Below are 131588 nucleotides of genomic sequence, written 5' to 3' on the forward strand. Positions count from 1 at the left end.
ATTATTTAAGTGGCTTGGTTCTTCCCTCTTGATAGCTAGCTTTTAAGGGAGGGTTCCCCAATTTCTTAGATACCGATCAATATGCATACCTCATTGGGGCATTCTCCCCGTGTTTGAGTCGAGTGCTTCTAAAGATACCTCTTTCTCATAATGAAGTGGGCAGATATGGTGTATAGATTGTTCGTATAATTACAGGATATGACCCCTAATTTGGAATCTTTTCTAGCTTTGGCATTGTGCAGTGCACTATTTAATAAAAACATTCACTTCCATGCTTTGATTTGTTGAATTACTTTAAATATTGTATTTTTCCAACAAAAAGACAAATATAATAAATCAGCAAATTATATAAATCATGAGAATGACGACTGCAAAGGACAAAAAACCCCCAGGCAAGCATGACTTCTTGCAAGGTGATGTCAATATACATAATTCATCAATACTCTCAAGAAGTCAACCACTGAGAACGTGACTTAACATACCCCTAAGCTGAAAAAACTACAGACAAGACAACACATAGTCTAATAACATATTACATCAAAACGTTTATATACTGCAAAAAATGTTGAAATTTACCAATTTCCAAGAGAAAAAAAAATAGGACTGAAAAATTAGGGAAAATGATATTCTGAATTCCTTGCCACAATGAAAAATGCCAATCACTACAGAACATACCTGTATTAGACCCTTCACCCGCCACACGTTGTGCTTTAGAACGACAATTTTTGGGTCATCCGGATGCAAGGAATGCATCTCTTGTCTAACAGACTCTATGGCCACATTATGCTCCGGCGAAAGCTGGATTGCCAAAACCTCCCCAGTTGCCCTGACAGCCCGCCCAAGAACAGCACGGGAGTCACCGAGGTTTGCAATGTAGAGGGAACCACCACAAATCACACCGACCAAACAACAAGATCCCACAGCAGCAATCTGAGGATTCATAGGCCAGTGCTTAGTAACCACTCCCAGAAAACCTTCTTCTGTGGCTTGGTACGCCTTCCGAATAACCTCCACAGACATAGACTTATGCTCCGTTGCAAATCCTAAAATAAAACAAAACAAAAAAAAAAAAAACACTTCAAAACATCAACAAAAATGTATGTTCCAAAGCAACGCGAAATGAGAATCAACCATTGGACATGAATTTAACCAACTCCTCTAAATTGAGTATTTCACTTTAAACATTTGATGAGAAAATCAAGGTAGTATATTTCAACAAACCATAACAAGGATTTATCAAGTAACTACAACAATTAGGATCCGACTCCTGTAAACTGAGCAACTTACTTCAAAGTGTAAAGTGAAACAATATCTATCATCGATGATAAATCAATGATTGATATTACATATATTACAACGATTTTTTTCTTTCTTTTTCATTTCACACTACTTATGTAGCACTGACACATCTGATCGAAGAAGTGTCCAGTGTCCAACAAGTGTTTGTGTCCGACACGACACCGACACATGTGATTTCATTCAAATATGTCATTTTCTTAAATTACTACCGACGTTGACATGTCAGGTGTGTGTCAGTGATTTGTAGTTATCAACTCAGTCTAGAGGAGTCAAATCCCTACAAGTAAGGGACATCACATCAACAGTTGATTTTTTGTCATCTACAGTTACTTAACCGGAACCCCTTTAAAGTGAATTAATCAAATCCATAAGCATATTCAAACAATCAACATCAACCCATTAAATTTACACACAATAACAACATAAATTCACCAAAAAAAAATAAAATTTAGAACGAATTACTACGTTTTAAATGCTGAAAAAGATGATCGCAAATGAAGCGAGAAGTCTCAGGACCACCATGACCATCATAAACACCAACAAAAGTACCATAAGGACCAGTATCTAGAAAACTAAGAGGACCAGACTCAATCTGACTCTGATCTTCAAGCAGGTTATTAGCCTGCACAACTGCCATGGAATAATCACCAAAGAGATGCTGTCCAGCATCTTTGTACCACAGCAGACCTTCTTTCTTTCCGCAAACATCGGATGATTTTCTGTCCGAAGATCTTCTCCGCCAACAGGCAGTTAGGAAGTCCATCAACGTTGATAGCATCCCTCATTTCACCACCAAAACAACCTTCTCTTTATTTCACATCCAATATTTATATTGGATGCTGCAATCAAACACTACTACCTGAAAATCAAAATCAAAATATCAATAATTAATTAAATAAATAAGTTCAAAAAATAAATAATTGATAAGATAGGGTAAAAGAGTTACTGTGATGGTTGGATCTAGAGATGGTTGGAAAGTAAAGTGAGTGGAGATAGGGTTTTGTAATTGTGGCGGTGATATGGAAAAAGGGGGGTGAAGAAGAAGAAGAAGAGAGTTTTTTTGAGATTGGGATGAATTGAAGGGAAAAGGTGTTAATGATGAGTCATTTGGGTGAGAGTGATGATATGATGAATGAAGAAATGAAATTGAAATATATATTACTTTCCTTTTGTTTATGCTTGACTTGATAAGAAGAGTATTATATTATCTAAATCTATTATCTACTGTTATGGTCTTTAGAGAGAGACACCTATGAAGGGGGAAAAATAGGTCAACTAACTCTCCCTCAATTTTGTGAATATTACATTTACACACTCTCCTTTTCTACTTATTTTTTCTTGGGTTAATTATGTTTTTGGTCCCTACAAAATTACGACCTTGTAAGTTTAGTCCTTACTTAATTTTAATAGCATTTTTAATCCCTACAAAAAATTTCTGTACTCAATATTAGTCCTTACTCAATCCAAATTTGTTTAATTTATGCTTAAACTCTTAGGGGGTGTTTGTTTCATGGATGTAAAATTCATTCCTTGGAATAACTTTCCCAGGAATACAATAATGAGAATTTTATTCCTAGGAATATTTCAAAAATGTGTTTGTTTACTAATTTAAACTCCTGGGTATTTGTCAAAATATATACTTGTTTTATAAATAAAAAAAGAAAAGAAAAATCATCAATTAACTAATTTACAATGAAATAGAAGTGAATGGATACAAAACGTGGGGTATAAGACAGTTTTTATGCAAAACGTGGGTTCATATTCCTTGGAATAAAATTTTCCCATCCCTCTCTCTTGGGAATAAAAATGGTTAGAACATGGGTAAAATGGATTCCTGGGTATTATTTATTCCTAGGCATGTTGATTTTGTTCCATCATACCAAACATAGGAATACTCATTTCCCATTCTCTATTCCCAGGAATGCATTTTTTATCTCCGAAACAAACGCCCCCTTAAGTTTTTCAAAAAAAATTTACAGGCGTGTTAAGAACGTTATTAAAAGGTCCTCCGAAAAAAATCTCGCAAAAATTTGATTTCTACGTCCATATTTTTGTTACTTATATCTTAAACTTTTGTCGTTTTAAAAAATTCATATTTAATTTATTTCATGTTAAAAAATTATAGATTTTAGTAAATGAACCTTTCATAGTGTTCTAAACTTGTATAAAAAGAATCGTTAAAAAATTTAAGAGTTTAAGGATAATTAAACAAAATTTATTTTAGCAGGGACTAAAATTATAAGTAAATTTTTTTTGTAGGGATTAAAAAAGCTATTAAAATTAAGTAAGGACTAAACTTAGAAGGTCGCCATTTTATAGGGACCAAAAACATATTTAACCCTTTTTTCTTTAAACTTTGTTTTCCTTTTGTTAAAGAAATCAATTTTTTAATGGTTTAATGAATTGTAAATCGAAATTGTTTACAATTCGATTATTTGAGCAGTTTAATTATGATTTCATCTCGTTTAAAATCATTGAAAAATATTCCGTTAAATCCGCTCAGTTTGCGAGATTGCAGGACATTTGATGATTGTCGGTGCGAGAGTTTGATATGTGTGGCACTTAGTAACCATCTTCTTTGTGTATGTGTTAGGCTACCATGTCTCCGTGTGAATGAAAAATAAACATTGATGTCATATATGTAATGTACTTATTTGCATTCCCTAAATCATCCAACCATTAATAATAGCATGGTTACTTTTTTATTTTTGAAAATCATATATCAATTAAATAAGTTTAAATTTAGTTAATTACAACTCAGATGGTAACTGCAACGACAATAATATGTCAGGATCATGGTTAAAACTTCAAATTCACCGCTTCTTCAAACTTAAAATGTGTGAGTTTAACCACTAGACTACTCAATAAAAGTTTTAATCAAATTTATTTATTTATTTTTGAAGAAAAATTTAATTATTTATAATTCATTAATTTATAATGAAATATTTATTAAAATTTATACATGTAAAGATACAAATCTATATTAAAGAAGGTTTATCCACCTAATTTCTTTTCATGTGGCATCCCATAAATCATTCAACAATTCTGTTACTTTTATATTTTTAATATATATATATATATATATATATATATATATGTATCAATTAAATTAAAATTAATTTAATTTACATTAAACATTATGAATCAAATCAATGAGTGGTGATTCAATTATATTAATTTTAAAAAATTCTTATGTTTGATAAATTATCAATTTTTTAATAGTTTAATGAATTGTAAATCAAAATTGTTTACCGTTCGATTGTTTGAGTAGCTTGACTGTGATTTCATCTCATTTAAAATCATTGAAAAATATCCCGTAAAGTTCGTTCAAATTACAAGATTGCAAGCATTTGATGTTTGATTGTAATTTCATCTCGTTTAAAATCATTGAAAAAATATCTCGTCAAGTCCGCTCAAAATACAAGATTGCAAGGCATTTGATAATTGTCGGTGTGAGGGTTTGATCGGCGTGGCACTCACTAACAATCTCTTTGTGTATACGTTAGGCTATCATGCCTCAGTATGAATAAAAAACAAACTTGATGTCATATATGTAATGTAGTTATTTGCATTTCCTTAATCATTCAACTATTAATGGTACGGTTACTTTTTTACTTTTGAAAATTTCTATATCAATAAGTAAGTTTAAATTTAGTTTATTATATAAAATATAAATCGATTAGTGATGTCATATATGAAATTGTTTACGAATCGATTATTTGAGCAGTTTGATTGTGATTTCATCTCATTTAAAATCATTAAAAAATATTCCGTCAAATTCGTTCAAATTGTGAGATTGTAGGGCACTTGATGATTGTCGGTGTGATGGTTTGATATACGTGGCATTTACTAATCATCTTCTTTGTGTATGTTTAGGCTACCATGTCTCCGTGTGAATGAAAAACAAACATTGATGTCATATGTGTAATGAAGTTATTTGCATACCCTTAATCATTCAACAATTAATAGTATGGTTACTTTTTTATTTTTAAAAATCATATATTAGTTAAGTAAGTTTAAATTTTGTTAATTACAACTCAGATTGTAACTGCAGCGGCAATAATATGCAGCGATCATGGTTAAAACTTCGAATTCACTGCTTCTCCAAACTTAAACTGTGTGAGTCCAACCACTAGACTACTAAAAAAAACTATATTCAGCAATTAATTATTCAATTAACTTTATTCTGAAAAAGTGTTAATCAAATTTATTTATTTTATTTTTGAAGGAAAAGTTAATTATTTATAATTCATCAATTTATTATGAAATATTTATTAAATTTTATACATAAAATATACAGATCTATATTAAAGAAGATTTATGCACCTAATTGTTTTTCACGTGGCATCCCCTAAACAATTCAACAATTATGTTACTTTTATATTTTTAATAAATATATATATATATATATCAATTAAATTAATATGAATTTAATTTAATTTACATTAAACATTATGAATCAAATCAACAAGTAATGATTCAATTATATTAATTTAAAAAAATGTCATCGTGAGTTTAACTCAGTTGGTAGGGACAATGCATAATATATGCAAGGTTGGGGTTCAAAACCCGGCCACCACAAAAAATAATTAAAAACATATTCCTTTTGTTTGATAAATTATCAATTTTTTATTAGTTTAATGAATTGTAAATCGAAATTGCTTACCATTCGATTATTTGGGTAGCTTGATTGTGATTTCATCTCGTTTAAAATCGTTGAAAAATATCTCATAAAGTCCGTTCAAATTACGAGATTGCAGGGCATTTGATGTTTGATTGTAATTTCATCTTATTTAAAATCAATGAAAAATATCACGTTAAGTCCGTTCAAATTGCGAGATTGCAAGGCATTTGATAATTGTCGTTGTGAGGGTTTGATTTGCGTGGCACTCACTAACAATCTCTTTGTGTATGTGTTAGACTATCATGCCTCCGTGTGAATAAGAAACAAACTTGATGCCATATATGTAATGTAGTTATTTGCATTCCCTTAATCATTCAACAATTAATAGTACGGCTACTTTTTTATTTTTGAAAATTATATTTCAATAAGTAAATTTAAATCTCTATATGCATATATTCTAAACAACACTTTGCTTATGTGTCTTTTAACAAAGCTCTCCAATAAATTTTTAACTTTTGATCTAAGCTTAGGAGTGGCTTACATGTCATTCTACGCAAGTTTCTCCATTATTCACATTTTGCATCCTCTTTTCCTATTAAATTAAATTAAATAAATAATAATAATTCTATCCTTATGTATTTCCTTACTAACGCAACTCCCTATTAAATTACTCCTCCTACCCTTATATTTTTTACAAAGCTCCTCATTTATTTATCTTACATACATTATAATAACCTCTAATTTGATGAACAATACACAAACCAACCTTTCAACTATATTTTTTCACCATTCAAATAAAAAAAACTATATTCTTTCTATAATTACTAATTAACCGTCACCCACTCTTCCATTTTCTCTCAATTAATTAGTAACATCCATCACTTAATCAAAAATGTTCTTCAACGTGCTCTTTATTTTTTATGTCCCTTCAGTATTTCTTCTTCCGTTTCCTTTTTTATTTTGGTTTGGTATATATTTTACATTAGTTTCATCTTCATCTATATATTTGTTCTTCTAAGAGGTTTTGGTTTTATGAAATCGGTATTGTTTCTTCAAAATCGTATTTGCATGTTTTGAAAGTAGAAGAGGATATTGTTGAAGGTCGCATCTTATATGAACACACAATTGTCTTTATAGTATAATAATAGTAATTTTTTATACTTTAACGGTGTATCATTGATCTTTTGATTATTTTGTCGTTCATATTTCCTTATTTTGCAGTTTGATGAGTTGTTATATTAGGCACGTATATTTTGTTATCTCATAAGGCATTCCACTAAAATTATATCTACCCTCCGTCAATCTCATCGCTTATATTGTCTGTTTGCTTTCTTCTTTCGGTGTACATGTTACTTATATTGGTCTTCTTTATGATCTATCTATCTATCTATATACATATATTTTAAAATGCAATTTGATGATGTATCACCTCATTAAAGCCCCTTTTGTAACTAGGCACAATAATATGAGTCTAATGAGGATTACATCATACACCTTTTGCTCCGCGTATGTTTACAAACTATACACACATAATTAATAAACACTTATAGTATTCTTGTAAAAAAAACACATATAATATTTATTTGTCGCCTGCACCATTCTCGTGCTACATTTATGCATAAACCAATATACCCAACAACTAAATTATCTTCCTTCCTAGTTCAGTATTTATTTTAACTTCAACAAATAAGCAAAAAAAGTCCTGAAACTCCAAAAATTAACATATCTTTCTCTAGCAACACAAACCTCCAAAAATTGCATTAGTGAACCTACACATATATGACAATCATGAGATATTATTGCATTGGTAACCTACAAAAATCATGAAATTCAATATACATGATGTGGATTAGTTAAGCAAAAATGAAATCTCTCAACACAAACAGGCTCACTGTCGACTCTGTATGTCTGAACCCACTTACTGTGATTTTGGTAACACACCTAATAAGCTTTTTGGTAACACACGTAATGTGTATTTTTTCAAAGCTGCAAATGTGAGCTTTTGAATATACTTGCGGTACCATTATTGTCGGTCTTTTGACTTTCCAAACACCCACTTTGTATATCTTAGAAATGAATTATATTGTCTCATTAAGCTAACAATCAATTTTGTTCAGGATTTACATGTAATGTAATAATCATGTTATAATTAGCACTGAACACATGCGAGTGAAAGTGAAGATGACCTGTTTCACTACCAGCTTACCGGTTTAGATTTATTTGCACTGAAATTTTGAAAGGAAGTAAGTACATGTACTAAGTGCAAAGTAATAAGCTCTAACTATTTTTAATTAGACTAAACCCTAAACCCTTATACAAACTTAAATATAACAGATTAAGAGATATTTGCAAAACTGCAACGACATCACAACTGCAATTGTGGCCACATTGGCCATGTTTCTCAATAGTGTATTGTAACTCATCAACAACTGATCTATGGTTTTGATTTTCATATGGGAGTAGATCGATGCATATAGTTTAAATTTGAACCTTAGTTTTAACTCATACTCTCAAATATCAGTCTATACATTTTACGTGGTTTATCTCTATTCTTTATGCTTCTAACACCATTACTTCACATATTTTGGTTCATTAATATGCATACTTTTTTTTTGGTTTACATGCAGCACGCTTTTCACCCGACAATAAATTCTTGAAGTATCTTCTTTATTTTGTATCTTCTTTATTATCACTTCTCTCCTGCACAACAGGTTCTAATTTTTTTTGTTCTTTTCATCCTTGAAGTATCGTCTCATTGAATGCTACCATAGCTCTAATAAACTCTGTGACGCCATTAATGAATCAATGTTTCAGTACCCTGAACAAATCAGTTTCAAATCACGTGAATTTTTTGCATATTTTATGAATGACTTATTACACTAATTCATTTGAAGATGTAATTTTTTCTAAGTATAATGTCTTGATTTGTAGCTAAAAATGTTTCAGTTGTTGGTAGTTTCAATACCTCATAATGTTGAAAAAATAATTGGCGGGCTTTTGTTTATTTGTCACCATTTTTGCGGCAAGAGACTCTTAATAATTAAAGAAGATACTTATTATCATATTTGTAGTTGACGAGTTTCAATTTTATGTTGAGTTGTTTTGTGAATTTTGAACTATTATTAGTGTAATGGAGCTTTCCTTAGTATTATGAGGTTCTTTACTGGAGCTTTTATTAGTGTATGCAGCCTTTTTTGGAAATTTGTTGCTTAAACAACCTTTCATATTGTTTCTGGCTTCTGGCTTCAAACTTTATTAGAACAATGCCTTGATCTTCTATTATTTTTATTGCTTTGTTTGTTTTAATTTATGTTGTTTTATCGTATGCAAATTTAATCAGATCCTTTTTTTTACGATTGATCATAATTAAATCAAATCCTTTTTTTATTACAGTAGCTAAAAAAAGAAACCAGGAAGCGCGGAAGATTTGAGATGGAGCTGGCAGCGTGTTCTGAACCAGACAGAGAACGGATTTAAGCAGAGTTGTTGGTGAACTGTCATGCGTGTACTTGCGGACTGATGTAGCAGATGCGTTCTATTGGAAACAGGAGGCAGGTTTCGGATTCACTGTTATAGGCTGCTACTTGCTGTTGTGCAGCTTGCAGGAATCAAACCATTTACATTAAGAATCTCAATGAAAATATCAAGAAAGACGAGTTAAAGAGATCTCTGTATTGCTTATTCTCTCAATATGGAAGGATTTTGGACATCATTGCTCTAAAGACACCTAAGCTTCGAGGACAGACATGGATTTGTTTTAGTGAAGTAACTGCTGCCAGTAATGCAGTCCGACAGATGCAAAACTTCCCATTTTATGAAAAATCTATGAGAATTCAATATGCAAAAACAAAGTCAGACTATATTGCTAAAGGAGAGGGAAGCTTTGTTCCAAGGGAAAAGAAAAAGAAACAAGAGGAGAAAGCTGAGAAAAAGAGGTATGTTGATGAATCAAAACAATCCGCCGTGCCTAATGGAACGCATGGTGCAAGTAATGGTGGCTCAACACAGGCCTCGTTCTGTCCAGGGTCCGGTGCCCAAGAGGCAGCTGCTCCCAACAATATTTTGTTCATAGAGACTTTGCCTTATGAAATTATCGGTAGGATGCTCGAAATGCTCTTTGAAAAATACCCAGGTTTTAAGGAAGTGCGCTTGATCAAAGCAAAGCCAGGTATCGCGTTTATAGATTTCGAAGATGAGGGGCAATCATCCATGGCAATGCAGGCTCTTCAAGGCTTCAAAATCACCCCACAAAATCCCATGATTATAAACTTTGCTAAAAAGTAACTAATCGATTTTCTACAGTCAATATTTGAAGCAAATTTTGCGTACTGTATTGGTGTAGATCTTTTCAAAATCAATTGCAGAAGTTGTAAGTTTACAATAAGTTAGATTAAAGTAGACGGAAAGTGAGAAATCTATATCACATTTGTGGGAAGATTGAGATAGTGCTTGGTATAATGATGTCTATTGATTGTGTGTGGTTTATTTCATTAGGTTCTATTAGCTGTTTCATTTCATTTTCATTGACCTAGACACAAAATAATGAATCAGATCCTGCCTTAATTCTTCTTGCGTAAAAATAACAGCTCAATTCTTCTTATGGTCCTTAACTTCATATCATCACAGTGCATTTGCCTTAGCCTATATGGAGAATGAGTGAGATATAGAAATACAATTTTGATGCTACATCGTTGTTAATTCTTTTTTCTAACAATGGATAGTTATGAAAGATTTTTGTGGGTTACACCGTTGTTTGTGGATATAGAAACCAGGGACCAAATTTGTGGATATAGAAAAATGGACCAATATTGTAAAGTATGAGATAAAATAAAGGGATCAAAACCTTGGCAAAAATAAATAAATAAAGGGATCAAAATTATATTTAATTTAAAACATCTTATACGTTTGTAGAAAAAGCTAATATGTAAAATTTTCTTTAAAAGATTTATAATGAAAATATATTTATTATAGACAAAATATTCACAATGTACTCCATATAGGCTAAGGCAAAATTATATTCTAATATTATACATGATGTGAAATAAAATATACTCCCACCGATCCTATTTACAAGAAACATTTAACTTTTTAGATACATTGAATAATTTATGTATCTGGTCTAGAATCTAAACCAAATACATAATTTATTCAACGAATCTATAGAGTCAACGATTTCTTGTAAAAAAGACTGGAAGGAGTGCTCTTTCCGGTCCTTATTATAACAAACAATTGACTTTTTATGTTCATCTAGTAATTGATGTATCTTGTTATAAATATAGACTAGATACATCATTTACATAATGAACCCAAAAAGTCAATTGCTTCTTATAATAAGGACCAGACTAGTGTTTAGTCTATTGCCTTTATTATATTTTGTTCGAGAGTAATATATTTGTACAATTATTTTGTGATAATTTTTGAGACAATCGTGTTGTTCTTCCTTCTTATTGATAAAAACAATAGAGAGATAAAAATGAAGAGAGAATAAAAACATAATATGAGTATGAAAGAGATTTTTTTTCTTCTAAAAAAAGTTGTCATAAAATAATTATACAAATATCATTTCTCAAAATTTAACGTTATTTTTATTTTAATAAATGTTGCCCGTATGTGAAGAGAGCTAATGGAATGCAACAATATCATTATCATCATCAATCAGACAGTCCTTTGTCAACTACAGTTTCAACTGTTTATGCGCAATTGCAAGTTTCGCAAAGGGCATTCGACAATACTAGTTCAACCACACTAGTTAGGCCCACTCATGAAGTTTGCTGGCAACATGGTGATAATGATACAATGGTTCTTAATGTAAATGGTAGCGCTTTAACCAACCCAGGTACAATAGGATATGGTGTATTGGTTAGGAATTTTGAGGGAAGAATGCAATTTGCCTTCTATGGTAGTGTGGGGTTGTCCAATATTTTGCATGCAGAAATTCATGCCCTTATGATTGGGATTAAGCTTTGCTGGTGTAACACCCATACTAAACTTATCTAGAATATTTAGAATGTGCGTTAAATTTAGTACTGGATACATTAAAATTACAATAATAAAAATTTCGACTGAATAAATATATACATCACTGCAGGATCGTACATTTGCTATATGAATACATGTCTGGAACCGTAACAAATAATCTGAACAAGTACGACACGAGCATGTGAAAATATATTAGTCAGCCTCCTGTATTGTCTCCTTGCCACGTACAACCTGCTGATCTGAAATAAAATGAAAGGGATTGGGGTGAGACGGGATGTCTCAGTGAGTTCCACTTATCCTAGGCTGTAGGCAATCTCAGGGAACCTAGGATCGCCATCTGTCTCTAAGCTCAACCCTTTTTGGGTTTATACAGTTTTGTCATGCATAACTGAGCGATCGGGGGATAACTAGGATCGCTATCTGAAATACTGATTCAATCCTGATACTAATGCTGAAATCATACTAACTATTATAGTCATAATGTCTGTCATATTATGTTAGAAATGTTAGCGTTGAACAAACAATATTATCTGAGTTGATTTTACGGAATAAACCTAGGTGGAGTAACCCCGGAATTTATTCCACTCTCACCGGTAATAATTTCCAACTGGCGGGAACCCAACTGACGGGGATACCGGACTCCTCTGATTATCGTGGGGTCATCCTTACGGATAGTGCCCGTTCCAACTGGCTGAATATCGAAAGCCACGTCGTGGGTGTTACATGCCCACCAGCTTCCGCCTGGTTCGTCCCCGAACCACACCGTACTGGGAGAGGTCTGCTCTGATAGCTGGGAGGCTGGTTATAAGAAACTGGTTTGTTTTTCTGACTCTCTTCATGTGATGCATTTAGTGCCAAAGAAAGTGTCGAGGCTTCATCACTATGCGAACCTCTTAGAGCTCATTCAGACGTATTTGGATAAGGAGTGGGATATTTCCATTCATCATATTTTTCGAGAAGGAAACTCTTGCGCGGACATACTTGCAAAACTAGGTGCTAATCAATCAGAGTCTATTGTGATGGTACATCAACCATTACCATGCCTATTCTCAACCTTACTAGCTGATGCTACGGGAGTGTCCTTTATTAGGACGTAGTTTTTCTTTGCTTCTTTTTCTTTTTTCTTTTTATTATCTCATGTAACCAAAAAAAAGGACAGTCCTTTGTCAACAGAGAGTAACATGATAATAGAAAAGGATAAATGGTTTTAAATATGTTTTTGGTCCCTATAAATATACCAACTTTTCGTTTTAGTCCCTCTAAAATTTTCCTTCAACTTTTAGTCCCTATAAAATTTTCAATCACTACTTTTGGTCCCTATTTTTATGTAAACTTTTGTATTTTTTAATGAAATTGTGAAGAAATGTGTAGAATATTGTAAAAAAAAGTTCCCCAAAAAAATTAGAATTTTTTAACAAAACATAAATTAAATATGAATTTTTAACCATAAAAAATATAAAAATTCATATTAAATTCATGTTTTGTTAAAAAATTCTAATTTTTTTTTGGGAGAGATTATTAGAATTTTCTGCAAATTTTTATTCAGAAATATGAATTCTACATATGAGTTTACTTTAAAAGAGGGACCAAAAGTGAAGATGGAAAATTTTGAGGGACTAAAAGTTGAAGGAAAATTTTTGAGGGACTAAAACGAAAAGTTTGTATATTTATAAGGACCAAAAACATATTTAACCCTTTAAATTATTGACTATATAGTCAAAATCCTTTTTTTTGGGTCAAGTAGTCAAAATACTTTTTATTATATTTATTATAGTCAAATTACTTTATTATTTATTTTTTTTGAAAGAAAATTACTTTATATATATATTTATTGACTATATAGATAAAATATACTTTTATTATATTAAAAATTTTGACTATATTTATTATAGTCAAAATATAAATTTAAAATATATTTATTATAGTCAAAAGATTTATAATAAAAATATATTTAAATTATTGAATTATCACTATATAGAAATTATTATAAATAAAACATGTTTCCATCTCTAGTTTACAAAAGTTCAAACCTTAAAGTTATCTCCCATTGTGAATATGGATACCCGAAAAACCTCTGCTATCAAATTTGCAATCTTATTGATTTTTGTTATCATTGCATCAGGTCATATATCATGCTTTACAAATAATCTCTTCTAAATGTTATTTTAATACATCTTTTTTTAAAAGATTAGAGTTGTAACTTTATTTAACATAACATTTTTACGTTAAATATCATTATGATATTGTGAAATTTGTGTATGCAGATATGTGCAAGAAATCAGAGGCAGACAGACGCATTATTCGCTTATGTGAACATGACATAGACTGTATACAACAATATTTTAATGGTTGCACTTGTAGGCAATATTTGTGTTATTGTGATCCCCCAAAATCAACCAACATTGCCAACAATTTATTAGCACCTGAATTGCGTACTTAGGCAATGTGATACAACTAAAAAGAATACAAAAATTAGTAATAAAGGATTGCATCTCAATGTATATTCTAATATTATACATGATGTGAAATAAAATATAAGTTATTAATTAACAGTTTCTCTTATCTATGTTACTTATGATGACATGATAAAAAAGAGTTGTGTATCATATGGGGTATACATGTACCTAAAGCATAGGATAATAACTCTTGTAAGGGAAAGGATCGTCTCCCGTGGACTGTTTCTCCAGTCCTCTCCTGTGCAAAATCTTGGCCGTTCATTTCTTTTAATAACAAATCAATGGCTATTAATAAAACAATTAAATCACATGGGTTGTCTTTTTTCCTTTCATCCCTTCATCACGACCAATATCATCTTCCTTACTCACAACACACCAACTCATCTCAACCCACTAGGTTCAAATTTGTGTGTGGTTTTTCATCACAATTTGTCCTTTTTCATCCAATCTGCAATTTTATTAGATGATTCGGCTACAAAAAATAAAAGAGAATGAAAAAGAAGAATTAGAAGTAGAAGTGGTGATGGACTGTAAAAATCAATTTCCCAACAATCAATCTAAAACCAACTTCTTTATGAAACAGTGAATTTGAATCTCCTTCTCTCACTCTCTCTCTCTCTCTCTCTCTCTCTCTCTCTCTCTCTCTCTCTCTCTCTCTCTCTCTCTCTCTCTCTCTCTCTCTCTCTCTCTCTCTCTCTCAATCAAGAAAATAATAAATTGATGTTTTTGGAGGTTAATGAATTTTATCTTTTAATTTGTTGAAGAAAGAAAGATGGAAAATAAAGATGGGAGGGAGAACACCACCGCTGCTGTGGTGCAGCGCCTCTCAGCTCCACCGCGCGGCCACCACTTGTGCAGGTTACCGTTGAGACGGGTCTGTTAGGAAGGTGGGTTGAGTCAGATGAGTTTGTGAGTGAAGGGAATCTCAAGAGGAATGAAGGAAAGGACAAAGACAAACCTATGTGATTTACTCCCTCCGTCCCGGAATATCTGACCCAGTTTGGTTTTTCACACAGATTAAGAAAAATTTATAAATAAAGGGGAAAGTGGAATATATTGAATTGAGAATGATGAAAGTAGTATTAATTAGAGTTATATTGTATTGGAAATGATGAAAGTTGTATTGAAAATTAAAATGGCTCAATTATTTTGGGACTTTTTTTTAGTAAATGAGTCAGATATTCCAGAACGGGAGGGAGTAATTGTTTTTGTTAACATCCATTGATTTGTCATTAAACAAAATGAATGGTTGAGATTTCCCACAGGAGAAAACAGGAGAGATTATTCACGGGAGACGATCCTGTCCCCTCTTGTAACTGCCCTGAAAGTCATCATAAATAGTAAATAAAAGAATCAATAATTACGTTTTAACTGTAATTGTTTGTATTTAATTATATTTGTCGTATTATTCAACACAGTTTGCCGTGGAGTTAACGATAAAAACAGAAAAAATAAAATAAAATAATTCCATCTATGTCCCGATCGATTTTCCCTTCCTCTGTTTCTTTCTCTTCTCCGTCATTCAATTTTCCTCCTAAATTTAGCAATCCCTAACCCCATAACTCATTCAATTCTCACTCAATTTCATTCATCAACATAACCTAATCCCAATTCGATTCAATTCCTTTCAATTCTCATCATAAAAACCCCTAATTTCTACAAAACCCTAATTTCCAACCCATCGGCGACACCGCACCTCCATGCGAGACCCCCTCCCTCCGCCGCCGTCCTCCGGCGACGACGGTGACCCTTTCGGCCTCTGGTATGGCAACATCGATTACCTTCTCAACATATCCGCAATCGGAGCTTTATTCTGTCTCTTGATTTTCATCTTGGTGAAGCTACGGAGCGACCACCGTCGTATGCCCGGTCCTTCCGCCATCGCCAGCAAGCTTCTCGCTGTTTGGCACGCCACCGGACGTGAAATCGCCCGCCACTGTGGTGCCGATGCTGCTCAGTTTCTTCTCATTGAAGGTGGAAGCTGTGCGGTTCTATTGGCCGTTGCTGCTCTCGCTCTTGTTGTTTTGCTTCCGGTGAATCTCCACGCTGGAACCGGCGTGTTGGATGATCAATTCTCGAAGACAACTATTAACCATATTCCTAAAGGTTCGCCTTTGCTTTGGATTCATTTCATTTTTGCTGTTGTTGTAGTTTTATTGGTGCATTTCGGAATTTCCGCTACAGAAGAGAGATTGAGGATTACTAGGTTTAGGGATGGTTATGGTAATTTGAGTGACCCTTCTGCGAATTCTAGTGCTATATTTACTATAATGGTTCAGGGGTTGCCTAAAATTATAGGAGCTGATAGGACTGTGTTGCGGGAGTATTTTCAGTATAGGTATCCTGGTAAGGTTTATAAGGTTATTGTGCCGATGGATTTGTGTGCATTGGATGGTTTGGCTACTGAGTTGTTGCGTGTGAGGGATGAGATTTCGTGGTTGGTGGCTAGGATTGATTCTCGCCTGTTGCCGGATGATGGTGAAGAGGATGGTGGTGTTGGCGGGAGTGTGTCTTCGGGGTTGTGGAGTTGGGTGGTTTATTGTTGGAAATGGTCGAAAGATTTATATGCTGACATTATGGCTAGATTTGGTTATACGGATGAGGAGAGGTTGAGGAAGTTGCAGGAACTGAGGGCTGAGCTGGAGACTGAGTTGGCTGCTTACAAAGAAGGGCGTGCGCCAGGTGCTGGTGTTGCTTTTGTTATGTTCAAGGATGTGTATACTGCTAATAAAGCTGTTCAAGATTTTCAGAATGAAAAGAGGAGGCGCGTTGGGAAGTTTTTCTCTCTCACGGAGTTGCGCTTGAGGAGAAACCAATGGAAAGTTGAGCGTGCTCCTTTGGCGAATGACATTTACTGGAAAAATTTGGGGACGCCAAAGCTATCGCTGAAATTGCGGAGAGTGTGTGTGAATACTTGCTTGTTGTTGATGCTCTTGTTCTTTAGTTCTCCCCTTGCTGTGATCAGTGCTGTTCAAAGTGCTGGAAGGATCATCAATGCCGAAGCTATGGATAATGCACAAATGTGGCTTGCTTGGGTGCAAAGCTCTAGCTGGCTTGGAAGCCTTATTTTTCAATTTCTACCCAATGTTATCATCTTTGTCAGCATGTACATAATAGTTCCATCTGCTCTTTCTTACCTTTCGAAATTTGAACGTCATCTGACGGTTTCTGGTGAGCAAAGAGCTGCACTTATGAAGTTGGTTTGCTTCTTCCTTGTAAATCTCATTATTTTGCGAGGTCTGGTCGAATCATCATTAGAGAGTGCCATCCTGAAGATGGGACGGTGCTATTTAGATGGAGAGGATTGCAAGAGGATTGAGCAGTATATGAGTGCATCATTCCTGTCAAAGTCATGCCTTTCCTCTCTTGCATTTCTGATCACAAGCACTTTCTTGGGGATTTCTTATGATCTCTTGGCACCCATTCCTTGGATCAAAAGAAATATTCAGAAGTTTCGGAAGAATGACATGCTTCTGTTAGTTCCAGAACAAAGTGAAGAATACCCATTAGAACATCAGGACGTGGATAGTCTTCAGAGACCACTAATTCATAGCAGTACCGATGCTTATGAAGCTTCCAATGGGGATAATCAAGAGGGACAAGATCTTTTTGTCTATCCAGTTACTGGGAGCTCACCTAATCCAAAACAGACATTCGATTTTGCACAGTATTATGCCTTCAATTTGACAATATTTGCCCTGACTCTGGTATATTGTTCGTTTAGTCCACTTGTTGTCCCTGTTGGTGCGGTTTATTTTGGGTATAGATATGTGGTAGACAAGTATAATTTTCTGTTTGTCTATCGAGTTCGGGGATTTCCTGCAGGCAATGATGGGAGGTTAATGGATACTGTATTATGCATCATGCGTTTCTGCGTTGATCTATTCTTACTCGCTATGCTTCTATTCTTCTCAGTGAAAGGGGACTCTACGAAGTTGCAAGCTATTTTCACTCTTGGACTATTAGTCATGTATAAATTACTGCCTTCTCGTAGGGATAGTTTACAATCACCACTTTTGGAGGGCATTCAAACGGTTGATAATGTTGTAAATAGTCCTGTTGATTATGAGGTATTTTCACAGCCCAGGTTTGATTGGGATACCTCCCAAAGGTGATTCAAGCTTTGATATTCTTGATGTCAAATAGAGTTTTGTCTGTTCCCATACAAAAGCACGTGACTCAAAAATTATGATGAGGGGTGGGGATGAAGGGATCACTCAAGAACTAGGGAAGAAAAGGGAAGGAAGTTCTTTTAACCGATGTTCATAATCTTTTATATACACCTCATTTTAACCATCTGTTCCATTTATCACCCAATTCCAAAGATTGGCCACGACGTTTATGAATGTATCATTAGATATTTCTAGGAAATTCCTAGCTTTATGCAAATTTGGGGCATTGTACTGTTTCCACTTTTTATATATTTACATGCTCATCGCAATGGGGAAATTCTGGGGAATGTTGGACTTGTTTTTGTTAGAGTCAGAGCCTGTTGCTTCTGCTTCAGACTAGTTTCAGAGCACAGCAAATGGTGCTGCTCCTACTCTTGGCACATTCCCACAGTCCTTTTGCTAAGAATTTGAAGTATGTGCCAATCTATTTTCTTATCAAAAAGCATAATAGATGGTATAGATCTGGAAAGAAAATGTGTACAAATATTATTGTCAGTTAAATTGGTCATGTTTATCAACTTTTGTTTTAGTCAATCAATTAATCTCATTTAAAGTAAATCAGCATAGAAGTAGAGGGCGAACAATAAGCAAGAAACCATTTTCTAAAATATAAATAATGCTAAGATTGAATTATTCTCAACCCTAGATACATTTAATCATATTAGCCCATATGATATCATTGCATCTATAAACAAAACACACCTTTAACATAATTGTACACCTTCCCCGTGAACATAGCTTAGTTGGTAGGGACATTGCATAATTTATGCAGGGGCCGGGGTTCGAACCCCGGACACCTCACTTCTCCATATTTAATTGTGTGAGCTCTAGCCAATAGACTATTAGACATAAAAAAAAATAATTGTACACCGAAAAGAATAATAAAATCCTCTCCTTCTCTCTCCTCTTTATTTTTGTTCTTGTTCAATGAGTTTCGCAACACATTTATTAGCTCGAGCTTATTAGCTGAAGTATGCAAGTCTCTTTAATCTATTTTTATATTTTTGTATTGATGATTATATGCTATATTGTTACAATTTTATCAATTAGAATTATTGTGCGAATTATATTATATTATTTTGTTACTTCATATACATCCTTGAAGGATTACATAAGAATTACATTTGCCACACTTGGGCATGGATGCCATGAACCCCGCGCATACCCATGCACTCCGTATGCATCCTTAGATCAAGACAACATTCATATCCATCACCCTACATTTAAAAAAGAAAGAAAGATAAGGAGTAAATAATATTTGAACCTTCCCTAAAAAAAAATAAATAATATTTGAACCTTTGAAGTTTAAATTAGTGCATTTCGAAAAAAATCTTAGACAAATGCTAAGTCATGCAGAAATGAATAGAAACGCGTCATTTTCCAAAGATTTGTTTTCTTCTTTTTCTTCAAAAGTTTTTTTTTTAAAGGTCAAATATTATTTTTCTTCTGCCGTTGTATTTCTCATCAGGTTCTATGCATACTTCGTCTCAATTAGTGTGGTATTAAATCCATTTACATTTATCATTCAAATAATATTAATATGTATGTGTGTCTGAAATCATCTATTTCCGATTTTTTTTAAATATTATATTTCGAATGTTTTAATTATAGATGTGCAATTTTTTTTAATTATAGACTTTTAATGAAGTTAATGATTTAATTTTAATATCCTTTTGTTGAAGTAAATAATTTAAATATATACTGAATATTATCCTACCAATTAAAAACTTATTGTATTATATTTAATTAAATTATGTATAAATATATACCTAAAAACACGCATAAATGATACTTGGTTTCAAAAGAGATATATTTTCTATTCAAATACAATTATATATATGGTTTTGAAATTGTTTCAAAAGATATATTTCGGATTCAAATCAAAGATTTGATTTTGAAATTGTTTTAAAAAGGTATATTTTGGATTTAAATACAATCAAATATATACTTTTAAAATTGCTTCAAACGATATATATTTTTCCTTAAAAAAAACGATATATATTTTATTTAAAAGTATCTAAGATGTGCACATAAGAAGACTATAAATAGAACTCACAAGGTGTGAAATATTATACCACTTTGTAGAAACCCTAACTGAAACTGAAAAGAAACCATAGTTTCTCTAAAGCTCTAACTTGGGTAGCATCAGTCATTGGAGAAGGTCTGTTCGAAGACATCGTTATTTTTCTTTGTTTGTGATCGTAAACGTTTCAACAACAATATTTACACACTTAAAGAGGTAACATTCCTATCACTGATTTGTCACTAATTTGTGACAAATTTTTATTGATCCAAGAAAGGGAAAATAAATTTTAATCATCCGTTGCGTTTTGTAATCCTCCCCTTCTCCTTGTTTCTATCTCTCTACTTGTCTTTTTTCATGTTCTCACAAAAAAATTCATATCAGAGATCATATATTTCATATTTTTAGCATGTTTTCCTTTATTTTGCTCTTCTCATTATCATTTTTGCTCCAAACACCGCAAAAATACCAAAATACTTTGACAGCATCGCTCGTTAATAACATTGGTGCCAACGGCCCTTGACTATCACCAAAGGGTATTTTGATATTTTCGTGATGCTTAAAAGAAAAAATGAAAGTGAGAAGGGCAATTTTTTTTGTGAACAAAAGGGCAAAATCCCAAATCCGTTAACTTTTATCACTCAAGTAATAGTAATATGTATATGTGTCTGACATAATTTATTTTCGATTAAAATATTTTAAACAAATATTATATTTTGAATATTGTAATTATAGATGTATAAATAATTTTTTTTTTAATTATAGACTTTTGTTGAAGTTAATAATTTAAATACAATATGCTTTTGTTGAAGTAAATAATTTAAATATATACCGAATATTATCCTACCAATTAAAAAGTTAATTTTTTTTAAGAAACCAATTATAAAATTATTGCAAATTATATATATTTAAATTATATATAAATATATGCCTAAAAACATGCATGAATGATAATTGGTCGAATATTTTTTTTTATCGATTGGAAAACCAGGTATTTTTTTTTTAAGAAGAAAACCACGTATGTTATTATATATGCGTGAAGGATAAAAAAGCATTGGAGTAATTTTTTAAGAAAACAATAATTAAGTTTCAGGAATTCCAATGTTGTAATTCACTCTAGTCAAACACAAATCCTATAATCACTCTCAGCCAAACAAGTGCAGATCAGTTTCCACTCTAACATACTATGAATTCCAATACATTGTGGCTCCACTGATCTTTAGTTTTGTTACATAGAACTTTCTTTCTGAAAAATGTGTGGCTATTCTTTCAATGTAACTGATACTCTACACACTAAAACCAATTCAACGTAGGGATAAATAGATTGAAAGAGTCACAAGTCACATATGCTCCTTCCACTCTGAGGAGTGAAAAATAAAGAACATGCATCGTCAAGCAATGAAAAGCAATCTTGGTGATTTGGGTTCAGAGAGAAAAAGGATTGGTTCAAGAAATTATGATCAACCAATTTGCCCAAAACCTATTAGGCTTTCACCTTCCATACCTGATTTCCTCAAACCAATCAAGTGTACCAAACACAGGTTTGATTCTTTATCTCGTTATAACTAAATGCATGTTTTGATTGACCGTGAATTTGACAGAAATACTATGGTATTACTGTAATTTCATCAAACTTGACGTGACACAAAACACGTACCAAATATATTTTTAGTCATGGTTGGATCCTAGGCTACTAAGAATTGTTAGATGGTGAAAGATAATTTTTTATCTCTCTAAACCTAACGTTTCTTACGGCCGTTGCACCATAAAGCAGATGTAGATATCCCAGGAAGATTTTTAGTCACCATGATGCCACACTCCTTTTATCTTTAGTCTCTATAAAAGATTTATTCGTTTATAAAAACTTAGTCTTCCATTTATGCATTGTCCATACCAACTGAGCTAAGCTCACAAGGACAACTTAGTCTTCCATTTATGGTATTTTACATGATTAAAAGTGAATAAACTTTTTATAGAGACTAAAGTTGAATATTGTGATTTTATAACAATGTATTTAACTCTTTTGTTGATTCCTTTAGTGAACTTGCTTATGATTTGTCACACTTTTTCACCAGTCAGCAAAACATTGATGAAGGGAATGGAGTACTGAATATGATCATTGAAAAGGTTTTTGATTTAGTTAACTTAATAAATAAGTAATTATGTAGACAAATTGAATTGAGTATATATGAATGGTTTGTTAATGGGGATAGTGAATGTTTATGCAGAATGTAGTTGGAAGGGAATCAATATGTAATGGATGCTTACCTTGCTGTTACTCTGGCTCGCCGCCGCGCAGAACTGAGAATCCTTTGGTTCATGATGTTGAGTTTCTTCATCAAATGGAAGTTGTTTCACCGTTATTATCACGAACTAAATACTCTGATAAATTTGGTATCACCTCTGCTTCTACAATGTGAATCAGGAAAAGAAGGTGAAAGTAGCTTTGTTGAAAGGGAAGAGATTATCATAAATTTTGCCTAGAGTAGTAGTTAAATTTTTGCGGGGTTATTATTATATTCACTGTAGAGCGTAATTAGTAATGCTTAAAATGTAAATGTAGATACATATATGAGCTTCATAGACTCAAGATTTTTTTGTACATAACAAATTTTGTTGTGTAAGCCAATATGGCTATATTCTCTGGACTGTCTAGTATTGATTCACTTATTTTTGTCTGAGGTAAAAACTATGGACTTTGGATCACTTTCCAATGATAGATTACCGTGATCGTAAAAAAAATCTTGGCAAGGGTGAAATATTAACGGGGGGAACTTTTTGATCACTAATATAACTTCGAAAAAAGTGAATTTTATGTGATTTGAAAATACCTTTTCGTACAAAAGAACATATGCTTTAAAAAACGATTGATTTTGTATTAGTATTCTGTACTATAAACTAATACCTACTGATAGACGTTTGGCAAGTGCACCAAATACTATCGAAGTAGTAAAAATATCGATCCCACGAGGATTGTTTTTTACTTCAATAATTTAATTGCGTTATAGAAATAGGATGTGTAAAGTTTATTTTAGGATGCCACTAGGCAGTAGATTTGGTTTGATTTTATGAAATCAAATAAAAGAAAATAGAATTGATTAAGAAAATATGGAGAGAGATGAGATCAAATCCTTCGAATCCTCTAAGTTCCCCTAATTGGTATACCGCACCTATTTGTTATGAATCTTCTTCTAATTTACGATGATTAACAAAATAGCTCTAATCAATCCCTTGAATTAGAACCCTCTTCTCAAACTACAGCCCCCAATCCCTTGGGTGGTCTAATAATTTTTGAAGGTTTTACCGAACGTTAACCTATTATCACTAACAAACGATTATCTATTCCTAGACTAACCCTGTTTATTAGAACAATTCAATTAGGTCTAAGTCGAAAGCCATGGTCAATGGTCATTCGTTCTCACAAAATCAAGTTATATATGTGATCAAGATATAAAAAACATTAAGAACAATTGAATTGAATAAACTAGAATTGAATTCATAAACAAAATAGAGTTTCACAGCAACATGTGTCAATTAGGGTTACAAAGATTCATCTCGGATCTAATCTCTAAGAGATTTAGCTACTCATAATCGAGTTTACAAATAGCATAATCAATGATTGAAATAAAACATAGAGATTTAGCTACTCATAATCGAGTTTACAAATAGCATAATCAATGATTGAAATAAAACATACATGAATTGGTAAAAGGTTGAAGAAATCGCCCTTCTAGCCGTCTTCGATGTCTCAAAATCGCACTTTGCTCTCCCAAAATTGTAACCCTTGTTCTTCAGTTTGAGTGCAGTATTTATAGAAGTTTTGGGCCTGACCCATCAAAATCGCGCCACGCCTTGTTAATTGGCGTGCCGCGATTCCCTTCAAACAGAGATGTTGTAATTTTGCTTCTTAAATCGCGGCAAGGCTTGAAATTGGCGTGGCGCGATTTGCTTCAGACAGACTTCAATATTTCAGCTTTTTGCACTCCATAACAGTATAAGTTGTATGAGAACTCTATCAAAATGTCACAATAAGTCCTAAAAATTACGTAATGACAACATGTCATCACCTACCAGTACAAATCGATCATTTTTTGCTTATGACACCCTACTTAGATCTTCTCCATCTTAGCCATATGCGATCGTGTCTTGCTCTTGGATCGCTCAGTTTCTCTCGTCTTTCGATTGGTTCATACCTCGATGAATACCAACCTTGTCTACCTCACCCCAAAGTTAATCGAATACTTTCCTTTTGTGCCTCTTAACATCCAGCATTCATTTTCAACAATTACGCATTAATACTCAAAGGCATAGTTTGTATATCATCAATCATTTGTTCATCTAATCAAATAAGACAAATCATGTGTTTGTATTTTCTTGGAACCACATTACCACCTTGCGGTCAACTACATGCTCTGATATTTGGCTTCAAATGATTAAGTTTGATAAAATCATGATGTTGCTATAATTTTTTCAACACTAATGCTTAATGGCACGACACTTCCGTCGTCAAATACACACGACCCGTGTATTCCACAACACACTATTTCAATTTTTGAAATTTATTTTAATTAAAATTTGATTAAACAATTTTAGGGATGCCACGTATAAGTCGTGCACTGTCGTGCCTAAAATAAGTCGTGCATTATAGCAGTGCTCTTTTTTCAATCCATCGTAATACAAACTCTTACATCTGACTCGAGCAATTATTCATTATAATTGCACGCAAAAGATAGTATTTGGTTCGGAAAAAAAAAACAAAGGCAAATAAAAAGAGTGGATGAATAACCAGCAAGGGTAAAAGAACAGAAGCCCGCCACTGTAGTAATTTGCAACTGTCACCAACTGTCAAAACAAAAGGAGTTAAGTGGGTCCCACCCAGTCACATGGCCATGGCCCCATACCATGTGGGTCAGAGAGTAAGTAAAGTCAAACAAATTCTTACTGACTCTAACACTATATTACCTACTACTAATAAAAGAAAGATCTCACTCCCTTCCCTTTCACATTACACTCCAAAACAAGATCCTCTCTTTCTTTTTCTTTTCATTCTTTGGGTTTGGTTTAACACAGTGAAGAAGAAGAAGAAGAAGAAGAAAAATGCTCAGTTTCACCAAAATCATCATCATCATCTTAATCATTCTTCATCTTTCTATGTGTTGCAATGCCCACATATTCACCTTCACAATGCACCACCGTTACTCTGAACCCGTCAAGAAATGGTCCCACTCCGCGCCTTCACCTTCCCATCGATGGCCGGAAAAGGGCTCCTTTGAATACTACGCAGAGTTAGCTGACCGTGACCGCTTCCTCCGCGGCCGTAGACTCTCCCAATTCGACGCCGGTCTCGCTTTCTCCGACGGCAATTCCACCTTCCGTATCAGCTCCCTTGGATTGTATGTTTCTCACTATTCATTCCTTTTTTATTATTAAAAATTCTATTTTTATAATTAAAAATTCAATTTTTATAATTTTCACCAACCTACTCTATTTTTGGAAAGTGATGATTATGGGAAATGTCTTGATTTTTTTTTCTTTCTTGGAATTTGATTTTTGAGTTTCTTTATTTAATTTGTATCTTTTTTTTGTGTTGGGTTGTTTGAATTTGAATGCAGTTTGCATTATACAACAATTGAGTTAGGGACACCTGGAGTAAAGTTTATGGTGGCACTTGATACAGGAAGTGACTTGTTTTGGGTACCCTGTGATTGCACAAGATGTTCAGCTACTCGTAGTTCTGCATTTGCTTCTGCGTTGGCTTCGGTGTGTTCATTTTCTTCTCTTTGTTTAGTCTTTTGTCTTGTGACTCAAGTTAAGTTGTTTTGTAGATTGTTTGTGATTATTTTGATTCTTACCTATTAAGTTCAGTGTGATTTCCATGATATGTTAAGGCCATGTTTGGATTATCAGCGCTTATAGCATAAACGCTCTTATGTTTAAGTTATTTCTATACTAAAAGATAAAATCATTTCAAATTACTTTTCATATAAGCTATAAGCTGTTTTCATGAGCTGTCCTTGAGAGTTTATGGAAATAAGCTGAAAACAGCTTATGCACGTCTCTTAAGATATTTCAATGATATGTGAGGGATGATGGTATGCTTTAAATCATCTGATAGGATGTTGGTGACAGGAATTGATCTTCAATTAAAAAACCCTCTCAAGGCAATTTATTTATTATTTCATGGATACTTTAGTTTAAAAAATCTCAGGAATTGGTATACATGGTGGTATTCTTTGGCATAGTCAAGTTACTTTTGATGCTCACACATCTCTTAAACTATTTCCATGATATGTTAAATGTATTACACTATCCTGTGTTTTACTACTGTTGGTTTTGTTTTTTAATGGAATGCGTTGTTATTGTGGCAGGACTTTGACCTTAGTGTATATAATCCTAATGGATCTTCAACAAGTAAAAAGGTCACTTGTAACAATAGTCTCTGCACGCACCGCAACCAATGCCTTGGGACATTCAGCAACTGCCCTTACATGGTTTCTTATGTCTCCGCCGAAACCTCTACATCTGGAATACTGGTGGAGGATGTTCTGCACTTAACCCAACCAGATGATAACCATGACCTTGTTGAGGCAAATGTCATATTTGGGTTAGTTTCTTTGTTAAATCGCTAAAACTGATCCATCCATATCATTCTATATATTTTATCCTTTACACCGATCATAACTAGCAATAAAAATCAATACATGTTTTCTGCAGCTGTGGACAAGTACAGAGTGGATCATTCTTAGATGTTGCTGCTCCCAACGGTTTGTTTGGACTTGGTATGGAGAAAATATCAGTTCCTAGCATGTTATCAAGGGAAGGATTTACTGCAGATTCATTCTCCATGTGTTTTGGACGGGATGGCATTGGAAGAATAAGTTTTGGGGACAAAGGAAGTCTTGATCAAGATGAGACTCCATTTAATGTGAACCCATCACAGTAAGTGGTAATTCCCTGTGTCTTGCCTCTGATTATCCGAATTTAAAGTCGTGACTTAATGATTTTCGAATATATCTCTTATGCTTGGATACGTCTCACAGCCCTACCTATAACATCACAATCAATCAAGTCCGCGTAGGAACAACTCTAATCGACGTGGAATTCACTGCTCTTTTTGATTCTGGAACCTCTTTTACTTATTTGGTTGATCCAACCTATTCAAGGCTTTCCGAGAGTGTAAGTGACAAAATATGCTTCCATTTAGCTAGATGTTATTTGAAGATAAAAGTTACCATTGAAGTATTTATGTTGCAGTTTCATTCCCAAGTGGAAGATAGGCAGCGTCCATCCGATTCAAGGATCCCTTTCGAATATTGTTATGATATGAGGTTATAAAACTATTATTATTGTTATGATATGAGGTTATAAAACTATTATTATTTATGTATCATTTGTTTATTGTTTCACTCAAAGCTTAATATTCTTTCTTATGGTTGGACAGTCCTGATTCAAACACTAGCTTGATCCCTAGCATGAGTTTAACTATGGGAGGTGGAAGCCGTTTTGTTGTTTATGATCCAATAATTATTATCTCCACGCAGGTGATAGTGCCACTTGACACCTCTTAAATCTATGTATCTAACAATTGTTAAGCTTTGGGGATATCCATATAAAAGATGTTGTTTTCCTTATTACTTCTGCAGAGTGAACTTGTATATTGTCTAGCAGTAGTGAAGAGTGCTGAGCTGAACATAATTGGACGTAAGCCTCTTATACTTTCTTGAGAAAGAAGTTTTCTTTATACTGTGAATGCAGAAATTCTAATGATGCGTGCTGTATCATATATGTTCATTCTCATGCCTCGGCTCTTGATGTTGATTGCAGAAAACTTCATGACTGGTTACCGTGTTGTTTTTGACCGGGAAAAGCTCATATTGGGATGGAAGAAATCTGATTGTAAGTGGTTATTTTCTTCTCACAGTTACCATTCTCTAATTTATTGTTTATATGCTGAGTTTGATATATACTTTGAGCCCTTGACAGGTTATGACATTGAGGATCATAATAATGCCGTCCCAGCAGGACAACACTCAGATAAGGTGCCTCCCGCAGTCGCTGCGGGGCTTGGTGATTACCCTGCCACAGATTCAAGTAAAAAGTCCAAATACAATTCACAACATTCAAGTGCATCACAGTCGTCGCTTTATAGCCGCACTTCACTTCTGACTTGCTTTGGATTTCTAATTTCTTATATTTTGTTTTGTTTACATGTTCTATGATCATTCATTTGTATGGGTCATTTATAGTTTATGGTAAAGTTAGCTCATATATAAATGTTGATATTAGAGCACCTTTTATTTTCTTGCTCTATAGTTTAGTTATGTAGAATTTGTAATATTTTCTCTCTCATATAATATAACAGTGTAAATGCAATCAAGTTTTCTTTCCCTCATTGTCTCTATATGTGAATTTTTTATTTAATTCAATTTAGCCCTGTAAGGTTTCACCTTAAATCATAGGCATTATTATTAATTATTATCAAACTCAAATAGCGTAAAGGGATGGTTTTCTTCTTTTGTTCGTGTCTCACAAACACTTGGAGTAGATATATTTTTAGCTGAGAAGTCTATTGTGTAGAATGTGGTGGCTCAACTAGGCAAGCCGAACAGTCATTTTCACGGTTCATAATTCATGCATCACAATCACAAATTCAAAAGACAAACAAAAAGGAAAGTCCTGAAAAAGAAACAAAAGAAAGTCACGCATACTTGCATTGATGAGAGAAAAAAAGCTTCACAAATCAACACTCCTAGCCACATGGCTGAACATCACTGAGCTCTCAAAATACAAATAAAAGAATGACTAAATTGACTGTTTCAAAAATATCGGATAAATATTAAGCTAATTGATAGTAGCTTATAATTTATAGTTTACAACTGATAACTTATAATTAATATAAAAAAGTGACACTATTATGTGATTTTTAGTAAAGATTCATTTTGGTTCTTGATAATTTTTGAAACAGTCAAATTTAGTCATTGATAAAAATAAAATCTAAACTAATTTGTGATATAAAAATGTCACGGACTACTTAGATTTTACTTTCGTCAGGGATTAAATTGGCCAGAATGAAAATTGCGAAGAATTCTTATTTTATTTTTATAAATAAATTTGTTTTCTCATGGTAAAAAATAAAAATAAAAAATTGTTTTCTCAAATTTCATAAATGTAGAAAAATAATAAATTGTTTTCTCAAATTTCATAAATTTGTTTTCTCAGTGAACGAAAGCGCCATCTTCTCCACCACCGTTGTTTTGAAATTTAACCATCGCAACACCTCACGTTGCCCACCGTATGGTCGAAGATAACCGTGTTCGTCTCCGATTTGTGAGTTTGTTGCAATTTTATTCATTAAGCTTTGCATTCAGTTCTTTCTAATTTGTGACTTTGATGTAATCTGAATGTTAGGTTTTGAGTTCCTTTGATCTAATTTGAGTTTTAGGTTTATGTTTGGGATTCCTTTGATCTATTTTTGCTATCATTTGAAATTGAAATCATCTATTTGTTGAATGAAATTAATGTTTTAATTTGAGAATTTATTTTCGTTATATAGCATTTAGGATTTAGGCACTGTTTGGATTAAAATCTTAATTGCAGCTTATAGCATAAGTGCTTATCTTGAGTTTCTCGTAAAAGAATCAAATTCTGAATTGATTTCCTTAAAATAAATTAAGTTAATAATCACTGACTATGAAAAACCCAATCATTTATGTGATAGTTTAAAGTTTAAACCATAATAATCATGCATGGTAATCCCTCCAATAAGAAACCTACACAATAGAAAGCTTTAACACTGATCATCAGAGGAAGAGGTCGTGACACACTGACTACAGAGAGAGATGGTGTGTGTGTGTGTACTGTGTAGTGTGGTCCATGAGAAAACTTATTGATTTTAGTCTCATTTTTGGTGCAATGGAGATGGAAGTTCCCCTGCATCAGACATGGATGTATAATAGGCTTCATCCCGGCTGAAAAGGACATATATATGAGTTTTTAGGCAATTGATTTTGTTAGAAATATTTTCTTCATGTTATGGGAAATTGATTTTTTAACCAGCCTTTTGGATCAAATAACAGTGCAAGACTGTTGTGCTTGTGGTTTTATGATTTTAGTGAAATATGGGAATTTATATTTTGAATTAATATCTTTAAGGTTTCGGAACATGTTTGGATGAGTTTTTTCCTGAGAAACTATTGGTGGTGCAGGTAGTTAGTTGTGTTAGTAATTTCAGACCTTTGAGTTAATATTTTGGATATGGTCACAAGCTTTTCAATCAAGGAGCATTTCATTTGAGGAAATAGGTAAGTACATGAAGTTGACTGTTAGGTTTTTTTTCTTTTGCTTGTTATGAGTATTTGTGTTGGCTGATTAGGTGGGACTGTTCATTGCAGGACAAGCTCTTAGATCATACAAGTGTTACACATCTCTTTCCTATTACCAAGTACCTTGGTTTACTGGCCACTGGCATCACAGGTATGTTCTTCATTACATCTATTTCCTTTGTTCTCAGATGCTAAGTTATGGTTGTTAAATAACTCTATGTACTGGAATATGCTGAGTCGGCATACTTATGTAATAGTTAGTTTCCTGTTACTGCAGTTACTTTGTTCAGTTTATCAGTTTCAGAAATTTTACAAAATAAAAACTTTCTGAGTACTCACTTTCACTTTCTCAAACAGAGGTCCACTTGCATTTCTGATGTATCATTTTTATCAGATGTGGTATCCATTCCATCAATTAACTGATTATAACGATCAGTCTATATGGTTTGTAGGTGTTAATAGTTTTAGGTTCTCAATTATTGTATAAAACTGTATGTCAGTAAGATAAAAAACCTCAGAGTTGCTTGACAAAATGACAAACTCTCTAAAACAGGTAAAAGACAACAAACAAATTAATAAAGGGACCACAAATCTTTTTATGTGTGTATTAGCAGAATTTGGAGCCACTAATTATACTCTTCATTAGTACCATTAACTTGTGGAAATCTATGGTTTAGCTAGATTTTTTAGGGCTAGTTATTGATTTGCAATCTCTTGTTTTGCTAAATAAGATAACTTGGTGGATATCATTTTGTCAGTTAGCATGATAATGGTGTCTACCCTCCACATAGTATGGTTTGGATCCTCACCCAATTCAATTATTGGTTTTACCAATAAAGAAGTCAGGAATTAAACTTGTGAAAATTAAGTTTAGTATAATTTAGAGATTAATTAGTTGGATCCAAATATGGTTTATGATAGAACATTATGGCGTAATTTGATCCATGTAGCGTCACCCCTACTTAGTGGGATAAGGCTTGGTTGTTGTTGTTATTGTTGAGGGTTTATCTGATTGAATGATTGATGGCCAGTTTGAATTAGCTTATTTGAGCTTATCTATTGGCATAATTTTTTTGAGACTGTTTGGGAGAACTTTTGAAAACAGCTTATGACATTCTTTACAAGCTTTTTTCAGCTTATTTCTATAACTTCTCCAAGATAGCTTATGGATACATCTTATCTTATAGTTATACAAAGACAATTTAACTTTATTTTATCATTTGCTGTTAAAATAGTTTTTCATACGCGCTTATCATGATAACTGTTTGTGCTATAGGCTGCAAATAAGTTGTTTATCCAAACAGGCCCTTAAATACAATTTTCACTTTATGCACGATTCCTATTCTATATGATTGATTAATTAACTTCTGTTATGCACGATTCCTGTTCTATATGATTTTGATTAAATAACTTCTGTTTATGCCAACCTAGGGCCATAATTAAGTTGTTTTAAAAAAGGACAGATAAACGATGCTGTGGTTTTTATCTGAATGAATGAATGATATTAATGAGATTTTCAATTGTTTCAGTTTTCTACAATGGGTAAGAAAAAGTCAGAGGATGCAGGTCCATCTTCAAAGGCTAAACCAGGTAGCAAAGATGTTTCTAAGAAGGAAAAGTTTTCTGTCTCTGCCATGTTGGCAGGTATGGATGAAAAAGCTGATAAGCCTAAAAAGGCATCTTCGAATAAGGCGAAGCCAAAACCTGCCCCGAAAGCTTCTGCATACACTGATGATATTGATCTTCCTCCCTCTGATGATGATGAGTCTGAAGAGGAGCAAGAGGAAAAGCATAGGCCAGATTTGAAGCCACTTGAGGTGTCTATTGCTGAAAAAGAGTTGAAAAAGCGAGAAAAGAAAGATATTTTAGCTGCCCATGTGGCTGAACAGGCAAAGAAGGAAGCTCTTAGGGATGATCGTGATGCTTTCACTGTTGTAATTGGAAGTCGGGCTTCAGTGCTTGATGGAGACGATGGTGCTGATGCTAATGTCAAAGATATAACGATAGAAAATTTTTCTGTGGCTGCTCGGGGTAAAGAACTTCTGAAGAATACTTCAGTGAAGATATCTCATGGAAAACGTTATGGTTTGATTGGGCCGAATGGAATGGGCAAGTCAACACTTTTGAAGCTTCTTGCTTGGAGGAAGATACCGGTACCTAAGAATATTGATGTCCTTCTGGTTGAGCAGGAGGTAGTTGGTGATGATAAAACAGCGCTTGACGCTGTTGTTTCAGCTAATGTTGAACTTATTAAAATTCGACAAAAAGTTGCTGATCTACAAAATATAGCTTCTGGTGAAGAAGGCATGGATAAAGATGATACTAATGAGGAAGAGGATGCGGGAGAAAAGCTAGCAGAGCTGTATGAACTATTACAACTGATGGGGTCTGATGCTGCTGAATCTCAAGCGTCAAAGATTTTAGCTGGTCTGGGTTTTACAAAGGACATGCAGGGCCGTCCTACAAAATCCTTTAGTGGCGGCTGGAGGATGAGAATTTCTTTAGCTCGAGCACTTTTTGTGCAGCCCACTCTATTATTGCTCGATGAACCCACTAATCATCTTGACTTGAGGGCTGTTCTGTGGCTAGAAGAGTACTTGTGTCGTTGGAAGAAAACTTTGGTGGTTGTATCACACGATAGAGATTTTCTCAATACAGTGTGCTCTGAGATTATTCACCTGCATGATTTGAAACTTCATTTCTATCGTGGAAATTTTGATGCTTTTGAGAGTGGGTATGAACAGCGTCGTAGAGAAGCGAATAAGAAGTATGAGACTTTTGACAAGCAATTGAAAGCAGCTAGAAGAACCGGGAACAAGGCTCAACAAGATAAGGTGAAGGACCGAGCTAAGTTCGCAGCAGCTAAGGAATCGAAAAGCAAAAGCAAGAGCAAGGGTAAGGTTGATGAGGATGAGACCCAAGTAGAGGTACCACACAAGTGGAGGGACTACAGCGTGGAGTTCCACTTTCCTGAACCCACTGAACTCACACCTCCACTTCTGCAGCTTATTGAAGTGAGCTTCAGTTACCCAAACCGAGAGGATTTTAGGCTCTCAGATGTTGATGTTGGCATTGATATGGGGACTCGTGTTGCCATCGTTGGGCCTAATGGTGCTGGAAAATCTACACTGCTGAATCTTCTAGCTGGTGATTTGGTTCCAAGTGAAGGTGAAGTTCGAAGAAGTCAGAAGTTGAGGATAGGGAGATATTCCCAACACTTTGTGGACCTACTAACAATGGATGAAACACCTGTTCAGTACCTTCTTCGTCTCCATCCAGACCAGGAGGGGCTTAGTAAGCAAGAGGCTGTTCGTGCAAAACTTGGTAAATATGGGCTACCTAGTCATAACCATCTTACCCCCATTGTCAAACTATCAGGAGGGCAGAAAGCTCGGGTGGTATTCACATCGATATCCATGTCAAGACCTCACATTTTATTGTTAGATGAACCTACAAATCATCTGGATATGCAAAGTATTGATGCATTGGCTGATGCGCTGGATGAATTCACTGGTGGAGTTGTTCTTGTTAGTCACGATTCTAGATTGATATCATGTGTCTGTGATGATGAAGAACGGAGTCAAATATGGGTTGTTGAAGATGGCACTGTTAGAAATTTCCCGGGAACATTTGAGGATTACAAGGAAGATCTGCTGAAAGAGATTAAAGCTGAAGTTGATGATTGAGCTTCTTCTTGTGAGAACAATTTCCAAATGTATTTCTTTGTTATGTTATACACCTGTCCCGCCTGTATTTTACTGCTGAAGATTTGTCTGCCCGCAGATGCCTGATTTTGCCTCTCTTCTCTCTGCCCTTCATCTCCCACTGCACAACTGAGTGTGATTAATATGTTGCGGGAAATGTCATCTATGCTTTTTGTGAGACATACAGTTTTAAATTTTCCAATAATATATAGAAATCTGTGGTTTAGCTTTTATGACTATATAAACATTTGTATTGTTTCAAAAAGTGTTGATGTTGTTTCCATTCAACCAAACTGCCTCATAATTACGTCTTCTGATTCAAATTTTGAATTGCTATATACTTCCATTTTGTAATTTGTATCTTCTAATTTCATATCAAGTTGCTGTACTCAGTTGCATATTTTTGAATGGATGGAGAAGACATAATTCCTTGTGAAGGTATTGCTTCAGCTTTCAAGAATGTTACTTTATTTAGTTTCTTTAATATAAAATCATCATTTTTTTATAAGCAGTAAAATGTTACAAACACAGTTGAAGTATTATTATTTGTTGTCTTACTTTTACTCCTGGTCATAATTTGATTATCAGTATTGTGGTTGTATTACCTTGATTATTAGTATATTATTACTTCTGATCCCAATTGTTTGTCACATGTAGACATGGCAAAACAATCCGCACCCGTCGGGTCCCACCCGCCCTCGCCCCGATTTTAACGGGGAAAAACCGAATTAACTGGGTCCGGGTGCGGGTCCGGGGAAAACCCGGAGGTTTAATGCGGGGCCGGGGGATACTCACACCCGCCCCGCACCCACCCCCGCCCCGCACCCGTATATGTATTAATTAATCTCTTGAGTAAGAAAATAAGAAAATATTATAACGAAGGATATTATCCATTCATGAGAAAAAGTCCACGACCTTCCAAAGGGGAATCTCCTTATCTTATTCCTTTTTATATCCTAATTTTACTACCTTGCTGCTAATGAATTCTAATATGGTGAGCTCCAGGGTGCCTAGTATACGTGTTGGACATGAGTACCTAAATTAGTTGGATGAATAAGGAAACAACCACATGTGTTGTCCCTGCCAAATTCAATCCCTGGAGCACCGAATTCTATCTTCATCACCTTATTCTTCTACGTCTTTCGATGCGGTTGCGAATGTTGCGGCGTTGTTACAGGTGTTGAAGGATAAGATTTTGGTTCTTGAGAGTTCTAGTCAGAGTAGGTTAGTGCTTGAGGAGGAAAAGGAAGAGGAAGTGGAAGTGGAAAAAAAGAAGGAATCTGTTGAGGTTGTAAAAGAGATTGTGGTTGTTGAGAAACCTGCTGCTAAGGTTGAAAAGAGGACCTGTTTTGCGAACAGGTTCTGAAGGAGAAGAGGCTCAAAAGTTGCAGGTTCGAGGGAAACCGTAGGTGGGGGCGGGGCCGGGGAAACCCGTCCCCGTTGGGGGCAGGTCTGGGGGTGAACTTTCTATCCCCGTCGGGTCTGGGGGTGGGGGCGGGGCTGGGTACCATCAAACGGGGTCGGGGCCGGGTGTGTTAAAACCCGCCCCCGCCCCGCCCCGTTGCCATGTCTAGTCACATGATGGAGCTCTCTCTTGGAAAGTATGGAGCTCTCTCTTTTTTTTGATACATAATATGTATATGTGTCTGAAATAATTTATTTCCGATTAAAATAATTTTAAACAAATATTATATTTTGAATATTGTAAATTTATAATTGTAGATGTATCAATATTTTTTTAATTATAGATTTTTGTCAATTTTTTTTTTTTTGAAGGAACCGATTAAAAACTTATCGTATATTATATATAGGTTTAATTGCACTTTTGGCCCCCTATCTTTCCAAAACTTGCGGTTACAGCCCCCTAACTAATTTAAATACAAAACAGCCCCCTAAGTATTGAATCTTTGACAGTTTTGGCCCCCCAAGGCCAAAAAAATAAAAAAATGACACGTGGCACCTCATTTAGGGTGCCACGTCAGCGTTGGGGGCCAAAACTGCCAAAGATTCAATACTTAGGGGGTTGTTTTGTATTTAAATTAGTTAGGGGGCTGTAACCGCAAGTTTTGGAAAGATAGGGGGCCAAAAGTGCAATTAAGCCTTATATATATTTAAATTATATATAAATAAATATAAAATATATACCTAAGAACATGCATAAATGATACCTGGTCCAATATTTTTTTAAGGAACCGGTTAAAAACTTATTGTATATTATATATATTTAAATTATATATAAATATATACCTAAAAACATGCATATATTATTATATATACGTGAAAAAAAGAAGAAGCATTGTAGTAATTTTTTATGAAAACAATAATTAAGGTTGAGGCATTCCAATGTTGTAATTTTCACTCTAGTCAAACACAAACCCTATAATCACTCTCAGCCGAACAAGTGCAGATCACTTCCACTCTAAAATACTATGAATTCCAATACATTGTGGCTCCACTGATCTTTAGTTTTGTTACATAGAACTTTCTTTCTGAAAAATGTGTGGCTATTCTTTCAATGTAACTGATACTCTACACACTAAAACCAATTCAACGTAGGGATAAATAGATTGAAAGAGTCACAAGTCACATATGCTCCTTCCACTCTGAGGAGTGAAAAATAAAGAACATGCATCGTCAAGCAATGAAAAGCAATCTTGGTGATTTGGGTTCAGAGAGAAAAAGGATTGGTTCAAGAAATTATGATCAACCAATTTGCCCAAAACCTATTAGGCTTTCACCTTCCATACCTGATTTCCTCAAACCAATCAGGTGTAACAAACACAGGTTTGATTCTTTCTCTTTCAATGCAACAAAATAGTGTCATTATAACTAAATTCATGTTTTGATTGACAGTGAATTTGACAGAAATACGGTGTGATGCAAAACACGTGCAAAATATATTTTTAGTCATGGTTAGATCTCTTAGGCTACTTTATGGTGCAACAACTGTATGAATTGTTAGATTGTGAAAAATCATTTTTATCTCTCTAAACCTAACGTTTCTTACAGCCGCTCTACCATAAAGCAGATGTAGAGATCCAAGACGATTTTTAGTCACCATGATGCCACATTCCTTTTAACTTCAGTCTCTAAAAGATTTATTAGTTTATAAAAAAAAATTAGTCTTCCATTTATGGTATTTTTACTATTTTACATGATTAAAAGTGAATAAATTTTTTATAGAGACTAAAGTTGAATATTGTGATTTTAAACAATGTATTTAACTCTCTTGTTGATTCCTTTAGTGAACTTGCTTATGATTTGTCACACTTTTTCACCAGTCAGCAAAACATTGATGAAGGGAATGGAGTACTGAATATGATCATTGAAAAGGTTTTTGATTTTGTTAACTTAATAAATAACTATGGAGACGAATTGAATTGAGTATGAATGGTTTGTTGATTGGGTTGATGAATGTTTATGCAGAATGTAGATGGAAGGGAATCAATATGTAATGGATGCTTACCTTGCTGTTACTCTGGCTCGCCGCCGCACAGAACTGATAATCCTTTGGTTCATGATGTTGAGTTTCTTCATCAAATGGCAGTTGTTTCACCATTATTATCACGAACTAAATACTCGGATAAATTTGGTATCACCTCTGCTTCTACAATGTGAATCGGGAAAAGAAGGTGAAAGTAGCTTTGTTGAAAGGGAAGAGATTATCATAAATTTTGCCTGGAGTAGTAGTTAAATTTTTGCAGAATTATTATATTCTTTGTAGAGCGTAATTGGTAAAGTTTAAAATGTAAATGTAGATACATATATGTGAGCTTCATAGACTCAAAATATGTCTTTTTGTACATAACAAATTGTGTTGTGTAAGCCAATACGGCTATACTCTTCTGGACTGGTCTAGTATTGATTCACTTATTTTTGTCTGAGGTGAAAACCATGGACTTTGGATCACTTTCAAATGATAGACTACCGCAATGGTAATAAAAATCTTGGCAAGGGTGAAATATTAGGCCGGGGAGAAACTTTCCGATCACCAACACAACTTCGGAAAAAGTGAATTTTATGTGATTTAAAAATACCTTTCTATACAAAAGAATGTATATTTAAAAAAACGATTGATTTTGTATTGGTACTATAAACTAATGTAATATCAGGACAATATCGATCATTTTTTTGCTTCTAATGCCCTACTTAGGTGCCTATAGGTGTTCTCTATCTTAGCCCATATGCAATCGCATCTTGCTCTTGGATCGCTCAATTTCTCTCCTCTTTCGATAGGTTCATGCCTCGATGAATACCAACCTTGTATACCTCACCCCAAAGTTAATCGAATAATTTCCTTTTATGCCACTGTAACATTCAACATTTGTTTTCAAGACGAGACTCCATTTAATATGAACCCATCACAGTAAGTGGTAATTCCCTGTGTCTTGCCTCTGATTATCCATATAACATTCAACAGGTAATAGTGCCAGCTTGAAACCTCTTAAATCTATGTATCTAAGAACTGTTAAGCTTTGGGGATATACATATAACAGATGATGTTTTTCTTACTACTTATACAGAGTGAACTTGTATATTGTCTAGCAGTAGTGAAGAGTGCTGAGCTGAACATAATTGGACGTAAGTCTCTTATACTTTCTTGAGAAAGAAGTTTTCTTTAGACTGTGAACGCAGAAATCCAAATGATGCATATGATGTATCATATCATATATGTTCATTCTCATGCCTCGGCTCTTGATGTTGATTGCAGAAAACTTCATGACTGGTTACCGTGTTGTTTTTGACCGGGAAAAGCTCATATTGGGATGGAAGAAATCTGATTGTAAGTGGTTATTTTCTTCTCTTCTCACAGTTACATTTTCTTCTCTTCTCACAGTTACCATTCTCTAATTTATTGTTTATATGTTGAGTTTGATATATACTTTGAGGCCTTGACAGGTTATGACATTGAGGATCATAATAATGCCATCCCAACAGGACAACACTCAGATAAGGTGCCTCCTGCAGTCGCTGCGGGGCTTGGCGATTACCCTGCCACAGATTCAAGCAGAAAGTCCAAATACAATTCACAACATTCAAGTGCATCACAGTCGTCGCTTTATAGCCACACTTCACTTCTGACTTGCTTTGGATTTCTAATTTCTTATATTTTGTTTTGTTTACATGTTCTATGATCATTCATTCATTTGTATGGGTTATTTATAGTTTGTGGTAAAGTTAGCTCATATAATGGTCTACATGTTGATATTAGAGCACCTTTTATTTTCTTGTTCTTTAGTTTAGTTATGTAGAAATTGGAATATTTTTTCTCTCTCATATAACAGTGTAAATGCAATCTCTTTAAGTTTTCTTTGGACTCTAAAGGCTATGTTAAGTGGATTTGAGATGGTGTCCGGTCTAAAGGTTAATTATCACAAGAGCTCTCTTATTGGAGTGAACGTTACGAGAGATTTTATGGAGACGGCTTGTAGATTCTTGGGTTGTAAAGAAGGTAGTGTGCCTTTTAATTACTTGGGGCTACCGGTCGGAGCTAACTCCAAGAAGCTATCCACTTGGGAACCAATGTTGGAAAAACTCCGGAATAGGCTCAATTCATGGGGAAACAAATATGTAAGCCTTGGAGGTAGAATTACTCTCCTTAACTCCGTTTTGAATGCAATCCCTATTTTCTTCTTGTCCTTTTTAATAATTCCGGCAAAAGTGGTGAAGATGGTTACCCGGATCCAAAGAGAATTTCTTTGGGGAGGGGTGGGTGGAGGGAGGAAAATTTGTTGGGTAAAGTGGAAGCGGATTTGTCAACCTAAGAGTAAGGGAGGTTTAGGGGTGAGAGATGTTAAGATTGTAAATGCAAGTCTTTTGGCCAAGTGGAAGTGGCGTTTACTCCAAGACGACCTTCCTCTTTGGAAGGTGGTGTTGATAGAGAAATACGGGGAAAATGTTTGTAAGCTTAATTTGGAGGAAGGGGCTAGATGGCCGCGCTTTGCATCGGGGTGGTGGAAGGATTTGAAGACGTTGGAAGTTGGTTCGGGTGAGAATTGGTTCTCAACAAATGTGGTTCGTAAGGTGTCAAATGGGAGGAATACTAGTTTTTGGACGGATAGGTGGATCGGCGAGCAATCTTTAGCTCTTATCTTTCCCCGTATCTATTCCATTTCGACACACAAAGAGGCTACCGTAAGGGACATGTGGAGTATGGTTGATGGTGGGGTGGTTTGGAACCTTACTTGGAGGAGACAACCATTCCTATGGGAAAGAAACCTTATTGCCAATTTAATAGCTCTTATAGAAGATGTTGATTTGGGTACGGAAGAGGATAGGTGGTGTTGGTTGCCGGAAGAGGGGGGCACGTTCACGGTGCGGTCGTCTTATAGATTGTTGGAGGAATTTGCTATTCTTCAAGAGGGGTTAAGTGGGATAGAGGAGGAAGTGTTTGGCAATCTTTGGAAGAGTCCGGCTCCCTCTAAGGTCGTGGCTTTTTCTTGGATGGCTATTTTGAACCGTATTCCATCAAAGGTAAATCTTCAACGTCGAAATATATTGGCTCCCGGGGAATCTAGTGCTTGTGTGCTATGTGGTGCTTTGGAGGAGACAACTTCCCATCTCTTTTTGCATTGTGAGGTGGCGTTGTTAGTTTGGCGTAAGGTGCTAAATTGGTTAGACATCGACTTTATCACTCCTCCGAATTTGCTTGTTCATTTTGCGTGTTGGAGTGGAGCGGCGAATTCTAGTCACATCCGGAAAGCGTTTTGGTTGATTTGGCATGCATCTATTTGGATGATTTGGAAGGAAAGGAATGCGAGGATTTTTAGGAACCAATTCAAGCACTTGGACGAGATTGTGGAAGAAATCAAAGTGGTATCTTGGGTTTGGTCTCTGAGTAGATTGAGGATAGCTTCATGCCTCTTTTATGAGTGGTGTTGGAACCCAGGAGAGTGTATTACTAGGAAGTGATGTCTAGGCTTTGGTGGGGGAGATTTTGGGTCTCGGCTTCCCTGACTTTTTGGTTATTAGGCTGTTATGGAATCTTAGGCATGGCTTTTTTGCCTCCCTGTTAGTTTGATTTCTGTTTTCTTCGTAGTGCTAGCGCCTTTGGTTATCAGGAGTGTTGTGCTCTCTGATCCTGAAAGGATGTTTTAGCCTCTGTTGTAACTTTCTGCTACTTGCACACCTTGTGCTTGGCTTTCAATTGAATATGCTATTTCTAAAAAAAAAAAAAAAATAGTCTATGTGAATTTTTTATTTAATTCAATTTAGCCCTGTTAGGTTTCACCTTAAGTCATAGGCATTATCATTGAAAGCTTATCCATGGGTGCATGATTATTATTAATTATTATCAAACTCAAATAGCGTAAAGGGATGGTTTTCTTCTTTTGTTCGTGTCTCACAAACACTTGGAGTAGATATATTTTTAGCTGAGAAGTCTATTGTGTAGAATGTGGTGGCGATGCATCACAATCACAAATTCAAAAGACAAACAAAAAGGAGAGTCCTAAAAAAGAAACAAAAGAAAGTCACGCATACTTGCATTGATGAGAGAAAAAAGCTTCACAAATCAACACTCCTAGCCACATGGCTGAACATGACTGACCTCACAAAATACAAATAAAAGAATGGACAATAGTCACTTTGGTCATTCAATGTGCAACAAATAGCCACATTAATATCTCAATGTATCAAAATTTAAAAATAGTTATTGGTTGAACATTTCGTTAGTTAAAATAGTTACTAACATTAAATTAGCTCTTTAATATTGACATTTAATATTGACATGAACTTTTTTTATTTATGGATTGATACGATAATAGATAAGTACTTATAAAGACTAATGTGATAGGCTTAATTCGATATTTGGTCCCTTTGCTTTTGCTCCGTCAGTCAAAATGGTCCCATCCGTCAAATGCTACTCTTTCCCGTTAGTTTTGCACACGTGGACGATTCTATGTGGCTACAGCGTGGCACGTATATAACGTGTTTTTGGACATAGAGAGAGAAACGGATGCTGGTTTTAGAAAGTTGAAAAGTTTTAGAGAGAGAGAGCGCGAAAAAGAAGAAAAAGGCTTGGCTGAAGAATCAAAGAGGAAGAAGAAGTGCGTTTTCGATAGTTGAAGACGAAAATGGCTGCAGAAGATCCCGATTTTGAGGGTCCGATTGTCGAGGTTGTCTTCTCTTTCGTTTTGCTTTAGGGTTTAGGGTTTGTTCATATTTCTGGTTTAGTATGGTTTTTGGTTTTTCATGCTGGTTTATGGGTTTGGGATCTGGTTTAGGGTTAGGGTTTTCGAAAAATAACAATTTTTTAATCAACTGATTATCGTTTTAGGGTTTCGAAATTAAATGAACTGCAAGTCGTTTTAATCTTGTTGTTCCTGGGTTGAGTTGTTTGTTTCTCTTTTGTAACAGTTAGAAGGTAGGTTTATGCTATTGGTTCATCATGGGGGGGTGTTTATTCAATTTCACCATACCAAATATATTGGAAAAGAAATTGTGTTAGAAGCTGAGCCAGATTACTGGAGTTACTTTTCTTTGCTAGCAACTATTAAGAGACTAGGGGAACCCATGATTTCGAGCCTTTGGTACTATGACCCTTATCTAGAGGAAAACTTGATTAGGTTGAGGGATGACCAAGGTTGTAGAAGGATGCAACATATAGCAGAAATGAATAAGCAGGTTCATCTTTATGTTATACACTTTGTAGACCCACGAAATTTTGGAAAATTGAACCCTTTAGATGAAGCCAATGACTTTCCTGTACCCAATGCTGGAGTTGTTTTGGAGGAAATTGTAGATGATGTGGAAAATGGGGGTGGTCTTATGATTGAGTACCCTGTAGTGGTGGAAGAAAATGAAGGAAATGTTGTGGATGAAGGAAATGCTGTTGACATGGTGGGAAATGAGGGAAATGCTGATAATATGAATGAAAATGAGTTGAATGAGGGTAATGTGGTAATTGAAGGTGATATGGATGGTGGGGCCAACAACGGGGCACATGGTGGAGTAACTGAGGTGATTATTATAACTGATGGGGGTCCCACTGGTGTGAATGAAACAAATAAGGATAGGTCCACTGAGTTTGGTGAGGGATTAAATAATGACATAAGTGTTGCTGGCCCATCTGTGGTTGAGAAAACTGGTGAGGAGGGAACTACAGCTGGTCTAGATGAAGAATTGAGGGATGGGCTTGATCTTAACTTAGAAGATTATGATGATGAGGGTTTATGGGTAGGTGTGGAAAAGGAAGATAGTGCTCTGCAACTGTCCTTTAGAGACTCAGAGGAAGAGGTTGGGGATAAAGATAACTTTGGTGAGGCAGAAGTTGAGGAAGCAGATAAAGCAGGTGAGGTTTTAGGGGAGAAAGAAAATGAGGTTTAAGCAGGTCCATCAACTGTTACTGTTTGTGAATCAACTGAGGAAGAAACTGGTCCATCCTCTGCAACTGTTGGTCAATCAACTCAGGGAGAAGCTGCTCCATCCTCTGCAACAGTTGGTGAATCTAGTGGTAGTAAGGCTAAGAAGAAAAGGGGAAGACCAAAGAAACAAAAACAAAAGAGCAATGAGCCTGTGTTTGAGGATGAGGTCTTAGCTCATCAAGTTAACAGAAATGAAAATGGTGAGGCAGTTCCTGGTCAGTCAATAGTGAGGGATAGAGGTTTAAGTGATGATGAGGAGTACAACAGTGATGAGTTGGATAGTGGTGCTGAAACTGAAGATGAGGAAGAAAATATAGGCAGGAAGCATAAGTTTCCAACCTTCAAGCAACCTGAGAACATGAGAGACTATGAGTGGGAGGCAGGGACATATTAGTGACCAACAAAAGGTAAATAATTTTAATTTATTCATTTTCTGTTTTAACCTTATTGTTTTATTAATTTAACCATCCCTAATATGGTGTAGGGTCTTCTGCCTGCTATGGATGAGTTACTTCCTAGAGTGGATCAGAGATTTTGTGTGAGGCATCTTTACAACAACTTCAGGAAGAAATATCCTGGTAAGAAATTAAAAGAGCTAATGTGGAAGGCAGCAAAGGCAACATATGATAATGCATTTAATGATGTTATGGATGAGATTAAAGCCATTAATGAAGGAGCATATGAGTATCTGAAGAAAATTCCAGCTAGGCATTGGAGCAAGTCAAGATTTACAAGTGGACCACTATGTGATGCTCTGGTGAACAACATGTCAAAGGCCTTCAATTCCACCATTATCATTGCTAGAGGAAAACCAGTGGTCACTATGTTTGAAGAAATTAGAGTGTACCTGATGGAGAGATGGGAAGCAAATAGGCAGAAAATTGCTACATATGAGGATGAAGTCTTGCCTAACATCAAAAAAAGGATTGCAAGAGAATCTGCATACACCAATAACTGGTTGGTTAGGTATGTGATCTCATATAGCTACTGTCATTTATATGTTTCTGCCATTATGATTATGCTTGTTGCTTGTTGCTTGAAAATTGCTTTGTCAATTTGTTAAATTGTTTAGGCGTTCAAGTGAATATGATTATGAAGTCAGACGCATTGCTTCATTAACTGAGAAGTACTCTGTCAATCTACTTAGGAGGGAATGTGATTGTAGGAAATGGTTGTTGACAGGTTTACCATGTTGTCATGCCATTTCCTGCACGAAGAGCCAGGACATGAACATCAATGATTTTGTTCCAGACTGTTTCAAGAAAGAAAGGTATGCAGCATGCTACAGCAGTGTGATCTATCCAGCTAATGGGCAGTGTTTATGGGAAAAAACACCATATGCTGATCTTCAGCCACCACCAATCAAAAGGCAAGCAGGCAGGCCAAAGAAGAAGAGAACCAGGGATGCTAATGAAATGCTTGATGCTAATCAGATGAAGAGGGCTAAGTGGGGTATAAAGTGCAGTAGATGTAAACAGAGTGGACATAACAAGTCCACCTGCAAGCTGCCAGCACCTCCACCAGCATCTGAAGGCACAACAGGGCAGAATCCAACACCTGCAACTGCACCATCTTAAAGCCAAAGATCAGTGCAGCCTCCACAACCTGCCACTGCACCAAGATCAGTGCAGCCTCCACAACCTGCAGCTGCACCTGCACCTGCAACTGCACCATCTTCAAATATCAGGAGAAGGAAGGGCAAGCAACATGTTTCAGCAACACAGGCAGGGCAGCCAAAAAAGAAGAAGGGAACTGCTAGAGGCAAGGGTTCAACTTCAAGCCAGCCATAGCTACTTGTTATGTTATGCTTAAGTTTAGTAATGGTAGCTTATTTTGATGCCTAAGTGCATATATTTTGATGTACTCATGTCACTGATATGGTTTAAGACTGATATGGTTTAAGCTTAGTAATGGTACCTTATTTTGATGTAATGGTAGCTTAATGGTTTAAGCTTAGTAATGGTACCTTATTTTGATGTAATGGTAGCTTATTTTGATGCCTAAGTGCATATATTTTGATGTACTCATGTCACTGATATGGTTTAGTAATGACAAAGTGGTTTATGAAATATTACAATCTGATTTACATCTGTTCCTGCTACTGATTTACATCTGTTCCTGCAATTTGATGTCTAAGGCTTACCAATTTCATCTTAATTATAAGTTCATAATTTGGTATTCTTTGAATTTCCAAAACATCTTTTATTTTCAATCGCCAAATTCGGTATTCTTTGACAGTTCAAAACATCTTTCATTTTACAAACATTTTCATTATTTCATATCAAATTACAGAACATTTGAAGCAACAACTTCAATTCAAATCACATTTCAAAACAACAATTTAAAGGCAAATCAACATAATTCATTCATTTCAAACTTGTTCATGTTACACAACCAACCAATAGTACATACCATCATATTACAACTTTCTAACAATTTTCCTATTTCAAATAAACATTACTGAAGTTTCCATTAGGTTTGCATAATTGCATTGTTCCTAACACTAGGCAAACTCCAAAACATAATAATCCTAAAATAATTGACATCTTAAGCCAACATCTGGTCTTCCCCAATTGATTCTTCAACTTTTGATTCTTTTTCTCCAACTTTGCAATCTTCAAATCCTTGTCATCACAGAACTCTTCATCAACTAACTTGATGAAACTACAACCCTTGTCAAATTGATTTTTGTAGTTTCTGCAACCCAAGAACTTTTTTCCACAGTTTGGATTGTAGGTATCTGTAACAGTTCTAACAATTGTTTCTTCTCCACACCTGCATTCCGTAATTGCTCTCTTTCTCAAATTCGAACCTACAGACATGGCTGATTGACCCAGATGATTTGACATATCTCAGATTCTGCTTCGACCCAGATGAATTGCAACAGGATTGCTTCTGCTTCGACTTTGGGGTTTTAATTCGAATTTGGCTTGATTCAGAATTGAAGGATTGAAGGAAGAAAGCAGACACAACAGGGCCACATGATTGATTCAAATTCGAATTTGGCTTTCAGAGAGAGAGTGAATTATAGAGAGAGAGAGAGAGAGAGGCGCGATTGAAGATGAAGAGGGAAGGAAGAACCCTAATTTTGGGTTTTCAGATAGGATCAAAGCCTTATATACGTGCCACGCTGTAGCCACATAGGATCGTCCACGTGTGCAAAACTAACGGGAAAGAGTAGCATTTGACGGATGGGACCATTTTGACTGACGGAGCAAAAGCAAAGGGACCAAATCGTTCATTTTAGAACTTATGGGACCAAAATGAAAACAACAAATTAGTTAAGGGACCAAATATCGAATTAAGCCAATGTGATAATAAAATAAATATATTGAGGGACTAATATGACAATATTAACAAAATATTTTAATGTAAGAGACGATTATGACAAACATAGTGCATAATCATCGACTATTTTGAAATTTTATACATTATTAAACTATTATGGCTACTCGTTACACATTTAAATACTAGAATAACTATTACCCAACAAACAACACAATTTGTTCTTTCAAAAAAAAAAAAACAACACAATTTGTACTCTCTCTTTCACTAATTGTTTGGTTTTTTCTTCTTCTTCGTCTCCAATTTTTGGAAGATAATAATTCCGAACTATTAGTTCTTTAACTGATATTTATTAACCACTTGCTCACTTTCAATTATTTGGTTTAATGTTTTGTTCTTTAGATTCAAACATACATATTAAGAAACAATAACTTTCATCCTTAATTCATCTATAAAAAAATTATTTAATATTTTTATGTAGATAAAAAACATGCTTGATTGTATGCAAGTTTTTCAAAACAACCAAAATTACGAGTCAAAAATAAAAAACTTTATTTGAAAAACTAAATTATAAGCAGAGGGAGTAAGTGGTGTTTTCCTTCAACCGATTGTACATAGATGTTGGACATATAATCTTCACCGAGTCAAACTTAAAATTAGTATTAGTGTTTGTTTGGTAACACGGTGGATTATCACGCTTGTTCATCATGGTATCAAAGATGCACTTATTTGATGGTTCATTATACTAATTGTGAAACTTTTGAATACAACGGTTCTACATAATTGCTCATGATAAACAACATGAGAATACACTACTAATATTCTGTTCCATACCATATTTGCATGAATGTCAATGATTATCTAAGAATTTGTCCAAAAAAAAAAAGAATCCAAGAATAAAAAATTCAACATGTTTGCTCAATTGTTTATGTATCTCTTAAAGGCAAGCAACCAACATATATAGAAATGGAGTTTGGCAGTAGGTATGGACTGCAGAAACAAGTAGCATACATGTGATACGGAATGGAAAAAGAAAAGCAAAAAGGTATTAACTTCAATCAATGAAGTCCATGTACATGATACGATACGACACCGATATGTCTATGCGATTTTTTTTTAAAATTCAAGATACGATACGGCTGGGATAATTCAATACAAAATTAAATTTAAACTATATATTAAAATTCAAATTACAAAATGTGGACTAAAATTTAAAAGTAAAAAAATTGGCGCAAAACCTAGACCAAACAGACATAGAAAAACGATAAGGCACAACAATAGAATTGCATTCACACAACAATCAACAATAGCATCATTCTCAAACAAACAAAGAGACATAAAATAGACGACGGCAACAATAAAAATATAAATGTAAGTAATATTGATGATAAAGAAAATGACAATTAGTCAATTACATACATATATATATATATATATATATATATATATATATATATATATATATATTTGAATGGCAAAATATATTATATATATAAGGGGATTAAATCCCAAGTATTACACCAAAAGGAGAAAATAAAAACACCAAAAAACCCCAAAGAAAAACCACCAGCACCCTCAAAATGCCGAAACCCCTAACCACCGCTCCTCAAAGAACCAACACCGCCAACAGTGATAAAATAGGCACCCGAAGTGATTTTGCTTCAAACATTCAGCTTCGACCACCACTCAAGTTCCGGTCTAACGGAGGAGACATCACAACAACCTTGAAGGACTTGAGTCACAAACTTGCTTCCGACCTCGAATCAAAAGCGATCGGCCCACAAGACTCCCAACACAAGTCAAAAAAGCACCCCTCAACTCACGTACCACCAGAGCAGACACCTTAACCTGTCCAAAACCTCGACCCACCAATAACCCGATGCCAAAATCCAAAGACAGAAAAAAAAGGCGGAACAGTAGCGCAAAGCGAACCAGCTCGAACACAAACAAATCAAAACAAGCCACCAAAACAACCTGCCTCACCACCACATGAAAAGACTGGCGCACAACCCAACCCTCAGCTAGACAACCACAAGCCACCAAGATCCTTACGACGACAACGATCCGGAAGTTGCGAAGGAGGATTAATCGTGAAGGACCTACACTCGCCGGTAGCTGAGCAGACAAGATGGCTAAAGGTGCAACAAACGACTACTTCGTCAACACTAAGCATCTGCACACCTAGCTCTTTTGAGCAACAAGAGCCAAGCAACCAAACCCTAATCCAATAGCAGGAGGCCTCCAACGGCAAGGCTCCGAAGAAACAAAACGGCAGCACCGACAAAACACAACCCCGACAACACACATAAACCGACCCTGAGGAGAAAGTGAACCACCAAAAGGCCGAGGGAGATCTAGAAAGCCTCGACCCTAGACCCTTGACAGGATACAACACCTAAACCACAAACACAACAAAACAAACACAGACAAAACAGAAAGACAACTCAACAGAGAACCACCAAGGGGCTGAGGGAGATCTAAACAGCCTCGACCCTAGACCCGAGACATGACCCAACACCTAAAACGAAAACACAACAAAACAAGCACAAACAAAACAGACCAAAAAGAGAGCGGTGAACCGCCAAAGGATTGAGGGAGACCTAAAACAGTCTCGACCATAGTCCCTTGACATAACACCACCCTAACACACAACCACAACACAACAAACAGACAACAAAAACAACACTAACAAACAACACCGAGGACGCACCAACAGACACGAACAACACCAACAACTTGCACACCAAAAACAGCCACGACACACACACGAGACCACTAGAGGGAACCGGACACCACGCACCAAACACGGAGACCCGAGCCGGACACCAACAACACCAGATCCCGCAACCACCACTGCCAACCGGCAAAACAACCCACCGGAAGCCACCTAACGATAACAGATCCGGAGAAGAGATCCGAGCAAGACGCACCAGCTTGTAGAAAAAAGGTGGCAGAACCGCGACAGAGGAAGCAGACGGGAAGAGGAGAGCGGAAGGCAACATCGATGACAGAAGAAGGACGTCGGAGGTGCGACGGTGGTGCCGGAGCCACCTAGAGCCACCATCAAAAGGTCTTGGTGACTCTCCCGTACAGATCTGACGCCGACGACACCTGAGAAAACCACCCTAAGTGGCTGTGACCCCGTCGGGGAAGAAGGATGGTGCATCCATGATATATCCTAAATAGAAAACATTGTTACTTAATCAATTACATACATATATATATATATATATATATATATATATATATATATATATATATAGAGGGTGTATCAAGTGAGAGGAGTTTTAAAATGAGAGGTGAGAGCATTAAATATTAACCATTTGATTAAAACTAACGGTCCAGATCTTGTGTTGGCTTGAAATTGCAAATTTTGTCTCTTTTTCCAAAATCACGCGCGCGTGTAACTAGCGTATGCTCCAGCAATTACTTTCTCCCTTCTCATTTTGATTACCACCTTCTCTCTCCTCTTTCTCACTCTGTAACTCCTCCTTTCTCTTCTCATTTTTTATTCTTCTCATGACCCTTTGCAAACTACGACTATAGTTTCAACTCACATATTTTATCCCTTTTTCTTCTTCTTAGTCAGTAAGTCCTTTCTTACTTGTTATCTCCTTTATAGATAAATTAGTAACCGTGGTTTGACGTGCTTGCATCTCAACATTTGCTATAAATTCATTTTCATGCTTGAAACTAAACAATTTTAAACAATTAAAATTCAAAACACACAAAAAAAAGTTAAATACCATTATAAATTGACTTTGATTTACAAGCTCCCTTTAATTTTAGAACCTCTTGCAATTGACTGGTTGGTGTTCATTTTATTTCTTGAATTGAAACTGAAAATTATATCAGCAAAACAGTTAATCTTTGATTGAAGTTTTGAAGTGATATTGTATTTCGCACATATCGGTTTTCCACCGCCTATCCCTCGTATCCTAGATGTATCTGAAAAGAATCGGATAATTATTTTTTTTAAAAAAAATTTAATCTTCGGATAATCTCCTGATACGTATCGGAAAGTATCGGATAAATATCGATGCATGATACGTAGAGGATAATGTACGTCATCCATTTTAAAATATCTGAGCTTGAGAGACTTCAATGCCAAACAAACTTTTGCCATTCATTAAACTATTAAAATAAAATTGAAAATAAACAAATAATCAAATGAGTCTGAAAACATACGGTAACATACTAATCTCTAATTCTCTAGACTCAGAGTACCGTGTTTCTATTCTAGGTACTTGTAAAAAAAAAAGAAATTCAAATTCAAAAATAGTAATTTCTAGTATCTCTTTTATAAAAGATAAATATGTCAATAAAAATTGATGCATTTAATCTATATTATAAATGAAATATATCAATTTTTGTTAATTTATTTGTCTTCTATAAAAAAGACTTTGAGAGAGTATTTAAATAGCATAAAATAAAAAATAATTTGAATGAACTTTTAATGGCTGTTGGTCCACATTCATACGTGTGTAGTCAATAATGATCCCCACTCCCGTTAGAGAGGTGCTGAGGACTATGGACTATAGGAGACTTTTATTTTGTGTTGACCATAAGACGAGAGTTATTACCAATTTTTTTTATCCATAAATCTAAGATCAATTGCAAATTGATGCAATTATTTTTTTTTCCTAAATATATCTTTTATTATTAATTTATTTTGAAATATAGAAAAATTAACATTGAATACATTTCTATATACAAAGATAGTTCATCCGGGGATAGTCACATATTTTAAGACAAATTTATTACTTAAAACATATTTTGTAATACTCATGATTTTTATTAGATACTTCCTCCGTTTGAAAATACATGTCTAAATCAACCACTTCACATATGTCAATGCACAATTTTGACCGTTAATATCTTTAATTATCTAAAGTAAAAAATTATAAAAATTTAATATTTTAAAAATATTTGTCTAGAGAAATCAAACAACAGCCTACATGCTAATATTTCTATTTATACATTAGTAAAAAAGTATGATCAAATAAGTCAAGTAAATAGTGCACATTGCAAAAATTGGACATGTATTTTGAAACGGGTGGAGCAATAGACAGAGTAAGATTAAGAAATTTAGATAAGTGTTAATTAGAAAAAATGGATATCGAACAATTTATAAATGAGAGAAGATTCAATAATAAACCTATAATTTAGAAGGGAAAAAAAAAAAACTTAATTAAGAATCCTCCTCTACCAAACACAATAATTTTCATTTCTTAATTATCCGTATAAGTTTTTTCATTTCATTATCTTATCAATGCACATTGTCTACCAAACATATCAAAATTAAATTAAACATATCATTCAACAAAATTCCACCTTCAAATTTTCATCATGGCTAGCAACTACTATAGCCATGACTCTGTAACTTCGCTACTGGTGTCATCGTTGATGGTGTTGGTGTTGAGTTTATCTTCACATAGTTGCTACGGTTTCGGAAAATTCGGTTTGGATATTCATCATAGATTCTCGGATCCAGTAACCGAGATTCTAGGCATTGGTAATGATGAATTGTTACCTCATAAAGGAACTCCTCAATACTATGCTACTATGGTTCATAGAGATCGCGTTTTTCATGGCCGGAGACTCGCCGGTGATCGTGATACGCCGATCACTTTCGCCGCCGGCAATGAAACTCATCAGATTGCTGCTTTTGGATTGTATGACAATTCATCTCCCACTCCTTATCACTTTTCAATTTCCCACTTTATTCTAAATTCTCTCGTATTAGTTATATTTTTAAATTATAACAAAAGATATATTTTTTATGGTTATAGTATTTTTAGGAATCTTGTGTGAAATTTTGACTATAAAAGGAATATAGGGAATTTATTTTGTTTGGTTTTGTACATGTGTACAGTAATGGATGGAATACTGAAAACCATAGAATTAAGCTGGAAAATTCATTGGTCTTTATTTTGGTATAAGATTGTAATTTCTTGCCAGAGCCATTTTTTAATTTTCTTTAACAGTGCCAAAGCCAATTAGTTGTTGTTTGTTAAAGAAAATTTGGGCCTAGTTTTACATAAGTACATTTATACTCCATTTTTAAGAATAAAAAAAAGTTTAATCATGAGTACATATAATAGCAATAATAATCAATTAAAACTTAAATAACAATGTTGCTTAAATCTAATAGGGTGAAGTGGGCTAGTCCATAGAGTTTAGCTAGCTCTGACTTTAAATAGGCCCCTCCAATTGGACGGTGAGATTGAACTCCTCAGATTAGTCGGTCTTGGGCTAGATACCGAGTTTTCAGAAAAATTCAATAGGGTGAAGTTAGTTACAATTTGCTTAAGTTTGAGCACATCAATAGGACATGTTTTTTTTCCTTATATTTGAGTATAGAGTGAATATTGTATATGATGTTGTGTATGCCTGTATGGTGGTAATAATTTATCCTGGTTGTTTGGATTTCAGTTTGCATTTTGCCAATGTTTCGGTTGGGACACCACCTTTATGGTTTTTGGTGGCATTGGATACCGGCAGTGACTTGTTTTGGTTACCTTGTAATTGTACCAGTTGCGTGCGCGGTTTAAAGACACAAAATGGAAAGGTTTGTATTCTGAACTGTCTTTTTCAATTATAGTAACCCTTTATCAGTATATTTCTGTTACTATATGTTTGGATTGCCGGTGAATCACTGATTATAGCTTCTCAATGCATGTGTGTTGTGATTTAGTTGAAGTTTCAAAGTGTAACTATCATTATTTCGAAATGTGATTCCAAATTCGCTGTTAATCCAAACACACACTTATAGCACTGACACCATGTTTCCTTGGTAATAGTGAAGAACTTAAATAAAACTTCATTTTCATCTTAATTACTTGTTAGATATCTTGATGGTCAGTCTTGGTTAAATGGATTTTCTTTCCTTTTTTCTATGGTTTCTTTGTGAGTCCTAAATAGAACTGATTGGGAACTATGAGGTTTGTTTTTAATGGCACTTCTCTCACCCTCTCTGTCTCTCTTTAATTTGTATTTTTTTTAACAAAAATAAGATTCTTTTGCAGGTAATTGATCTTAATATCTATGAACTTGATAAGTCATCTACAAGGAAAAATGTTCCATGCAATAGCAACATGTGTAAACAAACACAATGCCATTCATCCGGTAGCAGTTGTCGGTATGAAGTTGAGTATCTTTCAAATGATACTTCATCTTCTGGATTCTTGGTTGAAGATGTGTTACATTTGATTACAGATAATGATCAAACAAAAGATATTGACACACAAATTACAATTGGGTAAAATTATTAAAATCTTAATGAGAAATTTTATAGGCTGTATGTATATTTGCCGTATCAATGTATTCTTTGCCAAATCACTTCTTTTTGAGTCCTAGTTTCCACAAGTTGATCCTTAAACTAATATTTCAAGTTTTCAACATCATTGCTTCTGTAATGTTTGATTCTCCTTTTGAAACTTCTTTCTGTAATTAACCTTTTGTTTTTGATAAATCTCATTTCCATGCTCTTAACAACCTTGAGATTTTGTCTTCTTTACATCAATTTACGGAATTTGCCATCCAATCTATTGCAGTTGTGGCCAAGTTCAGACTGGTGTGTTTCTAAATGGTGCAGCTCCAAATGGTTTATTTGGACTTGGTATGGAAAATATATCTGTTCCGAGCATCCTAGCCCAAAAGGGGCTTATTTCAGATTCTTTTTCAATGTGTTTTGGATCTGATGGTTCTGGAAGAATCACGTTTGGGGATACCGGCAGCTCGGACCAAGGAAAAACACCATTCAACCTCAGGGAATCGCAGTAAGTGGATGTTATCTTCGTTTCTTTTTTAACAAGAAGTTATCCCTTTCTTAATTGCATTCTAAATTATGCAAAAGGAAATATGAAAAATGGTTTCTAACTTCACAAGTGCTTCTTTGATCTTGGATTTTTCTTTTCAGTCCTACATATAACGTCACCATTACACAAATTATTGTGGGAGGATATGCTGCCGATCATGAGTTTCATGCAATTTTCGACTCTGGTACCTCATTCACATACCTAAATGACCCTGCTTATACGCTTATTTCCGAGAAGGTAAGTAATCTATTTTGTAGTTCCTTAAGACGGGATGACAAGTTTCATGTCATTCGAGTTAAAATTCTCCGTTGTGTTTGCAGTTCAATTCTCTAGTCAAAGCAAATCGACATTCGCCTCTATCACCTGATTCCGATCTCCCCTTTGAATACTGTTATGACATGAGGTAATAAAGGTTTGAAAGAAACCATCAGATTTTCTTCTTTATAAATCTTAGTTGAATTATTAGGTACTGAGTTGAATTGAACTACACCTGCAGTCCAGATCAGACAATCGAAGTTCCCTTTTTGAATCTAACAATGAAAGGTGGAGATGATTATTATGTCTCGGATCCAATAGTACCTGTTTCTAGTGAGGTGAGAACATGATCTCAAACTTCTGGTTTTAGGATTTCTGATGGTTCTTTAACCTTCTTAATTTCAAATTCCTTTTGTGATATCCAGGTTGAAGGAAATCTTCTTTGTTTGGGAATACAGAAAAGTGACAATTTGAATATCATTGGACGTGAGTATACAACAGAAGAAACATTTCTTCATCTAAAATATATGATAACAAAGTTTTTCATTCAGAGTTATCAATTATATTCTCCTTTTGGAAAACTATTTTGCTAATCTATGCCTTTCTATTCTTAGTTGAAACAATACTATAACAAGAACATGTATGACTTCTATACAAGCTTGATACAATCATTATATTTATCTTCATGCAGAAAACTTCATGACTGGTTACCGTATAGTCTTCGATCGCGAGAACATGAATCTTGGTTGGAAGGAATCTAACTGTGAGTATATTTTACATCTTAAGCATCAAGATATTGTCATATTTTACTTCTCTTATCCATTTATTGTAGTTGAACATTGAGATATGATCTTCTCAGGTACTGAAGAAGTGCTCTCCATACCTACTAACAAATCTCATTCTCCTGCTATTTCACCGGCTATTGCTGTAAATCCTGTGGCTAGATCAGACCCGTCAAGTAATCCTGGAAGATTTTCATCTAATCAGTCATTTAGGACGAATCCTAGTTTTGCATATATGGTGATCATTTTTACACTTATAGCCATTTTTTAGCATCTTTCTGTCATTCCATTATGTATGTATTGTTTAAATTAATAGGCTTACTGATTTTACTATACGTGAAGCAATATTGCTTCCTTTTTTTTTTTTTTTAGTTTTAGTAGCATTACTTTGATTATGGGTTTGTAAATAATACATACAATAGTATATTTGTAAACTACAGAAATTCTGATTCTCACATTAAATATTATACGGCAGTTGGTTGTCATCTTTGTTTTTTATTCAATGTTGATTATCATAAAACATTGCAATAGCACAACGCTTATTCAATATAAAATACACATCAGATAAGTCATTGCACAAATCGGTACCAAATAAATGAAAGAGTTGAGATAGAAGCCAATGTATGCAGCAAGAACTGATAATAAAAAAATCATATTATCCAATCCAAGCTGAAAATAGATTTAAGTCACCTTACTAAATTAAACAAATGTTTCATGCTTGCCAAAAGGACCGGACAAGGAAACATTTTCAAGAAAACATCTCTCATATTATAACCTTTAAATATTTTTGTTATCTTTACTTTAAACTTGTTATTTCCAAGTTCCACCATTGAGATGTAAATTTAAAGAAGGGAAATGTTAAGGACTACCCTCAAGACATTGATTAAGGAAACAAAAATAGAAATATTGGGTTGGAAAGTGGTGAATTTAACTTTTTAAAAGTTTAAAATATGTAGTTTCCAGTGAAAATTTTTACTTTTGGTTTTCTTAACAAGAGACATGTTAACATGACCCTTTAGAAAGAACTTTCTCCACTCTCAACGTTTGAATGCACACGTCTCAAAAGAACAATAATATATTGGTGTTTATAAATACACTTTTGGATAATTTACGTCGTTTGAAAATACACTTTCAAAAATGAAAAATGACGTATTTACAACCATTTTGAAATAACTTAACCGACAACCTTTTATACAAATTATAACCTTTGGTTTATCATTTTTTGTTTGCTTTAGTTTTCGTGTCAATATCCCCACTGTGTTGTATATCTTTATTCTTTAGTGGTGATAAACCTCTTCAAAAATATATATGAAGATTTTAGGAGAGGGTGAAAAGTAGCGCCAATAAATTAATAACCCTCCATGTATCCAACAATTTATTTTGACACAAGAACTCACAGTGTGCACATTTTGAATCTCCAGCTTAATCACATGATTGTTACTGGTTGCACTCATTTAAGAACTCTTTATATGTATATATCTTTAATTGTCAATCTAAAAGATCTCCACATTATAAAGTATACGTCCACGAGAGGCAATTTCTTTTGTCTTTAGTTTTTCCTATTTAGAACAAGAATATTAGTGTTTCTAATTATCACCCCTTTGGACTATAATCCACACTACCACTTAACTTCCAACAATTATGGCTTTTGATATACCTAGTCAACATCATAACTAACAAATTTAAAAGGCTTAGAATGCAAGTTTAGAAAGCAAAAGCAACAATTAAGATGGTTCAACCGTAACCATCTCAGATTCTTCCTTCATAAGTGAGGTATGTCTAGTCTTGTTGGTAAGAACAAGGAAATATATGAAATAGTTGATTTTTTGGGTATAATATGAGATAGTTGATTTAGTTAGCTCTAATCTAACTTTGGCATGACCTAATATCAAACTAACATAAAAGAGCCAACAGACAAATCTAACATTTCATTTCTCACATTAGTATACCAGAAAGAAAGAGAAAATGATTGCTTTAACGATACTACATTGACAACAAATTGTTTGTCTTGTGCTAGATCATGTCAATAACTAACTAATCTCTTTTTATCACTCTATATAAACCAATATTGTCCACAACTAGAAGCTAAAAAGCATTGAATCAATAGTCTTAATTTGCTTGCATGGCTATCAATATCATGGTTACATTATTCTTGAGTTTAATTATCTTGTTTTCAATAGTTTCAACAGGGAATTCACTTAGTTACAACTACTATGAAAAGACATGCCCTGATGTAGAGTTTATTGTTGCCAAGACAGTTAAAGCTGCCACTGCTTCAGACAAAACTGTCCCTGCAGCGCTTCTCCGAATGCACTTCCATGACTGCTTCATTCGGGTAATACTAAAAAAAACGATTCGAATTCCATCATGTCAGTGAATCATGCGTTTGACCTAGTCATTCGACTTGAACACACCAAATCCAAATCGGAAAGAATCTATCATCTATACACTTTTCTATCATGCATACACATCATTGTAGTATATCTGATTCTTTTTGCTTTTTAAATTTTTGAAGGGATGTGATGCATCAGTGCTGCTAAACTCGAAAGGAAGCAATAAAGCAGAAAAAGATGGACCACCAAATGTATCTTTGCATGCATTCTTTATCATTGATAATGCAAAGAAAGCATTAGAAGCTGCTTGCCCTGGTGTAGTCTCTTGTGCTGATATCTTAGCTTTTGCAGCAAGGGATGCTGTATTTCTGGTATATAATATATAAACAAAGCTAAAAAACTAAAGAAGTTAGGTTTAAATATGTCTTTATCCAGAAATTTATCATTTCTTACTTTTAGTCTCAGTAATAATATTTCTGTTTGCTTTTAGTCCTTACAAATATACCACCTTTTGATTTTGGTTATTGTTGTTTTCTTTTAATCCCTCCAAAACTTATTCATATTGGAATTGATCCCTATAATATGTAGAATATTTGGTTTTAGTCCCTCAAAATAAGGACTAAAACGATTATTACACGGACCGGACCGATTTTAATATGAACAAATTTTACTGGACTAAAACAAAATACTAAGTATCAAAAGCAAAAGGTGGTATATTTGCAAGGACTAACAATTTCAGCGACTATAGCAAAAATTGGAATGCTTGGTAGGACTAAAAGAATATTTAAACCTAAAAATTATGATCACATGACTAAGGATCCTATATATACGACCATGGTTTATGTTGATGAAATATTATTACAGTCTGGCGGTCCAGGTTGGGATGTTCCTAAAGGAAGAAAAGATGGAAGAATATCCAAGGCCAGTGAAACTATACAGTTACCATCACCGTCTTTTAACATATCGCAACTGCAGAAGAGCTTCTCTCAAAGAGGTCTGTCAATGGAAGACTTGGTAGCTTTGTCAGGTAAAAAAATTCAAAGCCCAAAACTTCACCATTTACTAAAAATAAATTTAATCAGCAACAATTTAGAGATGAAAAAAAATGAAATTTGCTCCGGAATACCAATAATTCTCACATTGCTTAGGTAGTTTACTAACACTTACACTCCACAATCCAACGAAACACCTTTTACTTACACACGAGACCCAAAGTGGACAATACCTCAAAAAGACAATGTAGTGGACTTGAGGTCGAAACGTTGGCGCCATCTATGGGAATCGAGGGCCTAAGCCAGTATGCACAAGGGATGATAGACCCTTTTGGCTTGACCAGGAGCTATTGTTCCAATACACTAAAAAGTGCCACATTACCTGGGAATCAAGGTACACCAAAAAGTATCGCATTGCTTGGAAATTGAGACTTAAAGTGGTTTATAATCACTCACACTCCTCAATCTGCTTACACACAAGACCCAAAGCGGCCAATATGTTGATTTAGTTAAAAAGCACCTTGGTAGGTTGAGGAATGAGGAGTGTGCGTGTTTATAAACCACTCTTAGCCTCCATTTTCAAGCAATGCGATACTTTTTGGTGCACCACATCTCTAATTTTATATATTTTTTCTCTCACTCTCTAAATTCCGTAGTTAATTCAATTATTTCTACTAGTCTTATTATAATATATACATGAGTATGGTTTACAGTGATGTCTCTTTTTACCCTTATGTAGGAGGACATACCTTAGGTTTCTCTCACTGCTCATCCTTCAGGAACAGAATCCATAATTTTGATGCTACACATGATGTGGACCCTTCATTAAATCCATCATTTGCATCAAAGCTAAAATCAATCTGTCCAATAATAAATCAAGTAAAGAATGCAGGCACCACCTTGGATGCTTCTTCAACTACATTTGATAATACATATTACAAGTTGATCCTCCAAAGGAAGGGCATATTTTCTTCTGATCAAGTTCTTATTGATACTCCAAATACCAAAGATCTTGTTTCTAAGTTTGCTACCTCACAAGATGAATTTTATAAGGCTTTTGTAAAGTCAATGGTCAAAATGAGTAGCATCAATGGTGGTCAAGAGATTAGGAAGGACTGCAGGGTGGTTAACTAGGGAGCTTTTCTTGGTCATTATAGTCGAACTATGATATTCTGTTTAGTTTCTACATTCTCTCTTTGGCAAGTTCAATAAGCAAGATAGTTTTTATTGTTTGACTTATTTTCCTTCACAATGAGTTTATCTCAATAGTTTGTGGAGCCTGCATTTGTTAGGTAGTTTACTAACAAATGAGTAGCAAATGAGTCAAACAAATGAGTAACAAATGAATTTATATGAAACAGAGAGAGTAACAAATGAGTATATGAAATTTAGGGACGATGAAAGTTAAACCCGCCCCCGCCTCATTGTCATGTCTATGTGTTTGTGGTGTATCACGTGCAAAGAGAAAGAGTTAGGGATGGATCACTATGAGTTTTTTCTTTCCTTGGAAAAATTCAATGAGAAAAGATAAATATTTCGATACATATTTTGTAAATTTGCCCATTGAATTATAAGTTTATATCATATTGATTGTTTATGTAAAATTTTACATAAACTTTGATGCATCTTTTTCTAACAAGTACAATAAAGTTGAGATGTGTATGTGTATAAGAGATAAGACACATACTTTTGTGCTAGCCAAAAAAATGATTTAATTTTCCCGTTTAAAAATTGAATGGTTTAGTCTAATGTGTGATGTGTTCATATTGGTGAAACTCTTGGTTGTTGCCCATAATTGAGGAAAGATAGCCTTATTATCACGGCTAGTTTTTAAGTCTCGATAAATATATCAGATTTTTTTTTTTTGAGGGAGTAAATATATCAGATTATATTGAATACATTTTGATTAATGAATTGTTATAAGTTTTTTTGTCTAAAAAACTAAAATTAATCGATAAATTACACATAATTTTTTTTTTAAGAAATACACATAATTATTATTTAATAAAAGTCATTATATATTTTTCTCTAACAACAAAATTATTACGTAAAATTACTATATTTACAAAAATCGTTATATTTTTTTTGAGAGAAAAGAGTGCAAAAAAAAAATCATTATATATTTTTCTCATATTTTCCTCAAACAACGAAATTGATAAAACGAAACCCGTGGAAGTCACTAGAATCTTGTTTCATCACTCTTCCCCAAACTCAGAGAAGTTAACCGCAAGCATCCATGGCGTTCATGACTCTGCCACCGCTTCAACTCGTCAAACCCTCTCTTATCTCTCCAAAACCCTCCCTATTCTTCAATAACCCACCCATTTCCATCACCTCCCACTTTTTCAACCCCCCTTCCACACTTCACACCCTCCCTAGCAGGATCATTGGTAATCAAACTTCTAAATTAACCTAACTTTACTTCATTAACGATTGATTTAATGCAATAAATTATAGTTTCTTTGTTGCATGCAATTTGGCCATTGTTGTATTTTCAATCATTCTTTTTCTTGCTGTATTGAAATGTGAAAATTGAAATACAGAAAATTTGTGTTTGTTTTGTTTCATCTGAATTCAGTTAAGGCTAAACCACAAGAACCTGAAGTTGCTGTAGCTACTGATTCATTTACACAATTCAAGCATCTTCTTTTGCCTATTACTGATAGAAAACCCTATCTCTCTGAGGGAACTAAACAGGTCATTCTTTTTCTTTTCAATTTATTTGGAATATGCTTGAAATTTTAATTTTTGTTATATGCTTTGTGAAATTATTTGTTACTGATAAAGACCTTGACTTAGGACTTGTTTGGATTGACTTATTGAGCATAAGCACTTGTGAGACTGTTTGGGCAAACTTTTTTTTTTTTTTGACGTTAAAGACAATTTCATTAACGAAAGTCTGGCAATAAATCAAATGCCAAGACTGCAGAAATACAAGGCGGAGTTTCTTCGACCCATATAGAATCTAAATTCTTAAGAGCATATTTAGCTAAATAATGAGCAGCTTGGTTGGCTTCACACCTAACATGCAAAACTGTTTGGGCAAACTTACGTAACCAGCTTATGACATTGTTCATAAGCTGTTTTTAGCTTATTTTCATAAGCACCTGTGAGACTGTCCAAGATAGCTTATGAAAATACCTAAAAACTTATACAAAATCAATTTCTTTATTTTACTTTTCTTCAAGAAATCACTTATATATAATTAAGTACTTATGCTATAAGTATAAGCTTCAAATTAAGTTGTTTATCCAAACAGGGCGTTAATTTTGTGCATTTTTTCACCAAAAAACACTGACTTGTGGTTGTGGCTATTATTATAATTATCTTTTTGTTAGGCTATAGCGACTACCATTGCCTTAGCTAACAAGTATGGAGCTGACATTACAGTTGTAGGTATGTTATAGTACGTGTGAGTGTCTATGCCTCTTTTTGATATTATGAATTTTTTACTGGGGTTCTTGTATGAAGCTGTAATGGAAAATCTTTTTACATTTGTTATTTTTGTTCTTTATATGCTTTGCAGTTATCGATGAACAGCAGAAGGAGTCACTGCCTGAGCATGAGACCCAACTATCCAGCATCCGTTGGCATTTATCTGAAGGTTTGTTTAAAGCTTTTTTCATTTTATCATTTGTTGAGTTTTTTTGTGTGGATTTGGCTCTTCTAAAGTGAGTTAACCGTTGAGAGTAAACTAGTAAAGTGAAAAGTAGGCAATGATTGATATTTTAAGATACTCATGATTGCTTATGTATTTGGAGGCACTATCATCCATTGATTTATTCGTCAATGGTTGATATTACTCGCTTTAGAGGAACTGTGTCCTTTTTTTGTTGAGGTCCTTGAAGGTACATTACAAATAATATGTTGTCTCATTTTGTGAGCATTGTCTTAGAATGTTTTTGAATTGTAAGTTTGTGTATTTTAGTTCAACTACTATCGATTTGTGGTGAAACTTGAAAGCGTGAATTTGACTTAAGAGCCAAGTGTGTGTGTTAGGGGTGTGACCGCAAAGTAGGTTGGAGCTAATACTTGGAGCTTTTGGGAAATTGCGGTGGGAGGAAGCTTAAACATGAGGTAGAGGTGATGTGACCCAGTGGATTACCAAACACGCGATAAAAGGATGTACACACAGTGAATTATCGGATATGGAGTCCTTTTAGGTTGGATCCGTTGAAGTATTGATCCATGATAGACCACTTTTTTCCACTATTAGATTAAATCATCCAACCAAACTTTATCATGGTCTAACCACACCAGATCTAACCCATTGACTCCATCTCTCTCATTGCCTCTCTCTCATATTTTCTTTCTCATTCAAAATTGTTGAAGCATGTACCTGCTCCCAATCCCTTTACTGCTATGCTCTCCATGTCATAGAAATACCATGTGCAAGGCTGAAGCAAGTTCCACCTGTTTTTTACAATGAGCAAATCCAAAACCGATAGGAAGCCTACCATTACCAAGCAAGCATGTAATCCAAAATGAAAACCAAAGCCACAGTTGACAGCATCATCAATTTCTACTAGGATTGTGGCATCATTTGAAGGAAGATTTTTTAATTTTTTTTGCTTCTCTTTTTTTGGCTTAATTTATGTAAATATTTTCGTTATTGGCACTTGAAATCAGCCACTTTGAAAGAGAAAGGAACTGTGAGAGTGAGCTGCAATGAAAGATGTAGAGTTGATGAGTTAAATTGGGTTTAGTTGGACTGTGATAAGATTTGGTGGGATGTTCTAATATGACAGTGTAAAAAGTGGTATATCAAGGACCAGTCTTTTTAAGGGTCCATTTTTTATGGGCCCTAGGATATGATATCTGGTGTTACAACACAAGTAGAATAACACAATACAACTTGTCAGAAAAAATAGAATATCACCATACAAGTAATTGAACCATGGCATTATTTTGTCTTGGGTAAGAAAAGGATTTGAGTGAGTGAAGAGCAAAAGAGGACGAAGGAGGAAGGACGAGGGAGATAAGGGCCACTCGGGGATGAATTTTATTAGGAAGAGATAAAATTTTATTTATTTTTTCTTTTTAAAAGGTTGGTATAGTTTATTGAGTAACAGATTTTAAGTGGTTTGTTTCGTGCCTTATCCTTTACTATGTCTTATCGCATGACCGTTTTTTGAATAAAACATTGGAACAAGTGTTTTTGTGCAATCAATTCCTTCATTTTGTAGCAAATCAAATGCACTGTCTGTGTTAGGAGTGATGTGATGAGATTTATTTGTTTCACTTATTGTTTTTATCATTTTTTTATTTTGACTAATTGTTTTTATCATTTTTAAGTAAACATTCATGGTATATAAGTGTGCGCTTAAGGTGTCAGAGTTGTTATCAATCATGATTTTTTTATCATAATCTTTTGTATTTAATAATGAAAAATGCAGGTGGGTTGAAGGACTATAAATTGCTTGAGCGGCTTGGTGATGGGAGTAAGCCAACAGCAATAATTGGCGATGTTGCTGATGAACTTAATTTGGATTTGGTAGTTATTAGCATGGAAGCAATTCATACAAAGCATATAGATGCAAATTTGCTTGCTGAGTTCATTCCCTGTCCTGTCATGCTTTTGCCATTGTAGTTCGCATTTTGTAGACAGGGAATGATTTTTGTTTCATCTGCTGCAATTTGATGTTCAATGTTATTTAGTATATGCTACTCTAAAGTTTCAGGGAAATTTTGTTAAATATGCATGACTGTACTTGACTAAGGTTGAAAGTGTATATGTGTGAGCTGAAGCATGACTAATATTTAGGCCTGGAAAGGAAATGATGAGTTTGTGAGGAGTGGATTTGGATTCTTTCATGTGAGGTTAAGAGCTTTTCTGCTAGTATCAAACAATGTGGGCCTCCTATTTTAGGTTGTGTATAATTTTCTTCAAGATCATGGTCACATTATTCAAAACACTCATGTTGGTTTGGTCATAGATCTGACATTTTCTCACTTGAACAAGATTCATAAATATCAATTGCAATTGCACTTTCTACTATATATTGTAGGCTAAAGTGCACTTTTCCCCCCTATCTTTCAAAAAGTTGCGATTTTGGCCCTCTAACTTTGAAAACTACAATTTTGATCCCCTAACTTTGAAAACTGATGAGAAGACGACACGTGTCCAAAAAAAGATAAGGGGGTTAAAAGATAAGGGGTCATAATCGCAACATTTTGAAAAGATAAGGGGTCGAAAGACATATTTCCCTTATGTTAGGGGGTTAAAAGAGCATATTTCCCTAAACATGGGGGGCCAAAATTGTAGTTTTCATACTTAGGGGGTCAAAATCGCAACTTTTTGAAAGTTAAGGGGGGAAAAGTGCACTTTAGCCTATATTGTAATCAATTTTGGGGAATGTAGCAATGACTTTGGATAAGTCCATTTTCTGTGTTTTCTATGAGGCCTACCGAATAAGTTTGGTCGTTTGGCAATACAACCATGCTGGGGGAATCTCTATCAAGCATGTGTTTATCTTTTTTTTGGTCAAACCAAGCATGTGTTTATCAAGCATTAATATTTAATATATGTTTCGTGTGTGTGTGTGTTTTTTTTGAGGTCATGTAATGTTTTTTAACACGAATTTTTCCCTTAAAAAAGTACACATGAATTGTTATACTATTTAATATAACTAGACCCTGACCCATGCGATGCACGGGTTTATTTCGATTTTCATATATAAACATCAGATTGATTATATTATTAGTTTTTTTTAGCAAAGATTATATTATTATGTATAATATTTCAATAAAGACTACAATGAGCAAATTAAATAGTTCAAAATACACATCAAAGGAAAAAAAGTTACTGTATAAAGGGTTTAGATTGCGAATGGATGAAAATGGATGAAAACCGCAGACTTTTGGGTTTAGATTGCGAAGGAGAAAAAATGGTTCAAAACCGTTTGGAAAGAAAGGAAAAAGAATTTTTGAAAAAGGAGTTTAATATTGGATATCATGTAGTGGAAGGCAAATGATAACACAAAAACAGCAAGTGGCATGGTGGTCAACATGCGATGCACGGGTTTTTGTAGAGTTTCATATATAAAATATCAAATTGGCTATACTATTAATCGTAGAGTTACATTTAAATTCAGAAACAATTAAACTAAGTGACAATTGAGAGTGATCGACATGCACAATCTCAAAGAAGCAAATTAACAACATTTAGTTTGCATCAACAAAAATGAATATGGAAATCAACAAAAATGAATATAAAATCAAAGTCATTACTTTGCCAAAACAAAGTAATGTTATAGTCTACTGTAGTGATTTTTGCAAATAAAAATTCTGAACAAAAACTTCATGTAATATAATGCAGGAAAAAGTGAAGTTTCTAATGAAAAAATTTATCATATGGATCAGTCAAATTATCTACAATTTTAAGGATGCAACTTTAATATCGTAACACGTAGTTAGCGTACACCAAAAAAAAATATGAAAAAGAACTACTATCAATAAAGTTACTAAAAAATAACTGCTATGAGAGAGGTAACCGCGGGCTTTAAAAAAAATATTTTAGTCATGTATTTCATTTTTGGAAGCAACAATATTTCAACAAAAAGAGAAATGGCATAGTGGCTATAGATGTAAAGTGTAAGCATATGGTACTTGGTTCGATTCCTTGCAAACTCTTTTTTTCATAAAAATTACTCAGACCCACCGAAAAAGGCGGGATCAAATTAGGGCAAACCTTTCAGAACTGTTTAACATTTATATATACTAGACTCTTGACCCGTGCTACCGCACGGGTCTTTCCAAGAAGAAGTTAAACGAATAAGTCGCAACAATGTAAACATATATAGTTTAATAGAAGTCATATAAAAATTAAAAAATAAAATGAATTGAAAATTGATTTCATCGGTTATGGCCATTATTTGATGGTGAAATGTCAAAAATTTAAAATTACAAAACAGGTTGACACTATTAAAAATTACAAAAGAAATTAATAGAGATAAATGTTGCAATAAAAATAAAAATCTTCATAACATTTGAATCTTACCAAAACATCTATTTACTTTTAGCAGATCCAAAAACATACTCCCCCGGTCACATTTATAAGCAAAAATGCACTTTTTAGGTTCATTGAATAAATAATGAATTTGGTCTATATATTGACCAAATACATTAAGTATTGAATGAATCTAAAAAGTGATTTTTTGCTTATAAATGTGACCGGATGGAGTAATTTATTAAGCTTATTTGTTTGCTTTTTGATAACAAAAGTTAGGAAAATATTTTTTTAAAAGGAAAATTAACACACATGTTAGCATGATCTCGAAAATCAAAATAAGTAGAACTATAACTAATAATTAAGACCCGTTAACTATAAAAAACCACATATTTTACTGATATTAACTAAAATTTGAAGTAAAATTGGTGATATCCTTTTTTTCAATTTACAATAGGATCCCTTTAAACAACCATTTATAGGTGGTATGGTACCCATGTACTTTTTTGGATGATGACTAAACCGATTGTTAGAGAGTCCACATTGAGGCTTAAAGTCAATTATATAATCCAGAAGAATAATTATTTATATATAAGTTTAAATATATGTATTAAGTTTAGAGATATATACAAAGAATTTCCCATTTTTTACCATTAAATAATAGAATTTTCCATTTCAGAATCTCAACAATAATAATGTGGAGTGGCTTAAACTTTCTATTTTTTGGTCATTGCTACTATCTTTCTTCCATTGAGAATCATGCTATGAGTATCCTATTTCTTTTCTCTTTCTGAAAAGCTTTTTGGTTACATTCTCTTTCTGAAATGCTACAAAATGAATCTGTCAATGTGAAAGAAAAAAAATTAATACCAGTAAAAAAGAAACAGCTTTAACTTGTAAGAAACAACAACACAATGATACATGTACACATCTCATATTCCCTAACACTTATTCAACACCCTATTTTATCTTTATGATCAAAAGTTTATGCATAAAAAAAACAACAAAAGATTCATATTCATCCAATAAAACACACTTAAGCTTTTTTTGCAAAAAAAAAAAAAAGATTCATATATTTCAAATGAGGATTAGTGCTATTACATATAGTTTTTTGGCTCCCCAATTCCATTATATTGGGGAAAAAATGTCGTGGAATATACAAAGAACTTAGATATCAAGGACTAAAGCTAATATTATTTCAAAAATAAAAAGGACTAAAACTAATATGCAAAATGGAGTTATATATGCCCTTCTCAATGTCAGAGTCATGAGTGATCACTCTATTTATAGGTTGATGGGATAAATTAAAGGTGAAATCCTATTTATAATTTTATATAGTTCGGATGGCTTCAAATAACACAATATACCCAACTTTTTGTCTCTGCATCAAAAGGCTCTGAAGTATTATCCTCCTTATCAATCATTGTTGAAGAATTTTTTTGGTAAAAATCCCCAAAAAGATTATTAAACTGTTTCTAATCAAACCCATAAAACAAAATAAAAAATGAAAATGAAAGATGATTCAACTTACATAATTTGTAGAGGAGGGAATTTGGATGAATATTAAAGACAATACACACTTGAATCTACAATAGTGAGGAGGGACAACATCAATGTAATTGTAGCCCAAACCATGTTGTCGATGAAGAACAGTCCTAAAACTCACTATTCCAAAGCAAATTAAGAAAACAATTTGTACCTCGAACGAATCAATAATCCATTTTAGCCATTCAGATACACATTAAGAAAAAGGTCAACAATTGAAGATAAACCAACTGTCCTCAAAAGAAAAGGAATTGCACATGAATAAAAATGATGAGAGAAAATTACCTCAACGACAAAATATTCAAGACGACGGCGAGGTAAACAAGAGGAGCAGCGCTAGTACAACCTTAAGAAACTGAGTGATACAGAAAACAGGAAATTAAAGATCATCCTTGCTGCTCCTTGAGTAGGCCTTCTAGCGCCCTGCATAAAAAGAGAATAACGAATTGTTACCACATTGATTCAAGTCCAGCACAGGAAAAAAAACGACACTGTTGCATTCTTACATCCCTAACATGAAACTGAATGCAAATCCTTTTGTATTGAAGTCGTAATTCATTCACAATTTTGTCAAAATCAGTGACTGGATTTAGATTCAAAGGAGCTGCACAAAAAAACTCCAAGCAACTGATTAGAACCAAATATATTCAATGAAACATGATTAGATCGATTAGAACAGAAATTGTATGGAAATCCATTAAGATTAACTGTACCACAAAGGTATGTGCACGCCACTATTTATACCGGACTCATAGACAAAATGAATTTGAATCATGGTGACATGTGTACACAATGAATTGGGGAGTTGGAGAGACTTCTCGTGGAATACAAATTCACTTGCTGCATGGAGAGATATGGAAGGCCACATTAAATGTTTAATGGATCAGTGGGTAGTTGGCAGGAATGACCGAAATTAATGCAAGAAAATTTTGTTAATTTTGTTAATAAAGGTTGGAGCGATCTGTATTGTCAAAAAAATAGGAGTGGATATGCAACAGATAAATGAGAGTGGAATTTGTTAAGAAGGACTGTAGCGACAGATAAGAGTGGATATGCAACAGATTTGTTGTTTTTATTGTTAATAATATTTTGTTAATAGGAGTGGATAGGAACAATTTGTTAATAGGAGTGATTTTTTTTATGTTTATCTGTTTAGTAGGAAACGATTAGGAACAATACGATTTTTGGCTTGCAAAAAAATAGGGTTAAACAAATCGGAATTAAGCTTTAGGGTTAAAACAGTAAATTTCAGCAATAGGGTTTAGGTTAAAATTAGAGCTAAAATAAGCTTTCGGGTTAACTTTTATAGATAAATAGATTAGGGTAGAAAATATTTGCTTCATAAAAAAAAAGGCAGGAGGATAGGAATAAAATTGGTGCGATGCATTTTTTTAGATGGAATTTGTTATGTTAAATAATTGCAAACCTAAAAGTGTAGAAAATATTTGCTTAAAAAAAAAAAAAGAAGGATAGGAATAAAAAAAAAAGGAGGATAGGAATTCAAAAAAAAATAATAAGGATTCGGCCGGCCAAAAGGAGGATAGGAATAAAAAAAAAAGAGGATAGGAATTAAAAAAAAAATAAGGATTCGAAAAAAAAAGGAGGATAGGAATAAAAAAAAGGAGGATAGGAATTCAAAAAAAAAATAATAAGGATTCGGATGGTCAAAATTATAGCAAACTTGATAACAAAATTCGGCTGACATTAATTAAGTAAGATGATCAATGGCTAAAATTGAATGACACCTAAATGTGCAAGATCCAATGGCTCAGAAAAGTGGGGGAGAAATGGGGGGAAAATATTAGGGTTAGAAATAGCTTTAGGGGTTAAGCTTTATTATACTAGACTTTTCACCCGTGCTATCGCACGGGTCTGATATAGATGAAGATTATTTTTGAACAAATGATTTTTTTAAATTGCTAGTTGCGACTAACATGTATGACATTTATATTATATTCGCAATAAGACAATCGAATATAATGACATGAAACAAAATAAATTTATCACAACCTTACACTAATATAAGATTTTATCTTACAAAAGTAGTCTAAGTTATAAGTTTTTGCTGGATGGGGTAATAGGAACATGATCACTACTTGATATTTTTTAGACAACTTGATCACAACTTAATCATATTAATGTCCTCCACATGTTTGATTGTTTCCTCTGTGATCCAATTCAGTTCACTCTCTATACATCCAATAGCTTATTTTGTTGTTTCAAGAATAAAAGAGAGATAATTTAGAACAAAAGAAAAAATGAAAACAGCCAAACTTGTTGTGGGATAAAGAAAATCAAAGGATCCCCAATTTAAAGAGTTGGAATTGAAAAATTGAAGAAACATTATGCTAAAAGAAATCCATGTAAAATCAATAGCAGTGGCCAAACCTACCTTCTCTACTGAGACGGAAAGGAATTTCAGTTCCACCATTAATCTCAACAAAAACAACCAGCTGCGATACAATGAAAAATAACGTCAACCAAAAATTAAAAAAGATGTGATTTCAGATCTACCAAAAAAACATATACACCGCATATCATTAAAGGGAAAAAAGAGGGAAATCATAAGCCAATTGGGTTGGCTATGGTGAGGGCAACATATCGTGTAGAGAGAGAGATAGAGAAAGAACTGACTGTGGCGGTAGCAACTGAGGTTATGAGTTTGCTGTGATGATCTGAAGCCATAGACGGTGGCGATGGAGTTGACGGCAAGGGTGGTGCCGGAACCGAGAGCATTGGCGAAGGGAAGTGATGAGAGGAGAAAGACAACAATGAAAATGGAAAAGACACAGATGTGGCAAAGGAGCGATTTAGCTTTGCATGAGAATAGGTAGGAAGCGATTTTGATATCGTTTATCTGTTTAGGAAAATCAGGAGCGATTGGTATGAGAGAAGGTAGGAAAATAGGAGATTTTGTTAAACAAAGGAGCGATTTTGCTATGCATAAGAATAGGCAGGAAACAATTTTTATATCTGTTTACGAAAATTAGGAGCGATTTGTTATTTCTTTATTTTTTATAGATAAATAGATTAACGATTTAGTTAGGGTAAAACAGTAATTGTAGCCATTAGGGTTTTGGAAAAATTAGGGCTTCAAAATTGGCTTGGGACAACTTTTATATATAGAATAGATAAGATATAGATAAATAGATTAGGGTAGAAAATATTTGCTTCATAAAAAAAAAGGCAGGAGGATAGGAATAAAATTGGTGCGATGCAATTTTTTAGATGGAATTTGTTATGTTAAATAATTGCAAACCTAAAAGTGTAGAAAATATTTGCTTAAAAAAAAAGAAGAAGGATATGAATAAAAAAAAAGGAGGATAGGAATTAAAAAAAAAGGATTCGAAAAAAAAAGGAGGATAGGAATTCAAAAAAAAATAATAAGGATTCAGATGGCCAAAATTATAGCAAACTTGATAACAAAATTCGGCTGACATTAATTAAGTAAGATGATCAATGGCTAAAATTGAATGACGCCTAAATGTGCAAGATCCAATGGCTCAGAAAAGTGGAGGGAGAAATGGGGGGAAAATATTAGGGTTAGAAATAGCTTTAGGGGTTAAGCTTTATTATATAAGATAAGATATAGATAAATAGATTAGGGTAGAGATATTTGCTTCATAAAAAAAAAAAGGCAGGAGGATAGGAATAAAATTGGTGCAATGCATTTTTTTAGATGGAATTTGTTATGTTAAATAATTGCAAACCTAAAAGTGTAGAAAATATTTGCTTAAAAAAAAAAGAAGGATAGGAATAAAAAAAATAAGGAGGATAGGAATTCAAAAAAAAAAAATAATAAGGATTCGGCCGGCCAAAAGGAGGATAGGAATAAAAAAAAAAGGAGGATAGGAATTAAAAAAAAAATAAGGATTCGAAAAAAAGGAGGATAGGAATAAAAAAAAGGAGGATAGGAATTCAAAAAAAAATAATAAGGATTCGGATGGCCAAAATTATAGCAAACTTGATAACAAAATTCGGCTGATATTAATTAAGTAAGATGATCAATGGCTAAAATTGAATGACGCCTAAATGTGCAAGATCCAATGGCTCAGAAAAGTGGAGGGAGAAATGGGGGGAAAATATTAGGGTTAGAAATAGCTTTAGGGGTTAAGCTTTATTATATAAGATATAAGATATAGATAAATAGATTATGGTAGAAAATATTTGCTTCATAAAAAAAAAAGGCAGGAGGATAGGAATAAAATTGGTGCGATGCATTTTTTTAGATGGAATTTGTTATGTTAAATAATTGCAAACCTAAAAGTGTAAAAAATATTTGCTTAAAAAAAAAAAAGAAGGATAGAAATAAAAAAAAATGAGGATAGGAATTCAAAAAAAAAATTAAATAATAAGGATTCGGCCAGCCAAAAGGAGGATAGGAATAAAAAAAAAAGAGGATAGGAATAAAAAAAAAAGGATTCGAAAAAAAAGGAGGATAGGAATAAAAAAAAAAGGAGGATAGGAATTCAAAAAAAATAATAAGGATTCGGATGGCCAAAATTATAGCAAACTTGATAACAAAATTCGGCTGACATTAATTAAGTAAGATGATCAATGGCTAATATTGAATGACGCCTAATGTGCAAGATCCAATGGCTCAGAAAAGTGGAGGGAGAAATGGGGGGGAAAATATTAGGGTTAGAAATAGCTTTAGGGGTTAAGCTTTATTATATAAGATAAGATTAAGATTATATTGTACAATTTTTTTAAATATTATACAAACTAAATTTATCGTCATGATTCATAGAATATATATATATATATTTTTTTAGAATTTGACAATTGATACATAAGTTTAACAAGTTAATGCGAAGTTTAGTGGTTAGAATTTGACTTAATACTTTAGGGAGAAAATTCGAATTCCATCTAAATCGGTTATAGTATGATCATTAATATCACTATTATTAATAAAATTTCCTCTTCTTCGATATAAAAAATATTTATCAGAAGAACCTATTTTTATAAACATATTGATCATACAATCTCTTTTGATTTTGCTAAAAACATACTTTTGATTTGAAAGAAGTGGAGGTAATTCTCACGTCAGGGTTGGTTTCGACACTAGTTTTAATAAAATTATCGTTAGTACTAGTTTTAATAAAATTATCATTTCAAAAAAAAAAATTATCATTTGTTTCTCTTTTTTATATATAAATTAAAATTACTAAAAAAATTGTAAATTAAAACTCATTCTTTATTTCCTTTTTTTTATTCGTAACTGTAGATCCGAATGTATGGATGAAAAGTCCAATATTTTTTTTTGTGCAAATGACCGAAAGTAAAAAATAAAACAAAATTCACCAAATAATAAAAAGATAAAAAATAAGTAAATCCGCAAAAGTGAGATGTAGAAGGAATAAAACACTTCATAACCTTGGTATAAATTCCTTAATTCACTCTCAAACCAAATTATTTTGCTACGGAGATCAAACCCTGATTCCCAATCCAATGGCCATGAACGCTTCCTCTCCCGCCGCCGCACCTTGGAGCCAGATTGTTGCCTCCACCGCTGCTTCCGCCGTACCTCATTCATCGCCGTCACCTCCTCCTCCTTCCTCCGCCGCTGTCGACACTTTCGCCGTCACGAGGCGGCGGAAGACATCGACAACACTTCCGGTGGTAAGAGACCTGTTTGGAGTAAACCCTCCAATGCTGCTGCTTCTTCGGTCATGGATGCTGACTCATGGCCTGCTTTATCTGAATCCGCCAAAGCTCCGGCGAAATCGCCACCACCACCGCCATCACCACCACAGGAATTGGTGAAACCTTCCTTGGATTTATCGACCTTGCCTCAATCGCAGGTATTTTTTTCTCCCACTTTAGTTGCTTATTTATTACGTCAAAAAATAATAAGTAAATAATAATAATTAAATAGTTCCTTTATTTATCAAGTTAGGGTTTGTTGTATTCTGAGTTAGTTTTGTTATTATTTGCATATAACTGAAATATATTTGGAATTGTTACTGGAGATCAAGTTATTTACTTGTTTAGTTTTGATTGCAAAACGTGTTTACTATTTTACTTTCTGTTTTTGTTATGTTTGTGGACATAGAAATTGATGACATTGTTTTGAGTGTTGATTTTAGGGTACTGGAAGTATGCTTCACTCTCCTCAGAAGCAAGTTAAGGATACTGCAGGCGTCAACAATGTGACATCAGTGCCAACTCATCAGAAAACTTATCGGCGTTCGAATTCAAACACGTCTTCCAATGGAGGCCGCCAGCCGCCACAAATGTCTGCGCCTCAAGGTTTCGTTGCTGTCCCACCAGGGTCCTACAATCATAACTCTGCTCAAATGGAACATCTACCAAGAGCTGGATTTGTGCCCAATGATCAGCCTCAGCGCCGAAATTCATCCAGGAACCGGAATGGCGGTGGTCTACAACCACGCGGAGATGGTTCTCACCATTTTAACTCTGGAAGCAGACGTGATCAGGACCGCGGAAATCAGGACTGGAATGCTCATAATAGAAATTTTAACGGTAGAGACAATTATAGGTCTCCAAGATTTGTTCCACAGTTTGTAAGGCCTCCACCGCCTACTAATCATGCCCAATACTATCCCCCGCCACCGCCACCAATCCCACCTTATATGGGCTCATATGGATATCATGGTATGCTATTTAACATTAAGATGTTATTTTGTGAATTATGTGCATGCTCTGATGATGATGATGATATGCATTTGCAGACCTAACGCTTCAAATGATGTATGGTCCACCTTTGCATGTGGAGCCTCCGAGAAGTGTACCGTTTGTGCAACCGATATCTTCTGCAATATTTTTTCCACCTCCGGATTCTGAGTTGCATACTAAGATTGTCAACCAGATTGACTACTATTTCAGGTAACGTTTATCTATTGGTTTACATCAATTTTCATTTTATTGTTTTGTTAATTTTTTAACTATCTTACAAAGTTGACTCTTTTTGCCACAACTTGTCTTTTGCAGTGATCTCAATTTAAGCAACGACACGTACTTGAAGAGGAACATGGATGATCAGGGCTGGGTTCCTCTAAATTTAATAGCAGGATTCAATAAAGTAAGTTGTTTGGTGATAATTGATTTGTTTGTTTTAATTAAATCTTTGACATGGGTATCATTTTGTTTATAACTCATTGATGATACAGAGCAATAGTTTAAAAAATTGACATAATCAATTTATCGTTGGAATATTAAACTGTATCTATATTTAATCAATATCTTTTACCCTGGATTTGAAGATCGTTGTTGTATTCTTTAAGCTCATATTCAGTAAGTCTATTCAATAACAATTTGTATTAGGCTAAACTGCACTTTTTGACCTGTAAGTTTCAAAAAGTTGCGATTTTGGCCCCCTATTTAAAAAAATTACAATTTTGGCCCCTTTCGTCCCAAAATTGCTGAGAAGACGCCACGTGTCCCAAAAAAGGGGTCATAGTCGCAACTTTTTGAGAAGATAAGGGGTCAAAAGATCATATTTCCCTTATGTTAGGGGGTCAAAAGAGCATATTTCCCTAAACAGGGGGGTCACTTTTGTCATTTTCTTTCATAGGGGGGCCAAAATCACAACTTCTTAAAACTTAAGGGGTGAAAAGTGCACTTTAGCCTTTGTATTAATAATCTTTTGATATGGTTTACTTTCTAATTTTACTATTTTTTGATTTGGTTGAAATTGTTTGCTTGTACTAGCCTCTTTTATGATTGTTCTTCTAAGTAACTCTTCGATAAAATTAGAAAATATGAGTGGAGGCAAATTTTAATGAGAAAATACACTTTATAACTCTTCGATATATGCACACATTTGCAAAAATCAAAACTTTGTTTGATTGTAACCAAATCCTTTTGATTTTCACTTTTTCACTTGATTTCACTTTTTCTCTTAAATTTTTAAATTGATTAAATTGATGATCTTTTGAATATAATCTTTTGAATATAGATGACGACGATGTTAATGATAATATCAATTATAATGTGGGTTGTACCGTTGTTTGTTTAGTAGATAACAAATGCATTTTTTTTTGTCTCTTAGGTCAAACTTTTGACTGACAACATTCAGATTGTATTGGATGCTGTTCGTACTTCATCTGTTGTTGAAGTGCAGGTATTATTGTAGTTGTAACAATTTGTAAGCACAAACATTCTAATTTAGTACTTTTGTTTGTGATGTGTATTTATTAACTTTTTTATTTATTTTTTGTTTTTTTGTTTTCAATCTGTTACTTTTATTTTTAGGGTGATAAAATAAGGAGGCGGAATTGGATCACACTTTCTTCACAGTTTCATAACGTCAATGGTTCTCAAGTTGTTGCACAACTAGCAAAGAATATCCAAAACATTGATCTGGAAACAAATAAAAACGGTGCATCTGGAGAACTGCATGTTTCAAACAGTTAGAGCAGACTTTTCTTAAACAATTTTAATGGAGAATATTGTTCGGATGAGGCAGGAAGCGGGATCTAACATGTTATGAATTTTCTCACGAGGTATATAACATGTGACTGATTAATGGAGAGTAAATATCTTAGCTTAATTGCAATTTTGGTTCCTTTATTTCCACCGATTCACAGTTTTAGTACCCATTTTCAAATCTGAAAATATAGTCCTCCAGCTTTAGAAGTTTTTTTTTTTTTTTTTTCTTTCTTTCAAGTTCCACCATTGAATTTGTGAAATGCATATATAGAGTAAATCATCTTATTTTATTTTCCATATCATAAATATATTGTTTTAAAAAAAAAAACTTAAATGAAAAAATGTAAAAAATCATCTTTTTTTATTTTAAATTTTTTCTAAGTTAGGTCTATGTCCCCCAAATTTTTGTTTTTTCCTTTTTATTTTTTAATCTACTTTTAGCTTATAAATTGAGTTGTGCAGTTAGCTAAGTTTGCAAACCTGACATGTTTAGTACACAACCTAATTATTTTTCTTTATTTTACTTCAATATATTTATTAGAGTGCTGTAAATGATAGGTGGTTGCCTTGAGATTCCAACATAGTTTGGATGTGTTTACCACATGACTTTGCACTCAAATCTTTAACTCCAATTTTCAGTTGTGGAAAAAATTCAAATTATTAATTTTTTTTTTTTTTTAAATCAAGGGACAATATTTAGAGTTGTAAATAAATATGCAATGGTATATCATCTTGACTTGTTAAGAGAAAGTCAGATCAACAAAAGGTCCAGTTGGACCAGAATCATCAACTTTTGTTGACCCAGCTTTCTCTTATATATCCATATATTCTGAGGTAGTATTCAACATGACACATCTATAAAATTAAGTCCAAAATTTAATGGTGGAAAATTTTCAGAAATAGGGGGACTGTATTTGCAGATTTAGAAATTTGTGGACTAAAACTGTGAATCACCAAAAAAAAAAAAACGGGGGCCAAAAATGTATTAAGTCCTGTTTTTTTACAAACAGAAAAAGACCGATTGGTGAAAAATGGCTATAGCAGAAAATGCATATTAGTCTGCTTTGGAGCTAGTAGCATGACTGGTGGTTACTGTTGTTTATATGGGGTGCAATGTCCCTACCCTGATTGTGGGAAGGCTGTTTGCTTTAAACTGGGGACCCTGTGTTTTGGCATTCCCCTGAATTGCCTTCAGCTGCTTTTTATAATCTTTGGGGTCATCTTCTCACCGCTTTGGAACATTATGTGTGAGATTATCATGGTGTTGAATTGAATGAGTTTGATATAGCTACTAGTTCACTGAGTGAAGGTGGAAGATGGAATGTAATTTCTGCTGTCTGAGCTTCAACTGCTGTATACAATGATACATAATATTTTGAATGACTTCATATTTATACTTTTTTCCTAGTTTTCCTTTATCTTAACTTAGGCTTAAGTTGCTCATGTGTGATGTACTGAATGCAACTTGAACTGGATTTCAAAAAAAAAAAAGAATGCAACTTGAACTGGTCTTTTATTATTTCATGCTCTTACATATTTCTCAATCAACAGAACTCTTACATATCTTTTTATGCAGGAGAACAAAAATCATACATATCAAGAATTGATCTCAAAATATGAATATCACATATATCAAACATCGACAACAATTACTTTTCAATGTTGTTCACCTATGAAAATTAGTTATAAAGCAGATTTCAAAATAGAAACTTTACCAAGATAAAGGGGTAAAAGGCCATTTAACAAAGAAGGATTTAGCTTCTCTAAAGTGAGCAATTCACTTGCTCACTTTTAAAATGTAAAGTGAACAATCTCAACCATTAATTAACAAACTAAAAGTAGACATTATAGATACATCATATCAAATTATAGTTTGTTATAAGAACAAGGGTTAATTATGTTTTTGGTCCCTACAAAATGGCGACCTTGTAAGTTTAGTCCTTACTTAATTTTAATAGCATTTTTAATCCCTACAAAAAATTTATGCATTCAATATTAGTCCTTACTCAATCCAAATTTGTCTAATTTATGCTTAAACTCTTAAGTTTTTCAACAATTTTTTACAGGCGTGTTAAGAACGTTATTAAAAGGTCCTCCAAAAAAAATATCGCAAAAATTTGATTTCTACGTCCATATTTTTGTTACTTATATCTTAAACTTTTCTCGTTTTAAAAAATTCATATTTAATTTATTTCATGTTAAAAAATTATAAATTTTAGTAAATGAACCTTTCATAGTGTTTTAAACTTGTATAAAAAGAATCGTTAAAAAATTTAAGAGTTTAAGGATAATTAAACAAAATTTATTTTAGCAGGGACTAAAATTATAAGTAAATTTTTTTTTGTAAGGATTAAAAATGCTATTAAAATTAAGTAAGGACTAAACTTCCAAGGTTGCAATTTTGTAAGGACCAAAAACATAATTAACCCTAAGAACAATCATAGATTTTCTTACTTCACACTCACTTTAGGGGATTTGACTTACCAAACTATACAATTTCTTAATCATATTTTCAGTTGTAATGTTGAACTGAAGTAATAAGTGTTTTAGAGTTCAAAGGGGTTTATCTCGTCAACAATTAAATATATATTTGTAATTTCACCACCACAATGCACATACCCAAAAAGCATGTATCTCTTTTTACGTACTCCCTCCGGTCCTATTTATAAGAAAAAGTTGACTTTTTAGATTCATTAAATAGTTGATGTATCTAGTCTAAAAATAAATCAAATACATCAATTATTCAATGAACCAAAAAAGTAAATTGTTTCTAATAATTAGGACCGGAGGAAGTAGTAGATGCCATAGCAAATAAAAAGAGTGCTTCTCGTTCTAACCAACACAAATGACAAGACTTGAAATTTGACTTGTCTCTATTTCGGTAACATTTTTGTCTGAAAAGCAAATGATGTCTCAGCATCAACCTCTACAAGAACAAACCCCACAACAACACCATCTTCAACCAAACAAACCCCCCAAAAATACCATGGAAGATGTTTGGAAAGACATCAACCTCCCTTCCTTACCAAACCACATGAGTATCACAGTCTCTTCTCCCTCCTTAATGACACCATCTTCTCTTCACTCCACCATCAACCTTAACTCTCTACCCGAGTTTCATTTCGACCCTCTTGCACACAATGACTTGCAATTAGAGCAAAATCACCACCACACTACTACTGTCTCAAAGGTTGAAGCATTATTAAGCAACTCAATAGAGAGGCGACATAAGCGAATAATGAAGAATAGAGAATCTGCAGCACGATCAAGAGCAAGAAAACAGGAAATTATTGCTTCCATTAATTATCAGCCAAACAAAAATTAAGTACCATGTTGAGTGTATAGTTTAACTCTTTCTCTGTCTAACATTTTTGTTTTTGTGTTTATTTCGTGTAGGCTTATATATTTGAGTTGAAGAAAAAAATCAAGAGCTTGGAAGAAGAGAATGACAGACTTAAAAGACAGCAACATGTTTGTTTTCTCCTCTTTCCCTGTTACTAGTAATTCTATACAGTACACAACACACACTACAAAGTGTGTACTCTGTTTCAACCATTTCTATAAATATTATTTATATTTTAACTTATTTTATTAAGTACTCCCTCCGTTTCAAAATGAGTGTCGTTTTAGGTGTTTACACACATATTAAGAAATGCAATGATTAAGAGAAAGAAAATGGTTATTTTACCAAATTATCCTTATTAACTATTGGTTAGTTTTAAAAGTAATACTTTGGAAGTAGTGTGTTGAGTATTAATTGGAGGGTACAATTGAAAAGAAAATGTTATTATTGCATTGGAAACTGAAAGCGACACTCATTTTGAAACAATTTTTTTTGGCTAAAGCGACACTCATTTTGAAACGGAGGGAGTATATGTTTGGTACTGGTGTGAAAAAAATTGATTTTCATCAAATTGATTTTTTAACATTGATTTCAGTTAAAAGTAGGCTTAATTGCACTTTTGGCCCACTATCTTTCCAAAATTTACGGTTACAGCCCCCTACCTAATTTAAATACAAAACAGCCCCCTAAGTATTGAATCTTTGGCAGTTTTGGCCCCCCAAGGCCAAAAAAAATAAAAAAAATGACACGTGGCACCTCATTTAGGGTGCCACGTCAGCGTTGGGGGCCAAAATTGCCAAAGATTCAATACTTAGGGGGCTGTTTTGTATTTAAATTAGTTAGGGGGCTGTAACCGCAAGTTTTGGAAAGATAGGGGGCCAAAAGTGCAATTAAGCCTTAAAAGTAATTTTAAAACAAAATAATTTATATTTGGATACGTTCATATAAAAGTGGATTGAACTATAAATTTATGGGTAAAATCCATGTTTTGACGAAAATCTATAAATCCTAAATTTAAATTAGAATTAATTTTAATGTAAAATTAATTGTAATTGAAAACACCCAACCATGCCAAAATCAATTTTAAAGCTTCTAATCATTTTCAAAATTTCAATTCTCCCAAAAGTAACCCAAACATCCACCAATTATGTTAACTATCACCTTTGTTAGTCCATATGTACTTTGGTTAATATTATCAGGTAGCTTAAAAAAGCTTGATAATTTTCCGTTAAAAATATTTATTATATCATATAATAAATATTTTTAATATGAACTCATTGACTTATGTTAACATTTGTAGTATGCTTATGCTATAACATGTTTTTAATATTTTTGTTTGTAGTATGCAAGCAATCAGCAACAAAAGAGGAAGGGAAATCTGTATCGAACATCAACAGCTCCATTTTAAGAACTACTATTTATAGGAGCTATCTTCTGAAGCCTAAAATGTACCCTTTCAAGAATGAATCAAGAATCATGATGTTGTAACATGTAATGTAACAGACTCGTATATCCGTGGTTATTTATTGGCTTCTTGCAGTTGGTATTTCAGTAACTTGTCTTTTTTAGACCCAAAAACAAAATCAAGTCACTTGTCTTTTTCAATAGAACAATTGGGTTTTTATTTTTTCTTTGTTGATATATATATATCTATACCTATATAAATACGAAGATTATGATAAATTTATGTTGTTCCTCAATACCAAAGAAAAGGTTGCAAGAGTTCTAGTTGATATTGATTTATCTGCTAACATTAGACATAAGTTGTGGGTTGAAAGAGAAGGTTATGCTTTTCTTGTTAACGTTGTTTATGAAAATTTGCCACTTTTTTGTTCGCAATGTCATAACATTGGTCATAGCTTTTCGTCTTGTAAACTTGTTAAAATGGATCAAGAGAAAGTGGCCACAAATGAGAAGCATAAACGCATGGGAAACAAACCTACGCCTGGTCCAAAGAATGATTTGGGAAAGGAATCAGTTGAATGTGTAACAAATAATGCCACTAAAGCTGTTGTTGATAACAATCCTCTTTTGGGATTTGTGGAGGGTACTAATGTTGTTGATACTATGCATTCATAAGACATGGTTGCTCAAGGCCGCGAGAAGTTAAGTGGTTTAGCAGATACCGAGACCCCTTGTGGTCAGGGTAATATTGACATCAATTGTGAAGATGATTCAAATTCAGCTGACATTTTATGTCAAGAGGATCATCAGGAGGAAGCAATATCAGATACAATTCCTTTGGGAGGTAACTCCATTGTGGCGACAAACTCTGACTTATCAAACTTTAGTGCATATGTTATCCATGACATGCAAGTTTTAGGGATTGTTCCTATAGAGACCCAACAAAAAATGATTTTTCTAAGTGAATACTGGGCTAACATGGCTTGAAATGATGAAATTGTTGATTTGGAAGAAAACACAAGTCAGTCATTTCAATTGGTGATCCCTAGAAAGAAAAAACACAAGAAGAAGCAACCCGAGGTGGGCAAAGGATTCAAGGTAGGTGTCTCAAGCCGTTAGCCTCATTAGTTTGCTTTTTTTGCTTTCTTTATGTTTTGGTTTTCTTTAGCTTTTATGGAGGGTTTTGGTTTTGTCCCTCCTCTTTGTACTTTTTTTCTTTCGTTTAATATATGATTAGGGCACTGCAGCAGGAGACCCCTCTGCATCCCATCTTTTGCTTAAAAAAAATGAAAGAAAGAAAGAAAAAAAAAACTATTGATTGATTAAACTATTGATTGAAAGTAATAATTAAAAAGAGAATAAAGAATAATTTAGAATGAAGGAAAAAAATTGGAACAAATAACTAAAAAACACAATTTGAATTTGATAATTTTTACATCTCCCTCTCATATGTGTCTACCCACGTGGTGCACATGTGACATATCCTTTGAATTGAACGAGTAAAATAATAATTTTGGAGGGTGCGTGAGAGGGATGGAGGGTGGGATAAGAAAATCTCCGAATTCTACTATCATTAAAATTTGAGATAAAAAGCCCAATCCACTTCCTTTCGAAGCAGCTCCATCTTTTCAAAAAGAAAAAAAACCGCTACCGCTTCTTACAGCAGAAACAAGTTTGAATGCACTGAACTCATCTCGCCGGAAAAAACAAAAGCTCGCCGGAAATCGCAGTCGGAGTTAGTTTCCGGCAGCCAGAAACAGTGAGAAATTCCAGGTTTTGCTTTCTTCTTTTTCCGATTATTTTGGTTGCTTTTATGCTTTAATATGGAGTTGAATATTATTGTGTTAAAACCTAATTCAAAAACACGATTTCTCAGGTTGCTACATTATTGCTTGAATTCATCACTACAAAGAAAGATTGCAGTTTTTTTTTTAGAGAATGGAGAAAAGTCTTGTAACTGGTTCCAATGGTGCATCATCTTCGTCAACAACTACTGCTACTGCAATTGGATCTAGATTCTCCACTCTGAACAAGTCTTTCAAGTTTTCTATTCGTTCTTTGCTAACTTCATGTTCAAAGGAGGTACATTTCATATTTGTATTCTTCACTTGAAGTTGATGAATTTCCTATGAAGTACCGACATCGGACATGACACTGCCACACTGGCACGTCGAACTGGTAGCAATTTAAAAAAAAAAATACATAATTGAGTGTAATCACATTTGTCGGTGTTGTGTCAGTGTTGGACAGACACTTGTCAAACACTGGACACGCCTTCAATCAAAAGTGTTGGTGCTATAATGTGAATTTTTTAGTTATTATTATTTGATAAGGAAATTCAACTATGTAACTAGTTCTGTTCTAATTTAGTAATTCTTATGCACTAAGAAGATAACCATAACGTATTCACACTCACATTGACTTTATAAGAAGTAAGGGTTATGTTGTCTTTCACCCGTTTTTGTGATAGCACATGGAATTTTCTTATGGATTGCGTGGCTGCTTAACAACAAGTTTGTAAATATATTGATATTATGCATTTTGTAAAATAGACACATTCTCGGTTGGATTTAGCCTTCAACATGGCTATATTTTGATGATTGTTTCTGTTTTGATTTTTAAAGGAATTTGTTGAAGCATTTTCAAGTTTTACCAATGCTGAAAAAGATTATCTTCATCGCCTATTTCTTCAGGTATGATCTCATGATATCTATTCTTTCGGATTAGAAATATAGTTCAGAATGTTGCATAGAGTTTTAGCCAAAAGTAAAAATAAAATGTCTATGAGCTTGACCTAGGCATATGTTGTCATTTTTTATATTAGAGTTCTTGTGTTTCCAAATCAGGGCTGTGACTGTGAGGATCTCAATAATTTCCTTTGTACAGATACTCGGACGGAATTTTCACTAATGATTTATGTCAATGTCAGTGTTTATCTTGGAAATTTTATGGTGCCACCTTGTGGTTAAAAATAAGATATGTATATTCCTCAAACACAATACTAAATAGGTTCAGAGAAGGTGCTGCATTCTTCCCAAATTAAGCGACGTTTAAAAAAATTCATTTTCATTGGAAAAAAATGTCACTTAATATAGATTTTTTTTATACAGTTATAACATCACTAATTTGGATGGAGGAGTATTTGACTGTCAACAGGTTGTCAAGTTAAAAAACTGTCTTTGTTCGTTATATGTGAATTAAGTAAAATGAACAAAGTTAGCTAAAAAATAGAGTAAAATGAACAAGGCATTAGCTGTGTTTACTTAGAAAATCAATTTAGATAGGAAATTCGAACATTCTTTTAAGGGAACTATGTGTCATGAACCAACAATCTCCAAAGTTTAAGTTGTTGGGTAAAGGCATAGGAATGATTTTATACCTAATATGTACAAGAGCTCGTGGGGCTAATGAGTGTACAGTGCTCATCATACCTTTAGCTGAAATTTAACTTCAAATAATTAAGGCAATACCAAGTTGATAATGATTTCTGAAGTGTTTAAGAAAAAGTCCTCTCAGCCCATACTGATTTTTATACATAACATTACACAATCATACCTTTTGCTGAAATAATTTCAAAGAAATAAGGCAATACCAAGTTGAGAATGATATCTGAAGTGTTTGAAAAAAAGCCCTCTCAGCCCATACTGATTTTTATATATAAGAAAACATTACACAACCACGTCTCTTAATTAAATAGATTGATGCACCTATATGTTATCTGATTTCCTTTTATGTATCAAACATTTCAGGTCATTACTTCTTTGCATGAAGACCTAGAGGTATATTTGTTATAACTGCTTATTTTGGTGATGTCAGATATTCATTCAAGCTCTAATATAAATACTTAATTGGTTGGCCTGCAATAGTTCAAGATGTTGTCTAAATATTACTTTTGATGTTTTTCCTTTCACTTGCACGCATTTCTTAAGCTAAAAGTCTGATGATTATATGTCCCTATTTCAGATGCTTATTACAGACTTTTGTCTTCTATGGTTTATGAGTTAGTTAACTAAATATGGTTTGTTAGCATATATGTGAGTGTGATACATTCATGGGAAGTTCATAAGAATATCTTCCTCGTATTCAGATTATTCTTAGGAACACCGGAGCCTATATGGTGGACACTTGATGTATATGATTCTTTATGAAAAACCAACTGTTTTTGTTAATTGTTTTCATTCTAAACTTCAACTGAAATAAGATTTTGTTTTTTGAGAATTATCCTGAATAGTTATGCAACGATTGTTCAACGTCTTTCTTTTTATTTCTTTTAATATGATAGGCTGTTGATTTGTTGTAGTGGAAATTTTATTCTCTTTTTTACCTTCTCTCTCTCGCGCACACACACGTGCATGCAGAGAAATTTGACTCAAGAAAATAGTAACATAATAACAATTTATTACTAACATTTGCCTCTCCGGAAAGAAAAAAAACTGCATGCTTAAGTTGCTGTAACTATACACACTGCAAGCATTTTAGCATGTAGTAATTTGTTAACATGTTAATAGAGTTCGTTGTATGTCCATTGTCAGTAAAAAATTTGCACATGCATCCAATGATATGTCATCATTTAATGAGTTGAAAATTCTAAACTCTAACTTCTAAATGCTGTCACTTTTTACAGGAAGACTTTGAGGCAATCTGTCTCAAAACAAAGGTATAACTTAGCTATTGTCTCTGTTGTTTTATTCTATCATTTGTAGAGTATTGTGTCTGTTTGCTCAACATTCACTTTTAAGGTTGCGTTCAATAATTCATGTTTAAGGGAAATTTAGTACTTTCTAAGTTGGGGTTAATCAAACCTTATTCTATTTGAGAGTGAACAATACATGTTAAGCTTTGGCTTTAGTTGGAGATAGTATTTTTAAAATCTTTTGCGCTATTCAGGAGTTTATAGAACCATTCACAGTTACACCTTTTAACTCAAGTGAAATAATTGAACTCTTTTATATAACATAGCAGAGGTCAGAGAGGGAGGCCAGAGAGGGGGCTGGTTAGGAACAGTTGTTGGCAGGCAGCAAGAAATTTTAGATTGAGTGAAGTTAAGGGTCCATTTTTAATATTTTTTAGCCAACCTCCCCTCCCCTTTTTTCTCAAGTTTGATATCTGATGGCAGATGGTATTTGCGTAGAAGATTTATTGGTCCATCAATGGCTGGGACCTGATTATGAAATATGTCTAGTTTCTCGATTTCCCTTTTTTGCTTTGCTAATATGCACTGGAAGTGAAATACAGGCTACAATATTCTTCCGTATTCTAGTTAGTTTAGTCTTGTATTTCACGCACATTTTTCATGTAGGTGGGAGCCACTCTTGATGCTGTTGAGGAAATTGTGGAAGAACAAGATCTGGATCTTTTGTTTTCAAATAGGTATTATCTGATTTTGTATTTCAAGTATTTAACTGTAGATTTTATCTTTAGTAAATATTTGAGATGGTTATGTTAGAAAAATTATTATTTAGTCTTCAAAGCAACAATAAATGAAGCTTAACTCTAAAATCTCGTGAAGTTCTCTCATATTTGCGTGTTCATAGAGGTTTTCCTTCATATTATACTAGGGGACCTATGATTGTTATTGTTAATGCCAGACCTTTATTCGATTTTCTTTCTTTTCATATTATTTACTCCTCATTACTATTACGATATTATTGATTTCTTTAACTCAGTAGAGAAACATTTATTCGAATGCAGGAGTAACATAGTAGATGTTGCTGAGAATCTGTCTGCGGCAAAGAAGAACGAAATTCAGACCTTAATGCATATGGTGCAATTGGTACGTATACTATTCAAATGCATCAGCATCAAACTATGTTAAAAGTGAACTAAAACAAAGGTTGAAGCGCTTATACGATTTGTGTCTTTTGCGTCTTTGACAAACATTTTTATATTCCTACTTTTCTTTGTTTATCCTCTTTCAAACTCAACAACTAAAAAGACTACACAAAATACTCTTTCCTCTTTGTGGTTGTGTAACTATTACCATGTTTTTTCTTCTTTCTAGTTGAGGATTTATTTAATTAAACTAGTTGGAATAGCCAAATTTTCTTTTCCATGAATGTGTCTCAAGATACAACTATTCACTTTGCCTTGCCCATAGTACTGCCAAGCACATTAAGTTGATTGGGTTTTTTGGGCCTGCTTCTTGTGTCAGTGCCAGATGACTTGGGAATTACCATTTTATATATGGAGCAACTTTCCCCAAATATTTCTGAGCGGCATATTTTGTTCATAAGTGTACTTCCGGACGACACACAATTTGTGTTTTATATCGGAAGTGATGTTGGGGGTGGAGAAGGTTCCTCCCTTTATATACCTTTCCTTGATTCAAAAAAGAAAACCCTGTTCTTTGTCTATTACACAAACATTCTAAATGTCAAAAAAATAAAAAACGGTTAATATTGTGAATATAAATCACTTGGTTATATGTGCAAACTCTGAAATGGCATTGAAATTTATATATTAAGCCAAAAAGGGGCTGTCATGAACTTGGAACAAACTACAAAGTAAATTTGGCAAGACCAGAAAAAAACATTTTTGTTTGGAAAGAATGAGGTTTTGCTTAGGCCCTTATATAGTGATCATTTTTATTTTTGTATTATGTACCTTGTATTCTATTTCTTTGATCACCGTGTGGTTTTGTTAGGGAGAGGAACATAATCAAAGGCTCCGCAACCAGCTGCAACTCCTTAAAGAAGGCAGTCAAGTCTTGTCTGATGCTTCACATGCTATTGAGAAGGTAGACGCTTTCTTTCCTTCTCAAGTCATTCGATTGGTCAATGTATTTTTTTGGGGGGATTCTTTCAGCTGATATTGTCCTTCATTCTGTTAGCAGATCAGAAGCATAAATTTAAACTATGGGGCCAACAGTAGTGATTTCTAGCACACGCTGTCCTGTAAATTCACCAAGTTTCATCCACTGTAGGATCATCTCTTTAATGTTGTTGCAATGCTGAAGATTCAAATATTCTCCAGGCAATCTTAGCAAATAATTGTCTTTGTATATTATCATTATTAGGGCTTAAACTCTTTGCTACTCCTTTGCGTTACTCTATTTCAACTTCATAGGTAATGAGTAGTTCAAATGTGAAAAACATTTACAAACCTTTACTTGTTGTAAGTAATTTTTATGATTATGAATTATATTAGGATTTAATTGCGTCCAAAATTAGATTAGAGTGTCAATTCTTGTTGTAACATTAACACGACCATCATCTTCCAATCCAAACCTTTTATTTTTACAAAAAACTTTTAAGTCTCTTGGAATCACCTAGTTCTCCAAATGTATACAATAAAATCATAGGATAATGGGATTCTCTACCAAACTAAGTGTAATAAAAGGTAACATCTCACAAAAGATCATGAAAAAAAAGCTAAAATTAATCCAACTATATATTAAAAAGCTACATTACATATAGGTAACTGATGCCAAACAGTGTGAGAATCAAATCCAAATATTAATAGCCAATTTTCAATATTTGATATGGTATTTACACCCTAATCGATCAAATTACAATCTGTTTGTTATTTAAGATTCCATGTACTGTGCAGTTGGAGGGCTAGTGTTGATCTTCTCAGGTTCTTCTGCAAAATAGTTAAGAAACAACAATTTAATAAGCATAATTTTAATTCTATAAAAAAAACAAAAACAACAAAATGTCATAGTAAAAGAGAAATATATCACATCAAACTAGATCAAAATCAAAAGTTTGGCCAAGAAGAGGATAGATAAGTCCAAGACATGTATAAAATAAATTAGGTATTTATACAAGTAAACATTTTCAATATTGCAATGTGATTCCTAAAATGTTGAAAAAGATGCGCGATGAAGTCATACCATAAACCCGGCGGATTTGCACTTCCCTCCATTCTTGTACAAGAGCGCAAGAACAACACATCAAATGAGAAAGAAAATCATCAACATAGCCTCCCTGACATAGAATGTTAATGAGTAATGAAACATTTAAAGATACGAGAAGTTGCTAAAGCAAGTCTCCACTATATCATAACATAACGAACATTACCGGAATATTATAAAGCTAAAACAAGCGAATTAAATTTGAACAAACATTATACAAAAGAAAGGCAACATTACCGGAATGTTCATCATCTTCCTAAGCTTCCTCCTTATGCAGCAAGTATAGCAACAACAAGATAAAACCAACGAATATGCAATAAAGTCATTGCATACTTCTGCAGAAGCTGAAAAAAAATAGAAAAATGAAGTTAAAAGATCACAACCTCAATATTTTTAAGGGTAGCAAATGAACCAGATAAAATGAATAATAGAGGCCTGAATATTTGTAACTTAAATCAACTTTAGCATCAATTTCAACAACTATAACAGAGGCCTGAATTTTGATTATTTGTTAATATCTCAATTGCATGAAATTCTCTCTTTTTTAAGAAATTTCATGAAGTTCATTTATATGATAAATATCAATTTAAGCCCATGGCACAAATATTATGCTATCTTGAAAAATTAAATATCCCCCCATTTCAGTGTTCACTATATCAAAAAGTAAAGATTGTAAATTACATATTGGTCTGTTGGTTGCAACAGTAGCAATCTTTGAAAATGTTCCACAGGGATAGAAGAATGTCTTTATACCTGCAAATGAAAATATCTACTAATGAAAATTGAAAACCATGAAAGAAAATATTCTTTTATTGTTGACATAACTAAATTAAAGCAAATTAACATAAGAAAAATACATACAAAGATAAGGTTCAGAACAACAAGCAAGTAAATCAGTATGCCAATCTTCCCGCTGATATGAACTTTTAGTTGACACCGGATTCTTTTCTGAAACTTTGGTTCTGTTCAGACAAATGAATCATCAAACTCAGTTCAATGAAAGTCAGTAACCAAAAGGGTAAAAATAGTAAAAGCTTTGAAAAAATCATTAACTGCATGACGAATAATAAAAGGGAAATGCTAACAAGTGCTCTAAGAGCACTCTTTAAGGACTTTAGATAGTAAGTTTTTATGGAAACTTGTGCTTTCAATGCATCGGAAATTGAAGTATTAGACATTTTCAATGAATAGTTTCTTAATTGGAAATCCTTAAAGAGCGCCCTTAGGGCATTCGTTAGCAAGTTTACAACAATTGTGTTTGGATGACTTTTAGGTCAAATGTGCAAGTATCGACAAAATAGTGTTTGGATGAGATGGTTCGGTTGTCTTCCAGTTTCATCAGATGTCATGGATTGGAATCGAGCCCTAGAAATATAAAAGTGTTAAAAATCTGAAGGGAGGGATGTCTTGCCTATTATGGCTCTGCCCGTCTCCAGGGATTAATGTTCTAGTTGCGCGAGGATGATACTCAGTTTACAACAAACAAAAAAGTGCAAGGATCTCAATTTGCATAACTACTATATCATTTGGTCGAGTAGTTTTCCTAAGTGATCTCAAAACACATAAAAGTTGGAGAAGAGGGAAATGAACCTTGATGATGAAAGAATATCACTTTTTTTATGGTGTTTATCATTAGAAGAATGACCTTTGCTGCCATTGGCATCAGAATGACTGTTGTTACTGTATTCTACAATCTGGTAGTTATCTTCAGGTGATAACTTCTCTGGAAGAGAATAAGCGGCGAAATTTGTGACATCTAGTAAGCGTTGAATGAACTCACACTGATTTATATCCATATTTGCCTGTGAATGATGTAACTCTAATTGAAGCTTTTCATTTTCCTTTTTAAGTGCTTCGGTGAATGAAAAGTTTGGATAAGAACATGAAAGAGTTTTCTTCAGCACTACAGTGTCCTCTTGGTCATGTTCTGGTTTCAGAAAGACAGTCTGCACCTTTTGGTCCTCGTCATCCAATGTGTACGCACATTGATCCTTTTCAATAACTTCAAGTCTCTCCTGAATATTCCAGAGAAGCAAGCTATTATTATTATTAAGAAAACTCAATCAAAAGTATATCAAAGTCTTTGAAGACATTTGCAAATTTGAAAATTCTAACTAATCCGGAAAATAAAAGTTCTGCAACATGTCCAACACCATCATATACAGAGCCGTTCTTGATATTTTGAGTGTCATGTGCGAAGTATGAATTGTGTCTTATTTTTTTATAAGTTACACACACAAACACGCACGCACACAGTCACACATATTCACCAAAACAAGGAATCTTGCATAGCGATATGTGTTTTTTTTTTTTTTTTTTTTTTTACAATTATACATAGCAGTAAGTGTTGAATCAACTGCAGGACTAGCAAATATAACTAATGTAAGCAACAAACATTTTAAAGTGGACGACAACCTTAAACGAATGATCAATAGCAAGTAAACGTCAAGGAACTAGTATTGGTCAATGACATGAGGAGAAATTCGCCGAAAAAATATATGCTCGATACAATTTACAATTTGGTATGTTTAGTTATTGAGTCGCAACAACATTTAATAGTAAATCCCAATACTACATTAGACATACATCAATTGAAACCAAGGGTCAGTTGATAGATAACTAAGCAAAGAGAAGCGAAAATAGATACCCTGACTCGAGTAGCGCGAGCATTGTCGACTAGAGTAATGAGAGGAACAAGACGCAAGTATCGATCAATTTCATTTTGAGCCTTCCTAAATTGATAAACAATGTTCCATCCCATGGCAAGCAAATAAAGGTAGCTGCGATCCTGACAACTATTGACCAAAATATATGACCTTCTCAAAGCATCTTCTAGTTGTTCTAGAGGCTCTCGGGTTTCAGGGTACTTCTTAAGCTCTGAGATCTTGAGCTGATCAAGCAAGTTCCCAATCAACTTAAGATGTTGTGCAAACTGTCTGCAATTCTTCTTATGCATCCTTGCTGTATTTGCAGCTTTCACAATCATCCCAATCAACTTTACTGCATCTAAGCCTGTTAATTGGGCCACATTTGCAATCTCTCCAAATTGTTCCCATGAAGATGCCATGCTATATCAGCTCACACAGTTCCAACCTTCAAAATTATATTTTCAATCCTTGATTTAATTAGAAAAATTAGGAGAAAATGTACATGAACCAAGATTCTATATTTCCAAAATATTTGTACTGGGGACACATTACAGTAGCAAAAAAATCCAATTTACCCATCTACTATCGAAAAAGCTAAAAACGTTGTAATCAACTTTAATGTTTGTAACCCCTTGTTGAGCAACATTTCTTGATCAACCTTGAATCTACGGTGTGTGGAAGCAAATAAAAAAATTCATACATTTGTCTGAGTTGTCCGACACATCTCGCATGAGTGTTATATAAGTGTCGGACAACGATCCAAGAAGTGTCGAAGTAAAGAAAAAAATAACTTTTTTAGGACACTTGTCTGAGTTGTCCGACGACACGTGTCCTACAAGTGTCATAGAAGTGTCGGACACCGCAACACACCTAGTCCTAAAGGTGTCGTGCTTCATAACACAACTATGAATATGAATTTGATTTATTAATTTTTGGTGCAGACAAACATTATCCAGAAATGAAGGGTTGAAATTTGAAAACCATTTTGATTTGTGAAGTTATAGATATATCAAAGTGAATGATCATTTATTTACCTATGGTTGTACAAATAGCATTGGTATCTTAAGCCTTTAAAATCATCCCCTGCATGGTGTAGATCTTCTCACTTCTCAGAGACAGCAAATCCCTTCAAGATCTTGAGTTTTCAAAGAGAGAGCCACTGCACTGCAACAACACATGGCAAATGAAATTTAAGCAGATGAGAAAAGAAAGCAAAATACTGAAACCAATTAGTGAATCTTAAAAGTGTTATTTGATTCTTGTTTCATTTTTTAACAAAAGAAAGTTTATTTTATTAAATAATAATTCATCAGAATTCATATTAATGAAGGTAATTTATTATATTTTTGCATAAGTAAAAGAAAAAGAAAAGGACAATAAGTGTGTTGTCGGTTAAGAAATTTATGCATATGGTCACAAAGCATTGTGAGTCAAAAAGACAGAGAAAAAGCAAAGTAATTAGATACTGCAAGTAAAAAGAAATACTGACATGCAACATAAAAATACCAAAATAGGAAGTGAAAAAAAGAACAGAGTTTCATTTAAGGTAATGGCATTGATTTGCGCTAAAGACATGTTGTAATGTTGTTGTTATGTGAGAAATAAGGAATGTAACAAAGCAGAAAGGTCGTTTCTCTTTCTTTGTAATTTTGGTTTGGTGGTTTTTGTCTTTGTGTTTGTGGTTAGAGTGAGTGGTGCCCCCACAACAACACATTAGTGTGTCCTGTAATTTTACCTATGTTGTCCTCTTCGCAGATAGTGACACTTCCCCTTTATTACGGAGGTGTTTGTTGAGTGCTGAGTTTGATTGTGGAACCAATGTTTATTCCTTACCCGGCACCTAAAATGTATAGGACCAATTACCAAACCTTTACCTTTTCTCAAAGAAAAGTCACACCTGCATTTAGGTAAATTTGAAGAAACTATAGAGGTGATGTGATTTTGTTAAGAGAAATGGTAGTTTGACGTCAAATACTGTGACAAATTTTTTAGTGTCATTCGATTTTTATGTGTATTTTTGTAATCATCTCAATTATAATAGATTAAAGGTAAGAGATACATTTAGAGAGTGTCTCATACCGTATACCATTTAAATAAGACAACTCCAACAAAGTGTAACTTTTGCTAAAAAAAAAAAATTGTGATTCCAACAAATTCACCTTCAGTCAATTCAAACACGCACCGACAAAATTCAACTTAAAAAGTTAGGATCACTTCATAACCTAACTTGACAATGAATTGAGCTCCTCCTTAAAAAAGATTGAGCTTAATTAATTAATAGTATGAACTAACGGTTTAACTAAGTGATTGGTCTTAAGTGGTTAATAAGCTCTGCCAAAGGATGAATCGTTTGGGAGAACCCGAGTTCGATTCCTAGGTGAAACAATATTTGGTCAAACTTTACTTACCTCCCGACCGAACTTCGGATTACTAGGGGTCCTTTTTCCTAGAAATCAGAGGATTAATACTTTGGTCAAACTTTACTTACCTCCCGATTGAACTTCGGATTACTATGGGTCCTTTTTCCTAGAAATCAGAGGATTAATATAGAATAGAATTGAAATAGAATGTTGTATGAAGTCAAAATCATGTTTTCTAAAATATCATATTAAATATCAAAATAGAACTTAATGTCATTAATTAACATTAGCTTGTTAAACTATTTAAAGATTTTTTTTTTGAAAAAAAAAACTAAACTATTTGAAGATATGTTACGTTACACCTATTTAAAAAAATTAATAAGAAAATAGGTCTTTTAAGTATACTAACATGTCAAAACAAGAGTTTTGAAAAAGTCATATGTTTAGACCTAAAAATAAGTCTACGACAAGTAAGATGTCAAAGTTGTGTTCGTTTAGGCCTCACAAAGTATAGTTCATTCTAATCTATTCAGACGCCTACTCATGTCTAATGTATGGTTGTTTATCAAAATTAGCCTCTCTAACTTATGCCATTATTTTACGGGTACTATTACCAATTAGACCAATACTAACTCACTAGCTGATTTTTCCATAAGTTAATATATTAGTATCATTAATTTAAATAATATATCTTAGACATTATTCATTATAGACATTAATTTAAATAATATATCTTAGAAATAATATGTATAGACATTAATCATTATGTTATTAGCTATATACAATGCAATTCTTAGAAATGATTTGAGATTAGTAAGAGTGGTGTGTATTTCCTTGAAGATATCTAAGATACATTTTACATCCTTCCACTGAGGTTCCTTTGATGAGTAGATAAATTTAGAAACTTGGTTTACTGCATGGACTATGTTAGGACAGGTAATATTAGCATATTGTAAGCTTCCAACAAGTGATCTATATAGAGAAGGGTCATAATTATCAGGATAGTTAATAAAAGATCATTTGTTGGATGTTTGTGAGAGGCCTTCTATATATGTACTTACTATTTGGTTTAAGAAAGAGTGATAATGCATTAGGAGTTGTGTTGGACTAGGATAGCAAGGTAATAGTGGCGATCACCTAATATGTGTGAAGGAAGCTGATAAGGGAGTCAATGGCTTGTAATTGTAATGAGTTTCATGTGATGAAGGCATGAAGAATGTGTGAGGAAGGAATGTAATTTTTGGAACCATGCCCCTAAGTATTTATTAAGCTTGAAAACAAGAGTATTGTTGCCTTGTACAGATCCTATCCTGGTGGTTGAGCCATATAGATAGATTCAAGGAGGTCAACATTGAGGAATACATTAATTGTTTATGTCAATTTGTTTTTTTGAAGAAGCCAAACTAGCCATTAAAATTGGCATCGGGGAGAATCAAAACTAAGACCTTGAGAGGAGCACGCTCTAAGGTTCCAAACCAACACCACCAACAATTTTGAAGGCTTCACCCCCAATAACGAAGAGGCATTGATAGACGCATCGGCTAGAAGGGTGAGACAAACTTCAGTAATGTGACTATGCTTTCTTTCAGCTGAGCCATTTTGCTCATGAGAATAAGGATACCTTACTCTATGAGAGATGCCACTGTTAATAAGAAATTTGGAGCAAGAAAAATATTCCTTACTTTACGACTATCAGTTTGAAGAACCTAAATTTAAGTCCAATTTGATTTTCAATAATTGTTTGAAAGTGAGTAAAGCAAGATAGAGCTTGAGATTTTGATTGTAAAAGATATATCAAAGTGAATTTAGAGTAGGCATCATTAGTGGAATTAATAGGTGATGGCGCCCGCCCCAAATGTCAGAATAATTAAGTTGAAGAGGTTTATCATATACAATCACAAAATCAGTAAAAAGGAAGTTTATGAGATTTACTTAACCAACATGCTTTGCAAACAAAAATCATTTTATTGATACTATGAGGAATTACAATTGGATAAAGCAGTAGAAACAATTTAATTTGATGCATGGACAAAGGTAAACATAGAGAACAAAGTCCTGAAGGTTCATCATGCAAAAGGAAGATTGATTCTGAAAGCACATATGTTAAGGAATAAAAATGTGACAGATCATAAATGCTTGGCAACTGCTGCAAGTAGAGATAAATGGATCTATCATTACAAGCTTAAGTATCTTAATTTTAGAGACTTAAATTTGATGCACAAGCAAGTCATGGTGACATGATAGGCTTCAATTCACATGCCAACAGAAGTGTGTGAATATTGTTTACAAGCAAAGCAACATACATGAAACTTCAGTAAAGATGCAGGAAGCAAAACCAAATTCCAACTTGAGCTGGTGTTCTCTGATGCGTGTCCCTTAGAATTTAGAGCCATGTGCAGTCACCCCTTTCGCACACCCTCTAGACCGCCACTGAAAAAGGAACGCATATATTTTGAACAAGTATTTTCACCAGTATCCAGAATTAAGACCATAAGATTAGTAGTTGCTCTTGAAACTATGAACATAATGGTCAATGTATTCAGATGGATGAAAAATTAGCTTCCTGGTTTCAATGTGGAGAATCAAGAATCAAAGGTGTACAAATTGAGGACAGCATTGTATGGCCTTAAGTAAGCTTCAAAAGAATGGGACAAAGGATAGATGGATTTATCAATGAAATTGAATTCACCAAATGTTTTTATGAGCATAGTATATATGTCAGAAAAAAAATAAACAAGGTGCGATAATGCTATGTCTTTATGTACATAATCTTATAATCATAGGTAGCATACTAGCAATGAATCTCATCTAAGTGATTTCAAAAGGAGCATGATGCAAAACTTGTTTACTTGCTATGCAAGGTATTTGGTTAGGTCATTAAAAAAAAAAAAAAAAAACAGATTCCACCTTGTTAAAATTGACAATTATAAAGTATTAGCTATCTAATGTGGGACTAGAAGTTGTAGTGTGTATAAATAGATTCATAACAATTCAATGAAGTGCTTCTTAGCATAATTCACATTTCAATTTTGTGTTAATTCTTTTTTTTTTCTTCTTATTGATTGCACCATCTTCATCAAAGTTGTAAGTGAAAACATGTTCACCTTTTTTTTTTTTTAGTGGATTGAATATAATCATTGAGTTTTATAGTTTTCTCGATGTTTCTGAGCTGATTCTTCAACGAGCTAATCTTGGCTCCTGTATGAGATGTAAATGCCACATGCAAAATTTCTCATATTTGAAAAACATGTTCATGCTTTACCATTCTTGTGTGAAGAGTTGTAGAAATTGATGCAATACTCCACGTAAGCACAATTTGATCTTGTTACTCCCATATGTCGTATTCATCAATGTTATTGTTTTAAGCTTTATCTTCAAGGTAGGTAATATAATGATCTAAGAAATGTCTAAACACCCGGGGTGAGATTGTGAGTATTAAATAGAGTCGAACATGCCAGAGCCAGACTGTTAGACTGACCGGAGTCTGCGACCTAACCTATTTAAAGCTTAGTCAGACTTAACCCATTTAATAAAAATGCTAGGCTCAAGCTTTTTACAAAGCTCATTTGATTAAACATGTCAGACTAATACTTATAAAAAAACATATTAGGGCCGACCTATTTATATTAAATATTTTTAATGTTTACAGAAAAAAAAACTTATTAGATCCGTCAAACCGACATGTTTCTATATAATATTTCCTATATATGCAACATGTATCTCTTTCATTATTGCTATTGTTGAAGTTTTCTTTAGAAATTAAAAACTCAAACCTTCGTATGATTTGGTTATTTATTATATGACCTATTCGTGTGATTAGACATTCATAAGATTTGGTAATTTAGTACAAGCATGTTGGTGTGCTTAGACCTTCTTAGAATTTGGCATGTTTAATAGTAGATATATTGGTGTTGCTAGACCTTAGTATAAAATTTGCTTTATACTTTTAGGCTTTCATCGTGACTTTAAAAAAGGTTAGGTCATGCCATAAAAATGGGTCTATGACAAGTAATAGGTCAGACTTTAAGTCTATAATTATTTAAGTAGGTTAGACTTAAGTCTTGCAAAGCTTGACCTAGCCCATTTTCATCCCTATTTGGGAACTAGAAGAGAGAGTATATTAAAAGTAGGAAAATGTTAACGAGTGCCCCCGGACACTCTTTAAGGGTCTTAAATAGAAACTTTTTATAAAAAAAAGTATTTGACATCACATTTAATTAATTAATTTATTTATTTTAAGTATTATATACTACCTCCGTTCCTTTTTAATTGTCACTTTTTGACATTTTACACAAACCAAGACAATCAATAAATGTTACTACTTTTGATACAATTGTTTTTACTTTTACTATAATGACCTTATTAATTTAATATTTCATTTCATATGTTTCTCTCTCCGTAATAAATATCTAAGGGTAATATTGGTAAAACAACATTCAATGCTGCATTGAACTTTGAAAGTGACAGTTAAATAGGAACAAAATTTTTCTTTAAAAGTGACAATTAAAAAGGAACGGAGAGAGTATTTGATAGATTTTGTTTATCCAACAACATTACGGTACATGGGTCCTTATAAAGGTGAATGTTATCACTTTCCTAATTTTAGGCCTTCGAACGGATTTGCCAAACCATAGTGAAGTATTTAATTATTACCACTTAAGTTTAAGGTATACACTAGAAAGATCTTTTAAGGTGTGGAAAGAACAAACTTGCAATTCTAAGTCGCATTCCAAGTTTAAATTTGAAACATAATTATAAATAGTTGTTGCAACACAAGCATAGGTATAAATTTGAAACATAGTTGTTTAAATTTATGCATTTCTTCTTATAATTTGACAAAAATTATAAGAAGGAATGCATAAATTGGTATTGATTTTAATTTTTATCAAGATGACACAATCATTCACCATCATGATTATCATAGCTCATCTAAATCGGATCAATCACAAATTTAAATGTAGCTTCTTCATCGAAGATGGATCACACTTGAGAGTCAAGACTCAATTCACATTTGAGGCCGTTGATTTTACAAAGCGCGGTGTACTCACGTGGGAATGCTGAACCAATAAAACTACTTATGAACTTCTGTCTTCACCGCTTCGCACGTCACTGCGATCACGTGAGGACAAACTCGTCATTTCACAAAATATAAAACCATTAAATCTCGAAAAATGAAACTGAACTAAATAATGATAACAAAAACAAAACATAAAAAATCTCCATTTTTTATTTTCCCCAATTAATAAAAATTCACGCCGTGTTTCATGGCGCAGTAATATCACCAATCAACGACATGCTGGACCCACTCACCCTCGGATACCAAAACCAACCAATCAAAATTTTAGCGGGAAAATTTCGCAAATATGCAAAATTCAAATAAAGTGGAAAAAAATAAAAACCCTAATAACCCCTTTAACTATTTTCCCTCTCACTTTCTCTCACTCTCTGATTTAGGGTTTCATTTTCATTTCCATTTTCAATCTCCAATTTTTTTCTTCATGTGAGTTTTCTCCTTTTTCTTCATGCTTTTTGAACTTTTAGTTTCATAATTAATTTCTGTTTTTGATTATTCTTGTTTATAGTGAATCTTGTTCTTGTTGTTGTTTTTTTTAGGGTGAATTGAAATTGCTGATTCAAATCAATGGGGAAAGTGACGACGACGACGGAGAAAAGAAAAGGGAGGAGAAAATCGAAGAAATCTGGGACCAAGTATTTGAAACCTGGAACCCTAGCTCAGCTTCGGTGTAGCAAGTATTTAGGTTCCGGATCGGGTGCTGGTAGGGTTTGTAATGATATTGGGAAGAAAAGAGTTGAGCTTTTGAATTTGGAGAAGAATGAGGGTCATGAAGGTAAGGTGTTTGATAAAAGTCCGCTCATGCTTTCGCCGGTGAATTTGGTTAAACAGAGTAGTTCTGTTGGGACGCCGAAGACCCCGAGGATTGATGAGTGTCAATCGGAATCGAGGCTGGAGTCTCTTCCCATTGATTTATTGGTATGCATGTTGCTGATTTAATTTAATTTAATTACTCGCAATTAATGGATTGTGATAGTCGAACTTGTTTTTATTTGGTATTTGGTATTGATTTTATTATGATAAGTATCTGGTTTAAAGGTTGAGAATTGGGTTTTAAAATTATTGTCCTTTTGTGTTCGTTGATATTGTGGAATATGACTGTCAGCTGTAATTGCGGTCGCAGCATAGATATACAAAATCTTCATGTTGCGGCCTCAAATTGCGGCTATGGACAGTATTTTCAAACCTTTGTTGAGATTACTCGCAGTTGACAATTAAAGTATTCAATTTTCAACATTAGAAGATTGTGATTCTTGATGCCTTTTCTGTGTTGTTCATGATTATTGAGTGTTAATATTGGGGTTACCCTGATTTTGAAGATTCTATGTGGATATGTTTGTGTTCCTGTCAAATTAGTCTAGTTATTAGGTTAAGGAAATTCTCACTGTTGCAGCAGATGTTAATTGTGTTCACTGTATTTTGTCTGTTTTTAGTTCTTTCATCTGTTGCTTTTGATTCAGTGTTGAGTTTCATCTTCAGCTAGTTTTTTTTTAGTATTTGGCTTTGTGGGTTTCAGTGATCTGTACTGACTTGTTTAAACGTAGAAGTGAGTATTAATACTGTGATGAAGCACACAAAGGGAAATACTGTATTGTTTTGGTTATGTGATGTTATTTTACATAGTGTTTTTAGCCTCTGTATATTCTTGCTTGTGTTTGTTGATTGTATGGTGCTGCTCTAGCGCATGCGATTTTGTGTTTGATATCACTGACACTACTGTATGACTGATATTTGTTTGTTTTTGATTGTTTTGATTGGTTAGTAGTAATTAATTATGAAGCATATCAGGAAAAAACGAAGCTTGTTGAATAATAGTGAAGTTGTTAACAACTGCACATCTCTACAAGCGAAAAGATGTTAACTTTTTCTTTATTTTTTCATTTTACTATATTCAATTGATTGTCTACATTCATGTTTTTCTGAATTAGCTCATCTTATCTCTTTGAACTATTTATAATTGTGTTGACCCCATTTTCTTTCACAATTCGAGGTTAAAATATTATGCTGCCTGCACCATGATCAACTGAGAGCTGTTTTCCATGTTTCTCAAAGAATTAGAAAAGCAGTAAGTTCAGAGTCTCCCTGCTGCTTATATGCCCATGAATGTTCGTTTATGATGAATTGAAGTGGTTTGATTCTTGTGCAACAGCTAACTTTCTAGTGTTTTTAGGTTATTGTTGCAAGGCAGTTTCACTTCAATTATACTACCCCAGATCGCTCTCGGCTAGAGATGTTAAGTACAATGACTCCTCGTCCTTCTGAGCATTGGCCTTTTCTGTGGTAAGTGTTTCTAACCAATTATCTCTTTCCTGTGATTTTGAAATCATGTCCTTATAGTGCTATAGTTTTTTTCCAGCAGGGGTGATGGGAAGGGACTAAGGATTCCAAGCCCGCATACGCCTAAAGCACCTCGTCATGGGCCTCGACCTCCGTCTCGCCTTAAAGTTTCTGAGATGCGACAGGTTACAGCTGTTCTTTTCAAGGAATCGGCTTTCGCTTCTCGTTGCATGGTGCCATCAGTGATACCAAAGCCCCAGTGCAAATCAGTGGCTTCTAACAGAGTTCTCTTCTGTGAAGATGAACTATGCAAGGCAGTTGCTCAGAATAAACTTCTTTGAAGTGATTATGTTTATTTTTTCCCTTCACTTTGTATAGTTCTTTTTTGGTTTCTAGTGAGTGAATGCTAGAATAGTTATGATACAGTTTTGTAGTCTGTGTCGGGGGCAGTTTAGCTGGTATGGATATTCCTGATGTCCAATTAGGTGTGGAGGGTTGGCAATGTTTGCTGAAATAATATTATTATAAAATATTACTTGTATATTTTTGTTTTTCTGAGACAATTTGTGAGTTTATTTTCAGAAACAATTGAAGGATCTTCTTCTTTTATCTATATATACATATCCTTGCATGATTCAAAAGTGGGTATTGCTATAATGTAGAGGTAAATGACGACTTCTGTCAAAGCGGAAGTTACTTCTACCTATAGCTGCAATATTATGATTGACCGCTACCAGATGGTTGCATCTGTTAGCTTTACATTATCACGCTGTAGTCTGCAATTACGAAATTAATGAACCCAAAATCTCTACAAGTTGGACGTAGACTGTTAGATTATGAAAGGTAAGTTTTATTCTCTATAATCTACTGTTGCATATGAATTTTATTCTATCTCTTAATCTAATGGTGCATCTTGCTACTGAGGGTCCAACTTAATTTGTAACTGCTAAGAGCAACCTTGGCCAGAGGTTCACTCTCGAACACCAAATTTAGGTTGCAGGGGATTTATTTTTCTCCATAAAACTAAAACCTCTTATATAAGAAACTCAATTGTATTGGACGATAGTTTTTGAGGATTTTGGATGGTATCTTGTAGGGATGATTATTTTTCTCCATAAAACTAAAACCTCTTATATAAGAAACACGCAAATTGTATGTGAGGATGGTTTTTGAGGGTTTTGGAAGGCTTTGTCAAATTTCCTGTTTTTTTTTTTTTTAAATAATAAGTTTAAACAAACAAAAGTTACTAGTAAATTATAAACATTATTTTCCTCTTTAAAAAATATTTCAAACATGTTGAGAATTTTTTATCGTTTTCTCTACCCTCTCAAGCACCTACCTCCATTTTTCTGTTAACTCTCAAACAAAGCCGTTTAAAATGGCGTTGTGGCAAATAGCACAACATATAAAGGAGTTCTGAAACCTCATTCGAGTATATCTATTCAAATGAGAACTCTTTGTATGCGACCAACGCCTTGGCAACATACATCACCATGCTTTCAAGATCTCCTATAGTTGTCATTATCATGTTTTGGACTGTAATTGCAAAAGTATTTTTTGAGGTGTGATAGCAAAAGTTAACTAGTTTTGTTACAAGAGGGAGTAGTAACTGGTGTAACTATTCACAAATTCCTCAAGGGTGGTCTTTAGAACCTAATATAAGAAGATAGCTGACATGCTTTATTGGAAAAGAATGAAAGCTGACATTACAAAACATGGTGCTACTTGCGCCAACCTTTGCCAAAGGAAGAATTACCAAGTTATCTCCTGCTAGTCTTTTGCAGCCTTAGCCAATCCCTAAGCAAGTATGGTATGACATCTCCTTGGATTGATTTTATTGGAAGCTTTCCTAAATTCCAAACAAAGAGATACTTACGTTACATGGAGTATACTCATTTTCATTTTTACTCTTTCAAAGTTGTGAGGCTCCACAAGTTTCTATCTTCCATAGTTTTCAGATAGAGATAACATTTTCACCAGTCAATCTTGGACTATTATTCAAATACTCAACAGTTAAAACCAATATAAAATTCAATTTTCCATCTTGATTTAAACTTATAAAGGAACTACCAATGTAAATTTGTCCGGTTGGTAAGAATTCAGCTCATTGTCGATGTAGGGACCTCGCTAAGTGCAAGCAATCTCTTAATCTTAAGCTTTCTCTTACTTTGACGTGCCTCTGAAACCCAACTCGTCTAAAAAAAATTATAAAGAAACAACTAGTTAAAATATCCATACTTGTTATAAAATCTTTTTCGATTTTTCCATCTTGATTTTTTTGTTGACAAAATCCTTGGTGCAATATTAAGCATGACATATCCAGGTCTGTTACTATATTTATTGATCCTTTAATTTCATTGTACAGTATAATTCATAAACTGGTAAAATATATTAAATGGTTTTGCAACTGGAGGGTATAAGTCCTACTCTAGAAAGGAAAATTATATTTTCAAACAAACTCATCAAGCTTCTTCTCTAAGATTTCTTTGACAAGTATTTTGTAAGCTTTCTCTGTGGGATGGTAACTGTCCCAGAACACATATTGAGAGGTATCGTTACACACTTTCAAGGTGAAAGAACTACAGAGAGGACCGAGTTCTATATTTGCAATGCCACAGCATGAAGCATCCCCATTTTCAAATCCTGGTCCACAAAAATGAGTAAGTCGGTTAATCTTAATTCAAGCAGGAATGCTGTTGGGAATATTTTTAGTAATTCAGATAAATATTCTCGTATATAACAAAAAAAAGACACTGGTTAAGGAATCATGTAAAGGAATTTTTTTGGGGTCCGTAGACAAGACGACAAATATCTCTTGAAACTCATATAAACTGCGAGGTCTTGGGTTTGAGCCCAAGTGTAGATGTCCAATTTAACAATATCAACATTGTCACTTAGCTAGACATTACAAATATAAGCATTTCCTGTCGACTTAAATATAAACAAATAGATACAATTCCTTCGTACTAAAATATACGCAAAACTAATCATTTGCACACTTATTAAGATGATTAGTTACTAGTTAGTCACATTTATTCTTAGTTTTCCTTAAAAGTTCAAGCCTTGGTGAGAGAACCTAAAGAGTATGAACTTGAGATACTTACCATAGTCATTGTGGTTTACGATAATGTCATGCAATTGACTAAAGTTCTCAAGGTAGACAAGCCTTGAATCTGGAAGTTTTTTTGATAGATCTATAATTGAAGAGGAAAGCTTGGAGTTATAGATCAATGCTCCCTCATTTAAAATCTCTACACATTCCCTTAATAGGCCTCCTTTTATGGTTCTTTGCAGTGGCACACATCCTATTGGTGATAAACTGAATATTCCAATTCTTCTTGCTCCCAATAGATAAAGATCCTTCATCATTCAATTTCATGACATTCCATCAAAATGTGAAATTTTCTAATAGATAGGGTGTTATTGTCCACCTCTTAACCAATGGAAAAACTGTTAATTAAAATATGGTTTAAATATATTTTTGATCACGCAAGTATTCAATATTTTTTACAAATATATTTTGCTTGAATGCAATTATTGTTCCATTTTCACATCAAAAGTATACCTCAACAAATTTTGAATTTTCACTGACCAGCATGCTTGTATACTTTTCTATATCAAATTCAAGCTGTCTGAATGGTGACAACAGATAATATGTTCCTGCAATATCATTGGTTCCCATGCTTATGATAAGCATGCTATTTGCTATAATCTCAGCTGTCCTATTTTCCCCCACAGCTTCCTTCAGTTTTCCTATATACTCTTTGAACATATCTAGTTGATCCTTTGCTGATAACACTGACTAATATATAGCACAAAAAATTAAAAACGTTATGCCATTTTATGTAGAAAAAAATTTAGAAGTAAACTTAAGATTTGAAAGACAGAAACTATTACTCCTAGTTCAATTGTAAGAGGATCATATCCTGAACCAGCAGATGCAAAACACACTCCAGTTAAGAGGTCTTCAGTACTCAAATTTGGATCAAGATAAGCTGGCATGGCCTCCTTAATACCAAGGTATTCAACTGCAATTACATGAAAATACTTAAGCATAATGAACCATGCAAGTTTTTTGAGTTAAATTAGTTTTTAGTCCTTATAAATTATCTCAAAGTTTGTTTCTAATCCTTGTATACATTTTGCAATCCATACAAATTACAAAACTGCATGCTTCAGTCCCTCTCAGGGATCGAATGTATAATAAGGACTAGAAACAAAAAATGAAAATCTTAAGAGACGAAAAGCATATTTAATGCAAAAGAAAGCTACTAGGTATTGTTAGTGTAATAAGAAGCATATTATTAGCATTTAGATGTTAGAACTACGTACGAAAAATATCTGAAGGGACTTTTCCATTGCAAAACCTTCCTGTCGCTTTTCCTCCAATAAAATCCCTCCCATACGGTTTGAAATCTGCCTTCACTATTGTTGAAATGTAGTTATTGTTGCCAGTATCCAAGATTGAATCACCAAATGCTATAACAGCAGGAAATGAATGGTTTTTATAAGGAGGTTCATCAAATGTAGCTGTCACAACAAATGGATAAAACAAAACCAGAAAAGGACAGACATAAAAAGATTTAATAAGAGTGAAAAGCTTCATCATGTGATTTGAATTGAATCTCACTCTTTTGATTCAACCTTGAAGAATGTAGATTTATAAAGGGTAGGGACTTGTTTGACACATTTTTTAATTGGAATTATGTAACACTTTACCTGTAGGTATCAGCTACTTAATTGTCATGGTAAAGGTGCTAGCTATTTCTTGTTAGCCAAGGGAAAATTAAGGGCACAGTTTTCAATTTTCTGAACTCTACTTCATTGGTTGTGTTGTTCCAATCCTTTGTCATATATAGCAATACCAACATTAAACTTTGTCAAAAAAAAAAATTAAAGGTATTTTTCCATTCTAAAATAAGTGTTTTATTTTCTTAATACAACATTAATTAATTTATTTTAATTTTGCCCCCAAATTAATACTATTGTGTGCATCACTTTCAAGCTATTATATATTTCACCGGTCTTATTACAAGTGTCTCATTGGTAATAATAAGAAACAAATAATATGAGACAATTTAATATTACAAATGAGACATATAATATGAGACGGACGGAGTATCGTTATGCATTTGTTAAGTAGTCTAGTCAATCGCAACATTTTTTAAAATTGTTACGCGCATCCATTCATTTATTGTTTTTTATTGGTTTATGTGAAGGAACATTAATCAACATTTATTTAAAATTAAATTAATTGCTTACACTTGCAAATTCTATTCTTGCTTCCTTAAAATAGGTGCATGGAAAGATAGCTAAATGAGGCAAAATTGTAGTTGTTCAATTCATTGGGAAAGGTTTTCTAAGTTTATCACGAAAGAAAGCTCATGCAGATAATGTGTTTCCACAAAAGTATATGTTTTATAGGTATCGCCATACATTTTCTCATTGATATGAAACCAACTTCAATTGGTCCAAAACTGAACCACTGGAATCTTTAGACTAGATATGCATACCTAATTGAAGTCCCATGTGGACCAAATGAAAATCATTTTATCGTTTACTAGCTCTTTTGATTTCAATGATAAAATGAGTTTCATTTACTAAAACAACTTGTTTGTTTTCAAATTGAAAAATAATTTATGGGTCGGAACAAAAGGTCGCTTTGCAACGCCTATTTATCGTGCGTAGTTGGAGGTGGGGGAAATTGATTGATTCACCGCTGAAACAAAAAATGTTGGCCTAATCTTACGAGTAAAAGGTCTTACTAGCTCGTTTGCATGTTCATATCACACGTTAGTATATAAAGATGTTGACGTTCTCACAAAATCATCCTAGGTGGGACTCGTAACTTTTGAAATATCTCAAAATATACCGAAAATACAACAATTATATTTATAACCTTAGGAAGTGCAATTTGTTGGAACAAAATGTGTTTAACAATGAACCTTAAAGAGTTTTGATGATAACAAGGTATTAAAAATTGTAAATTGGACTAGCTAATATTTGTTCAAGTGTACAAGACCATAGTTAAAAATTTACATCATATAAAGGTTCTGAAGAACAAAAAGAGAGCTAAGGAATCAAGAAAAGGAAGCTTGAAAGCATCTGAAGAGTGCATCTGAAGGGAAGTGCTCCTGAAGAATGATGACATCATCAGAAGCTGAAAGTCATCAGAAGTTGATAGTCATCAGAAGCTGAAGTTCGTCAGAAGCTGATAAGTCATCAGAAGCTGAAGTTCATCAGAAGCGGATAGTTCAGAAGCGACTTCACCAGAAGCTGAAACTCATCAGAAGCTGATTATCACCACAAGCTGAAGATTCAAGGATCAACACTTCAAAAGTTGTCTATTGGATTCGAAAACACTGCAGAAGACTAGTGGAAATTTGCAACGGTCATTTTGGTGAAGATTTGAAGGCATTGGATGCTTATCTTCAAAAGCGTTGACAATGTACTTTGTACGAACTATACAACCACCTTCTCCACTACTCTGTTTTGTGTCCACGCTACAAGACAAGAAAACAGCTCCAGAATAACAGCTATGCCTGCAAAGATGTTCCTTCACAATGGGAATGGATTTCAAATTGGTTCTTCATAGGACAACAACCAAATCAGGCAAAAGATCATTGGTGAAAGATCAAGCTTCAACAACAACTCTTTGATGAGCTGGCAATTTCACAACGTCTCTTTCACACCTCTATATAAAGGAGTGAAGACTTAGAGATTTGGTAATGCTGAACAAAAGACTCTCAACATTTTTACAAGTGTCAAACTTCTGCTGAAATTGTTCTGCATTCACTTTGAATTTCTGTTTCTCAAGTTCTTATCTTAGAAATTCTTAAGTCTTAGAGTCTTTATCTGATTGTATTGTGAGCACCTCTGATTGTATATCAAGTGTTCAATTTCAAACATTATTCTTTGTAATCTTGTTTGTTTAGAAGTCTCTTGCAGTTGTGCTTGAGCATAGAAGTCTCTTGATTGTGTTCTTGAGCATAGGAAGACTCTTGCAAAGTGTGCTTGAGCAAAGGAAGTCTCTTGCTGTGTGCTTGAGCAATTGTAATCAGATATTACATTCTAGTGAAATCTCCTTGGAAGTGCAAGGGGGACTGGACTACTTCCAGATTGTGGAAGGAGCCAGTATAACTATTTTGTGTCTTTCTTCTTCTTCTTCTCTCTCTCTCTCTCTCTGTTTTATTCCGCTGCGTTCAGATTCTGTTTATCACTTCAGAAGCTGTCTCACTTAGCTTCTGATCAGTGTGTTCAGTTTTTAGGAGAAAAAGAAGAATTTTTCAAAACACAATTCAACCTCCCTTCTTGTGTTTTTCTCACCTTCAATTGGTATCTAGAGCCTTGGTTATGTTAATAACACCTAACAGTGTAACAGTCCAAGATCTGAGAAAAACATGTCTAGTGGACCATCTGGATCTGGAACAGATCATTCTGCTGTGGCTCATGATTACAATGTTGACAACAAGAAATCCAGTGTAGGAAAGATTCCTAGATTTAATGGAGACCCTGAAGAATTCTTTTGGCGGAAAACCAACTTCTATAGTTATGTCATGAGTTTAGACGAAGAACTTTGGGACATACTAGAAGAAGGTGTTGGTAATGACTTGGTTCTTGATGAAGAAGGAGCTGTTGTTGATAGAAAGAAACATACTTCTGCTCAGAAGAAGATTTACAAGAAGCATCATATCATCAGAGAAGCACTTGTCACTGCTATTCCAAAAGCAGAGTACATGAAGATGAGTGACAAGTCCACTGCTAAAGCAATGTTTACTTCTCTTTGTGTTAATTATGAAGGCAGCAAGAAGGTCAGAGAAGCAAAGGATCTCATGCTTGTACATCAGTATGAGTTATTCAAGATGAATGATGATGAAACTATTGAGGAGATGTACTCAAGGTTTCAAACCTTAGCCTCTGGGCTGCAAATATTGAAAAAGAGCTATGTTGCTTCTGATCATGTGAGCAAGATACTCAGAAGCTTGCCTGCCAGATGGAGACCAAAGGTGACTGCCATTGAGGAAGCTAAAGATTTAAACACTTTAAGTTTCGAAGATCTTGTTAGTTCTCTCAAAGTTCATGAGTTAAGTCTTAATGAACATGAGTCTACTAAGAAGAGTAAATCAATAGCTCTTCCATCCAAAGGCAAGTCATCAAAAGCTCTCAAAGTGGTTGAGTTTAAAGAAGAAGAACTATCAAGTTCAGACTCTGAACCAGATGCTGCTGAGATGGCTATGCTCTCCAACAGACTTCAGTATCTGGCCAAGAAGAATAGGAAGTTTCTGACCAAAAGAAGTAACTCCAGAAGCTCAAGGAAAGAAGATCAGAAGGGATGCTTCAACTGTAAGAAGCCTGGACATTTCATTGCTGATTGCCCTGATCTTCAAAGAGAGAAGTCAAAGGACAAGTCAAAGAAGTCAACATTCAAACCAAGCAAATTCAAGAAGCAGATCAAGCAGAGTTTAATGGCAACCTGGGATGATTTGGGAAGTGAATCTGGGTCTAATAAAGAGGAAGCTGATGAAGATGCAAAGATAGTTGTTGGGTTGGTGGCAACAGCAGCTTCAGAAGCTGGATCAGATTCAGACTCAGAAGATGAAAACGAGGTATATTCCAAAATTCCCAGAAATGAACTTGTTGAGTCACTTAAAGAACTTCTTACACATTTTGAAGTAAGAACCAATGAGTTGAAGGATTTAAAAGAAAAATATGTTGATTTAATGAAACAACATAAATCAACTCTATTGGATCTGAAAGCTTCTGAGGAAGGACTTAGGGGCTTTGACTTCATTTGTAAAATGTATGTAGATAAACTCAGGTTCTTATGTCAGAAGCTACAAGAAAAGTGTAATGAAAAACCTTTAAGCAACCATGAAATTGCTCTTGAGGATTTTATCATGTCTGGCATTGATAGAAGCAGAGTGGCTTCAATGATTTATATCATTTACAGAAACAATGGCAAAGGGATTGGTTTTTCAGGAGGGAAACCTAATGAAATCAGTCTCAAAGCATGTTGTGAATGCATCAAGGAAGGATTGAAAACCTTCTTTGTACCTGAAGGTGCTGAGTTGGAAACTGTTGTTCAATTAGAACCTGAAGCTTCTAGCTCTAAGGCTAAGATTAATTCAAAGCCAAAGAGCTCTAAGCCAAAGGCTATGATCAACTCTGATTTCAAGACTTCAAAGATCAGGATTCTAAAAAGATCAGAACCTGTTCCTCAGAGTCTGGTGAAACCAAAATTTGAGGTTTTGAAGTCTAAGGTTCAGAAGAAGACAGTTGCTGCTCCTGAACTACCAAAACCAAAGGTTGTTAAACCTAAGGTGATGGTTAATCAGAAGCAACCCAACTCACATCACAAGGTACAAGAAGTGAAGAGTAAAACTTCTAGTACTAACCTGAGAGGACCCATAAGACAATGGGTACATAAATCTGAAAATGTCAATGATGCAGGTATGTCTAAGAGCAAAGGCGAAACAAAAATCATGGTACCTAGACAGCGGTTTCTCAAGACACATGACAGGAGAGAAGTTCAATTTCCTCAGCCTAACAATGAAGGAAGGAGGAAGTGTGAACTTTGGAGGCAACCAGTCTGGCAAGATCATAGGTACAGGAACTATTGGTAATTCCTCTACCTCAATTAATAATGTATGGTTGGTAGATGGTCTTGAACATAACCTTTTGAGCATTATTCAATTTTGTGATAATGGTTATGATGTATTATTTGAGAAGCCAGTTGTACTGTAATCAACAAGGAAGACAAATCCATTGTGTTTAAGGGAAAGAGGGTAGAGAATGTTTACAAAATCAATTTTTCTGAACTGGCCGACCAAAAGGTAATTTGCCTTTTGTCAGTGAATGATAAGAAATGGATGTGGCACAGAAGGTTGGGACATGCTAACTGGAGATTAATCTCTAAGCTTAGTAAGTTACAACTTGTCAAAGGCCTACCAGACATTGACTATCATTCAGATGCACTTTGTGGTGCATGTCAGAGAGGGAAAATTGTGAAATCATCTTTTAAAACCAAAGACATTGTCTCAACCTCCAGACCCTTAGAATTACTCCATATTGATTTATTTTGACCAGTAAGTACTGCATCCTTATATGGAAGTAAATATGGATTAGTCATTGTTGATGATTATAGCAGATTGACTTGGGTGAAATTCCTGAGAAGCAAAGATCATGCATATGATGTATTCAGTAACTTCTGCACACAAATACAATCTGAAAAAGAATCAAAGATTTTGAAAATCAGAAGTGAGCATGGTGGAGAGTTTGAAAATGAGTCATTTGAAGCTTTTTGTGAAAAACATGGAATTGTCCATGAATTCTCTTCTCCTAGAACTCCACAACAAAATGGGGTTGTAGAAAGAAAGAATAAAACTTTACAAGAAATGGCCAGAACCATGATCCATGAAAACAATTTAGCAAAACATTTTTGGGCAGAAGCAGTGAATACAACATGTTATGTTCAAAATAGGATCTATATTAGACCTATTTTGGAGAAAACAGCATATGAACTCTTTAAAGGAAGAAAACCCAATATCTCTTACTTTCATCAATTTAGATGTACATGTTACATTCTGAATAACAAGCTCTACCTAAAGAAATTTGATGCCAAGGCCCAAAGAGGAATCTTCTTAGGTTACTCTGAAAGGTCAAAGGCATACAGAGTGTATAATTCAGAAACACTTTGTGTTGAAGAATCTATGCACGTTAAATTTGATGACAAAGAGCTTGAAGATAAAACTTCAAAGCAAGTTGAAAGTTCTGCAGAGATACAGGTTCCTGAAGATACTCCAGAACCTGATCAGATAGCTGAATCTGAAGAAAGTCCAGAAGCTGAACCCACATCAGAAGCGCAAGATGAATTTGCTTCTGATGAAGCACAAGATGGTTCACATCAAGCAGATCCTCCCAGAAACACATTCAAGCACAAGTCTTCACATCCTGAGGAGCTAATCATTGGAAACAAAAATAGTCCAAGGAGAACAAGATCATATTTCAGACAAGAAGAGTTTATGATTGGACTGATCTCAATGATTGAACCTACAACAGTTGATGAAGCACTTTCAGATGATGGATGGATCTTAGCTATGCAAGAAGAGTTGAATCAATTTCAAAGAAATGATGTGTGGGATCTGGTACCCAAACCTCAGCACAAGAACATTATTGAAACAAAATGGGTATTTAGAAACAAGTTGAATGAGCAAGGAGAAGTAACAAGAAACAAAGCAAGACTTGTTGCACAAGGATATAGTCAACAAGAAGACATTGATTATACTGAAACATTTGCTCCAGTTGCAAGATTTGAAGCAATCAGGTTACTTCTTTCCTATACAGTTAATCATGGCATAAATTATATCAAATGGATGTCAAGAGTGCATTTCTTAATGGTGTCATAGAAGAAGAAGTGTATGTCAAGCAACCTCCTGGTTTTGAGGATATTAAATATCCTGATCATGTTTTTAAACTGAAGAAATCACTATATGGCTTGAAACAAGCTCCCATAGCTTGTTATGATAGACTAAGTAATTTCTTAATCAAAAATGATTTCAAAAGAGGACAGGTTGACACAACACTCTTCAGAAGGACCCTTGGGAAAGATATTCTTGTTGTACAAATATATGTTGATGATATAATATTTGGTTCTACTAATGCATCTCTTTACAAGGAATTCTCTAAGTTAATGCAGGATGAATTTGAAATGAGCATGATGGGAGAGCTGAAGATTGAAGATTGTAAAGTTGTTTTATCTTGGTTTTCGGGTGTCAGACATTGTTTGAACCTTTTAAACCGGTGATATCTTATTTTTTCTTGGGAAGGGAAAAAGTAAGCAAAACCCTTGAGAATCGAGGTCCGGGAGTTGTTTTCGCTACGGGAAGGTGTTAGGCACCCATAACGACTATAGTATCCTATAGGAACCGTCTTTAATTTCTACGCGCGCGCTTTATTTTTAAATGCTATTTTGAAAGTATTTATTAAAACCTAATGGTATTCTAAGTGAAGAATTGGAGGGAGAAGAATGTGTTTGAATTTTTATTTTAGTTGAATTGAAGGAATTTTGTTCCTTGCCTACGTACCCGTTTAAGGGATCAAATCCACCGTAGTTCTTTTCCAAAAATGTTTTTGTTTTTGTTGGTTGATTTTAAGTTTGAAAATGGAGTTTGAAGAATAGAAAGAGGCCTTTAAAAGCATGAGATTATGAAAAGAGTGAGGTTTGATTAGTCATTTTGCAAAAGAAGTCAAAGTTTGATTATTTTTCATTGAAGTTTGATTAAGAAAATAAAAGGAAAATTCAATGGGGTTTTGACCCCAAGGTTTATTATGAAAAATGTTTGAGTGAAGTTTGTTCAAGTTTTTTTGGGAAAATGATTTTCCTAAGTATAAAGCCTAAACATACATCTAAACATACAATCCTAAACATACATCTAAACATGCATATTCTAACTATATAGTGATGTGTGTGCGTGTGTCGGTGCTTGTGTCGGTGTACATCATTAGAGTCCATTGTCCTTTACATCATACCCTAGATACATTCTATGGCCTCTTTGCCAAGAAATTAAAAATTGCATGAAGTAAAATATTACAAAACTCCTAAGTGTTACATTCTAAGTCTTGGTGAAACTTAAAGTGCAAGAAATTAAAGTGGAGAAAGAGATGAGATATGGGATGCTTATGATGTATGAAACATGAAACAAAACAAAAAAATTAGTAGCACAAGATATAAAGCAAGTCAAAGATACCATAACAAAAGTAAGAAAATTAACATAAAAAAAACAAGCAAAAACAATGCAAAATAGGCCTAAAGATTCATCAACAATGCAAGGCTTGAACAAGACCTATAATCCTCATATTTTAACAAGTTCCCAAAGAGTTTTATTTCAGTCCCAACACAAGAATTAAGAGGACCTATCAAGCCAAGCTTCCTAGCATATTTTTAGGCATATTTTCCACTTTATTTCCACAAACAATTATTTACATGACTTGTAAAACAAGAAATCAACAAATCAAACTCCAAAACAGTAAAGAATAGCACCAAATCAGAGGCATACACATTGTAAATTCTCATATCAAGGGTCAATATACCATATCAAGATTTTGGGATCAAGAACATGCAAGAATTTCACAAGAAATTAACAAAAAGTAACATAAAATCACAAGAAAACTCCACATACATTTTTATCAATTTTAAGATGCAACAATTATCACAAAAATACCACAAAACTATCAAGGAATATGTACGAAAATTTTGGAGTTTTTTAGAGAATTTTTAGACACAAACACATGTAAAATTTCACAATTTTCAACAAAAAATGGTAAACTTTTAACAAGAAAAAACTACATATTTTTTAATCAAGATTTAACACATAAAAACACCAAAAAAATGTCAAGAAAATGATCAAGAATACATGAAATTTTTTTAGGAATTTTATCAAAGATTTTGAAACATGCGGGGGGTGTAAACAGCGAGAAATTACCAAGAACACACAGGGGAGGGGGGTGCGCTTAGCATACTGGAAAAGAAAGGCAAAAACGTTGGGCTTTAAGAGCTGGAGCATGGGTTGGTGGGTATGGGCATGGATATGGCATGGGTCAAGATAAAAGACAAGTTGTTGTTGTTGAGAGAGGATACACGTGAGTTTTTCTTCTCCATCCAAAACATAACATTGTTCCATTCATTCTTTTCTTCTTTTATTTATTCTTTTTTTTTTTCCACCAAAAACATGTTCATGCTCAAAGTTCCCACAACACATAGATCCAAACATTCAAATTCAGCACTTTTGAAACAAATTCTTGAATGAAAATCACAACAAGGAAAGGATTGGCATGAAGAACACTTCTTACTTGTTTTTGCTGGTTTTTCTTTCTTCCTTGTGTACGTGACCTTGAGCTCAAAAATGGCGGATCCTTTTCTTTCAATCTGGACGGTCTTGGCTTGATGTTGCCGAATTTGATTCACCTGAAGTTACAGTTCTTGAATTTGATCGCTCTTGCCGCCGTTAAGAATCACGATTTCTCTCCTCCATGACCTTGCCGTGATTTGTGCATTGAAACTAGCTTGTTCAGATTCTTGATTGTGTGATTCATTGTTGAAGGTTTGAAGGTTGATTGAAGGCTGTTGATGGATTTGTGAGAAAGTTTTTGAAGCTTTTTGGTTATGGAGGAATGTTATGGATGAAGGAGAGTGATGGTTAGAGATTGAAGGTGGTGGTTTTGTGATGAAATTGTGGTGGTTTGAGGTGGTTAGGGTGGTTAAAGGTGGTGGAGGAAGGTTGTTAGAGTTTGTTAGGGTGGTTTTGGTGGTGGTGAAAGTTGGTTAGAGGAGGTTATGGTGGTGGTGCTCACGGCTGAAGCAAGAGAAGAGGGGAAAAAAAAAATGAAAATTGATTTTATTATTTTTTGTGGATTTTTTGTGGAGAAAATGATGGGTGTTGAAAATTTGACCATGACTTTGACTTTATAGGTGATGTGGTAAGCCTTGGGCCAATTGGAGTGGGACATGTGGCACTAGACTTGTAACAAACTCTTAAGGACCAATAGCATTTGGACACATGGCACTTGGACTCTAACAAACTTAAAAGGGATTAAAATGTAAATAACAAAAGTGCGCGGACTAAAATGAAAATTAAAACTAAAATTGAATTGAAAAATTAAATTGAAAATTAACGTAAAATGAGACGATTAAAAACAACAAAGCAGATTAAAACGAATCAGAACTATTATGTGAAATGACCAAAACGCCCCTAGGGACTAAAATGACTCGAAACGACTCAAATGCAATTTAAAAAATGATTTTTTAACAAGGGATTAAAGCAAGAGTTTATACAAGCGAATTAAAAGACTCAGAGCCAATTTTTAGAATTTAAACAGGGTTTTAACACATGAAAAGACTAAAACGCCCCTAGGGGCAAAATTGACTCGAAATGACTTTAAATGCAATTTTTGAAATGGATTCTGACATAGAATTGAAATGAAGACTTATTCACACTATTTGAAAAGACTCAAACAAATTTTTAAAGATTGAAAGAGATTTTATCATGGGAAATGACTAAAATGCCCCTAGGGGCTAAACTGACTAAAAAATGACTCAACTGATATTTTTGAAATGAATTTTGTCATGAGACTGAAACAAGGACTTATACAAACCAATTTAAAAAGCTTAAACAATTTTCGAGGATTAAAATGAGTTGAATGCAGGAAATGACTAAAATACCCTTTTTCATGAATTTTGCAAATAACATTGAAATAAAATGCAGAGAAGGATGCAATTGATCAGAGACATATCAAATGACTTATAATGCAAGAAAAGAAGAATTGAGTTAGTATTTTTTAGGTCCAAAATTAGGGTATAACAGCTGCCCCTATTTAAGTTTCTTTGTCCGGGGAGTCAAGAGACGAAGTCTTAGAATTGACGGGACGCAGATACTTAAATATTAACATTTGCACTGCTTTTGGACATAAAAATACGTTTTCAGATTTTCAAAGACATGAATGTCATGCAATATTTCATTTATGCATGCAAGACAATCGAACCGGAATCTACAGGCTGTGTCACACCACCAAGGGATTTATAGACATCAAGGTAGAAAGAACGGGCAACAAATAGACAGGTACAAGCTGTTCCTTGGATCGAACTTGCCACTTGACCAAGAGATACAAACAAGGGACGGGTACAAGCTGTTCTTTGGATCGAACTTGCCACTTGACCGAGAGATACAAACAAGAGACGGGTACAAGCTGTTCTTTGGATCGAACTTGCCACTTGACCGAGAGAATACAATCAAAAGATAGGTACAAGCTGTTCTTTGGATCGAACTTGCCACTTGACCGAGAGATACAAACAAGAGACGGGTACAAGCTGTTCTTTGGATCGAACTTGCCACTTGACCGATATCACAACATGTAAGTTGGTGCAAACTGTTCTTTGGATCGAACTTGCCGTTTGACCGATAACAAAACATAAGCAAAGGGTACAAACTGTTCTTTGGATCGAACTTGCCGTTTGACCGGAAACATAGACATATAAGCAGGTACAAGTGGTTCTTTTTGGATTGAACCTTGCACTTGACCAGTAACAAGATACAAATTGAAAGTCTGGTTTAACAAGATACCAATTGAGGGTAAATTGTCATTGACTTGATTTGAAAATAGACATGACCATTTTTGTTGGCCCAAAAGTAAATTGACATTGATTTGAATTGAATTGAAAGTTGAATTTGACATTGACATTGACATTGTATTGGCATTGACATTGACATTGACATTGGCATTCGGCATTGACATTGACATTGACATTGACATTGACATTGGCATTTGACATTAACATTGACATTTGACATTGGCATTTGACATTAACATTGACATTGACATTGACATTGGCATTTGACATTAACATTGACATTGGCATTTGACATTAACATTGACATTGACATTGGCATTGGCATTTGACATTAACATTGACATTGACATTGACATTGGCATTTGACATTAACATTAACATTGACATTGACATTGGCATTGGCATTTGGCATTGACATTAACATTGACATTGACATTGGCATTGACATTGACATTGACATTAACATTGACATTGACATTGGCATTTGACATTAACATTGACAGTTGAATATGCAACCTGTATGTATGGTATAGCAAGATTATTGGATGTATGAGCACATATAATGCATGATTATGCATGTATGAATGCTTGAGATGCATGATTGGTTGGCAATTTGGCAGAGAAATTTCACAAAGGCAGACAAGACACTGGAAGATTGGGCACGTAGTGGCTCGTGCTGCGACATATTCACAGGGGAAAACCTCTTTAGAGAGACCGTCGTTTGAGAGACGTATCAAAACCATGGCTGAGGGCAATAAAACTTGTAAAGAAGGGACCCTTGGAAGATTCTTGGATACAGGTCGCCGTTGCTAGGCGTGTCAGTGCTGGGTAAACATTGGATGTTCGCATCTGTGATCAATGCTTTTCAATATTCTTTTCATTTTCATTTTCAAACCCCACTTTTGCCTGAACCGCCCTTTCGGGTTTTCGATTCACCGGGGAATAAATTCTTTTTATTGCCCCATTTTTGCCTGAATTGCCTTCATAGGTTGTCAATCAGCGGGGTGCTCATTTTTGCCTAAGCCGCCCTTCCGGGTTTTCAACTTAGCGAGCTTTTCATTTTCATTTTTTTCAATTTTTTTCATTTTCATTCTGTTTTTTCATTCTTGCCATTGACCACAGATCATCCTGGGGAGTAACCTGCTTGTAACATGTATTGAAATAGACATTGATATTCATTTATTCATGCATGTTTCATTGAAATGTACCCTGTTGCTCAGGTTTGCTTTCAAAATAGACAGAAAAAGATTTTTCGATTTTCAAAGATGTTTGTTTCAGACATTGACATTATCAAATGGAAAGAAAATGTTTTGTATATAGCATTGAAAGTAGAAAGGAAATAGAGTTTCAAACAATAGAAAGGCTCAAATTGATGTAGAAGAGTGAAAGTCAGCCAAAGGCATGACTTCACGGATTTACAAAGCTTGGAAAAATGGTAATTTTATTGGTTGGTGATACATTGAACACGATGACCGCTACATTTCATAGAAATTTTGAATTCACAAGTACAGAAGCCTCTGATGAAGATGATCATTGACAGTTGTAGATGCCCCAAGGGGTGATGGTGATTTGCCGGATATAGTTACTTGTCTTTTATTGACCTCATTTTTGCATGAACCGCCCTTTCGGGTTTTCGGCTCATCGAGGCGCTCATTCTTGCCTGAGTTGCGTACAATCTCAGCGAGCTTTTTCATATTCATTTTTTTTGTCCATAACTTTTGCCTGGATCGCCCTTTCGGGTTTTCGATCCACCGGGAAGCGCATTTTTGCCTAGGCCGCCCTTTCGGGTTTTCGACCTACCACGCTGTTCTTTTCTTTCTAGACAAAGTATTTCTTGACTATATCGGCATTAACAGGATTTGGAAGCTCAACACCATCCATGTGTGTAAGAATCAAAGCACCACCAGAGAAAGCCTTCTTGACAACATAAGGACCTTCATAGTTAGGTGTCCACTTGCCCCTTGGGTCGGGTTGCTGACTTATCCTTCTTTTCAGTACAAGTTCGCCTTCCTTGAATTCTCGAGGTCGGACTTTCTTGTCAAAAGCATTCTTCATTCGCACTTGATACAACTGTCCACGAGTCATAGCATCCATACGTTTCTCTTCAATCAGATTCAATTGATCATACCTACTTTGACACCATTCAGCCTCAGTTAACTTTGCTTCCATGATCACTCGAAGAGATGGAATCTCCACTTCCAGAGGGAGAACTGCTTCCATACCATACACCAAAGAGAAAGGGGTTGCCCCGGTTGAGCTGCGCACTGTAGTACGATAACCATGCAAGGCAAAAGGTAGCATTTCATGCCAGTCTTTGTAAGTAGTGACCATCTTCTGAACAATCTTCTTGATGTTCTTGTTAGCGGCCTCAACTGCACCATTCATCTGAGGTCTGTAAGGAGAAGAGTTGTGATGTTCAATTTTGAATTCTTCACATAAAGCTTGCATCATGCTATTGTTCAGATTGGAACCATTGTCAGTGATGATCTTGTTGGGAACACCATATCGACAGATGATATTATTCTTGATAAACTTGACAACCACTTGCTTGGTCACATTTGCATAGGAAGCAGCCTCAACCCACTTGGTGAAATAGTCAATTGCCACTAGAATGAAACGATGTCCGTTGGAAGCTTTCGGTTCAATTCTTCCGATCATGTCAATGCCCCACATAGAGAAAGGCCATGGGGAAGATATAACATTGAGGGCATGTGGAGGCACATGAATCTTGTCAGCATAAATTTGGCATTTGTGGCATCTTTTAGCATGTTTGTGACAGTCACGCTCCATAGTTATCCAGTAATAGCCGGCTCTTAGCAGTTTCCTTGACATGGTGTGGCCCGAAGCGTGGGTCCCAAAGGTACCATCATGTACATCATGCATCAACTTCTCAGCTTCTTGTTTGTCAACACATCTCAACAAGACCATATCATAGTTCCTCTTGTATAGGATTTCTCCGTCCAGAAGGAATTTGCTAGCCCATCGTCTCAAAGTCTTTTTATCCCTGTTGGAAGCACCGGGTGGATATTCACGATTCTGCAAGAATTGTTTGATGTTGTAATACCAAGGCTTTTTATCATTCACATCTCTATCAGCTTGATCTGGCATATTTTCAATAGTGAACACATGAGCGGGTCTATCAAGACGCTGTACTTTGATTACGGGCACATCATTCCAGTGATTCACACGAAACATGGAGGACAAAGTAGCAAGAGCATCAGCCATCTGGTTTTCATCCCGAGGGATGTGATGCAGCTCGACCTTGGTAAAGTATGTCAACAGACGTCTTGCATAGTCACGGTAAGGAATCAGCTTCTCATGATGAGTCTCCCATTCACCCTTTATCTGATTAATAACAAGTGCAGAATCTCCATAGATGTCAAGGTGCTTAATTCTCAGATCAAGGGCTTCTTCAATACCCAAGATGCATGCTTCATATTCAGCTATGTTGTTTGTGCATTCAAAAGTTATTCGAGCGGTGAAAGGAATGTGGTGCCCCTGCGGAGTTACAATGATGGCTCCAATTCCTTTACCATAAGCATTGACAGCACCATCAAACACCAATCCCCACTTGCTATTGGGGTCCGGCCCTTCATTGATCAGTGGTTCTTCACAGTCTTTCGCTTTCAGATACATAATCTCTTCATCAGGGAAATCAAATTTAATTGGCTGGTAATCATCAAGAGGTTGACAAGCAAGATGCTCAGCAAGGACACTTCCTTTGATTGCTTTCTGAGCTTTGTACACAATATCATATTCAGACAACAACATTTGCCAACGCGCAATCTTTCCAGTAACAGCAGGCTTTTCAAAGATGTACTTGATTGGATCCATTCGGGATATCAACCAAGTTGTATGATTCACCATATAATGACGCAGGCGTCTGGCAGCCCAAGCTAAAGCACAACAAGTCTTTTCAAGCATTGTATACCGAGTCTCGCAATCGGTGAATTTCTTGCTCAAATAGTAGATGGCATGCTCTTTCTTACCAGTCTCATCTTGCTGACCGAGAACACAGCCCACTGAATCATCTAACACTGACAGATACATAATCAAAGGCCTTCCTTCCACTGGCGGGACAAGGATAGGTGGCTCCAACAGGTATTCTTTGATGCTATCAAAAGCTTCCTGACATTCATCATTCCATACAACAGACTGATTCTTTCTGAGCAATTTGAAAATTGGACCACAAGTAGTAGTCATGTGAGATATGAATCTTGAAATGTAATTCAGACGTCCGAGGAAACCTCTGACTTGCTTCTCAGTTTGAGGGGCCGGCATCTCTCTGATGGCTCGGACTTTGTCAGGATCAACTTCAATACCTCTTTGACTGACAATGAAGCCTAGCAACTTTCCAGATCTTACACCAAATGTGCACTTGTTAGGATTCAACCGCAGCTTGTATTTTCTCAATCTTTCAAACATCTTTTTCAAATACACAACATGCTGCTCCTCATCACATGACTTCACAATCATATCATCAACATATACTTCAATCTCTTTGTGAATCATATCATGAAACAGAGTGGTCATACAACTTTGATAGGTAGCACCAGCATTTATCAAGCCGAACGGCATCACTTTATAACAGAACGTTCCCCACGGAGTGATGAAGGACGTCTTTTCTCTATCTCCCGGAGACATTCGTATCTGATTATAACCAGAGAAACCATCCATAAAGGAGAACACTTTGGATTGAGCAGTACTGTCAACAAGCACATCAATATGAGGTAATGGGAAGTTATCTTTTGGACTGGCTTTGTTCAGATCTCTGTAATCGACACACATTCGAACTTTCCCATCTTTCTTTGGTACTGGTACAATGTTGGCAATCCACTCAGGATATTCAGCTGTCATGAGGAAACCCGCGTCAATCTGCTTCTGCACCTCAGCCTTGATCTTAAGGGCCATGTCTGGACGAGACCTTCTCAATTTCTGTTTGACAGGAGGACATTCAGGTCTTGTCGGTATCCGATGTTCCACAATCTGGGGATCCAGACCCGGCATATCTTCATAAGACCATGCAAAGACATCTAGATAATCATGGAGAAGCTGAGTAATCTTCCTTTTCACTTCTGGCTCAAGTGCAGCACCAATCTTGATCTCTCGCTTGTTCTCTTCAGTACCCAGGTTAATGAGTTCAATCTCTTCCTGGTGAGGCTGAATGGCTCTTCTTTCTTGCTCAAGCAGTCGGGTGATCTCATATGGTATCCCTTCATCATCATCATCCTCATCTTCAGCTTCATATACAGGGAATTCAAAATTTGGAGGAATCATAGGGTCACTGTGTTCAACGGGTTTATTATGGTTCAATCTGCATAATATGATTGGGATGATTTTAGAAAAAGTTTTTCATGCAGATTTTTGAAATTAATAAGAAAAATACAGATGTTTTGGTTTTTTCTGGCATTACCATTATTTCCAAGAAAAAGGCACTAAAAAGTAAAAAAAAACAAGGAGTCGTGAGAAAAACGACAACTTTTATTGATAACGGCAATGCCGAAACAAACACGCCCTTACAATGATATCACTTTCGCCTTGGGCAGAGCGAAAGGATTGTTATTTTGAAAACAAAAAAACATGAGCAACAAGACACATTACACGGAAGCATGCATGACTAAAGGAACATCAATGGCTTCCCAATTTCTCACAGTGCCTCCTGGTATAACAAATGTAGGCACGTGACTTCCTTCAGCAGCATCTTCAGTAATAGCGTTGATGAACCCGGCACTGTAGAAAGTTCCCTTTGAAACAGCAGATGTTGGAAAGAATCCAAGGCCCTCTTTACGCTTGTTTTCCAGAATCTGAATCACTTTGCCCCAGCCAGCAGCTTGCCCTTCTTGAACAGCCTTCTGGGCGTCTTTCAGTGAAGTTATGCTCGTACCAGCCCTCCGGGGCTCTGCTCCTTCAACAGTTAAGCCTTGAAACGACGTCCCCTCAGCAGACCCATTCCTCATGAACTTGAGCTTCTGATGCAAAGTAGAAGTTACTGCTCCAGCGTCGTGGATCCACGGTCTTTCGAGGAGACAACTGTAAGAAGCATTGATATCCCTGACTTGGAAAGTAATCTGAAATGTTTCGGGACCAATGGTAATTGGCAAGTCCACTTCCCCGAGAACATCTTTGCGGGATCCATCGAAAGCCTTAACCAGATAGCTACTACCCCTCAGAGAGATTCCATGATGACTCAATTGCCTTAGTGTGGATTCAGGCATTACATTCAACGATGATCCAGTGTCCACCAACACATTGGATATCATGTCAGACTTACAGTGCACCGAGATATGTAGAGCCAAATTGTGGTGTTTCCCTGCTTCAGGGAGTTCATCGTCACCAAATCCCAAGTTGTTGCAGGCATTGATGCTACCCACTATTCCATTAAACTGATCCACAGAGACTTCATGATCAACATAAGCTTGTTCCAGTACTTTCATCAACACTTTCCAGTGATCTTCTGAGCTCAAAAGCAGAGACAAGATGGATATTTTTGACGGAGTTTGCAGCAGCTGGTCAACAATTTGATAATCGCTCTTTTTGATAAGCCTCAGAATTTCGTCCAAGTTAGACTCTTCAATGGGCTGGCCCGAGGGGCTGGCATTCTCTTCCTCAAGGTTAGCCATGTTTCTTCTCTTGTACAATCTTGTCTGATAAACTCTATCTGGTTGGTGAATCTTGCGAGCACGAGCCACCTTTCAGACTGCGGCAGAAGAACCAGGAGACAATGAGCACGGGAAGCCATTTGTGACCGATGAATGATGCATATGATGCATGATATGCAAATGCAAAAAGACTCTTTTTTTGTCAGAAGACTTGTCAAAGTGGTTGTGAACATCACGGAGAAACACGGTTTTATTTGAAGATCTTGAGCAAAACTAGAAGTTTAGTTGAGATGGTATCACTTGGTGTTCACATCCGTGATGTTCAAAAGATGATTTGTCTAAGTCCTCCGATAAATGCATGGAAAAAGTTTATGCATGTATGCATGTATGCATGATCACATTCAAGTTCGGAGAAAACATGGTGGGTTGAAGTTCAAAGTCGAGGAGTCATGGGTGGACGCGGTGTCCGGTGAATCTAGGGCTTTAGGAAATAGTAACCGGGTTCTAAAAAGGTTCCCAAGTTGCAACCTCTCCGACATATCTCATGGTGTCACGAGACAACACTCGCTCCATGATTATACGTGGAAGGTCTAACTTGAGTGTAGTATCGCGTGACGACTAAAATTCGAGACAACACTCGGTTTAGCCTCCGCACTACATCCTAGAAAATGGCCATGGATGGGTTTGGTTATCTACGGTTCATAGCGTCATAGAACAATTAGAAGTAAAGTGCCTAAACGCGACAACACGCGCCGACAACATCACCCCCAAAATGCCTCAGCTATGTGGGATTGATCGCATAATCCAAAACACGAGGCAACCCCCGGAATGAATTGTCGATTATATCCCTCCTAAAATCCTAAGTTCACTCAGCCCGGGTGCAGGACTTTTGATATTCTCACCCCACACGTTTGCAAGAAATTAAACATTTATTCACATAGGAAAGCAAGTAACAGAAACAAGTAAAAAGAGCGCAAGCGTGGAAATAAAGACTAGGCGTAACTCTCGAATATCCCCAGTGAAGTCGCCAGCTGTTTTATCTTGGTTTTCGGGTGTCAGACATTGTTTGAACCTTTTAAACCGGTGATATCTTATTTTTTCTTGGGAAGGGAAAAAGTAAGCAAAACCCTTGAGAATCAAGGTCCGGGAGTTGTTTTCGCTACGGGAAGGTGTTAGGCACCCATAACGACTATAGTATCCTATAGGAACCGTCTTTAATTTCTACGCGCGCGCTTTATTTTTAAATGCTATTTTGAAAGTATTTATTAAAACCTAATGGTATTCTAAGTGAAGAATTGGAGGGAGAAGAATGTGTTTGAATTTTTATTTTAGTTGAATTGAAGGAATTTTGTTCCTTGCCTACGTACCCGTTTAAGGGATCAAATCCACCGTAGTTCTTTTCCAAAAATGTTTTTGTTTTTGTTGGTTGATTTTAAGTTTGAAAATGGAGTTTGAAGAATAGAAAGAGGCCTTTAAAAGCATGAGATTATGAAAAGAGTGAGGTTTGATTAGTCATTTTGCAAAAGAAGTCAAAGTTTGATTATTTTTCATTGAAGTTTGATTAAGAAAATAAAAGGAAAATTCAATGGGGTTTTGACCCCAAGGTTTATTATGAAAAATGTTTGAGTGAAGTTTGTTCAAGTTTTTTTGGGAAAATGATTTTCCTAAGTATAAAGCCTAAACATACATCTAAACATACAATCCTAAACATACATCTAAACATGCATATTCTAACTATATAGTGATGTGTGTGCGTGTGTCGGTGCTTGTGTCGGTGTACATCATTAGAGTCCATTGTCCTTTACATCATACCCTAGATACATTCTATGGCCTCTTTGCCAAGAAATTAAAAATTGCATGAAGTAAAATATTACAAAACTCCTAAGTGTTACATTCTAAGTCTTGGTGAAACTTAAAGTGCAAGAAATTAAAGTGGAGAAAGAGATGAGATATGGGATGCTTATGATGTATGAAACATGAAACAAAAAAAAAAAATTAGTAGCACAAGATATAAAGCAAGTCAAAGCTACCATAACAAAAGTAAGAAAATTAACATAAAAAAAACAAGCAAAAACAATGCAAAATAGGCCTAAAGATTCATCAACAATGCAAGGCTTGAACAAGACCTATAATCCTCATATTTTAACAAGTTCCCAAAGAGTTTTATTTCAGTCCCAACACAAGAATTAAGAGGACCTATCAAGCCAAGCTTCCTAGCATATTTTTAGGCATATTTTCCACTTTATTTCCACAAACAATTATTTACATGACTTGTAAAACAAGAAATCAACAAATCAAACTCCAAAACAGTAAAGAATAGCACCAAATCAGAGGCATACACATTGTAAATTCTCATATCAAGGGTCAATATACCATATCAAGATTTTGGGATCAAGAACATGCAAGAATTTCACAAGAAATTAACAAAAAGTAACATAAAATCACAAGAAAACTCCACATACATTTTTATCAATTTTAACATGCAACAATTATCACAAAAATACCACAAAACTATCAAGGAATATGTACGAAAATTTTGGAGTTTTTTAGAGAATTTTTAGACACAAACACATGTAAAATTTCACAATTTTCAACAAAAAATGGTAAACTTTTAACAAGAAAAAACTACATATTTTTTAATCAAGATTTAACACATAAAAACACCAAAAAAATGTCAAGAAAATGATCAAGAATACATGAAATTTTTTTAGGAATTTTATCAAAGATTTTGAAACATGCGGGGGGTGTAAACAGCGAGAAATTACCAAGAACACACAGGGGAGGGGGGTGCGCTTAGCATACTGGAAAAGAAAGGCAAAAACGTTGGGCTTTAAGAGCTGGAGCATGGGTTGGTGGGTATGGGCATGGATATGGCATGGGTCAAGATAAAAGACAAGTTGTTGTTGTTGAGAGAGGATACACGTGAGTTTTTCTTCTCCATCCAAAACATAACATTGTTCCATTCATTCTTTTCTTCTTTTATTTATTCTTTTTTTTTTTCCACCAAAAACATGTTCATGCTCAAAGTTCCCACAACACATAGATCCAAACATTCAAATTCAGCACTTTTGAAACAAATTCTTGAATGAAAATCACAACAAGGAAAGGATTGGCATGAAGAACACTTCTTACTTGTTTTTGCTGGTTTTTCTTTCTTCCTTGTGTACGTGACCTTGAGCTCAAAAATGGCGGATCCTTTTCTTTCAATCTGGACGGTCTTGGCTTGATGTTGCCGAATTTGATTCACCTGAAGTTACAGTTCTTGAATTTGATCGCTCTTGCCGCCGTTAAGAATCACGATTTCTCTCCTCCATGACCTTGCCGTGATTTGTGCATTGAAACTAGCTTGTTCAGATTCTTGATTGTGTGATTCATTGTTGAAGGTTTGAAGGTTGATTGAAGGTTGTTGATGGATTTGTGAGAAAGTTTTTGAAGCTTTTTGGTTATGGAGGAATGTTATGGATGAAGGAGAGTGATGGTTAGAGATTGAAGGTGGTGGTTTTGTGATGAAATTGTGGTGGTTTGAGGTGGTTAGGGTGGTTAAAGGTGGTGGAGGAAGGTTGTTAGAGTTTGTTAGGGTGGTTTTGGTGGTGGTGAAAGTTGGTTAGAGGCAGGGACGGATCCAGACATTTATTATACGTGGAGCTAAAATTTTGAAGAAGCAATAATGCAAATTATATTAAAAATAAGAAGAGTTTTTTCTACCATATGCAAATTTGCACATGTTAAGAAATTTAAAATGGTAAGTTTGCCTTATAACTTGTGTATTTTATATTAAATATATAACTTTTTAATAAACAATATTGGTGTTTTTCAATGAAAGTTACTTCCTTTGTGCATGCGGTGCATCTATATCAGGCACATCAATATCATGCTTATTGCAAATTTTAATAACTTTAGATTAAATTCTTCTCATCCCTCATTCCTCATTTCTTATAATTATTTTTTTGTATCATTAACAAGTGACAAAGTATTCAAAAGATCTTATTTTTAACATGTATTTTATTTATTAAAAAAAAAGGAAAATTTCATGTGGAGCTTTAGCTCCACATTGCTCTCAAATGGATCCGCCCCTGGTTAGAGGAGGTTATGGTGGTGGTGCTCACGGCTGAAGCAAGAGAAGAGGGAAAAAAAAAAAATGAAAATTGATTTTATTATTTTTTGTGGATTTTTTGTGGAGAAAATGATGGGTGTTGAAAATTTGACCATGACTTTGACTTTATAGGTGATGTGGTAAGCCTTGGGCCAATTGGAGTGGGACATGTGGCACTAGACTTGTAACAAACTCTTAAGGACCAATAGCATTTGGACACATGACACTTGGACTCTAACAAACTTAAAAGGGATTAAAATGTAAATATCAAAAGTGCGCGGACTAAAATGAAAATTAAAACTAAAATTGAATTGAAAAATTAAATTGAAAATTAACGTAAAATGAGACGATTAAAAACAACAAAGCAGATTAAAACGAATCAGAACTATTATATGAAATGACCAAAACGCCCCTAGGGACTAAAATGACTCGAAACGACTCAAATGCAATTTAAAAAATGATTTTTTAACAAGGGATTAAAGCAAGAGTTTATACAAGCGAATTAAAAGACTCAGAGCCAATTTTTAGAATTTAAACAGGGTTTTAACACATGAAAAGACTAAAACGCCCCTAGGGGCAAAATTGACTCGAAATGACTTTAAATGCAATTTTTGAAATGGATTCTGACATAGAATTGAAATGAAGACTTATTCACACTATTTGAAAAGACTCAAACAAATTTTTAAAGATTGAAAGAGATTTTATCATGGGAAATGACTAAAATGCCCCTAGGGGCTAAACTGACTAAAAAATGACTCAACTGGTATTTTTGAAATGAATTTTGTCATGAGACTGAAACAAGGACTTATACAAACCAATTTAAAAAACTTAAACAATTTTCGAGGATTAAAATGAGTTGAATGCAGGAAATGACTAAAATACCCTTTTTCATGAATTTTGCAAATAACATTGAAATAAAATGCAGAGAAGGATGCAATTGATCAGAGACATATCAAATGACTTATAATGCAAGAAAAGAAGAATTGAGTTAGTATTTTTTAGGTCCAAAATTAGGGTATAACAAAAGTGATGAACACTCCAATGCATCCTACGTGCACCTTAAGCAAAGAAGATGAAGGAGCTAAAGTAGATCAGAAGCTGTACAGAGGTATGATTGGTTCTCTGTTATACCTCACTGCATCTAGGCCAGATATTTTATTCAGTGTATGCTTGTGTGCAAGATTCCAATCAGATCCTAGAGAATCTCATATGACTGATGTCAAGAGAATCTTCAGGTATTTGAAAGGAACAACTAATCTTGGACTCCTTTATAGGAAATCCTTAGATTATAAGCTAATTGGATACTGTGATGCTGATTATGCTGGTGATAGGATTGAAAGAAAGTCAACCAGTGGCAATTGTCAATTTTTGGGTGATAATCTTATATCATGGGCTAGCAAAAGACAAACAACTGTTGCTATGTCTACAGCAGAAGCAGAATACATTTCAGCTGCAAGTTGTTGTACACAACTACTTTGGATGAAACATCAGTTGGAAGATTATCAGATAATTGCTAACAGTATTCCCATTTATTGTGATAATACAGCTGCTACTTGTTTGTCTAAAAATCCAATTTTGCATTCAAGAGCTAAGCATATTGAAATCAAACACTATTTTATCAGAGACTATGTTCAAAAAGGAATTTTAGATATATAATTCATTGATACTGAGAATCAATGGGCTGATATATTTACTAAGCCTTTAACTGTTGAAAGATTTGATTTTATAAAGAAAAATTTGAACATGCACTTTGTGTTTGATTAAAAGCTTGCTTGCTCCTGAATAGGATTTTAGGTTCTGAAGTCAGTTCAGAAGCTATGGTCCATCAGAAGCTCTTTATTGAGGTTCTGAGGAAAATACGCTTCTGATGATGACGTCAGCATCTGAAGTCCAGAAGCTAGATTTTATGCTTCTGAATAGTAGAGTTAGTGGAAACGCTGGAAGTTACTTTTTGTAGTAACACTGGCCCACTAACTTGGCAGTTACTCTAAAAACTTCTGACGTGGCTTATATGTATTGGTGTATAACTTAAAAGGGCAATGATGATTTTAAAAGCTTTGAAAGTACTTTCACGCGCCCCCAATGTCATTAATGTTATGTTTGTTTGTCTCTTTTGAATTGCAATCGTTTTTACTCTTAACACATTGTCAATTCACACACTACTCACTCCACAACAAACACCTTGCTTTCAAACCTCTTGCGAAGTAAGCGTAATTCTCATAAACCTAGAACCCTAAATTCTCTTCATCTTCTTCATCATCATCAAATGGCATCATCAAGCTCGAATCAACAAAACGTTCCAGAATCTACTTCAAACATGCAACGACAAGGTGCTCCAGAATCTGGGTCAGCTATCAAACCATAGACCATGTCTATTCCAGCAGAATCTTTGATTGTTCAAAAGGAAACACCTTTTGACTTCGCTTCTCTTGAAAAATACAAGGTGAACATGGAGGCTTTTGTTAAACCTCAGAAGCTACATGGTTATTTTCATATGTTGAATGAACCAACATA

The 131588-nt window shown here is 34.4% G+C and overlaps 16 protein-coding genes, 3 long non-coding RNA genes and 2 pseudogenes across 25 annotated transcripts in view; 16 read left to right on the forward strand and 5 right to left on the reverse strand.

The window, feature by feature from the left end:
• The window catches only part of LOC146900638 (putative protein phosphatase 2C 46), a 5472-nt gene extending 2996 nt beyond the window's left edge, over nt 1-2476 (reverse strand). Inside the window, exons 1-3 of the mRNA XM_085738487.1 lie at nt 2246-2476; nt 1765-2158; nt 676-1043 (exon numbers count right to left, since the gene is read on the reverse strand). Of these exons, the coding sequence (XP_085594613.1) occupies nt 676-1043; nt 1765-2077 (681 nt within the window). The 5' untranslated portion in view covers nt 2078-2158; nt 2246-2476. The remainder of the gene's footprint in view (nt 1-675; nt 1044-1764; nt 2159-2245) is intronic.
• Nucleotides 2477-9574: 7098 nt separating this feature from the next.
• LOC146900639 (U2 small nuclear ribonucleoprotein B'' 2 pseudogene) lies at nt 9575-10463 on the forward strand (annotated as a pseudogene).
• A 3442-nt stretch (nt 10464-13905) lies between these two features.
• LOC146900640 (uncharacterized) lies at nt 13906-14452 on the forward strand. The gene is made up of 2 exons (XR_015023774.1): nt 13906-14024; nt 14167-14452. It is a non-coding gene; the product is annotated as an uncharacterized LOC146900640 (long non-coding RNA).
• A 1375-nt stretch (nt 14453-15827) lies between these two features.
• LOC146900641 (early-responsive to dehydration stress protein (ERD4)) lies at nt 15828-18779 on the forward strand. Its single transcript, XM_085738339.1, has one exon. It carries the CDS (start codon nt 16059-16061, stop codon nt 18471-18473), a length of 2415 nt encoding a protein of 804 aa, XP_085594465.1. The 5' UTR covers nt 15828-16058; the 3' UTR covers nt 18474-18779.
• A 799-nt stretch (nt 18780-19578) lies between these two features.
• Nucleotides 19579-21156, reverse strand: LOC146900642 (uncharacterized). Of its 2 annotated transcripts, none has more exons than XR_015023795.1 (2): nt 20606-21156; nt 19579-19747 (listed from the first exon to the last, which is right to left on the reverse strand). It is a non-coding gene; the product is annotated as an uncharacterized LOC146900642 (long non-coding RNA). The 2 variants fall into 2 exon arrangements; XR_015023796.1 differs by having other exon boundaries at nt 20587-21156.
• A 529-nt stretch (nt 21157-21685) lies between these two features.
• Nucleotides 21686-23242, forward strand: LOC146900643 (uncharacterized). Its single transcript, XM_085739118.1, has 3 exons — nt 21686-22094; nt 22629-22680; nt 22782-23242. Exons 1-3 carry the CDS (start codon nt 21937-21939, stop codon nt 22971-22973), a joined length of 402 nt encoding a protein of 133 aa, XP_085595244.1. The 5' UTR covers nt 21686-21936; the 3' UTR covers nt 22974-23242.
• A 2298-nt stretch (nt 23243-25540) lies between these two features.
• On the forward strand, nt 25541-28945 carry LOC146900644 (Eukaryotic aspartyl protease family protein). 2 transcript variants are annotated; one of them, XM_085739120.1, is made up of 10 exons: nt 25541-25946; nt 26166-26313; nt 26922-27157; nt 27268-27492; nt 27594-27729; nt 27808-27881; nt 27995-28094; nt 28197-28254; nt 28378-28449; nt 28537-28945. In XM_085739120.1, the coding sequence occupies exons 1-10, from the start codon at nt 25651-25653 to the stop codon at nt 28770-28772; spliced, it is 1581 nt and encodes a 526-aa protein (XP_085595246.1). In that variant the 5' UTR covers nt 25541-25650; the 3' UTR covers nt 28773-28945. The 2 variants fall into 2 exon arrangements, with proteins under 2 accessions (XP_085595246.1, XP_085595245.1); XM_085739119.1 differs by having other exon boundaries at nt 27594-27881.
• An 802-nt stretch (nt 28946-29747) lies between these two features.
• LOC146900645 (ABC transporter F family member 4 pseudogene) lies at nt 29748-35016 on the forward strand (annotated as a pseudogene). The gene is made up of 4 exons (XR_015024131.1): nt 29748-29880; nt 30759-30854; nt 30945-31026; nt 32405-35016. The product of XR_015024131.1 is annotated as an ABC transporter F family member 4 pseudogene (transcript).
• On the forward strand, nt 34881-38429 carry LOC146900646 (uncharacterized). The gene is made up of 4 exons (XM_085739121.1): nt 34881-35017; nt 37136-37363; nt 37861-37912; nt 38006-38429. Exons 2-4 carry the CDS (start codon nt 37206-37208, stop codon nt 38195-38197), a joined length of 402 nt encoding a protein of 133 aa, XP_085595247.1. The 5' UTR covers nt 34881-35017; nt 37136-37205; the 3' UTR covers nt 38198-38429.
• Nucleotides 38430-39006: 577 nt separating this feature from the next.
• Nucleotides 39007-39893, forward strand: LOC146900647 (aspartyl protease family protein 1-like). The gene is made up of 3 exons (XM_085739123.1): nt 39007-39160; nt 39291-39362; nt 39479-39893. The coding sequence occupies exons 1-3, from the start codon at nt 39076-39078 to the stop codon at nt 39712-39714; spliced, it is 393 nt and encodes a 130-aa protein (XP_085595249.1). The 5' UTR covers nt 39007-39075; the 3' UTR covers nt 39715-39893.
• Nucleotides 39894-44643: 4750 nt separating this feature from the next.
• Nucleotides 44644-45521, forward strand: LOC146900648 (uncharacterized). The gene is made up of 2 exons (XM_085736967.1): nt 44644-44910; nt 45017-45521. Exons 1-2 carry the CDS (start codon nt 44711-44713, stop codon nt 45519-45521), a joined length of 705 nt encoding a protein of 234 aa, XP_085593093.1. The 5' UTR covers nt 44644-44710.
• A 6971-nt stretch (nt 45522-52492) lies between these two features.
• LOC146900649 (aspartyl protease family protein 1-like) lies at nt 52493-56571 on the forward strand. The gene is made up of 10 exons (XM_085731364.1): nt 52493-52904; nt 53665-53800; nt 54258-54490; nt 54786-55010; nt 55151-55286; nt 55370-55452; nt 55546-55642; nt 55730-55790; nt 55996-56067; nt 56164-56571. Exons 1-10 carry the CDS (start codon nt 52579-52581, stop codon nt 56355-56357), a joined length of 1563 nt encoding a protein of 520 aa, XP_085587490.1. The 5' UTR covers nt 52493-52578; the 3' UTR covers nt 56358-56571.
• A 1308-nt stretch (nt 56572-57879) lies between these two features.
• On the forward strand, nt 57880-60841 carry LOC146900650 (peroxidase 64-like). Its single transcript, XM_085731365.1, has 4 exons — nt 57880-58421; nt 58602-58790; nt 59284-59446; nt 60151-60841. Exons 1-4 carry the CDS (start codon nt 58209-58211, stop codon nt 60543-60545), a joined length of 960 nt encoding a protein of 319 aa, XP_085587491.1. The 5' UTR covers nt 57880-58208; the 3' UTR covers nt 60546-60841.
• A 761-nt stretch (nt 60842-61602) lies between these two features.
• Nucleotides 61603-65130, forward strand: LOC146900651 (cell wall integrity/stress response component). The gene is made up of 5 exons (XM_085733632.1): nt 61603-61801; nt 61990-62108; nt 62750-62807; nt 62938-63015; nt 64808-65130. The coding sequence occupies exons 1-5, from the start codon at nt 61648-61650 to the stop codon at nt 64999-65001; spliced, it is 603 nt and encodes a 200-aa protein (XP_085589758.1). The 5' UTR covers nt 61603-61647; the 3' UTR covers nt 65002-65130.
• Nucleotides 65131-69244: 4114 nt separating this feature from the next.
• On the reverse strand, nt 69245-70121 carry LOC146900652 (uncharacterized). The gene is made up of 3 exons (XR_015022005.1): nt 69618-70121; nt 69411-69508; nt 69245-69327 (listed from the first exon to the last, which is right to left on the reverse strand). It is a non-coding gene; the product is annotated as an uncharacterized LOC146900652 (long non-coding RNA).
• Nucleotides 70122-74318: 4197 nt separating this feature from the next.
• LARP1B (winged-helix DNA-binding transcription factor family protein) lies at nt 74319-78817 on the forward strand. The gene is given in 7 exon segments (XM_085731985.1): nt 74319-74488; nt 74491-74708; nt 74994-75522; nt 75600-75753; nt 75859-75949; nt 76919-76990; nt 77122-78817. Coding segments are annotated over 7 exon segments (1359 nt in total). The 5' UTR covers nt 74319-74355; the 3' UTR covers nt 77284-78817.
• A 1279-nt stretch (nt 78818-80096) lies between these two features.
• Nucleotides 80097-82280, forward strand: LOC146900654 (protein FD-like). The gene is made up of 3 exons (XM_085731986.1): nt 80097-80579; nt 80693-80769; nt 81984-82280. The coding sequence occupies exons 1-3, from the start codon at nt 80204-80206 to the stop codon at nt 82047-82049; spliced, it is 519 nt and encodes a 172-aa protein (XP_085588112.1). The 5' UTR covers nt 80097-80203; the 3' UTR covers nt 82050-82280.
• A 1400-nt stretch (nt 82281-83680) lies between these two features.
• EMB3006 (embryo defective 3006) lies at nt 83681-89198 on the forward strand. Of its 2 annotated transcripts, none has more exons than XM_085738341.1 (10): nt 83681-83818; nt 83922-84127; nt 84670-84738; nt 85795-85824; nt 86670-86702; nt 87345-87415; nt 87737-87818; nt 88689-88781; nt 88875-88918; nt 88997-89198. In XM_085738341.1, the coding sequence occupies exons 2-10, from the start codon at nt 83984-83986 to the stop codon at nt 89025-89027; spliced, it is 597 nt and encodes a 198-aa protein (XP_085594467.1). In that variant the 5' UTR covers nt 83681-83818; nt 83922-83983; the 3' UTR covers nt 89028-89198. The 2 variants fall into 2 exon arrangements, with proteins under 2 accessions (XP_085594467.1, XP_085594468.1); XM_085738342.1 differs by having other exon boundaries at nt 88878-88918.
• Nucleotides 89199-89401: 203 nt separating this feature from the next.
• Nucleotides 89402-94017, reverse strand: LOC146900656 (protein MID1-COMPLEMENTING ACTIVITY 1-like). The gene is made up of 8 exons (XM_085738340.1): nt 93583-94017; nt 92548-92993; nt 91491-91915; nt 90762-90862; nt 90582-90653; nt 90138-90244; nt 89880-89973; nt 89402-89626 (listed from the first exon to the last, which is right to left on the reverse strand). The coding sequence occupies exons 2-8, from the start codon at nt 92965-92967 to the stop codon at nt 89571-89573; spliced, it is 1275 nt and encodes a 424-aa protein (XP_085594466.1). The 5' UTR covers nt 92968-92993; nt 93583-94017; the 3' UTR covers nt 89402-89570.
• Nucleotides 94018-100304: 6287 nt separating this feature from the next.
• On the forward strand, nt 100305-102900 carry FBS4 (F-box family protein). Of its 3 annotated transcripts, XM_085734729.1 has the most exons (6): nt 100313-100408; nt 100522-100552; nt 100586-100900; nt 101973-102047; nt 102153-102262; nt 102339-102900. In XM_085734729.1, exons 2-6 carry the CDS (start codon nt 100550-100552, stop codon nt 102598-102600), a joined length of 765 nt encoding a protein of 254 aa, XP_085590855.1. In that variant the 5' UTR covers nt 100313-100408; nt 100522-100549; the 3' UTR covers nt 102601-102900. The 3 variants fall into 3 exon arrangements, with proteins under 3 accessions (XP_085590852.1, XP_085590853.1, XP_085590855.1); XM_085734726.1 differs by having other exon boundaries at nt 100305-100408; nt 100522-100900; XM_085734727.1 differs by having other exon boundaries at nt 100307-100408; nt 100522-100900; nt 102342-102900.
• Nucleotides 102901-104497: 1597 nt separating this feature from the next.
• Nucleotides 104498-106935, reverse strand: LOC146900658 (GDSL esterase/lipase EXL3-like). Its single transcript, XM_085738343.1, has 5 exons — nt 106592-106935; nt 106157-106287; nt 105825-106061; nt 105364-105619; nt 104498-104902 (listed from the first exon to the last, which is right to left on the reverse strand). The coding sequence occupies exons 1-5, from the start codon at nt 106866-106868 to the stop codon at nt 104709-104711; spliced, it is 1095 nt and encodes a 364-aa protein (XP_085594469.1). The 5' UTR covers nt 106869-106935; the 3' UTR covers nt 104498-104708.
• Nucleotides 106936-131588: the final 24653 nt, after the last annotated feature.

Source organism: Medicago sativa, chromosome 8 (genome assembly GCF_051527215.1).
Source record: "Medicago sativa cultivar Bolivia chromosome 8, Bolivia_mono, whole genome shotgun sequence".
NCBI lineage: Eukaryota > Viridiplantae > Streptophyta > Magnoliopsida > Fabales > Fabaceae > Medicago > Medicago sativa.

Bases quoted from the DNA above. Each gene is read 5' to 3' on its own strand.
- LOC146900641 (XM_085738339.1), top strand. From the start codon at position 16,059: ATGCGAGACCCCCTCCCTCCGCCGCCGTCCTCCGGCGACGACGGTGAC.
- LOC146900649 (XM_085731364.1), top strand. From the start codon at position 52,579: ATGGCTAGCAACTACTATAGCCATGACTCTGTAACTTCGCTACTGGTG. The intron at 55,453-55,545 runs GTAATAAAGGTT...CTACACCTGCAG, and splicing joins GAATACTGTTATGACATGAG to TCCAGATCAGACAATCGAAG. The intron at 56,068-56,163 runs GTGAGTATATTT...TGATCTTCTCAG, and splicing joins TGGTTGGAAGGAATCTAACT to GTACTGAAGAAGTGCTCTCC.
- LOC146900656 (XM_085738340.1), bottom strand. From the start codon at position 92,967: ATGGCATCTTCATGGGAACAATTTGGAGAGATTGCAAATGTGGCCCAA. The intron at 89,974-90,137 runs GTAATGTTGCCT...ATTCTATGTCAG, and splicing joins GGAAGATGATGAACATTCCG to GGAGGCTATGTTGATGATTT. The intron at 89,627-89,879 runs GTATGACTTCAT...ACTATTTTGCAG, and splicing joins GCAAATCCGCCGGGTTTATG to AAGAACCTGAGAAGATCAAC.
- LOC146900650 (XM_085731365.1), top strand. From the start codon at position 58,209: ATGGCTATCAATATCATGGTTACATTATTCTTGAGTTTAATTATCTTG. The intron at 58,791-59,283 runs GTATATAATATA...ATATTATTACAG, and splicing joins CAAGGGATGCTGTATTTCTG to TCTGGCGGTCCAGGTTGGGA. The intron at 59,447-60,150 runs GTAAAAAAATTC...ACCCTTATGTAG, and splicing joins AGACTTGGTAGCTTTGTCAG to GAGGACATACCTTAGGTTTC.
- LOC146900658 (XM_085738343.1), bottom strand. From the start codon at position 106,868: ATGATGAAGCTTTTCACTCTTATTAAATCTTTTTATGTCTGTCCTTTT. The intron at 106,288-106,591 runs GTACGTAGTTCT...ATGTAATTGCAG, and splicing joins AGTCCCTTCAGATATTTTTC to TTGAATACCTTGGTATTAAG. The intron at 105,620-105,824 runs GTATACTTTTGA...TGAATGATGAAG, and splicing joins AAAATTCAAAATTTGTTGAG to GATCTTTATCTATTGGGAGC.
- FBS4 (XM_085734726.1), top strand. From the start codon at position 100,550: ATGGGGAAAGTGACGACGACGACGGAGAAAAGAAAAGGGAGGAGAAAA. The intron at 100,901-101,972 runs GTATGCATGTTG...TCACAATTCGAG, and splicing joins CTCTTCCCATTGATTTATTG to GTTAAAATATTATGCTGCCT. The intron at 102,263-102,338 runs GTAAGTGTTTCT...GTTTTTTTCCAG, and splicing joins GAGCATTGGCCTTTTCTGTG to CAGGGGTGATGGGAAGGGAC.
- LOC146900644 (XM_085739119.1), top strand. From the start codon at position 25,651: ATGCTCAGTTTCACCAAAATCATCATCATCATCTTAATCATTCTTCAT. The intron at 27,493-27,593 runs GTAAGTGGTAAT...TACGTCTCACAG, and splicing joins TTTAATGTGAACCCATCACA to CCCTACCTATAACATCACAA. The intron at 28,255-28,377 runs GTAAGCCTCTTA...TGTTGATTGCAG, and splicing joins TGAGCTGAACATAATTGGAC to AAAACTTCATGACTGGTTAC.
- LOC146900648 (XM_085736967.1), top strand. From the start codon at position 44,711: ATGTCAAAGGCCTTCAATTCCACCATTATCATTGCTAGAGGAAAACCA. The intron at 44,911-45,016 runs GTATGTGATCTC...TAAATTGTTTAG, and splicing joins ACCAATAACTGGTTGGTTAG to GCGTTCAAGTGAATATGATT.
- LOC146900646 (XM_085739121.1), top strand. From the start codon at position 37,206: ATGCATCGTCAAGCAATGAAAAGCAATCTTGGTGATTTGGGTTCAGAG. The intron at 37,364-37,860 runs GTTTGATTCTTT...CTTTTTCACCAG, and splicing joins ATCAGGTGTAACAAACACAG to TCAGCAAAACATTGATGAAG. The intron at 37,913-38,005 runs GTTTTTGATTTT...ATGTTTATGCAG, and splicing joins TGAATATGATCATTGAAAAG to AATGTAGATGGAAGGGAATC.
- EMB3006 (XM_085738341.1), top strand. From the start codon at position 83,984: ATGGAGAAAAGTCTTGTAACTGGTTCCAATGGTGCATCATCTTCGTCA. The intron at 84,128-84,669 runs GTACATTTCATA...TGATTTTTAAAG, and splicing joins TAACTTCATGTTCAAAGGAG to GAATTTGTTGAAGCATTTTC. The intron at 84,739-85,794 runs GTATGATCTCAT...CAAACATTTCAG, and splicing joins TTCATCGCCTATTTCTTCAG to GTCATTACTTCTTTGCATGA.
- LOC146900643 (XM_085739118.1), top strand. From the start codon at position 21,937: ATGCATCGTCAAGCAATGAAAAGCAATCTTGGTGATTTGGGTTCAGAG. The intron at 22,095-22,628 runs GTTTGATTCTTT...CTTTTTCACCAG, and splicing joins ATCAAGTGTACCAAACACAG to TCAGCAAAACATTGATGAAG. The intron at 22,681-22,781 runs GTTTTTGATTTA...ATGTTTATGCAG, and splicing joins TGAATATGATCATTGAAAAG to AATGTAGTTGGAAGGGAATC.
- LOC146900651 (XM_085733632.1), top strand. From the start codon at position 61,648: ATGGCGTTCATGACTCTGCCACCGCTTCAACTCGTCAAACCCTCTCTT. The intron at 61,802-61,989 runs GTAATCAAACTT...ATCTGAATTCAG, and splicing joins CCTCCCTAGCAGGATCATTG to TTAAGGCTAAACCACAAGAA. The intron at 63,016-64,807 runs GTTTGTTTAAAG...TGAAAAATGCAG, and splicing joins CCGTTGGCATTTATCTGAAG to GTGGGTTGAAGGACTATAAA.
- LOC146900647 (XM_085739123.1), top strand. From the start codon at position 39,076: ATGATGTTTTTCTTACTACTTATACAGAGTGAACTTGTATATTGTCTA. The intron at 39,161-39,290 runs GTAAGTCTCTTA...TGTTGATTGCAG, and splicing joins TGAGCTGAACATAATTGGAC to AAAACTTCATGACTGGTTAC. The intron at 39,363-39,478 runs GTAAGTGGTTAT...AGGCCTTGACAG, and splicing joins GGGATGGAAGAAATCTGATT to GTTATGACATTGAGGATCAT.
- LOC146900654 (XM_085731986.1), top strand. From the start codon at position 80,204: ATGATGTCTCAGCATCAACCTCTACAAGAACAAACCCCACAACAACAC. The intron at 80,580-80,692 runs AGGAAATTATTG...TTTATTTCGTGT, and splicing joins ACGATCAAGAGCAAGAAAAC to AGGCTTATATATTTGAGTTG. The intron at 80,770-81,983 runs GTTTGTTTTCTC...TTTTGTTTGTAG, and splicing joins GACTTAAAAGACAGCAACAT to TATGCAAGCAATCAGCAACA.